We start from the raw sequence: 127,437 nt of genomic DNA, 5'->3' as shown, positions 1-127,437 counted from the left end.
AGAGAGAGAGAGAGAGATAGAGAGAGAGAGAGAGAGAGAGAGAGAGAGAGAGAGAGATGAGAGAGAGAGAGAGAGAGAGAGAGAGAGAGAGAGAGAGAGAGACGAGCACTGCAGCCAGGCGACCGCTGGCTCCTCTGCTGAGCCTGGCAGTCTGTGTCCTTGGTTGGGAGGGATACTTAAAAAAAATATCCCGTTAAAATTACTTATTCGCTGTACAACATGTAATCAGTATTACAATATTAAAGTAACAAACCCTCAAAGCCTTTTCACATATAGAAGTCAGCATTCACACAAAGGCTGCCATACAAGGTGCAACCTAACATTCTTCACTGATTGTATCCACATTACTGAAACGTAATTATCAGTAATTGTAGCCCGAGACATTCGATTGGTAGACGATAGCTCTACCTCACTGCCACAGTCGCCTTTACATTTTGGGTTACCTCAATATACTGTAAAATGCAATGCAAATCAAAATAATAGAGGAATAATCAGTAAAATAGCTTTTACTTAAAGGTGGGTTAGGTAATTTTGGAGAAACCAGCTCGAGTGCGCAAGAATTTGAAAATACACAACCGGAAAAAATCTGCCACTTCCTTACAGAGCCCCTCCTCCAACACACACCTACGCGCACATGACCAATGAGGGCACGAGATACATTTGTGCACAGATGGAAGGCTGACAGGCAGGTAGGCCATGCAGTTACTTTAGCCGGGCCGGCTCAGATGATTGGTCGTGCTTTTTACAGTACCACAACTTCCACAGATGATATTTTGATATGGATTTTTTGTCAAAGCACTTCAGATATTCATTGCTATCGGGATGTTGAGAGCATTCCATGGAATATAACAAAAAGTGTATCTCAAGCCGGTTTCCCACCTTTAAGTTTATTATTTAAGACAACAAATAATTTAACCATAGAACAGCATATTTTGTATCAAAATATATGTCCTCGGCTCAATAATAAAAAAGAAAAGTAAAAACCCGCCTTTCATTGAGGATATTCAGTAGAGATGGGCGAGTCATGATTCATCCGGATCATTAACCCGGATCCTAGTAATGAGCCGGTCGTGACGAGTCTCCCTCTCGATTAACCCGAGTCCTTTGAGTCCTACACCTGATGTGACGTAACAATTAAAACTATAAATTGCGTCACTCTTTACTCTCTTTATAACGTGTACAATCACATTACAACGTTGTTGTATCCAGAGATCCAGCAGACTCGTCGCCATGCACGAATCAACAGCAAATTCAGCCCCTCCTCCGGCTCCCGCGAGAGTCCCGTGAGCCGTGAGTCGTTGGACTCGCGGGAGCCGTGAGTGAGCCGTGAGCCGTGAGCCGTGAGTCCGCTGCGACTCGTCGAGGGAGCCGTGGGACTCGCGGGAGCCGTGCGAGCCGGAGGAGGGGCTGAGTCTGCTGTAGATTCGTGCATGGGGACGAGTCTGCTGGATCTCTGGATCTGCTGCCTGCTATATGTTACGGCTCTGAGTCCTCGTAGGCTACTGGTCTCTCTCGATCATTGACCTGGATTCACGGATCCCGCGATTTTTCCGGCTCTAAATTAAGTTTCAGTGTAGACTTCTAACAAAATGGTCATGTTGTGCAACAGTCTCCTGTAATAATATCTGCATTTCCAATAAGGATCTTACTTGGAAACTCGTTTATTTTGAACATGGCACACAAAAAGAAACAAATGATAGAAAATTGCAAAACAGTTAGAATATATAAAATGTAATTATACTATTATTATTATTATTATTATTATTATTAAATGAAAACACAATTGTGCAAAATTAGCTTAAGTACAGGAACATATTAAAATAACTATATACATATAATGTAAAACACTTATTTTTTAAAATGCACACACACACACATGTTTTATTAAAGCAAAAGACACTGTGTAGCGGAGGTTAATATAACGTTAGTTTAATATGCTGGATAAATGCAACAACTTTTCGGTTTCACCGGTAGGATTTCTACGTCTTGGTCATGCTGACTCATATGACTCAAATGACTCAAATGACTCGTATGATCCGGATCTCTTCAATGATTGACTCAGAAGACTCCGAGTCCATAAAATGATCCGGATTTGCCATCTCTAATATTCAGGCAGTATCATATACTCCAAGAATGAAACACATGAGCACATACTACAGTTTCAACTAAACAGATGAGCTAACAGAAAATGCTTTGTTTTAGTACAACAGTTAAGACAGTGTTCGAATTACCCATTTGCTTTCGGAGGAGCCCTATTTTTCAGTGCACATCCAATATCAAATCATCACATATGTCACACGCACGCTCTGCTGACTGGCGCAGCAAGGCGGATTCGATCAATTACTATAAAAACACTCTGCTACTATTACACACGGTGTCACTACAGACGGTGTCACGACAGACGGTGTCACGACAGACGGTGTCACGACAGACGGTGTCACGACAGACGGTGTCACTACAGACGGTGTCACAACAGACGGTGTCACTACGCCGGCAGCTGTGGCCGTTGTTGAAGCCTCTTCAGGCTCCGCATCGGCGGCCTCTCCCTCGGTGTGGAGCTGTCAAACTCGACCCTAATGCCGCTTACAGCCGGCCAACTAAAGTTGTTCCGTTCACGTTGTAATTTTTAGAGAATCCTTCGCTTCTTTGCTTGTGAATCCAAAAGCTGTGAGGCTTGGCTGTTTTTGTTTCGCCATATTTTTTATTACAAAGCCAGAGTTAAAAAAATATCAATATGAACATTTCAAATACTGTGCCGGCATCACCGCCGTAACCATAGCAACGTAAGTAGCGTAAAGAATGCAGCGCCGCCACGTACAGATGGCAACACCCAGAAATATTCACAGATATGAAACAAATATTCAGAAACTGTATTTTATTTACTGTTATTTCAAGAACTTTTATTTACTGAAACTCAACATTTCTAATCTGTGTGACACAAATATACACAATGTTTTTGGGCTCCCCCCATTTATCTAAAAGTCGGCCTTCAGGGGAGCTCCCCCCTCTTTAGGGGAGCCAACCTCCCCCTGGCTCCCCCCCCATTTCAAACAGTGAGTTAAGATCACACACGCTATTTTATGAACATATAAATTCACCTACTGTAATTACTTCGTAATCTTATTGCATGTAATAATGAGACTGTCCTATTCTGTGTGAAGGTAAGAGGCCTGTTATTTCCCCCATTTCTCTATTTGATTGAATTTCATCATCAAAAAAATCTGGACATTGGTAACGATTGAAGCGACCTGCAGTTATCCACTTCATATATTCCAAATTACTTAAATTCCCAGAGGGTGCAACAAAAGCACTGAACTGAAGTGGAAGCTCGAAACATTTTCAAAACAAATGGATAACTAATGTAGCTTGATAAATGGCCTTATAGAGGAGAAACATAAAAAACCCACAAACAATACAGATGTTTTTTACACTTTATTATACATTTCCCCAGATGCTCTGAGACAAAACAGCCCTAGAAACTGGATATCTTCCCCAAAACTTTGAGAACTTTGTAAATGTACTTTCCACCCGAATGTCGCTTGTGCAAGTCTTGCCGCCTCCTTCAGTGGGGGGGGGGATGTTTTTCTTCTCCTCCTGCTCTTAACTGTGTACCAGCGGTTCTAGGGGCTGTCATATTGCATCAGCACTCTGCTGATTACTTCCACCTTGTCTCCCTCGTCAGGAAATGATTCTGACACGCACTCACACCCTGCTTTCTCCGCATCAATATGCGTGCGATGGAAAAACTGCAGACAGTAAATAAATAATGAAAGAGGAGGAGGGGAGAGGGAGGGGAGAGGGAGGCTCGACGTGTCTCTCTCTCTCTCCGTCTCATTCTATGTCCTCTGTGTGCGAGTGACTCAGTCTGGGAAAGTGTTGTGTGCGTTGTGTAAGAGGATGTAAGTATGTGCAAATATACAGATGGAGATGGAAGAGAGGAATTGGGATTTATTACACAAACATTACAAGTTAAGAAGGGGGTCGATCAAATGCTGTGTTGGAAATTAACTAGCTACATATGTTGACTTTATCTAATTTCATTACAAAAAAATGGAATTGAACACCATAACAATTACTAATCAAAAGTCTTTGATACATATTGGTTACATAGGAATGTATTACTTTTGGTGAACAGCTTGGATGCATTATATTCAATCTATTGCATCCTATCTTACGTCCAGACATGCTCCATTCATTTGGAAGATGTTTTTTATTGGTTTTCTTTGAATTTGCACCTCTTGTCTGCCAATCACATCAATGGGCGTTGCATGTGAACTTCACCAAGGCGTGTGTGGCCATGTTGAGAGTTAAAACTGACCTTCAGTGCTGGAAACGAAACAATATTTCTCTTCTGAAATCTGGAAAAGGGCTCTAATCAAAATATACTCTAGTAGAGCTTCTGTGCTGGACCCCAATGTTGATGCTAAGGCTATCTGTTGTGTTAAGCTCTATTCTGGGACCGTTATATATCGTTATCGAGTACATATCACCTCCATCTTCATCGTGTCCTTATTGGTGATCTCAAGCCATATTTTCGCCTAAGTATGGTAAGGTACCTGTTGCATTGTTAGTAGTACAGTATTGGGTGTTGAGAAGTAGCCGGCCCATTATTCCGGAACACCAATAGTCAAAGAAAATGTCACCTTGGACCAAAATCCCAATTGTCGCATAATCTGTTTCCTTGAAAACTTAAACCCATCATTCAAAAAACACACAATGTACCTGCAATGGATAAAAACACATGGCTATTAATAATGCAGAATGATGGAAATATTGTTTTAATTGTATTATTATTTATTTCTGCCCACTTTAAAACATTTTACGGAAAAGTAATTACAGGAAATTGTTAACTTTTTGACAGAGCAACTAGTTATCTAGCTATCTGTGACCTATTACATTTCAAAGTAACCTTCCCAAAACTAATAAGAGGCTTATTCAATGGTTTTAACCTTGAAATCAAAACGCAAGATGCAATCATATTGTTTCAATTAAAGTGACAGGTTAAGGTATAAGAGCATATTTTACTTGTCCTATTGAATATTTATTCAGTACTGTATCGTATCTAAGCGCCTCCTCGCAGGAAGGTGTTTGGATTTTCCATTTCTCAGAGCCAAGAAGTATGCCAGTAAAGTGAGGGAGCATTCTCAAAATCCCTGAAGGGATTATCACAGACTCTCTGCATTTATGATGAGGACACAGTGACCGTTTGTGTATTTTGTTTGTAGAATTTAGAAAAAGTTTGGCATTCCAGAGCAGTGGCTAATTTCTGTTAATTACATGATGGCACAAATACCTCAAATTATTTGTTTGTCTGAATGTCATTTCAGCTTTCTCCTTTTCTAGATTTTATCCCCAAATTAGACACTATTTGGCTTGCTACTTTAGTGTATCACTAGAGCAGGGGTGGCGAACCTCCGGCCTCCGGGCCATATACTGTATGGACCGCGAGACCATTTGGTACGGCCCTCGAGGTAATTTATAAACACACGAAAAAAGACAAAAAAATTAAAGAAATCTAGACCGCAAAATAATTAAACAAGTGCCTGTTTTTCCTGGCCACGGTCTGGGTCCTTGGACACAACACGAGCCTAACGTGGTATATGTCTCGTTTGACAGGGGTAGTTCTGACGGAGAGCACCAGAACGCCGCTCCGCCACTTCAGATATTGCAGTACCCATAAGGAGCCGTACACATGCCGCAGTTTTTGCGTGGCTGTGTCTTTAGTTGAAGGCCCAGTGGCGATCTGTTCATCTGTCATGCTGATCATACAGTCAATAACTTTGTTGTTATTAGCATCTGGTTAGCTAGCTATGCTAACGAATATAAGAAGCTTTTTCTACAACCAGTGAGGTAAAGGCACATCTTTATATGATCATTATAGTTATAAAACAAATGACAAAAAAGTTGTTATTAATAAAAAAGAATACAGTTTGAAAGGGGAGTGATTTGTAAAATATCCATAAAGAAAAAGGAAAAATGCTTAGAGGTCTGTTTCATATGGGTGTTGAGAGATGTTTCCATAGATCTCTTAATGTTGCTCTCAAAGTGCACCAGATTGATGCTTTTAACTTCAACATTTAAAAAAAAAAAGTCTTCCCAGGGGAGCATGCCCCCGGACCCCCCTAGAGGAGGTTAGGTCCCCCCCCCCACTTAAATCATGTTCACATGGATAGGAAACTAAATACATTATTTTTGCACACATCTTGTGTCCATATCTTTCTGTTTTGGTGGTCATGCCACAACCGTGCACGTGCATGCATACGCGAGTCAGGGTAAGATATCTGGATTAAGAGGTTGCTTTTTCTTTGCACAACATGAAAGAAAGGCCAAATGAATGGGCTGTGATTTTAGTATTTTAGTAATCCTTTTCCCCGCCCTCTGAGGATGTTGAAAAAATTGAAATGGCCCTTGAGAGGAAAAAGGTTCTCCACCCTTGCACTAGAGTAATAATGAATCATCAGCAAACTCTGTGTGTTTACACATGTGTGTTTGTGAGTTCATTCCGGTTCAAGTTAAGTTTACTGCTAAAAAATATTATTAAGTACATAATATTTATCACAGATATCTCTCCGGTAGGATTTCATCATTTCGTACTAATATGGGTCAACAAGAGGTTTTGTTGATATTTACTGGAAGAAGGAAATCCACATTCTTCCATCTCATCATGTTAAAGCATCTCAGACAGCAGCAAAGACACTTTCTGTGCCCTCAAAAATGAAAATTCAATTCTTTTTTGGCTTAGTTGCTCACCTAACAATTGCGGTAATGGAATTTCAGTGTTGCAACGGCAATCACTGATGTTTTTTGGGCCTCCATTTTCACACGTTTGGTGTTCCCCTCCCCATCCACCAAGTAGCATGATGGCAACCAATGAGGGCTATTTTCAGCATTAATAACTCAACTTTTGAGTCACAGATCGACCACTTAAAGTCTGTGGGTTGAGTATATAAGGTGCTACAGTTAAGGAAGGGATAAGCCTCGATTAGCCCATCAGCAGCTACCTTACATCTTATATCTTGTTGGTTTCTTACAAAAATACCAATATTGCATTCTGTAACTATTTCCGTGGCCACGTGAAGTGACTTCCCGGAAGTCTATGTTTTATTACTGTCTTGAATTCTGGAGGTAGGCAGGCTGGGTTTGTTCCTATCTCTTCTAAGCTATACAAAGTAAAATGGCACCAACACATATTGTATTGAACTTGTGGAAAAAGAGCAAAAAAGGCCAATTTCCCCAAACAAATATTTACCTTATCTTTTAAGAATTCTTCGAGTAATATATATCGCTTAAATTTAGTTTGAGGAAAATTGGTTTTGTCGAGAGGTCTAGGTCTCCTTAGTGCAATTTCTTTTTTTTACCAAACCACATAATCTTAAACCTTAAGACCCATAAGAACTGAGGACTCATCGTATATTCAGAAAAATTAACACATCGCACATCTGTTTTGTGAGAAAGGTGTGTAGGAGAGAGGGAAAATTGCAAATAACAATATATATTTTGCAAGTTAGACAGTGTGCAGATGTTTATTCGCAACAAATCGTATATCCCTAACACCCGCTAACGTGCTAATGTAGTCTCTCTCCGTCCTCAGCCTCTGTAACGAACGTTACCCCCGGCGCCTGAGGACTTTAAATCCCAGCTCCAGAGCGCAGAGTGGGAGGTGGGTGGGGGGGAAAGGATTAGAGAGAGCTGTCTGTGATGTTATTTAATCTCACCGGCCAGGGAGCGAGCGCGCCAGCATACCCCTGATGCACGTTATCAAGCTCTGATGACCAGCGAGGGGGGATTGGGGCGCTGCAGACGTTGCATCGCCGCAAACACGGAGCACTTGAAGTCGTCTTCCCGGCCCTAACCAGTCAGCAGCTCAATTTGGGTGATGGCGAGCGTGTTCAGTCGGGGGAGACGTCGGTCCCGGATGATTTCCTCCTTCTCCGCTCATTCTCCTCAGTATTGACACCCCCTCCCCACCTCACCTACCCAGCCAAATGTGTCCCTCCGACTGCCCCCATTTCCCTATAACTACTCCCTCCCTGAAACCCAAAGACCCGACAATCTCTCAGTTGCTCGAGCTATCTCAGGGCGCCTGCCTCGCTTCACACCCCCCACACCCACCTCCCCCTCGTCCCCCCACCACCCTCCTATTCTCCCCCCTCTCCCCAAGAGTATTCCAGCATGACAAACCACATGGGATTTCACTAGTCCTTTAAAGTCGGCTGCCTCTGGGAACCACTCTGCTCGGCGCAACGTTTTAGTATTCAAGGGACTACGTGACTGGGGAGGCAACTGATGCCGTTACATTCTTCCTTTCTCCTCCTGGTTGTTATTTCTGATGCTTGGCGGGAAGGACAATAGAAATAGGTTTTTAACATATCAGGTGATCCTTAATTGATCACTGATTGTTATTTGTTTCCCCTTCAATCATTGGTGGATGTATCTGGTGCCACTTCAAACATATAGCGTCAAGATGTCCTTTTACTGAAGTCATTTTTTTTTATTTTAACACATAAAAGCATCACAACAACAATATACAAATTCTTAGTAGTCTTTAAAACCAAAACACATTTACACATGCAACAATAGGGTTTAAGACAATGAGTAACTTATTGAATAATTTTGTTTTTGGAATGTGTTTACTCTGCAGGAGAAAAGTCCAGTCTACCCCTTTGCTCCAGAACAACATCTGATATGTCCAATATGTATAGAGTACTGTAATTAAGTCTAATTTTGAAGGTTTTTAAACATAACATACAATTCCTTTACTGGCATTACTCTCTACCTTTTAGACAGTTACAACCTTAAGTGAAAGAAAGAAAAAAAGGTTTGATGACCGACAAAGTTTGGTTAAAAAAACAAGTACTTGAGAATATGACCTCCAGACAGCAGCGTGACTCATAAATGTCTGGAGCTGTCGCAATCAATTGATGCTCAATTGGATTGTAAAGAAATGCATCTCACCACACAAGACAATGTGCCCTGTTGTTCTGCAGTGAGTCCGCTCAAATGAGAAAACACGTCTACAAGTTTCTGACAGAAGCACAGCTGCCGTCCTTCGTGTCATCGTTCCAGCCGGCGACGGTCTTTACATTAGCGTGGCATTCAAAATGACCGGTTTCAGAGAAAAAAAGACAAAACTATCAGATGATTCAGTCTGATGAAAGTATTCAACAGAAATGAAAGGTTGAGGAATATTCAACAGAATAGATTATTGCTCCAGAGTTAAGTGTGTTGTATGATCATCAATCCTTGTGGCCTCTTCAGTCTTTGACGGAATCAGTATGATTGTATGATTGTCTGTTTGAGTCCTTTACATAGGATTGGCTGTAAACATACAGCCACAACACTGAAAACACATTCATAGACACCGAAAATATACATTATGATACTGTCAAAAGGTACAATAATTACACAGAAAAAGGAAATTACAGAGTTAAAACAACACCATTATGTTTTCGTTTATCTTTTCGTCAGTCCACTTTTCATCGCTCGTCCTCCTTGAAATGTGTTGGGCGTTTTGGGCTCTTTAGACCCATCAGGCGTTCCTGGCAGACAGTCAAGGGTCCCACCTGCCCTCCTGCAGCTGGATAAGGGCCGCCATGGCCCGTCTCTCTAAAAGAACCACCGAAAAGCTTCTCCGCTGCTGACCGGCGTCCTCTGTGGGAGACAAAACGTGAAGGAGACATTTTAATTTGCAGGTTTCCAGGCTTAACATAAACACAGACGGGAATTACTGATTTGGAAGCTTACAAATCTATATTATTGGAAAGCACATTTTGAAATTGGGACATTAGGTAAAGTTTAAACCCAGAAGGGCACTTAAAGGGGCTATAAAGCACAACCACCAATCCAAGTATTTAATCAAAGACTCAAGCCAAGGTGATTACGTCCACGTCCCACCCACACCCGTAATAAAAGGAATTGGGCCATGATTCTAACAGAAGCAAAAGCCAATGATTCAGGCTTGAAATAACTTCTTTACTAATTTGGGTATGTGTCCACTAACAAACAACCGCAGTTAATGAATGAAAACTACATTACAGTGATGAGAAATAAGGTCTACATAAGGCTATCAACACCTATTTATTACACCAACAACAACACCAGTCACATCACCCTCACGCTTCTTTTGGACACATGTATTCCTTCCAATGTGTAGCAAACCATATTGCAGGTGTTACGGCTGCACAGTAATCATGTCATGTATAACAAAAACTACCATAAACACAGTCGGAAATTACAGATTTGGAAGCTAAAAAATCAATAATATTGGAAACAGAATTTTTAAATAGCAGGACATTAAGTACAAGTAAAAACCCAGAAGGGCACTTAAAGCGGCAATAAAGCACGACCACCAATCCAAGTATTTCATCAAAGACTCCGCCAAGGTGATTACATCCACGTCCCACCCACACCCAAATAATCATTACGCCGGATGAAATATTCAATACAAATTCCCAAGAAGCAACAATGAGGCATTTAATTACTGCAAGCTCTAGCCGCAGTGAGGGGGAACAGTGCATCATTTCAATTTGAGCTCGCGCCAGCCCCCCCCCCCCCCAACACCTCCTCCTCTTCTCCCCTAAAAACCTCTATGCCGGAGTGACAGCCTCTCCTTACCCTTACCCAAACTCATTTGGAAGTCAAAGACATAAAAATACTGGAGTCTCCCACCAATCCCCATGACCAATTAGCACATTTTTTGATTATTTTTTCACACTGTTGACAGGGGGGAAATAGTGCATAATCGCAACTAAAATCACTTTAGTCTGAGTGGAGGGCAATTTGACATTTTAATACCAAGTGTCATTGGAGGCTCTTTAAAGGCATGCTGATGGGAGCTTTAGCGACACACTCCTACACTCAGGCTTATACATATGTGACCACATGTACAGTAAACATTAATAACTGTGTACAGGAAGGGAAATGGTTTAGAAAAGCACATAGAGACTTTCAGTGGAGTTCAATATGATCATGTAATTTTACTAGGACTGTCTACTAGGACTAAAGTTAACGCGTTAATAACGCGTTAACATTGTCCATCACGCACGCACGCACGCACGCACGCACGCACGCACGCACACACACACACACACACACACACACCATTTGTATTGTATTATTGTATGAGAGAGGTTCCAGGTTGAATTGAGGCGAATATTTGTAATGTTCAGAGGTTGTTGTGTTTAATATTCATGAGAATATTTGTCATTGTTCAAATGATAATAAACATTAGCATAAAGCATATTTGTCCACTCATATGTTGAAGAGTATTACAAACTTGAAAAATATTCCTCTAAGGTACATTTAGAACAGATCAAAAATGTGCGATTAATTTGCGATTAATCGCGATTAACTATGGACAATCATGCGATTAATCGCGATTAAATATTTTAATCGACTGACAGCCCTAAATTTTACTACTATGTTGTCTAAATTAATGATCGGAATACGTTTTTACTTTTAGTGGAACATGTATAAGGGATTCTGTCTTAAAGGGGCCCTATTATGCTCATTTTCAGGTAAACATTTGTATTTTGTGCCTCTAATGTGACATGTTTACATGCAACTCTTTTCACCCTCTGTCTGAAACCAGAGCCCAGTCTAGTCTGATTGATTACCTGGCCCTCTCCGTTGTGATTGGTCAAGCGCTTAGAGATGTCCTGCCCTTTAGCCTATCACGTACAATGTGTGGGAACGCGAGCCAATAGAAGAACGAGTGATACTATACATAGTGATGTCAACAAACGGAATATCTGCAGTTTTACAACTTGTCAAGCAAGCATTTTGAGGACCTTTTATATAGGAAACAGGTTCATAGTCCATAATGAGCAGTGTCATATCTTACAACCACAGATAACAATAAAACACAATCAATCGGTTTGATATTTGTAATTTTCTACATACAATATTTGTCGTATTCTTATAATACTTATTACAGCCAAATCACTCAGCCTTAGTTTCGTAAACAATGTACGATGTATATCCAGCACTCTAGCTGTGCCACTTTTATAGTTAACACATCACCAACTTAAAGTGACATATTTCTTTACCTTAGAGGCAACTTTGGAAAGTGTAGACCAGGGGTCGGCAACCTTTTTGATATGAAGTGCCATTTAAAAAAAAAAAAATGGTTATCAGCGTGCCAACGATCGAGAATTATCAAGGGGGGTTGAGGTGCTTGACGCTCGCTCATCGGGGGAGCCTCGCTGCGGGGAAGCAAGGTGTGGACCTGTCAGCGCAACTTACATGATGCCGAATTTAACAAACACATTTAAATAATTGGTTTAAACGGCATAATAATAACGACGATCGTCCGTTCTGTGATTCTCCAGAACACACATGTTATGATATTAGGGTCATGCAGAGTGAGATGAGATCGCTGTCCCTTTAAGAGAGAGAGAGAGAGAGAGAAAGGGTGTGGCTTGTGCATGTGTGTTTGTGGATGGTCGAGTGACAGTGAGGGAACGTGTGTATGTTTCTGGAAGTGAAACGAGGAAGCAGAAAAACAGAGGTCTGTGATGTATTTTGTGAAACAGAAGAACAGGTAAATAAATGCAACGGCCTCCCAAGAAGAGCTCACCTCTCCAGTCATTTAAGCTAAAGTGGGTTATTGAACCTGAAGCTTGTTGCTTCTGCCCTCCTCGACTACGGTCTGGGAGCCGACAGGAAAGTTCAACACACAGGTGGCCAGTCCGCCCCTTTGTAGCATAATTATTTCGATGAGAGATGAGCAGATCGCCACTGGGCTTTCAACTAAATACACAGCCACGCAAAAACTGCGGCATGTGTACAGCTCCTTATGGGTACTGCAATTTGTGAAGTGATTTCCTCTGTGGTGAAACGATCTGCACCACGGAGGAAAGCGGCAGAAAGTCACCTGGAGATAAAGAGCGGGGCTGCGCCGCGTGCATGGCTTCCTTCTGCAGGTAACGGGGAGACGCGCTCTGGCAGCGGTCTCGTTCAGGATCCGAAAATACAATTTAAATATTTTGCACACTTCCTAGTGTGCCACTGGTTACGGTGCCGCGTGCCAGGGGTTGCCGATCCCTGGTGTAGACTGTCAAACAACTACCAAATTCACAGAGAGCACTTTAGCCCTTTTAGATTCCTAATTTTAACAAGAGAGAAAATATTTGCAAGTTAAATGTAATTGTCAAAAGTCTTTAGAAATCATTTAAACCTAAAATATGTGAATTGGGCCAATGATGCTAAAAGAAGCGCCAGCAACGATTCATGATTTAACTGAAAACTAAGCTTTACTCATTAACTGAGTATCAACCGATAAATAATCCCATTACAGTTAATGAATAAAAACGACTTTATATTGACGAGAAAGGGTCTGCAAAAGGCTGTCAACACCTATGTATTAAGCCTCCAACAACAACTACAGTCACATCACCCTCACACTTCTTTTGGACTCATGTCTCCCTATGTGGGTAGCAAACCATTTACCATATCATTTTTTTCCCACACCACATTAATCAATTACTATTATCCTTCCAAGTGAATAATGGAGGCACCCAGAACAGCAGGATACCATCATCACCAATTTAAAGCTACGGATGAAATGAAACACCATTATGTTTTTGATGGGTCAAGACGCTCTCACAGATCTCGTGTTTTTTTCTTTGCTTAATTGCAACGAGCTGACGCCTGCGCTCTTGTTGTGTCATCGTAGCTCCATTAATTGTGTTTTCTTTTGCTTTGGGAGGCAATTAGGCTTTGATAAATACTTGTTTCATGTAATTACTGCTTCTTTTTTTAGATGTGATGGATGAGTGGCATGAAACTAAGCTGACCAATTTGACCCGAGACTTATGAGTGAGTTTTTTACTCATCTGAACCCCAGGAAAACATTAAGGAGATAAGATGGATTGATACATTTGAATTTGTGTGTGGGTCCTAATCCCTCCCATAGGACGTACTGCAGCATTTAAAATCAAGTTCACATCAAAACCAAGCTACCGATTCCTTACCATGCTATTCAACACAACACAATAAATCCCATGTACTTCAACATATGCTCCTTCATTTTCAATTTGTATTAGGGAAGTAATAAGGGTCATAATTCCCTCTCCAATATCTATTTTATATCACTGTGAAAAAAAATATTCTTCAACTGTGATATTTAATCAAGTTTCACAAATCTTTTTACAAGATTGAATTTGAACATACCCTCAACTGGTTGCCAACAGCTACCGTTAACTAGCTCTCCTGCTGATTTCAAAACAGATTTGTTGTTTACAAAGTCGCATTATTAATAAAAAAGAGTGGTGCTTCCTCTTGGACACGTCAATAGTTAGTGTAATGCGTCCAATCAACATGTTCTATCGGCCGCAGAAGGACTAGCACTGACAGTCCCAACAGTAGTGGTGCTGTAGATAAACAGGTATCGTCACATTTTCCGAATTGTGGCATTAACTTGATACCGAAGTATTGTTCTGGTGACATCCCTAACACACATGTAATTGTCCGAATTCTGTGGATAAGGTGTGCACATCCACATTGGATACGGCACATCCACACGGGCACTTTCAGCTCCGCTCTCTTGGTTTGGAACACGATGCTCTCAAAGAGGCAAAGAGGAGAGACAGGGGCGGTGAGCATGTTTATCTTGATCCATATTCTCACATTGATCAGTCCCTGGTGGAAGTGCGGCTCGCCGGAGACAATAATGACCCTGATCTGGGCACTCGGCATGTCTCTGTTTTGTTAAGTTCCTGCGTTATCGATCCAGTGGGGCTCTTGAGTGCTGCTTGGATTCACTCCCAGGCCCCCTCGCCTCGGCACACTGCAGTGGCCAAGCACAAAGAAGGCTCAATTAGCACAGCTCTGCTCCCCCACCTGCATGCGCCTTCAAAATCACTCCATCAACCGCCGGGGAGAGTGAGGGAGAAAAGACAGAAGAATACAGAAAAACAGGGAGAGGGAGAGACAGACGAGGGATAAAAGGGAGGAGGAGGTAAGGGCTGATAGTGTTACACCAGGGAGCGACACCAAGGTTTCACCTCAAATCAAGACGCCATGGCAGCAGCTCAGCCTCACGTCAACGCCGCTGCAGCAGAGCGTACATAACAACCTGGCTACAACGACACACCGAGGGGAAGACAATTTCCCGCTCTGGCAATGAATGCACACAATCGAGTATTGGGCTGACTGAAGGAGGAGGAAGAGATTTCTCCAGACCTCAAATTAACCCCACCACACCACCGCAGCAGGCAGTGTATTTTAAGTGTCTGCCGGTGGGTTTTGGTGATAACGACACAGTAAAACTGACATGTGGCGGAATAATTCTCTGCTGATTCTGGCGAGGCAGTGTGAGGGCTCTGGGCAGCCATGACACCCTGTGATCCTAACTGAACCTGGCAGGTGCAGTTAATGCTGAAGCTACGTCGAGAGATTGAGACGAGGTGGGAGAAAGATGGCGACAACGGGACGTTAAATCAGAGTCAAACCGACCGGACTAAAGCAGTTTCCGTTAAAACTGCTCTGACCTCTGCAAGGCACTATGCATGCACACACAGCATAAACCTCCAACCGCAATCTTAAACATCCAGGTTAAGGCCGATCCTCCCTATCTTTTCCACGGGAATATTAAAAAACACATGAACAGTCCTCAAATCCCCGGCCCTGCCCCTCCTCTCCCCTGCAGCCTTGGCGTCACACGGAGCTGGGGCCGGAGATAAACCACTCAAGACGATGAGGATGATAATGGCAGACGCTGCAGCGCCTCAAAATTCAATCAGCACCGGGACGTCAATGCGGATGAGTGTAAAAGTGAAATATGCTCGCTGGCGTGTGTTAAAAGACGCCACACAGGGCTCGCAGAAACAACAACAGGCGATGAAGAGGAGGATGAGGGGATAAAAAGCAGGAGAGGGAGACAGGAGGAGAAAGAAAAAAAAAACAAGAAGGGAAAATGAAAATAATGTGTCTCCACTCCGCTTCCCCGCAGAATCCCACTGGCATTCTGATCAGCCCTACTTTAACCACAGACTGTGAATAAATTACCCTTTTGAACTCGGGGTGATTGCAAATGTGCCCCGGTTTCTCTTGAGACATGTCTGGCACGAACCCTCGGCTCTACGCTCCGAGCCAGCCTTGTCACAGAGACCCCCGCAACCTCCACCCCCCCCTCTCCCTCCACACCAGCACACACACACACTGAAGGCACACACGTACACACAACATTATAAAACTTTTAATTCACCATAATTGGCGGTGGATTTTTTTTTCCCAACCAACTCTCCCCCTCCCCTTTTTCTGGGAGGAATTCTGTCTAGGAATTCTCTACTCTAATTCGGAGATATAAAAACATGTGTTATAGATGAGTAGGAATACTGGAATGAAATGTGTAATGTGGCACAGAAATCAGGATGGAATAGCCGAGTCAGATTGGGAGGAATCTCAGGGAGAGACGGTGGTTGAACAGCAGCCTGTGGGAGTGTGCTGATGTGTTTCCGTATGCTCATTATAGCACATGGCCCATACATTACTCTGACAATACCCATTATTTATGAACCTACAGACCGGGAACCAGGCCACTTTTCATAACCGCAATCCTTTTGGATGCAGGTCTGACAGGCTGCAAACGAAATATGTATTATAAATACCACTGCCCACGTCTTCTCGACAAACACACTGCGGCTGGCACGGCTATAGCTGTCTGGACACTGACTTTTTATAGAACATATTTACAAATAATCTTCACACGGCATCACAAGTGCAAACTCAGGTCAGCCAATTTGTTTGTATTTACCAGGTAACACCGAGCCAACTCAATTCACACTGACACCTCAGAACTGGATATCAAAGTCAGTGACCATTTCAATGTAAAATGAGAACATACAGGGAAATGCCTTTGATCTTTTCTGGTGGTGAAGCCATAGACTGTATATCTAAAAGTGACAAAACTGTGAAGAGCAGTGAGGAAAGAGCATGTTTCATCAGAGTCAGGAAAGAAGACTTTGGAGCCAGCCAAAGACTCAGGGCCAGGTCTGAGGAAAGTTTCAGTGGTGCAGTCAGCCTTAACTGATGTGTTATATATTGCCTGTCACTTTATTCTGCAGGAATATTGGGGCGTTGCCAAGCTCAAACCTGGAAGGTATAGCAATCCATCACCTGCACCGTTACAGGCGGTGGTAGGTGGGGGTTGAAATCTCATCTTAAAGCTTGTAGCCAATATTCGAGCCTCCCAATGCCGTTTATAAAAGGTTCCTCTCCAAGGCCGCCATCACGGACAGACCACTCATCTAGTCATCCATACTCCCCCCTTCCCCCCCCTGCAGCACGTCACCGTAACACAAACACACTCACTGCACAATGGATCAAACCTTGAGTATTACCGGTGTAATACTACACTGTTAATATTTACATTAATGATGTGATAGCCTATGTTTCCTGTAGTTATTGAATTGCTCTTTTTACTGCACTGTTAGTGTACAGTTTTATTATTATTGTGCTGCTGTGTTGATTGTATTTTTGTAACTCTGGCTCAACAATTTCGTTCGGGATGAATAAAGTCCTATCTTATCTTATCTCTTATACAGAATCAACTATAACATTCTGGTGATAATAAGTAATTAACTGGCTGTAATGGAATTAGTATCTGCTGTGATGAAGTTATCTTTCTGCTTTGTGTTTTTTTTGTTTACGGACAAAACTAGTCTGAATACACCGAGTATTGCGAGTGATTTCAACAATGAAGAATTGTTTTTGTGTATACTGTTCTCAAGTACCGTACTTCAGTTCAAAATGTTGGTACTTGTTCTTCACTTTTTCCACGTTATGCCACATTATAATTCTGCTCTACTCAAATGTTTTACAGCTTTAGTTAGAAGCTACGTTATGGTTTCACTTTATATTTTAACAAGCAAAATATAATGATGACCTGATTAAATATGATTTATTATAATTGATTGATTGGCCTCTCTGAAGAACCAGCACCTTACCGTGGTAGAGAGGTTTGTGTGCCCTGATGAACCTGGGGGCTGTGTTGTCTGGAACCTTGTGTTCCTGGTAGGGTCTCCCATGGCAAATTGGTCTCAGGCAAGGGGCCAGACTAAGATTGGTTCAAAAGACCTCATGAAAGACGACACAGGAAGTGAGGATACCCGGCCCGGAGGAAGCCCGGGGTCCCCTTCTGGAGCCAGGCCCAGAAGGAGGACTCGTCGGCGAGCGTCTGGTGGCCGGGCTTGCCACGGAGCCCGGCCGGGCCCAGCCCGAAAAGGCAACGTGGGCAACACCTCCGCTTCTCCGTCCCGCGGGCCCACCACCTACGGGAAACATCGATGGGGTCGGGTGCGCTGCCAGAAGGGTGGCAGTGAAAGCGGAGGGTCTCGACGGACCAGACCCGGGCGGCAGAAGCTGGCTTTGGGGACGTGGAACGTCACCTCTCTGGGGGGGAAGGAGCCGGAGCTTGTGCGGGAGGTGGAGCGGTACCCGTTGGATCTGGTTGGGCTCACCTCTACGCACAGCGTCGGCTCTGGAACCTTACTTCTGGATAGGGGTTGGACTCTATTCTTCTCCGGAGTTGCTCAAGGTGTGAGGCGCCGGGCGGGTGTGGGGATACTCACAAGTCCCCGGTTAGGTGCTTCGTTGTTGGAGTTTACCCCAGTGGACGAGAGGGTCGCCTCCCTACGCCTGCGGGTTATGGGGGGGAAAACTCTGACTGTTGTGTGTGCTTATGCACCCAACAGCAGTTCAGAGTATTCGGCCTTCTTGGAGACCCTGGAAAGAGTCCTGTATGGGGCTCCTGAAGGGGACTCCTTAGTCTTGCTGGGAGACTTCAACGCACATGTGGGCAATGATGGAGACACTTGGAGGGGCGTGATTGGGAGGAACGGCCCCCCTGATCTGAACCGGAGTGGTGGTTTGTTACTGGACTTCTGTGCTAGTCATGGATTGGCCATAACAAACACCATGTTCGAACATAAGGATGCTCATAAGTGTACGTGGTACCAGAGCACCCTAGGCAGAAGGTCCATGATCGATTTCGTTATCGTATCATCGGACCTGAGGCCGTATGTTTTGGACACTCGGGTAAAGAGAGGGGCGGAGTTGTCAACTGATCACCATCTGGTGGTGAGTTGGGTCGAGTGGCGGGGGGAAGCCTCTGGATAGACCTGGTAAGCCCAAACGTGTAGTTCGGGTGAACTGGGAACGTCTGGAGGAGGCCCAAGTTCAGGAGGCCTTCAACTCACACCTCCGGCGGAGCTTTTCGGGCATTCCTGTGGAGGTTGGGGACATTGAACCAGAGTGGTCGGTGTTCAAAGCCTCTATTGCCGAAGCCGCGGTGGGGAGCTGTGGTCTCAAGGGGTCCTAGGTGCCTCAAGGGGCGGTAACCCTCGAACCTCCTGGTGGACACCGGTGGTCAGGGAAGCCGTCCGACTGAAGAAGGAGGCCTTCAGGGATTTGTTATCCCGGGGGACTCCCGAGGCAGTTGCAAGGTACCGACAGGCCCGAAGGGCAGCAGCCTCATCCGTGGCCGAGGCAAAGCAGCGGGTGTGGGAGAAGTTTGGAGAAGACATGGAGAAGGACTTTCGGGCGGCACCAAAGTTGTTCTGGAAAACTGTCCGACACCTCAGAAGGGGGAAGCAGGGAACCATCCAAGCTGTGTACAGTAAGGATGGGACGTTGTTGACCTCAACTGATGGAGTGTTGGGGCGTTGGAAGGAACACTTTGAGGAACTCCTGAACCCGACAACTCCGCCCTCTATGTTAGAGGCAGAGCTGGAGTATGACGGGGGATCAACACCAATCTCCCGGTGGGAGGTCACTGAGGTCGTTAAACAACTCCACAGTGGCAAAGCTCCGGGGGTGGATGAGATCCGCCCGGAAATGCTGAAGGCTCTGGGTGTTGAGGGACTGTCATGGTTGACACGTCTCATCAACGTTGCGTGGAAGTCGGAAACAGTACCGAAGGAGTGGCAGACCGGGGTGGTGGTCCCCCTTTTCAAAAAGGGGGATCAGAGGGTGTGTGCCAATTACAGAGGCATCACACTACTCAGCCTCCCCGGGAAAGTTTACTCCAAGGTACTTGAAAGGAGGGTCAGGCCGATTGTCGAACCTCAGATTGAGGAGGAACAATGCGGATTCCGTCCTGGTCGTGGAACGACGGATCAGCTTTTTACTCTCGCAAGGATCCTGGAGGGGGCCTGGGAGTACGCTTATCCGGTCTACATGTGTTTTGTAGACTTGGAGAAGGCGTATGACCGGGTTCCCAGGGAGGTACTGTGGGAGGTGCTGCGGGAGTATGGGGTGAGGGGGTCTCTACTCAGGGCCATCCAATCTCTGTACTCCCAAAGCGAGAGCTGTGTCCGGGTCCTCGGCAGTAAGTCGGACCCATTTCCGGTGAGGGTTGGCCTCCGCCAGGGCTGCGCTTTGTCACCAATCCTGTTTGTAATATACATGGATCGGATTTCGAGGCGTAGTCGTGGGGGGGGGGGTCTGCAGTTCGGTGGAGTAAGGATTGCACCACTGCTTTTTGCAGATGATGTGGTTCTGATGGCTTCATCGGTCTGCGACCTTCAGCACTCACTGGATCGGTTCGCAACCGAGTGTGAAGCGGCTGGGATGAGGATCAGCACCTCCAAATCTGAGGCCATGGTTCTCAGCAGGAAACCGATGGACTGTCCACTCCAAGTAGGGAATGAGTCCTTACCCCAAGTGAAGGAGTTCAAGTATCTCGGGGTCTTGTTCTCGAGTGAGGGAACAATGGAGCGTGAGATGGGCCGGAGAATCGGAGCAGCGGGAGCGGTACTGCAGTCGCTTTACCGCACCGTTGTGACGAAAAGGGAGATAAGATAAGATGGACTTTTATTAATCCCTCGTGGGGAAATTATTTCTCTGCATTTGACCCATCCTAGTGTTAGGAGCAGTGTGCTGCCATTTTGAACGGCGCCCGGGGAGCAGTGTGGGGAACGGTGCCTTGCTCAGGGACACCTCAGTAGCACTTGGTCTTTCCGGGACTTGAACTGGTGACCTTCCAGTTCCCAAGCCAAGTCCCTATCGACTTCACCACCACCGCCCATAAGCTGAGTCAGAAGGCAAAGCTCTCTGTCTACCGGGCCATTTTCGTTCCTACCCTCACCTATGGTCATGAAGGATGGGTCATGACCGAAAGAACGAGATCGCGGATACAAGCGGCCGAGATGGGTTTCCTCCGCCGGGTGGCTGGTGTCTCCCTTAGAGATAAGGTGAGAAGTTCGGTCATCAGGGAGGGACTCGGAGTTGAGCCGCTCCTCCTTCGCGTCGAAAGAAGCCAGTTGAGGTGGTTCGGGCACCTAGTTAGGATGCCACCTGGGCGCCTCCCTAGGGAGGTGTTCCAGGCACGTCCAGCTGGGAAGAGACCAAGGGGTAGACCTAGGACCAGGTGGAGGGATTATATCTCTTCGCTGGCCTGGGAGCGCCTTGGGATCCCCCAGTCAGAGCTGGTTGATGTTGCCAGGGAAAAGAAAGTTTGGGGCTCTCTGCTGGAACTGCTACCCCCGCGACCCGACCACGGATAAGCGGGAGAAGATGGATGGATGGATGGATAATTGATTACACCTAACACCATTAATTAAAATAGTCAAAATCCATCTTTTCTACTACAACAGTAAAACACTATCAGACATATTTAACTTTTTATACTTAAAGGGGACCTATCATGCAAAATGTACCTTTTGTACGTCTTTTATACATGAATATGTGTCCCCGGTGTGTCAGGGAACTCACCAAGTGTCAGAAAACACAACCCTCTCTCTTTTCCTCCATACCCAAATCTCTAAAAACGGGGCTTTAACGGATCTGATACAGACTGATCCAGATTTGAAAATAGTCTGACGTCAGTGACGAGGAGCTCCACCAATCAGGGGAATGAGAGGTTGCCGTGGCATGGTAACAGCATGGTAATAGCATGGTAACATGACGCTCGTAACTCGCCCCCCTCCTTTGCAGGGGGGCGTGGTCAGCTGCAGCGAATGCAAAGACAGGGTGGAGGAAAGGAAATAGAGCGAAATGAGGCATGGCTAAAATGCATGATCTGTTTGGTATTTTGAAAAAGAAAACGTATAAATATACCTTATATAGGTATGGCCCTACAATATATTATTCAAATATAGCATGATAGGTCTCCTTTAAAATGTGTTTTTCTTGCTACTTACACATGTCAGAAAAGCGTCATAATACGCTGACAATGTCCAGTTGCATTATATGAACTATTTCCTATGAACAATAAGCAAACTACTTTTTCTTTTGGATATCAGCTTGGCTGCTTTTTCTTGTAATTTTCAGAAGTTAGATATGCCTTGCATTTAGGTGGAACAACACTGACTTATTTCTATGCAACAGAAACAAATATTATTTCTTAACTGATCTTTTTACTGATCCTATAAAATGCTAACGGCTAACAGTGTTTGTAAGCAAGCACTATCCATTAGCACACTCATACTTTCATTGTTCACAGTTCCCTTAGATCAGGGGTGCTCAAACTTTTTTTATTAAAGGTCCACTTGTGGATTTTATACAAGGTCACTGGTCCGGATCACTGGCTTTTTTTATTTTTTTATAATGGGACAGGCTTTGGTCCGGATTGATTGGTCCGGAGTTTGAGAAGCCCTGCCTTAGATTATAACTTGAGGAATATATCATTATGAGCCGTAGAGATATCACTTGTAAAGCGAAAATAAATTATTGGTGTGAATCAAATTCCTGTGACTGTAGTTCTCTTTAAGATATTGATATATTGACAGCCTAAATCAAATACCGCTGAACAATTTTCAGAACACGCTGAAATAAATGTTTTTTAAAATGCATTCCTAAGAACTATCTCAAAATGACTTCAGAACTATGATATAATGGGGCGGCAGCTACTGTAGCTGGAGGAAAAGTAAATCAATGCCTGTGGTGTGTTAGATAAAAGCAACATATAATCTTATTTTATAGCATTCATTTTTCACATGTCCCATAAAACCTTGACCTATCGTAAGTGAGAAAAGATATTACAGTAAGGCGCATGATTGGAAGTATTTATTCTCTCTTCAATTGATGCATCTCTATTTTACTCCCTTAAATTACAAGGTGTGATGAAACAAAATGTTCAGTATTTGGTTCACCATTGCAGACGTTTACTAGCAGCTTCTCAGCTCATATTAAACACAGATCATCATCATGGAGGACTTTACATGTGAGATATTAACACATTTAGTGGATTACCATAAGCTGTTAATGCCACCTTTTCTTTCTTTTAATAGCGCATGTATTCAAATAACCGCCCCTCTTGAATATGGTCATGACACTCACACAGCTAACTAAAGTACAACCTGATGGCATTCCTATACTGACATACTACACAGCGACCATTTTTTTAATCAAGGTCCAGCTTTGCACCAAGCAACTATGCGAGCAAATCAAGCTAAGTGTATTGCGGATGTTTGTGAGTAATGAGGAATTTGGGAGTATTTTGCTGACTAGGCATGTATGAAGTGGTGGGTAGAGGGGGGGGGGGGGTTGTCACAGGGGGGAGATTAGGCTGAGGGGCAGCGAAGGAAAACCAAATCCATCTCCATCTCAGAAACATCCTAACTCAGATTACTTACTTCAGTGGGAGAGGAGGGAGGAAAGAGAGAGAGAGAGGAGCACAAGATGGATGAGAGAGCGGAGGAGGAGAGAGAGAGAGAGAGAGAGAGAGAGCAATTAGCATAGATGCAATTCTGGCACAGTCCTCTGACTTGATATTTGACCTTCTGCGAGAGTCTTGCCAAATATCGCCTGAGAAGCGCAGACGGACCATATGGCAAAGTGCTGCTGAAGGCTGAGTGCAGTGTGACTCCAAGCCTCCGTATGCTAATGGCGGAATGTAATTACAGTGCAGTATTCCTGCAGGACGTATATTTTACTAGCCCCTCCATAGGAGTGGGTCTGCAGCGAGGCGGGCCAAGGCTCAGTGGCTTTGGGAAAATACACTTTTTATCAAACTGAGCGAGCCATTGAGTGGACAGTGGATTGGAACAGTGTAAGTGGGGCATGTCACTTTATGAGGAAGTCAGTATATGTTGATGGAGACAGTCCAATGTGTGAGAGGGATAAATCCACTCTGACTCACACGGCTGAAAGACAATCAGCTGCTCTCTTTTCAGACACGCCCTAATCAGTGATGGCAGATGTTTGCCATCAGCTGCTGACGGCAAAACACCTGATGAGCCTATGACATCACTGATAGGTGTGGCCTAAAATGCAAAAATAGTTGAAAGTGTCAAACATTGACAGTAGTGTAACTCAAGATCTGCCTAATTTGAGATTTAAGCTAATTTAAACTAAAATTCTGGGGAGATTATCCAGCTCTGCCGACCTCACAACTATGCGTGATGTAATTCGATATTGACGGTAGAGATGGAGACAGGTGAACACCAAGCGATGTGCTTCTCTAAGATCGAGCGAACAGGATATGTGAGACAGTGTGATGCAATCGTGACCACGTAGTTTAAAGCAAGTAAATCTCCGGCTTAGGTTTTTAGTTTGAATTTAGTGATTAGCATTGAGTTTGTTCACATCATCTTTGACTGCCAAGATGTAGGGGCATCTGTATAGCCCGATCTTTTTAGTATTTATGAACTGTACACCTTCATTGGAAACGTAATTTATAACACATTAAAATGCAGACTTAAGCAGATAAAAGGACGTATGTGATCAATAAGTTACGTCTGTCAACAATCATATAAAGTCTTCTGTAAAGAAACTATTTACATTTTCATAACTGTTTTAGACTATATTATCGTACAATACAAAACTAGCCTTCAGAGGGTGGTGGTATACAAATACAATAATGTACACTTGTGTCAAACTACATTATTGTGTGTTAAAATTAATTTAAAATGACGTTCATATCAGTCAATATAGGAGAAAATTAAATTATACGTACATCGTTTTTCCACAGCTGTGTCAAAGTAACCCACATCTAAAAGCATTGGTGGAGCAGTACACAAGTGATTAGTACACCCAACCATGCATCCTGACCTCCTCCCTTCTAATCCTCCGCAGACCTGGGATATCACAAGTTATATTTCCTTCAAAATGTTGGCGAAGCACATTTGTAGTATTTAAAGGGATTGAATATTTACAAGCATCTTCATTAAATATTCCTTATATGAATAAATAATGCTTATCCTCAAGAGATATTGTGTCCAGTAAATCCTCGGCATGTGTTGTCAAAATAAGGAGAAATGGTGCAGGAAAAAGGTCTTTTAGTATTTTCAAATTCTGGTATGCTTTAAAAATAACTCTTACACTGTTACACATAGTACAATCTCGCACAATACAGTGTGAGAGATATCTAGGGTAAAAAGGGAGCGACTTTCTTCTGCTGAAACAGCTCAGACGCCATGCCTCCTCTATTTATCATGCATGGAAAATCCCTGCCCACACAGGCGGAGGCTGAGCCGACCCCAGTGGGAAGAGACAGAGGCAGCACCCTCGGGTCAGAGGCGGCCGTCTGCAGCCCGGATCTCCTTCCTGCTACTAAATACAACCATGCCTGCCTCCATTTCACTTTGCTTCACCTAAGTACTCTTGTCCAAGTATCACAATTTTGCACCGGGCTGACACAAAGCTAACTCTCCTCTGGGAGCATGCCCTATACGAGAGACAGCGGAGAGGCTTTCAGGTGCTGCTGAGATTCCGGGAAAACAAAACAAAGAGATGCGGTGGCGGGGTCAATTGAGCGCAGAGACGCGGTGAAATCCGAGCAGTGTGAGCAGGGAGAAGGGCAGGCTTTGCCTCATGGGAGTGTGAGGGGGAAGATGAGCAGGACACGCATTTGAGTTTGTAGATACCTGAGGGATCGGGTATGGAAATCCCCAATTTCTCAACCAAGTCGCGGCCCTTTGAACAGCGCAAGACGTCAACGAGCACGGCGAGAAGCCATGTGGGTGTAACGAAGCGAAGGCTAAGCGAAGCAACATGCTGCCAGTTCTCTGAAATGTTAAATTGAAATGCAAAGCAGGAGCAGGCCTTCTTGTTTTGAGCAGATTTCTCAGCATCTGTGTGGGAGAACTCAAACTCAGAAGGCCTATATGCAGAGCTCTGCATATTTACTGTAAATCAACATAATATTTAGGTTAGGATTAGCAAATACACACAGAAGAAGTTGGATCTCTAATTGCACTTGCGTAATGGAGACTTCAAATCAATCTGTGCATTAAATTCAGCGAGTAACAGAAGTTTAAGTTTTGAATATGTACGGCTAATTGGCACCTGTCAATTCCAGCACCTTTGCTCTGCTTGTATCTTTTGTATACTTAATGTGCTAAATGTGTCGGCAAGAGATGCTGGTATTGAGACAACAGGGCGGTGGTGGCGAAGTCGATAGGGACTTGGCTTGGGAACTGGAAGGTCACCAGTTCAAGTCCCGGCAAGACCAAGTGCTACCGAGGTGTCCCTGAGCAAGGCACCGTTCCCCACATTGCTCCCCGGGCGCCGTTCAAAATGGCAGCACACTGCTCCTAAACACTAGGATGGGTCAAATGCAGAGAAATAATTTCCCCATGAGGGATTAATAAAAGTTCATCTTAACATGAGGAAAGTATTTAAAAATATGTGAGTGACTGCAACAAGTCATCATAGGTTCACTAAATGGATGAATAAAGTGAGGTGGAGCGATTTTAAGAGCTTTTTGTTTAAAAAGGACATGTTAGTCTTATTTCAGGTTCATATTTTGTGACATGTTTCCATGCTTTAATGTTCAAAAAGGTCTTTAGGGGGAGTACGGATGTTAGATGACTCACAGTTGGAGCATTTCTACAGCTTGGGTTGTGAGTTTTTGGTTAAATTATCAATACTTAGAGGGCAGTGGTGGCCGAAACACTAGAAAAAAGGCAGCCTGTGTGAGGAAAGTAATGTTTTGATCCCCAACAGGATGAATCTGGGCGGGGGCAGTTAAAGAATCAGCGCTTGCGTCGCCTCATTAGCTCCATTATGTCCTTGAGATACACCGTTTCCCTGCCTGGTCCAGTGGAGCTGCTCAGAGGCCAGCAGGTCACACCGAGGACTGGGAAGCTTCCAGGTGTGAATGTGTGTAACTTAGGGTGTGTTACGTGGCAAAAGGAAGCTCAGTGAAACCTACCTTGATAGATAATGGGCAAAACAATAACTAACATAAAGTTGATCAACTGTGTAAAATGGTGCATTAAATCTGTTAAAAGACATTTTGGAAATATTTTTGGATGAAATTACCAACTGTGGTTCTTCGTTGTGCTCACGAGAATGACAACACACATCCATACAAATCTGATTTCTGCCTCTGACAGTTTCTCCATAGCAAGCAGAAGACGAGGCCAATAGCGACCTTATTCTTTGTGTTTCTTCTTATCCATGTCTTCGGGAATTATTGCATACTTTAACTTCTTCATGACTCTTTAGAAACCCTTAAGAAACCCTTAATTATCCAGGGGAGTCACATCTTCTGTTACATAACATTAGAGAATGGGTGGAAAATACAACAGCGGATCTTCCCTTTGTATAAGTCTCAGGGAAAATCTCAGGGTTGCAAGATTTGTAAGAGGAGCGGAAAGCAGTAAAAACAAACTACATGTAATTTAGTATTTTTAAAGACATTCCTCTTGTCTTGTTTTTCCTCTCGTGAATTACAGCCTTTGACTGTTTCAGGATTAGTAGACCATCTAATTTAAAGCTGGAATGAATATACATTTATTTGGCTTTTTCTTTTATATCTATATTGAGACTGTTTACATCTGTTTCCAGCTTGGTTTCAATATTTATTTATCTTTGTGGGAGCAGTCATAAGGGTTGGAAACCACTGTTATAATATGCAGAATTGTAAAATAAAAGGCTGTCCAAGAAGGACGTCTTAATTTAGTGTTATTTAATTCTACAAAACCACTGCCAGGTCAGCTCTCTTGGCGTGTGTGAAAAGAGAACCTCCCTCCCTATTATGAAAGAAAAACAAGGATTAAAGTTAGAGTCATGAGGCTAATATTTCACTGGAAGCGACCTAAAACGGAGAATTAGCCTACATAAGTATGGCTTTAGTTAAACTGGAAGGTGAAGCTTAACAAAGACCAAAACAAGAGCAATATGGTGCCAGTGGGCAATGTAATATAGACTTTAAGCTAATCCAAGCAGACTCCCCCCCACTTAGTCATTCCAGCTCCGCAGTGATCAGACGAGGAAACCGGTCACAGTTTGTCAAAACACAGCTTGCACTCTGAGAAGATTGAAATCATTCCTTCCTCTCGACAGACCGATCTTTAGAGGAGTGACAACAAACAGCGAACAGCTCAATGGTTTATCAGTGGTTGTGGAGGACAAAGAGGCTCTCCGCTCAGGAATGAAAATATCCACCTGATGTCATCAAGCGGCGCATCATAAATCCCGTCCTTCGCCTGGGGGACACAGACCGACTTCACGCCTCTGTGACACACTCTAACCCCAGGGTTTCTATCAGGGAAAAAAAAACATGAAATATCTTTCTGGGCATGGTGTCAGATGCTCGCCATGAAATATTCATAAGGTGAGAGCCACAATAGAAAGGTGGCAACGTGCGAGGATTTGACTTGCAGAAAAACTGAAACGCTTAAACCACGTTGACCGACTTCTCCCTCCGCCTGTTGTCACTCACAAATCCACTTTCCCGTCAGTTTTCTTAGATGCACGGCACAAAGCCATCTGTCATTTACTGCCTTTTAACCTATAGATATAAACCAATCAGTGCAGCCGCAGACGCGCAGTTCCTCCGCCCTGTATATTACATTTGGCGACAATGACGTTAACAAAGATTGGAGGTTTTTTTTCTTTGGCAGCTCAATATTGTTTCCATAAGCTTTAGAAGTTACTGTTAAAGGGCAATTCTGCTGTGTTTTGTTTGCTTTAACCCATCAACTATACATACATATTGCATATGTATGAAGCATTTATAGGAGAATATAAGATATACAAGTTTGTCCAAGAAAGAAAAACGTTGCAACGGTACAATCTGTGATCAGAGCATAGAGGGGATATATCTCAAGGGGTAAATACAGGACAAGTACATATAAAATCATGAATGTATTCTGATTATCTTTTTCTTCAATAATGTTTGTAGAGATTATGTTTAGACCAGAGTTCGCGTTAACCGAATATTTTTTAACAATGACGGCAAAATCTGAAAGCCGTCCGTCATTTTGACAGATTAGAACAAACTCAGAACAGCGCCAAAGCTTCCCCGCAGCGGGGCTCCGGTGTTATGCCGTGTTATGCATGCCCGCCCAAAAGGACATTATATTGTTTCCAAACCTAACTTTGTCGAACAGATCAACAAAAGTATTTGCTTAACGCTGTGCGCTCCCGCGAGGTGCTATGGGCATGCATAACACGGCACTAACAGTTCACGAGCGAGCGTCCACCCCCCGTTGACAGTTCACAAGCGTGCTCTCTCCGCCCCCCAGCCCCCCCGGCAGAGTTGTGTACAGGCCTGTCACTACCCGATCTGCAGCCCTGCCCGATCTGCAGTGCGCATGTGCGAGATGTTCCGCAAATAAGTGAGAAATGAACTTAACTTCTGTTAGACAGCTATCATACTGAATAAATATTTACTGTGAATGTATGCAAACATGTATGGCATATAGCTGTCTAATAGCAGTTAAATACATTTCTCACTTATTCTGACAATGTACTTAACCCCAAATAAAAGAACCCAATAAAAAGAGTTATATATATATATATATAATATTAGTGAAGTCATGTTGTAATAACAATAACTCATCTCTCTCGAGTTTTCTTTTTGTGCTTTGCCAAAAGCCACTGTGTCAAGTGTCCTACTTGAGTTGCCGTACGGAGTTCTCCAATATGGCGGACCATCTCGCACATGGGCAGTGCAGATCGGGCAGGGCTGCAGATCGGGTAGTGACAAGGCCGACGGGTGATAATGGTTTTTGACGGAAATGTTGCGATCCTGTCCGTCAAAATAACGGGCAGCGAAAAAGTCTAAAGCGCAACCTCTGGTTTAGACGACTAATACACTAAATCCTGTTTTTAGTCCTCCAATGTGCCCGTCATTTATACGGTCCAATAATTGAAGAATTGGGCCTGCAATGCAAGTAAAGATCACATTCACATCTTTCTCTTAAAGACGTGCTCATTTATTTTTGTGTGTTTCCTGGTTTTAATTCCTGCCATCTCAACATTGTGAATTGTTTGTGGCGACCAATCTTCAAACTGTGGCTAGCTGAGATTTCTACAAGCATCTGAACCACCAAGGACATCCTTTAGTAAGCCTTCCTGTTTAAAGTTATCATCATTGCATTATCATCTATCTCTGATCAAATCGTAGACTGGAAGATCTATTGTAATGGATTACCTTTTGGAAACCAGTTTCAAGCCTCTGCAAACACTAGAAAAAGCAGCGTTAAAGAAGAAATCAAGGGGCCCTTATAATACATGTCTCCAGTCAGTAAACGTCTAGCATCAGGGCCAGAGTAAAGTCATCATCTTATAGTCAACAAGAAGCATCATGTCAACCAGACCCGATGCAGGAAATAAGTGTTGTGAGCAGCGATGGGAGGTTTGAGGTTTGACTCTAGGAGAAATGTTAGAAATCAATAGAAGAACTGTAATTTAGTGATCTGTCCAAGAGTGAGGGAGTAAGAGAGGCTGAAATGCAAACCATCACATACAGAGCAGTCCTCTACACCTTAGAATTATTATCTTAACCCTAAATTATACATGGTGGTGACTCTTTGCCCTCTTAGCAATCAACTCCAGTCTTAATTACATACATACATAATTGCGGGATGGGGGTTAATGCATTAGTTGTTATTTTACAGCCAGAAAAGGAAAGCTGATAACAAAATGTCTGCGCTCATGCTTTCCTGTTTAGTCTCCAGTTCCTCTGGAGAGCACGAGTGACCAACACTAATATATCGTTTTTGTACATAAAATATACAAAAAGCATTGTAATAATAAATATCAGTCTTATATGACCAGAAGCTACAGGAGTGGTTTTACCCAATCACCAAAAGTCACGTGTAAATAGTTAATCAATGTGTAACGGCCCGTCCACACAGCAGTGTTAAAAAAATCGCTTCTGCCCATTGACTTTGAATGGGGTGACGTCACTTTGCCTCGCTTTTCGCCGAAGATTTCCAGGATTTCCAGGATTCAAAAGTTGAGCAATGTTCTACTTTTGAAGCTGAGATGGAAGCGTCCCGTTTATGCAAATCTGACAGTACAAGCGCAAGCCAATCAAACCGCCTGCAAGCTGGGAGAGCCAGACCGCAGTTCATTTTCTAGACATTAGTTATTGCTGTAGCAAATCACCCGGTTCTTTATGACCAGTCGCTAATAACTTACCGGGATACAAACCGGAGGAACCAGCATGGAGGGAGGTGGCAGAGACAGTGGGTGAAACTGGTAGGTTTTCGCCTGTTTGGAGAGTTTATATCCAGTTTACTTCGTTTTAACATTGCTAGTGCTTTGTATGTCGGGGGCGGGAGAGTCATGTGATTGGTTGTTGGTTACATTTCCATCATTTTGCATGAGGGCTATCTAGCCCCACAATCACTATCAGTGTAATTCATGAATAAAAGCAGCATGAAACGACAGAGATATTCCAGATGGTATCTTACAAATAATTATACTAGTCCTGGATATTCCTCGTCTCTTCTCAGGCAAAATCGTTGGATCCATTTCTACTTTAAGTCCACAAATGAAGTGGATGTCCAGTGTCAGCCAAGACATAGAAACAAACTGTATTAAAAATAGTCATTAGGAGAATAATCGATTTCTGTCTTGCGTTGTTTAGTTTACTGTTTTCAAGGCTAATGTAGCAACATAGCTTATGGCTCCGTGAATAAATATACTGGTATTATATCAATATGGTCATATGTCACTATAGAGATTTTCTTAGATCTTGGCATGTGTCCTCTTTCCTCGTTTTCGATGCTGCATTACGGTGCATTGTGTCATTTTCCAGACCAGTCTCATCGAGTAGTTCTATTGTTTCAGCACAATCAGCGGGTTGCATGTGTGAACAATGCCGTCACTTCTCTCCGTTACTAAAAGTGAAGAAAGCAACAGAAGCACACTGAGAAAACTCTCAAAACCAAAAGTGTCCTTTGTCATTCATATACAGAAAATAATAGAAAAAACACTCAAAATAGGAAATTAAAGTGAATAAAAGGACAAAAAACCCACAGATACACGAGAGCTCCTGCAACAGGCGGCCAACTAACATGGCGCCATATCGCATGTTTTTGTTTACCTTGTACCCCTTTGTGTCCTTATGAGCAATACTGATAACACAAATATTGTGTAAATATTTTCTGAAGGCACTAATGGTCAACTGTCAGGGTGTATTAAAAGTTAATAAATCAATTTAGCTGAAATTAAGGCTATTAAAAAGTATTAAACGGCATTTTCCAAGGTATTACATTTTGTAGCTTGTTTTCAATAAGTATATCAATTGTCCAAAGAGGTTGTGTTCTACAGTCTGCCTGAATGTAATCATTGCTTGGTGTGTAGTGTGATTCTGTAGTTTATTGATGGCATCCCGTTGGATTTGACGTCACCTGAACAGGACATCGCGCGCTCACTGCTTGATAGCGCGCGAAGGTCTGTTTACGCCGGTTGTTAAGCAACATCGTTATGGGGAAATGCAACTTGCGTCCAAATGGTTGGAAGATAAGGAGGAAGGACAATCAATACTGTATATAGTTAATGAGGTAAAGTGTGTCGCCAATGTAACCGGTTGAAACTGGAAGTGGCGATGAGGTCTTAAAATGTATGGGAAGGGTCTTAAAAAAGGTCTTAAAAGGCATTACATTTGACTTCAGGATTCCTGCATAGACCCTGACTGTATTATACGTTGCAATACCGATATCAAGGTATTTGGTCACATATATTTTTATTTTCTACATATCACCAAGCCCTGGCTAGGTGTATGATACAACCACAAAAGACACAACAAGGTGCCTGTTAGAGGAATTTATTAATAGCTAATTATAAATGAATAAATATCACGTTAAAGACCTGCTTTTTTCATCTGGCTCTTAATTGTAGATCAATTCAACCATCATACAACTTGCCTTCTTGCACTTCAGCTTAATACGTGCAATATTCCTTGGAAAGGGCTTTGTAAACCTCGCTGTAATCAAGCCAAAACATCAAATATTTTCAGAAACCATTTCATTGAATACAACATCCAAGGCTTGGCGCTCACGATGGGTTTGCAGGAGACTTTCCTCTCACACAGTTTTTTTTTATACAGGCTCGCGGTAATGACGAGATACCTTTTAACTTCTCAGCGTCAGCATCAATAATTGATTCTCATCTGTTTAAAATTTAAAGTGCCACACATTAACGTCCTCCCGCACCTGCTCTTTCACGCTGTCCATCCTCCGCTGGGCTGCTTTCTAGTTTCTCCCCCCATCTCTCTCTGCTCTCCTCGCGATAATAAAGACAATGGCAATGAGCCTTCTTTCACCACTGAACCGGGGATGTTAAATCAAACGGGGGCAGAGGAGGCGACAGACCACATAATATAAGGGCATCGTCCAGACGCCTCCGATTACGCTCTGGCCTTAATTGGCGGCGGTGGAGAAAAGGATGAATTCTTTAACAGTGCCGTGCGGTTGTGCCTTTCTGAGCACAGCGAAGGCCTGAGGAGGACAGCTACTCTGTGCAAATGGAAACTGACAGAAAATCCACACGGCACGACCAATCTAGGGGAAAAAAGGCCATGACAATGAAGAGCCGGTGCTCTTAAGTAGCTAAGGCTAGCTTGCAGGGAAGATGTGTATAATTAAGCGGTCTGCATCGTGGTTCAGAAGGCAAAATCCTATTGTCTTGACGGGAGCTTAAGGTTGCCCTTTAGGTTGAGATGCGTGGCCTCATTTCGCTCATTTTTCACACTCCCGCAGACCTCTGCGACCAAATTAATCTGCAGTTTTAAAGCTTGAATAAATCCAGTAAGTTAGAGATCTGCAGATCTAAAGGCCGTCTGTCCCTCAGGCTTTTACTTCCTCGTTTTGTTCTTCTTCTTTGCCCACGGAGATTGGCTGGCAGCACTCAGTGTTATCTCCAGGGAGGCAAAGGTTGGGGGAGGGGGTGAAGGCCACAGATTTGTCCTTATCTATTCTGAGCACACCTAAAACAAATTAGACCTGGCTGCCGTTGCTTATTTGGCTCCCCTGCTCTCATTAAGGTGCTGAATCCGAGCTATCTTCCTCAACGTCCTGCTTCCTACCATGTTGGGCCTTGTCTTTTATCACAATAGAGTGCCACAGTGACGCGTCCTAAAACCCGGAAGTAAGTTAGCATTTGACCACTTCCGGTTCATTTTCAAATCATAAATCTATCGATTAGATTTATGATTTGAAAATGATAAAAGTAGGGTAGACATGTGGATATTATCCGGCTGAACAAAACGTGATCCATCTCTGTTTCAACCACAGACCTTATTTCGAGCTATTTTCCAAAATCCTATGGATAAATTGCATTGTTTTTTTTGTCGAAGGAACCGGAAGGAGTTTACTTCCGGGTTTTAGGACGCGTCACCGTGGCACTCTATAGCAAAGGTTTCTAGGCAGCCACGCCACCTTTTCCATCTCACCCATTTCACGTAGTCATATCAACCCTGCACAAAGAGTATGGGGGAGAAAGAACATCCCTCTGCTCCAGCATGCTGTTTCTGCACATGACTTGACGCTGGTCTTTGACATTTGCTCAATGAAAGGAGGAATCCGTTCAATTACATTTTTGTGTTGCCCTTTTCCTGCTTTTCCCGTCACCGTGTTATGCCATTAATCAAATGGAAACCTTTTTGGATGTTGTTATTTCAAGGATTTAGCTTCGTCTTTGCAGTTATATGAACGTCAAAAACAGAAGTGCTGTTTAAGTCAACGTGTTCCTGTCAGCATAGTCAACAACATAGGGAGCTGGCACTTGAAATCCTGTGGTTTAATCAAATTAAGTAAACCAGGATTGTTATTTTCTATCTATAGGGATCATCTCCTGATGGAAAGTCTGCATTATTGAGTAATTCACAAGCAAAACCTTGAGACAAACATTAAATAATACATGCCGAGTCTACACCTTGAATCCACATGTTGGAAAGGTTTTTGTCGGGCGTAGAACGAAAGTTTCTAGAAGGATTTCACTACACAGGTCAGACTTTTGTTGTTGTATTGATTAAATTAAGTATCTGACTGCACAACATAATGAATTATAGACACAAACTTCTACAGATATTGTACGGGACTCAACTGAAATACCTTTTATAGATTTATTTCCTATCTTCGACTGGCCGTTTATTATTATTGCTCGATATAACATGTAGTATTCTTTTATGTCTTCACATTAACACTATAAGTCTACTTGTCTCAGTGTCCGTTGAGTTTAAAATCCATACCATAAAGTACAAAATCACATTAAATATGATACTGGTATATTTTAACTGTTGGAACGGTGAGAGTATGAGTTTATTTCTCAAAATGACTCTGAAAGATGAGGTCTGAGTGACAACCGCAAAACACATTTCTAAAGTCCTACGTGTGAAAATTCATATTTTTTACGAAGGCAACCCCTACATTAGTCTAACTCATAAAAGCACATCAAATGTATCTGCTCAAATGGAATTCAATTGAAATAAAAACTGAGATTATTATATTTAATTTCTGTTATAAACTTTGAAAATACCTCAAAGGCCATAATTACCCTCACTGTGGAGCTGCAGTGATAACATGTTTTTATTTTTTCAAAGATGATTTCATTATTTTAAACAGGCTGGTTCCATTGTGCCACTTGTTGGATGCTGAATACAAAGTACCCCAGAACAGCCTCAGGGTCCCAAGATAAATATGTAGGGTCACAAGATAATTAACACGAAATTATGTTTCATTTTTCTGTCCATCCTGTCATTCGTCCACCTTTTTTGTGGAATACTTTCACCGCTTCAGGCATACAAATCCTTTAAATGAAACCATCCAAAATGGAAAAATCTGCTCACAAATCACATGCTCACCGAAGCTATAATCTGTAATGAGGGGTCAGAACGAGACACTGCTTCATTTTAAGGCGCCACAAGCTGAAAAGATTAGGAATCATACAGTCACAAACAAATAATGCTGGAAGAAGTACTTGTATTTTATACTTAAAGGTCCCATGTCATGCTTTTCTGGTTGTTACCCGTCCCCTTGTTGTTATGAAGGTTTTTCTGCATGTAAACGGTCAAAACCCTCAAAGTACACCCCGTAGGGAGTAAAACTCCAACACAGAAAAGACCTGTCTGTGCTGCCCCAGAACGCCTCGTTGGAGATTTCTCTTTTTCATTGTTTACTTCCGGGAACCAAAATGATGTCATGCGGAACCAAAATGGACCAATCCGCGGAGCAGGATCTCCAACAAGCCGTTTAGGACAGAGAGTGAATACACATACTATACAGAGATGCTGTGAGAAACCAATGTGAGTTTGGAAAATTGCACAATATAAATGTATTCTAGTAGACCTCAACGATGGAATTATGATCAGTAGAAATGGCCATGACATGGGACCTTTAAGTAAACAATGCTTAATCGTACATATACCGTATTACAAGTAAAAGTCCAGCATTCAAATTGTTCCCAAAAGTATTTGCAACAAAATGCACTTAATTACCAGAAGTTAAAGTTCTTGTTAAGCGTAATGGCCTATTTCAGAATCCACTATATGAAATTACTCGACTAGGATTATTGATGCGTTATTGTGTCTCTCAATGCTGGTCAAAGTAGAGATAATTACTTTATTTACTACTACTGCATGTTTTTGACCTATAATTATATGGCAATGGTTATTTATTAGTTGATTTACATTTTGTATTGGCTTATAATCTGAATGTGTAACGAATCTAAAGCAGTGATATAAATGTAGCGGTGTAAAAGGTTCAATTCTGACTTTAAAATGGACTAGAAAATAAATATAGAATTTCTCAGATAAAGTACAAGTACCACAAAAATTGACTTAAATACGATACTTTGAGTAGATGTAAAATACATTCCACCACTGCATACAAACACAAATGGATGCCCTCACACCGCGTCAGTCTCAGTGCCACAGTGTGAACCTATCTGTTGAGCAGCACAGCCTGGCAGGACTTTTACAGAATTGCGTCTCTCTGCAGAAATCAGCAAAGTCGAGGTAAACAGTCGAGGTAAACAGAGGTTAGGGCGCAGCATGCCCACACGTGAGGTATTATTGCATTTGAAAGTTAATGAAGGACCTTTGAGCCATAGGAGCTCAAGCTACGCAAAGGTAACTGCTCGGGAAATGTTAGGTTAGATGAGATTCCTCTGCCAGACTAATCCATCCTGAAGCCTGAGAGCAGCTCGGAGACAGAGAGAGAGCAGAATCTGCAGCACAGCAGTGACACAGGGCAATTCTCTAGGGCCTTGCATTAGCGCGCTAAATTAAAGGGGGTATTAGATTAAATTGGCTCTCCGATTTCAGGGGTGTGAGTAAAATTCTGATTTGCATTTTCCACTGCTGCTTAAGATATAATTAGTTCAGGGTGATTCCCATGTGGAAAACACTGACAGCCAAATCTAACTGGCTGCCAGTAGCTTATCGTCTCTTCCAAGGCGCAAGGTACACTGTTGTGTGTGTGTGTTCTCAGTGTGTGTGTGTGTGTGTGTGTGTGTGTGTGTGTGTGTGTGTGTGTGTGGTGTGTGTGTGTGTGTGTGTGTGTGTGTGTGTGTGTGTGTGTGTGTGTGTGTGTGTGTGTGTGTGTGTGTGTGTGTGTGTGTGTGTGTGTGTGTGTGTGTGTGTGTGTGTGTGTGTGTGTGTGTGTGTGTGTGTGTGTGTGTGTGTGTGCTAAAGAGTGTGTAAACGTGTGACTGTTCACGTGTGAATTCGCACACATGGGCTGTACATTTTCCTTTTAAACGTACCTAAGCACCTGGTTCCTCACACTTCCTAAATCCATAAGCACCTCCAACAACAACAGTAAAAAAAAAAAAAATCACTCCCTGTGAATGTACATAATAAGTTTGTCCGACCCAAAGCACAACTTCACACCTCTGAGATGCCTTTAAACTCCAGCCCATTTCCGCAGCAGAAGGTGCGCCCGTAATTACAGATGCTCAGTCGAAAATAACAATTACTGCTGGAGAAGTCCATAATATGAATTACTGAAGTCAGCGAAGGAGCTTTTTAAGAGCATGTGTGGATTTGTTTGAGGGGTTTTCACACCCTCGGTAATTCTAACCGTCTTGGCAAATGGATGTTTTCCAAAAGTGAGTCTACCCATACATTATGAATGTGAGGCCTGCTTCCTGGACACCTGTTCCCAGACACCTGTAAGTACACGATATATGGAGTCAACGTTATAGAAGTCACCGATGGCCACTTCTATGGTCTACACGTCGAACCGGTAACCAATCATTGACCCCCTTATTTAACCTCTTAAACCCCGATTTGATGCAATAGAGTTTTTCCTAGTGTATGAAAATCATCACATATATTCTGTATCAGCTTGTTCGAATACTCAAGTGTAACTACTCTGCAAATGATTTCATAATATATGACACTTTTTATGGCTGCACTAAATGGAAGTAATCTATATGACTTCCTTTGACATGATCAGGTCATTTAATTTATATTGTTTTGAGTTATTTAAGTCCAATGTAAGTCATCTTGTTTCAGGTAGTTTCTATAAAAAGATTAAATTCAGATTCTTACAAACACTGATTTCCGATTGTTTGCGTTGTGTAAATATTTTTACCAAACTGCATCCTGATATGAACTTTTCAAAACTTATACCAAAAAGGAACCTGATTTAGTCCTTGGAGTTGTATTCATTTGCGAAATAGGAGAGTGTTAGATGCTTGGGGAAAGTAGCTACGTTTTTTATCAGGGATATTAGCTGTGGCTCTCAAACTGGGCGTCACTTGACAGAAAACATGCATGTAGCACCAGATTTGTAAATGAGACAGAAATGATGGGAATTCAATTTAAAAAACATGTTTTGCACATTGAGCTCGTAAACACAAATTGCTCACGAACAAGCTGAAACTTTAAGCGTTCACGTACAATTTCAATCTAAAAATATTTACATTATTTCTCTGAAATAGGCACAAGTACTATATACATAGCAACACATAAGAAAAATTACTTGAATAGATAGAATCTACAAAAATGTGTTTTCTTTAAAAATCAATCATGGCGTCAAAAACAAATCTGATGGCCGAAGTTCACAATAAACAAAGGAATCCATACATGGTGTTTTTCCACGAGTAGATTAGGTGATATTTTATAATGAACCTCTTGTTCCTCTCGATGTAATCACTTAATTAATGAGCAAATCATAAGGCCCACAGGTTGCATTTGTTGGTGACTCATCCCCCCTCATGTTTAGTCATTGAGCAGGTTCAAACTTCCAGGGTGAAGAGAGCCATACTCCCAACTTAACATTCATATTCTGTCTTAACCAAATGTCAGCTCCTAAATACATCAATTAAAACGAACCTTCAAAAACAACACGGCCCTCTGATTGTGTCCTAATGAACCCTCTTGCTGCTTGTCAGTTAAGCCAGATTGTAGTGTTTTTCTCTTTCTGAAGTGACAGTGAAAAACACTGCATCTCTCTTGGTGTGCAGTTTGCCCTAGGTTGATCCATAATTGGCCACAATGTCACAAATATAATATAAAAATGATTTAATCTCAACCCGACTGTATAGTCACAATCAATTCATACAGGATCAGTGGGAGAGGATCAGTGCACCCCCCCCCCCCACACAGAACCTGGGTTATGTTTTGAGAAGCGTCATCAGCAGCCCTGCCATCACTCTCACCATCTCTTGGTGGTCGGAGGCTGAGGCTTTGTGGGATATTGATTCTCCCATCCAGAGACGGTTTCCATAATTGGTTAAAATGACCGGGTGCAGAGAGGAATGGCTCTCTGCTGAAAACCATTTCCCAGCCCTGCTTGGAGCTGAGCCAAGCTCGGGGTTGTTCGGATGCGTTCCAGCCCCAGCCTGACTGGCAGCAATTAGGGGTGTCTGAGCCAAGCTCAGCTTGCGCTCCACACAAACACCCCTAATTACTGCCAATTAGGCAAGGCGGGTAGGCAGATTTGAGAAGCCGGGGGGATGTTCAGGCATGGGTGGGCATGGAAACAATTTTCAAGGGCTTAGAACGTGACTGGATGAAAAGGTTAATGCTTTGGAGTGCAAGGGGATAATAACAAAAGAAGGGGAAGCAGAGCCCCGGTTCTCACCTCCAGCGACGAGCCTGGCTTCTTCTTCAGCTCCTCGCATTTCCTAAATTTGCAGATCTGGTGGCCCGTTTTGCGGTTCCGACAACTGCTGCAGACACCACAGTTGATTAGCCGCCTGCAGGGTGCACAGACCCCACACCTTTTCCTTTTCTTCTTCGCTGGGTTTCCACTGGATACCGAGGAATTATTCTGTGGGCAGTCTGCCAGATTGGCAATTTGAAACGCACTGTCTGTAACGGCTGCTGAGGCTGCGGGGGAGTGAAGGGCTGTCATGACGATGACCCCGGGAGGTAATGAGATGCCCCCTAAACCGGGGATAGCGGAAAAAGTTCCAACGCGTTCTTGGAGATTCATTATCTCTGCTTCAGCAGCGCTGCATTTCAGCTTGTTCATGCATTCTCCCCCTAAAGTTCTGCAGTGTTCAGGGGATAAGGTAGAGAGGAAATTATTATTTGCCATTTGCAGCGTCTCTGGAACGCCAGGCTTCCCCGGCCTCTGGGAGTCATTTCTATGCATGCTGGTCCTATTAGGGTTTATTGCCGCTGATTTCCTTCCCCAGAGCATGGCGTTATCGCAGTTCCAAGGGGACATGCCAATTCTGGCACTGGGAAAAATGGGCGTTGTGATGCGGGCAATCTTAGCAGTCTGTGGAAATGCCCCATTGGTTTTATAAAAGTTTGCAAAAGACCTGTACCTTTCCATTTCTGCGTTATAATCCAAAAGCTGGCTTAATCCAACATCCTGGAGATTATCCTTTTGTAAGAGAGAAATATCTGCGTGTTCAATGCAAAGAGCATTGTTTATGTTCGCCATGGCTGAGGGACGGTTGTCAGTGTTCAGGAGAAGAGAGTGGGGTTACACCGGCCTTTGTGGAACTGGAGCTGGTTACCAACAGCGTGATACCATCCCGGTGTATCTTCTCCAGTGCTAAAAGCAAAATACAAAGACACAAAAAACAACAGTTACACACAAACAAGACCAATTGTTTTCATCCTAATCAGTTTTCATTTCTCTGCATCAACTTTTCTCCCAAGATAAGAGCTGAACATTTGAAGAATGTCCTGACACATTGTTTACGCCGTGCGTTTTCTAATGTTACTATCACAAATAGTCAGAACTGATCTTCATCTGGTGACAGTAACGTGATAGCTGTGACAGACCAACATTATTATCATGGGAACAAGAATTAGCATGCTTCAAAAAATATGCCACGTTTTCAATATTTCTTTTAAAGGTGTCTTGTCAAGGTATTGTTACATATTTTGAAGTCCAGTCGTCTACTTCACAGAATGAATAATGCATTTGAATACACACGAGTAAGCTTCATCAAAACATACAAATTGAATATTCAAACGAAAATACCATTATTTTGAAAAGTTAGAGCAGAGCCCCACCAGGATTCAGATGACAGCTACAAACACAAAGATTTTTTTTTTTTTTACCTTAGGCTGGCAATATAAACTCTTAAAAATAATCTGCTTTGGAAGCCAGGAGGAACGTAGTTTAATATTTTCACATTTTCCATCTAATCCAAATAGTAGAGGTGGCTTGGTCCGTGTAAACACGACTCTGTCCAGCCTTTAAGAGCACCTGGTATTCATTCATGGTCAGCTCTATTACATTTACTCAATGACAGCACATATAGCCAGCGGTGAGTTTACATCCAGATTATGGACCAGAACAACAGTGTCAGCAGCCTCAGGATGGTGTGTGTAGGTGTGTGTGTATATGTGTGGGGTTGCTCCATTCACCCCGCCTTCCCATCTCTCTCTCTCTCTCTCTCTCTCTCTCTCTCTCTCTCTCTCTCTCTCTCTCTCTCTCTCTCTCTCTCTCTCTCTCTCTCTCTCTCTCTCTCCACCACCAGTGTGTCTGGATTTGGTTTCCACAGATAAAAGCCCATTAGACACATCTCCCCCTACTTCCATTACCTTTTTCTGGGCTTTCTCTCTTAATTGCCAAAGCTGATCCATTGCTGGAGCACTACAGCATTTCAAATCACTTCCATGGTGCTAACCAGCAGCTGTCTCAAAAAAAGAAATATAAATATACATGGACCTGGAGAGGTCGTATGGGTGGCATTATAGTTCTCCTAAACACTTAAGTCTATCTCTTTTTTAACCTATCCAGGTAAAATGTTGCCTAAACCTTACATTTTAAACCTAAAAAATATCTAAATATTGTCCAACTTCCAGTGGCTTTTACAAATAAAATGTAACTCACACTGCACTTTCTAATATGCACTAAATTACCCAGCATTGTTTCTTGTCAACTATTCCTGTTTTTCTACACAAACGTGCCTCCAAGAGTCCTATCCATCATCCAACACCAGATCTGCAGGTTCAATTTCGACGACATCCGAAAACAACCCGCAACCACCAGTAAACAAAACCCTCCTCGGCTTAATGTTCAGTCCTCCTCAGGGTCATTATTACTTAATCAATTCACCCCTGGAGCGAAATACGCAGCCCAAAGGCAATCAAGTCACGGACATTGATTTTCAGCCTGTAAACAAAGTTTAGAGAGACAGAAATGTTCAATACTGGCTGGAGAGACACACAGGGAGAGGTGGAGAGATAGAGATAGAAAGAGAGAGCAGGAAGGTAGAGAGTGCGGGAAGGAGATTGAAGAAAGAAAAGTAAAAAAAAAAACGCCACGTCCGATTACGAACCATTGTGCTGCACCGCGATGCCATTAATTACACTCTGTGGCAGATATTCAGAGCAAAGGTCATGCATAGATAATCCGAAGAGGGAAGAAGACAAAATAAAACCCTATAAAGAATAATCGGACATTGCATGGATCACTTTGCAGCCACGCAATCCGGATGGGGGGGAAAGGAGGTAAAAACGCATGCAAGTGGACGGCAGAAATATGGACGGACACAGAAAGAGAGAGAGGGAGGAAGAGGGAGAGCATCACCTACCGGGTTCCTGTTGAGAAGAGCTCCCAAGGTGCTACCAGCTCGCGACCGTGTGACGGCACATTACCGCGAGGCGATACGTGGGGGAATAATAACGCAAAGATGCGAGGAGACTGCACGAGCTGCCGGGGGAGAGCGTGTGTATGTGTGCGCGCTCAAAACAAAAGGAGCATTTTTATCGACTTTCTTGTCACGTTAAAAAAAAAAGTGTTATGGAAAGTGCATAAATAAGCCAAAAGGGTGAAATCGCAGAGTGTTTCCTCTCCTCTGTGTTGTGTGGCTGCTGCTCTCTGCGCTCGTGCCTCCTGTCGCTGTGTGTGGCTGATTGGTGCTGAGGTGAGGAAGCAGGGATGTGGACACCTACTGATCATTGGCTGGAAATTACTATAGAAACACTCGGGAGGTGGGAGGGATGGATGGCTCAGGGCGCCCTGCAGGGGGAGAATATCACCGGGAAATATCTCTGCAACCTTATAGTGCCCTCTTTTTTTCTTCCAGCAAATATTTTTTTCTTATATCCCTTTCATGACGAGGCATTTAAAGAGGGAGGAGGCGAGGGGGTTGTCATTTGTAAAATGCGTCTTTTAATAAGGATTGGGGAAACTTGTCAAATTAATTTGAATGGAGCTGAGCTGTGATTAAGATAAAATGCCTCCGCTGGGTTGCCCCCCCTCTCCGTCCAGCGACAGCCATAATTACTAAGACCTCCGGGATTCATCACCATTATAAATCCCGCCTGCTGGCCACCCAGCCTACAGCTCCCACAGGCTGACAACACGGCCACGCATGGCACATTTATTCCGTGTGTGTGTGTGTGTGTGTGTGTGTGTGTGTGTGTGTGTGTGTGTGTGTGTGTGTGTGTGTGTGTGTGTGTGTGTGTGTGTGTGTGTGTGTGTGTGTGTGTGTGTGTGTGTGTGTGTGTGTGTGTGTGTGTGTGTGTGTGTGTGTGTGTGTGTGTGTGTGTGTGTGTGTGTGTGTGTGTGTGTGTGTTCATTCATGTTGAAGCCTATAAACTAAGAACTTAAAAGGAAATTATTACTCCAAGCAGCATCCCTGGATTATTTTTTCCCACATCAGCATTTATCTATGAGCCTCAGGGTGGAGTTGAGCAAAAAAAAAGTTAACATCAGACCATCACCTCTGTAACTCCATACTGAGGCGCATTACTCATTCACATCCTTACCAAATGCTTTTAGTAACCATATGCTACTTTTTAGAGAAAAACACTTACAGTGTAATTTTGTTATATGATTTGCATAAACTTACTAGAAAAGATTGTACAGTAAAACACCATAATGCTGGAGCTTTGCAGCGGCGAAACCGTGCCGCGCCACAATAATTGCGCCGCATAAGCGCATAGGTGCGCCGCATTTTCGGCTCAGTTCAGGCCCCCTCCGCAAGGTGAGGCCCCCTCCGCAAGGTGAGGCCCCCTCCGCAAGGTGAGGCCCCACGCAGTCTGCATGATCGGGAGGGGACGGCCCTGGTGGTCATTTATTAAACTGATTAAGGTCTAGATTGCACTTGCAGCTACAAATGCATGCAGATGGTTAAAAAGATTAACAACTTTAAAGTTGTTCTTATTATTGGATTAAAACATATCTATAGCCCAAACTGATGTCTAAATGTATGTCAAATTAGCTATTTATTGCACTAAATGTAGACAACCCAACAATAATCACATATCAAAGCAAGAAGAAACTGGAAATATTATATTTGCAGCTCGATCAGAAGCTTATACCAGTAAATTGTTGGTACTTTAGCGTAAAAACATACAATTAGCAGATTATTTTTTCTGTCAAGTGAATCAAATCAATAAATCACTTAAAATGACATCATGCCACAGAGGAATAAACAATCCCAGCTCTACTTTGAGCTCTAAGAGTAAACACAGTGACAGCAGCACTGACACATCTCTAAGTGACGCAGCCCTCCAGGTGAGTCCTGGGACACAGGCCTATAGGCTGCTGAGGGCTACACTTTGATGAATGTATAAGAGCTGGCAATGGAGAGGACAAAGAAGAGGTATAGACTTTAACCACGCTAAATGTTTTACCTTTTTTTCTTTTTTACGATCTGTTTATACTTAACTTAGTCTAGAAGTGACATTTCGTTCATAAACAAGTGATATTTGAGTTCAGTTTTGATTATTTTTTTACATATGCCACACACTCAAATGGTGACATTCACTGATACATCATTAACTCTAAGGATGCTGATCTTATAATGTGGGGGTGTTGGTGGCTAAATGGGCAACTACCAATCAGAAGGTCAATGGTTCAATCCCCAGTGCCTGCAGTCAGCATGCCGAAGTGTCCCTGGGCAAAATACTAAACCTCAAAAGTGTATAAGTCAGCTAAATGACATATAATGTGGGCTTATGTCTTGTTTTTAATGATTGTGTTGAGCTGACATGTAAGACCTTGACCCTAAAACGTCCTCATCTTCTTTCAACAGCTGTCAGATCATCGCTCTTTCAATGGCTGTCAATCATCGGGAGTGTGGAGACGTACAAACGACTCGTGCCTGGAAATACTTTTGAGGAATGCAACAGATACTCGTCACTGAAGCCACAAAGCGGCAGCAGCGGTGGAGAGTGGGCGTGATAACAGAAACAGTTCGACAGAAGTAAGTGTCAAAATATAAGGGTTTTAGGTTTGGAGTCGTGAAGACTTCATAAAATACAGTCAGGTCTGTCAACGTCTGTCAACGCCTGAGTGCACATATCTTTCCTCATCTGTGTTCAAATCTCATCCTACCATAGTACACCTTTTGTCATATCTCACTGGAGCTATATTCTATCATTTGCATTTCAATTGTGTCTTCTTTCTGTTTCGATTAGTGGTTTTAAAAACCCCAATATAAAGGGTCCTAGATGACCCCAGCACAAACACTCAGTTGCATCCAATGCTTTTTTAAAAGATACAATAGAATAAATAGACGGTTGCCATGGGACCTACATTTTAATAATTCACCATCAGGCGGGTAAGGGCATTCAGTCATTTTAAAGGAGGCACACACACATTTCCTTATGCACAACATCATATAACATGTGCCTATGCAGGGGATTTCTAGAAAGATATAGTGTGAGGGCAATACTGTGGCGTTGATCTTAAGATATATTAATTCTCGTGAGAACATGAAATATTCGTATACAAGATGGCGTCGCGGACGTAAACAACAACTCAACGTCGGAGCTCCGTAAAAACAAAGCTGTCTATGCCGTGTGACGGTCTATTTCACACGATTTTGTAATTATATTGTTTTTGATGAACAGAAATATTGTTTTCTGGCATCGCTTTAAAAAAAATGCAGTCAGAGCTGGTTGATGTCGCCAGGGAAAAGCAAGTTTGGGGCTTTCTGCTGGAACTGATACCCCCGTGAATCGACCACGGATAAGCGGGAGAAGATGGATGGATGGCTTTAAATTTTACGGGGAAAATCTGCATTTTGGTTTGAGGGCGCAAGCCAAAAGTCAGAGGGTGCAGCGCCCCTGTCACACGGTTTAGACAAAACCCTGCTATGCAATACGTAAACTAACTTTTCTAAAAGGTTTTCTTATTCCAAAACATGAATTACATAACTGGTATTGTTTGAAAAGAAAATAAGTTTAGCATTTGCTAAAGATGGTTTCTTACTTTAGTTTATTTTTCTCAGTCGATAGTCCTTGTATTTAATATATAAGGGAAGAGTAAAGGTTATTCAAGAAATAAAACACTACAGTCACCATACAACACTAACTTTATTCATTTTGCTTCCTGTGATATAAATAATTGTATTCTGCATTGCCCCTTTAACACTACAATAAAAGCACATGTTCTTTTGACACCACAAAATTCACATGTGAAAAAACAAAATAATGATGAATCAGCCCTTTTGTTCTTAGACATGATTGACAGTTACATAAAAGAAAAAAGGAACCATCCTTGAAGCGTTGTTTCCTGCACTTTCAGACCCTTTGCATCTGTGTGTGTGGAAGCTCCTCTGCCTGAAACTCATTTTATCTTCCGGGCGATAATAGCCCCCAGGGGAAATCTGCCTAGGTGGTCCTAACCTCCGTCTGCAGATCCACGGCAGCATGTGGGTCTCTAGCAGTGGGAGGCATGAACCCTCGTGGCGGGCCTTTGTTCCTGCATGCATGCTCCCGCCTCGCTCCCCGTGCGTCTACTCCTCCCCCCGTTTCCCTCGGCTTTCAACTGAACTGGGAGGAGTAATTAATAACCATGACCCGAGATTTAAATGTAGCCCGCATTTAGTCGATGGGAATAGAATCACAGAGGAGCCAAGTCATAAGACATGGGTGTTTGAGGGGTGATGGTGTGAATCCATTGATTCACCCGTCTCAATTTGATGCGAGCACTGCGTTCACATCTGTCACAAGAAACTGTGAAGATACATCCAGTCTAGCTTTCTCTTCTCGTGAAATATGAAAGTCCCGCAATTTTAATTAAACAACTAATTGATCAATTCAAAATATAAAAAATAAACACAAAACTGGATGGGAATAAGCCCTATATCTATGTATGTCTTTAGTTTTAAATGGAGGCTTTTGATGGCCAAACATACTGTTAACATCTCAACAATTGTTCTCATCCATACAAAATAAATAACAGAATGTATACATTATATTAGATTAGATAGAACTTTATTAATCTCGAAGGAAATTCTTTTTGCCAGGTTGCTCCAAAATTACAATACAGATAATACAGATACATCTTAATAAAAGTATGCAATATGCAATAGCTCAATATACAAATACAAACGTATTAGTGCCCCAGTAGAGAATAGGTAGCAGTCATTTGGTGACAAGTCATATCGCACATTCAAGTAAAATACTAAATGTCAAATACTAAAAACTATTTATACTAATTGCTAATTTCTCATCGTACTAAATACAATTTGGTTAAATATTAAAACTGCAGATGTTATGGGATTATGACATTATGACATTAACCTAATATTGCACATGGTGTTATAGTTTAATTTTCCTTCCTGCAGAAGGAGGAGGAGTTATGAAATTTGATGGCCACAGGAAGAAAAGACCTCCTGTGGAGTTCTGTGGTGCTCGTCCTCGGTGCTCGCAGTTTACTGCTAGGTGCTCCGATAGGCCTCCAGAGTGGCATACATGGGGTGAGAGCTATTGTCCAGGATGCTGAGCAGTTTCCTCAGCATCCTCCTCTCTGACACCTCTAGCACAGGCTCAAGCTCTACTCCCAGGACCGAACCAGCTTTTCCTGATCATAGAACATCCGCAGCATTAGGGCTGCACGATATTGAAAAAAACGGACATTGTGATTTTTCCCCCCCCGGCGATATATATTGCGTTTTTTTTAACTATATTTAACCGGATGAAGGATTAGAACATTATTTTTTACTTATAGTGAAAACTACCCTTGGATGATGGGTTAGTAGACTAAAAACTTGAGGAATCCAAAGTACAACATATAATAAGTACCTTGTATCAAGATTGATGCAAAACAAGTGAAATTTGACCTTTTTAGAGAGATTTAGCAAAAAAAAAACACTTCTGGGGTCATTTGGGGAATGAAATCTTTTTATAACCGCTAGAGCCAATGGAATCGAGGGGAAGTTCTACCCACACCAACACATGAACAAATAAGGAGTGAGAGTGACGCGTAGCCAAAACCGGAAGCTGCATACACTCTGGTGGCTACCATTAGCAGCTAACTTTTGTGCTCCGATCTTTACATAAAAATGGAATTATGGATTATAAACAATTGCTTCAAAGCCACAGATACATTATTAACCTATGGATCAACCGATTCAGCCGCGTTTGTTGTCGTTTTAATGCCATTGAACACGTCTTTTGATCAGATTGACAGCTACGGTGAGACGATCTCCCGTAAAAGCTCCGTAAAGGTACGTGTTGTGATGTCTGTGTTTGCTTCCCCTGTTGCGAGATCCGATCGCTTAGTGATGATACTATACTTAAATAATCTGTGGAGTCTCAGCTTTAATCAGATATATTATATGTGCAGTGTCGATAAGTAATAAGGGTATCTTTATTTTGAATGCTGTGCTAAAGTGCGTTAGCATTTGTTCGCTTAGTACCAATTCAGAGGCTTGGTATTACCCTGGTGTTTTGTTTTGGTAAAAATGATTCATATCTTCAGTTAGCTGAGATTCTTCCCGTTAATCTGGTGTTACACATTAATAGTTTCATAAATGTTAAGAAGCCCTGAGACACAGTCTCACAGACACTAAAAAAAAAAAAAAGAATAAAACCGCACGTCCCTGCGGTGTGAATATCGCGCATGCGCATATCGCGGTTATCGCCATGACACGATATATCGTTCAGCCCTACGCAGCATGGTTCTGCAGACATTGAAAGATCCGAGTCTCCTTAGGAAAAACAAACGACTCTGACCTTTCTTGTACACTGCGTCTGTGTTTTTAGTCCAGTCCAACGTATTGTCTATATAGACGCCCAGGTACTCGTAGTGATCCACAATTTCTACCTCTGTTCCATTGATGGTGACTGGGGTCGGGGGGGTCTTCTGTTCCCTAAAATCCACACACCAACTCCTTGGTTTTTGTGACGTTGAGTTGCAGGTGGTTTAGTCCACACCACTCCACAAACCTGTCCACCACACTCCTGTACTCAGCCTCCTGATCCCTCTTGATGCAGCCCACGATGGTAGAGTCGTCTGAAAACGTCTGCAGGTGACAGGACTGTGATGGGGATCTGAAGTCAGAGGTGTATATTGTGAACAGTACATCTGACTGATTCATCTTAAAAAATCCTACATAAAGTGGTAGCGCATCCTCCTCAAAGTGCACATTGGGACATACATTGATTAATGAGCAGGCTATTGTTATTCATTAATCGTCAGTGGAGTCAGAAAACCGTCAAATAAATGTCCATCACAATATTCCTAAGGCCCATAGTGGTGGTTTACATTGATGTTGTGGGACCTATACATTGATTTGTGTTATTTAAAAGTCAAACATGTATTGTTTTGCAGTTTCCGTTCATAGTAAATCTACAGTATATTTGTTTAGTGTTTATTTAAGTAGTCAAAGTATTTTTTTATGCTTTTATTTTATAGGCAGCTTTGGGCGCAGGGTGATTAGGTGTTTAATGGAGACAGGTGGAGGTGGGATTGGCGCACAAAAAGTGGCATATGTTTTTTTACCAGGGAAAGCCACAGGAAAACCAAAGGGCATTGTCATCAACCTGTTCGATCTTGGAGTATAACACACAACGGACGTACTTACCTGGACATTGGATAATTTCCCTGCCTGAGAATAGCTATTTAGTGCAGATAGCAGTTTAATTTATTTATGATTTAGCTGCTACAGATGTCAAATGGCTTACTTTGTTGAAAAACACAAGGTGGAAATGGAGGGATAAGCCTTTATCTTCACCTGTTTAACAAGCATGTTGTATACTTCCTGTTGAAAAGTGTTAAGAGCCTGCAGGCCCCTGCAGGATGTATATATTTTAGTTTGCATGCAAAGAAAACATAAAGTTGCAGTTGTTTGTCGAGGGAATAATAGAGAAAATAAATCTGACCAGGAGAAGGGAGGAGCCTGACAGTGTGTCCTGGAGGTGTTTCAGACGGGCTCACACACACTGTTATGGTAAACAGCATTCCTCTGAGGCCTTCAGAGCAGGAAGAGAGACACTGACAGACTGAGAGTGAAGACAGAGAGGAACTTAGGAAAATAAACCGTGTGAGATTATGGCTTTGGCGGTGATGCTCCACAGTGCAGCAGCAACCTTGGCAGTATTTATTTAGAGACCTGACTCATGTCCTCCTATAGGCTGTAATGTATAGTGCCCTCGGCTCACACACATTAGCCTTTGCTGCGATCTGATGTGTATCACCCGGTTTTACGCTACTTTCCTCGGATACAGCCGAGCGATCCCTCCTCCCTTTCCCATCGCTTGCTAATTGGAGTGTATAGCGCTCCCTTAATTATCCAGTTAGTAGCTCTGCTGTGAGAAAGCTGACTCTTGGCAGAGTCTGGTACTGATGACAGCACCTCGCACAGAAAAACATCAAGTGACATGTGGATAGAAAGCCCTGCGTCTGCATAAGCTGCATGAATGAAAGTGCACAGTCACATTGTGTAGATGCATCTGCGATTCAAACTTCGGAAGAAGGAACGACACTGATTTCTTGTTTTATTATTTCAAGTTCACTTTCTTTTTTCCTCAAGAAATGTAACATTTGCATTCTCTGTTCAGATCCATCCATCACTGTATATGAGTGTGTTACATAAACTGTCTTTTTAGGTGTGTTTTCTTGAATCTGCAGCCTGAGAAATAACCAATTACACATTTATGTGAATGTGATCTGCAGTGGGAGAAGCATTCAGTTCAGTTAAAGTGAAAGTTGCAATACCACAATGTCAATGCTCCATCTCAAGTAAGATTCAATATCTTAAAGAGGACATTATGTGCTCATTTGAACTTAAATTGAAATACAAAAGGTATTTACGACCTTAATGTACTTAAAAGTCCTCAATTTACCGCTTTATGATCGCAGTAAAGGGTGGCTGTTAGCTAGCCAGTGGTGCACAAAAACAAGGACTTACAAGCACCCACATCCCACTACATATCTTTATATAACAAACTTCATGCTTTATTAGTGCTCTGAACGCTAAATTGAGAACCTTTAAAGTATCAAAGGTGAACATGGTTATTATGCAGACAAATTGTCCCTTTGAGTATTATATCATTTCATTGTTAAAACCAACATATCAGTGTGTAATCTACTGACAACAGAATGTGAAGAGCACAACAAACGAAACCATAGGTGTTTTTTAAATCAGTTTTATAAATGTTAATATTGAGTTGTATATGGATGTGACAGGTTTAGTTCTTAAAGGAATGGTATGCTCATGACACTCATTTTTTTTAAATTATCATCCGATAAAACAGACCAGTCTCTGCCAGTCTCTCTCTCTCTTTTTTTTTTTTTAATCCGATGACATTATCAGTGATTTTAAACTGATTATATACCGAAATAACATCAACACTGTGGGCGCCGCCATTTCCCGGACGTGACGTAATCCATGCGTTTGGTTTTCGAAGACACGTTGATCTCCATGTTATTTACTGTAGTTTCTCTCTTCAAATATGCCTCACTGTATCGCGAAATATTGCCACAATTCTGATAGGAACAATCCACAGAATGCTCGGTTCCATCTGTTGCCAAAAGGTAAGCATAAGAAGTACATTCGGAGGCAGTGGCTAGCGAAATGTGGCCGGCCCGAACCGAGAGATTTACAGGCTCATGTATGCAGCGAACATTTCACATTTCCGGACGACTACTCTGAGAGTATGATCAAACATAACATGGGATTTAAAGAACAACCATTACTCAATGGAGATGCAGTACCATCGGTCTTTCTGGTGTCATCACCGACCAGGACACCAGTTCGGCCAGTAGAGAAATCGCCCTCTGCAAGTGTGAAGCGACGGAGGAGCAGAAGTAGTGCTCGGAGTAAGAATAAGGTATGTTATAGCGCATTTCCATTGCAGCGGCTAGCCCCGTTTTAACGTCCAGGCCAGGACAGTTTTTGGTGGCCTTTCCATATAGCGTAGTACCGGCTAGTGTGTATTTCCCCCCAGTTTTTCCGGCCCCATAAAATCGTGATTCTATGGCCAGGGACAACGAAGCTGAGTATGCTAAACTAGAGAGGGAATCGCTAGCAAGGGTGGTACTACATGCATACATATAGTATCTTATATCATCTTCCCATTATACACACATGCATTTCCAAACATTTGGACTACCTATGTTGCAAATGTATTATCTTTTCAATTTATACACGGCATCTATTGCACGTCTGTCCGTCCTGGGAGAGGGATCCCTCCTCTGTTGCTCTCCCTGAGGTTTCTCCCATGTTCCCTTTAAACTGTGGGTTTTCTTCTGAAGTTTTTCCTTGTACGATGTGAGGGTCTTAGGACAGAGGGTGTCGTATTGTCATACTGATATGTATGGCTGAATTCCCCCATCCAATCTCTTCACATTGGTCAAAACTTGTTCCTCTGCTGACGAGTCCGAACTGAAATACTCCACCATGTTTCCGTGTGTTGACAAAGTGAACGCATGGATGACGTCACGACCATCACGTGACTACTGAAAATGGCAAACATGGCGGCGGCCAGACGGAATATACAGGTCTTGATAAAAAAGAGCTATAAAATCATTATTTACCGGGGAATATCGCTGATTTCTTCAGGGTATGGTTTAAACATAACGTTTCACTAAATACTGAAGTTTTGATTAATTATCTAATGAGTGGACCATTCCTTTAATAACAAAAATAGCTAATGTTTTACATACTGGTGTTCATCAACAGTATTCACCGCGGTCAAGCATTAATGTCCATCTGTTGGTGAGATGAACAGACTTATACTTTTATTAGATTTTTGTTATTTCACTAGAACTTTTACTTTGTCAAAACTAGATTTTAACTGTTCAATAAATAATCACTTTAACAGCATGCAGAGATGATCCTGCTGAACAAAATGTGTAACAGTATCCTTTATAGTTTTAGCGTTGTGAGGACCAGATGTATCTTTGGCTCGAGTGCACACGTCTCTCATGACTGCTGCTTCCAGACAGGATTTGCAGGTGACAAAGGTTATCAGCTGGAATTAAATGCCACCGTACGCCCACAATCAATATTTGCTCTCACCTATCCCAGGGCTGTCCTGCTACATGAATGTAAACACTCAGACAATAATGATCCTTGGTGGATGTCAGAAGGTATTAAACTGACCAGAGACCATAAACAGCAGTGTGTGTGTGGTGGAACGGTTAGGTGTCTATAAAACGCCAACCTGCGCTCTGTTGGAAATTAGTGTCAAACAGAGTTGATCATTGTCTTGTTGTGGCAGCTGTAATCCATCTCACACCAACACATTATTGCCGCTAACCAACGCAAAAACATTACTTTTACTTATTTAAGTTTCTCAACGTTTTCTTGCCAGTGACTCTTTTATAAAATCCCCAAATTCTCATGTTTATATCATATGAATTTTAGTAAGTTGGTTCTTTTACTAACTTAAAGGAATGCACTTTTGTACGTCTTTTATACATGAATATGTGTCCCTGGCGTGTCAGAGAACTCACGCAGCGTCAGAAAATACAACCCTCTCTCTTTTCCTCCGTACCCAAATCTCTAAAAACGGGGCTACAACGGAGCTGATCCAGATTTCCATCCGCTCTGACATCATAGCGGACCCACAGAAAGTTGCTGTCAGAAACAATGCCTGACGTGTTTTGGACGTAATCTCATCTTTGTTTACATTAGCAAGCCTCGCTAACACTCAGAGCACATGTGTTTTAAAAAGCAGGAAATAAAAAAAGAACTCACCTTGTGATAAACCCGCAAGAGAAAAAGCATTTAAGCTCCATACTATTTCAGAAATAATCCTTGACGTGGTTTAAACAGGATGGCGTTTTATCACGGAATTTAACTTTATCTCCGGTAGAGTTCTGATCAGGCATGAGCTCCTCTTCTTTCTTTTTTTTCAAGCTAAGGACCCAAAATCCGCGTTTCTCTAACAGGGCTGCAAAAGAGGGGTGTGATCAGTATGAGGCATGGCTACAATGGGTGATCTGTTTGGTATTTTGAAAAAAAAACTTCACAGACATGTTTTGTATAGGTATGGCCCTACAATATATTTTTCAAATATAGCATGATAGGTCCACTTTAACTATATCGATTTTAGAGCAAGGATCATGTATTTCCCACCCAGTCATACACATTAAACAATAACTTGTCATAAGACCTCCAATAGATCTAGAACCTGGAAATGTTTGAACATTTGTCAATATAAAGTGTCTTTTTTTTTTACACACCGAGGCAGTTTCCCACTTGAAGAATAATCTGTTCAACAAACACAAAAAACAAAGATTATCAGACAAGTGATTCTATTCCAAGTGTCCCTGAGATTGGGGACACTTTTGGTTTTGTGTTCATGTGTGCAAACACATGCTCAGCTGTCAGTGAGGGCGAGCAAACAGCTTAAGCAAACACAAACATATTGGAAGCGTCCGTAATGTCTATAAGTCACATTCAGGGTGTGACTCAGTTAAAAACGGCTCACACCACATTGTGCTTGCACCCAGACTGGTTACACTCATGTGTTTACATGTGGCCGGGACACAATCAGAAGTTACAGAATTACTTTTGTACAACAGCTGGTTATCAAGATGTTGCAATTTTGTCACAAATGTATTAAATTATGACCAATTAATTAAAGATTCCATTTACCCCTGGTATCAGCATGTGATCTGTATCTTGGTTGGCTATAATGATATCTGATTGCAAGCCTATGCATTTACACCTGCTGTTAATAAGCGTATTCGTTATCTCCATTCAGCATTATCGGAGCATATCACAACTTGATATGCAAATTGAGTTAGAATGTCGACTTATCAAGACACATGCCCCAGGTCAAGGAAAGGAAAGTGATTGTGCTGCTAGGGGGCTACTTTTCCTTTACTGAGCCAACTCGTAGTCCTTTGCATATGGATGTATTTTGTTGTTGTATTTAATGAATAAATGCTCAGATTAGATGACAGCAAGAGAGTGAGTTGAGGGACCTTTTAAAGAGGACATACTATGCTTGTTTTCCGATTCATAATTGTATTTTGTGCATCTACTGTGACATATTTATATATAAGTAAAGAAATGTGTGTTTGGTAGATTATTTATTGGTTGTAACAATGCTTCTTGGCAATACATCTTATACCGTTGGAAAGCCTGTTTTCTTACCTTTCAACTGGTGCCACATTTGTGAGGAACAAGCATTTGTGGGATGAGCAGCAGAGCTGAGTATGAGGGTTGCGCCCATGAAAGATTTGACAAATCTCTGATTTAATGTTAAAAAAAGATCAGTCAGTCTGCCCTGATTGGTTAGCTGGCCGGCTCTGTTGTGATTGGTCAACTGCTAAAAGATGTCCCTCCCCTTAGCCTATCACGTACAATGTGTTGCAGCAATAGCCAATAGAAACACAGGTGTTACAACTCACCAACGCTGAGTTCTTTTAAGTCGAGGCTAAAAACACTACTTTTTACAGCTGCTTACCCAGAAGCCTTTTACAGATGTAGCACTCCAGATCAGACTCAAAAGGGTGTGTCCCAGTCAAAAGCCCAGCGGATGCCAGGGGCTGGGGGTGTTGCCAAATTGCTAGAGGGCGTTGCCCAATTTCCCCATTTGTTCAATTACAGGATTTAACCATGAGATGGCGCTTCATTCACAAAATACACAATGGGTGTTGTAGAAACATCAATATTTTAGATCAAATAAAGTATATAGTTTGCTTTATGCAGTATATTTCCTGTAATATTGTACAGTAGATTGAAGTAAATCAACTTATACATTAAGATAAGATAAGATGGACCTTTATTAATCCCGTGGGGAAATTCAGTAGTTCAAACAGCAACAGGGTGAGAGTGAAAAACAGGACAGCACAGATTCACACAGATTAATAAAATCAAAAATAAGATGAGCGATAAAAAATAATAATAATAATGAGAAACTATGAAATAAGAAATGAATAAAACTAAAATGTAATTATCATATCATATATTATAATGTATTGTATTATTAAGTAATATCATACATTAACCCCATTATAGCAGATGCCACATTAAATGGATGAACACATGTATGCATCAATAATTACAACAGAGTATTTCTAAATACAAGTTGTAAAAATACTTATATGTATTTAATATTAACCCTTTGGAGTCGACCGTCACGCCGGCGTGATCAGATCACATGACCTGTTCAAGCCGGTGCCGCATAAAAACAACAGTCCGGACAACATTGCCGTGTGTTTCTGTCGAAAGTGCTGGCTTGAAACTACTGTATATCCCAGTCTTTGATTCATGCAAAAAGACCCAGTAAACACGGAGATACGGTGATATAAAGTTAATACATTTCAAAAGTATGAAATATGGAAGCACATATTTGAATATCTTCGCCATATTTGATCATTTTACGAAACGGAAAATACTGGAAACTGTAGATCCTGCTCAACAGGATGTATATGTGTATTTCTGTCGAAAGTACTGGCTCGAAACTATATGCCAGTCTTTGTTTCATGCACAAATACCCAATAAACACGGACATACGATGATATAAAGTTAATACAGATATATTTCAGAAGTATGAATAATGGAAGCACATATTTTAATATTTTCGCCGTATTTTATCATTTTACGAAACGGAAAATACTGGAAACTGTAGATTCTGCTCAACAGGATGTATTTACCAGGAAGGGGTGAGGTAATCAGGTAAACGGAGTGATACGAAACGAGACGAAAAGAGACGAAGAGGGACGGCGGGAACCGAAGAGAGACGGCGGGAAATGGAGAGAGACGAAGATATACGAAGACAGGCTGCGGGAGACGAAGAGAGGCTGCGGGAGACTGCGATTGAAGTAAAGTGACAAACAAACATTGAAAATGTAGATATAGTTAGATATATTTAGAGTTTTGAAGACTCAACTATGATGAAGAGAACTCTGAACGTGAGTCAAGCTTTAAGCTTGTTTTTTGACATGGAGGAGGAGGAATCTGTGATGTTGCCCTCTGTGTCGTAGTTGACAGAAACCGCTTTGAAGCGTGGCACAGATAAAGACAGAAAAAACAGATTTTTGTACATAATGTGTATATATATATATTTGTATTATATTTATAATAACACTTTTGCCTTATCAGAATGAAATCCCATGCTACCTCAATCAAACTTTCACATTATCATAGTCACTTCCCATGTATATATTTCCAGCTTTTAAATGGTTTCGTTGTGTATGTTTGTGTTGTGAAAAATAAAATCATTTTCAAAATCTGTTTTTACATATATGTTGTGATTTTGGGTCCAAAATGTTCATATAGTAGAAGATCACCTACATCCAAACGAAATAAATATAATTAATTATGATGAATACGTTAAGTCTTGTTCATTGTTTTTCACTTTTATTAAATGTTTGATATTTCTTTCTCTGTGTGCGGGGGATCACAGGAGGGGGGAGAGCTGTGGAATGTGACTCCACACATTCCGATGGCCAATAGGCTACATGCACAGTCACTTCCGCATTCTACTCAGAGCTGCTGATGCATTTCCTGTTGATGAAAAATGACGACCTTCTACACCCGCTGCCTACAAGAGCTTCCGAAATTAAAAATGTCGGATGTTCATCGGATTTGCCGGACGACTAAAGCCCCAGCCAGCAAACTCGATAAAGGCTTCAAATGATATGCTGCGTCATATATACACAACTATGAAGGTAACAGGTACTAACCAGCTAGCTTATGCTCCGGGTTATGCTAACGTTAGCTGTCAAAAGCTAGGTAACGCCAGAGCCCTATAGTATAACTACTATTATTATTATACTATTACTATAGTAGACTACTATAGGGCTCTGGGTAACGCTATGTACTGTTTCTGGTGTTAATTCTTTAAAACATTCGCCATTTTGCTAACAAATACTATCGTTTAATAGCCTTATAGCCTAGCCAAGGTTGTCTTGTTGTTAGCCACACTGCATAATGGTATCGGCTTTTGTAAAGCAATGTTGCCATAGATGTTTTGAAGTGAGTATAGATCTAACGCTGTTGCTCTGTTTTTTTTCATTCAGTGTCCAATAAAGACAGGCTGACAGGGCAGGTCAGCGTGAGAGCCTTGTGCTACAGGTCAATGAGGAAGAGCGAGACAGCACACAGTTTGAGTGTAGGCAGGCAACATTGCCACTGTGTTCCCCCCCTGTTTATTGAGTTTCAGTTCAGTTAAACATTAGTTTACCTTAAGGGAATCTCAACAGTGTCCTACTTGTCCTACAGTGTCCTACTGCTTTATCACAGCTGATTGGTCAGATATTATTACATTGATTATGGATGTGTAAGTATGGGGGTTCAAATATATAGTCAAAACTGCTTTAATACAATTTTCAAGGCATCTTAGTTTCCAAAGAAAGTTCATTGTGGTATTGTAGGGTAAGAGGGTAACACTAAGCATTCAGGAATACATGCTTCTTCTAGGATAATGGGTCAGTAAAAATAACCAATAATTCTACTCATAACCTCCTGGCTCATTTACCACAAGTGAGGTTACTAATCACTAGTATTTCTTCTCTCTTTTTTAGATAACGCTTCGTGACTCATCACCAGTGGTGCTCACGCACAACCAGTGCTCCTGTGTTGCAGGAACTGTTTTGTGCAATCACACAGTAGCATTGCTGTTCCAAACAGCACATTACACTGAACTGAACATGTCAGTTGTGCCACCTGTGCATAGCTGTACTGAATCGGAACAGCAATGGCACAAGCCGCGAACAATGGTAATTTCAATGAGGTTCAAATACTTGTAATCTTTCAGAGTTTCTGTTTTAAAGTGACTCAACGAACAGTACTTGTCTTTTCCTTAAGGGTGTGAAGCCAGGGCCATCAACTCCATGGTCTTCACCAAGCCTGTACCAAATAGGATGGTGCAGACTGGAGTAAGGTCAGTTTAGCTGGAAAATTGTGTTTCCTGTGTTTTTTAAATTCATAATTCTGGTGCTGTATTCCTAACCTTTGTCACATTAATGTGCTATATTGTCTTTGCCATTCTTTGTAGGAGTGGATTCTACAGAGGCATGGTGGGGCCATTACCAGATCCCTGCCTGTTCAGAGTTACGGAGGCATGGTGGGGCCATTACCAGATCCCTGCCTGTTCAGAGTTACGGAGGCATACTCAGCGTTCAGCATTGAAGACAGACCGCTTGTGACCACAATGAACATGAGACCTGACAAGCCCCTTGTGGAAAGTGCCTTCGGGATTGTGCAGGAGGGCAGTGTTCTGTCCTATCAGATGCCTGCTTTGACGTCTCGGTACACCACACTTCACACTGACACACCACCAACACCCCACTTGCCCATAGAGGGGTATGTGATCTTGCCATGTGATTTACCGCTGGTGTGCTCAGAAGAGGAGCAACTGCATATTAACAGCTTATCTGTTGATTTAGAAATGTCTCACAAAATTGAGGAGGCTACCCGTGAGCAAAGCTCTAGCTCAGAGTGGCATCTGCTCCGCAAACCCAGGGTTACTGCCTCTAGGTTTAGAGAGATTTGTCACGTCAGAGGTGAGAGCTCTGCTAACTCTCTTGCAGAGCGAATACTCAAAGGTACAAGGCAGACTGCAGAAATGAGGAGAGGTGCAGAGATGGAGCCCACAGTAGCAGCTGAATACAGTAGACTGGCAAACGTGAACTACTCCCCTTGTGGCCTTGTCATTCACCCCTCTACGCCCTGGCTTGGTGCCTCCCCTGATGGAGTTGTATTTGACCCAACAGAATATCCCCAATTTGGCCTTGTTGAATTCAAATGTCCCAATGTCCCAAATTATGTCGACTGCAAATATGTGCAGATGGAATGTGGCTCCCCTAAGCTCAAGAAAAGCCATGCCTATTACTGGCAAGTACAGGGTCAACTTCTTGTGTCTGGGATGCAGTGGTGTGACTTTGTAGTGTGGGCACAGGAGGACTACCTGGTGCAAAGAATATACACAGATCCAGAAGTGCAAAGAGCAATCAGAGAAAAAGTAGACTTATTTTTTTTTACACATACATGCCGAAGTACCTGTCATTACAAAAGTAGTGGGCACTGCAGCCATTGATAACTCTGTGAGCAGTTAGCTGCTAGACCCTGGCTCAGCCGCCATTGTTTTTAGGAGGCAATCCCTCAATCATGTGTTCTGAATGACAACAAAATGTGAATTTAATATTTTGTTTTTGATATATATTGTATATATTGTTTGTTTGTTCACATTTCATATATGTAAATAAATATACAATTGTATTTAAAAAGACAATAAAGTGAAGTGATTTTTTTGTAATGAATAGTAAATCATTGCATTTGTAAGAAATCAACGCATTGTAATTTGCTATTTACCATTTATTCAAACAAAACACTAGCGTGTGTCAGGCAACACGGTGTGCTCACCCAGCTTAATCACAGCTACCTGCACAGGTGTCATCATCTTGTCTTATTTCACCCATTTCCTCACCAGTGCTTTGTTCTGATAGTTTGACAGCATACATGCTACTGCAAACAGTTGGTTTATGTTGTAGGCATGGGACAGGAGGATGACGCCATCAAAAAGTTTGTTCTCTTTTATCCTCCTGATGACACGCTCCACATGAACCCTCAGTCTGGCAATGGCCTGTGTCTCCCTCACCTGATAGGCCGGCATTTGCTTCTGCTTCGACAGAAAAGGTGGGCAGTACACTTTGCATTTGCAGCAATCGCTGATCAGGAAGCCCTTATCTACCATCACTGCCATGTTTTCAGTCAACAACGCAGCTATTCCAGACTGTTTGAAAATCTCCTTGTCGCTGACAGAACCACCATACAGACTGGAAACAAATGTCCCTGCGCCATGTGGGGCTATGCCAACCAGGGCTTTCATGGTGCAGTGAGATTTGTATGTAGAATACATTTCACTTTGGAGGAGGAGTGAGGATGGTGTTTGACACCTCAGCTCTGTGCAATCCAGGATCACCTGTGTGTCTGGGAAATCTTTGAAGGCCTCTGGGAGGTGGGCTTGAACTTCTGCAGGTGTAAGCCAGATGCACTGTGACCCCAATAAAGTTGTAAGAAAACTTGTCCATGTTGCAATGATGCGGCTCACAGTGGACTGGTGTATGTTGAAGCGGTTTGCAAGGTCCCTTTCTTTCAAACCCACCGACAGGAAGCAGAGAAAAAGGAAGAACTCGTCAATTGGCTGAAGCAGCTGTCTCTGGAAGATAAAAACAAAAAAAGGGTACTATATTAATGTCATGAGAGTAGCACACGATGGGAAAAACATTAAGTTGTTTTAGTTCTCTGATGTATTCAAAAATGATTGAGTACTATAGCCTTTTAGCCAACACAAAAGCAATGAAATGTCAGAGAAACATTTTCCCTTCAGTTTGTGTTTAGAGTGTGTGTTAAAAGAAACGTAGCCTACCGTTGATGGACGTGCGTGTGTAACCACTTCTTCATTCCTCTTGGCAGCTGATATCGCTCTTTTGACACGAACCATTTTATAAATGGAAGGCTCAATCAAAAACCAGAAGGCCATCAGGTGGTTATAGCTCGGGAATCTGTACACAAAAGACACATGTCAGTCATTAATGACTCGTTAACTGACACACATGGGCTAATGCTTTCCTCTTGTTTGCTGTAATACATTACAATTCAAATAGACTGATTAAGAAGGCACTTGGTGCAGGTATAGTAATATACAGCAGTAACATGTAACAACTACATTAAAGCAGCAGTAATAATCTAAAACATAAAGGGAACATTTTACACAGAATGACTACTTTTACTCTTCATTCTTAAGTGTGCAACTGGGAGAAACGCAGTGGATATTGACATGTACTTTTACTTTGGTAAGGTTTTGAAGATTTCCACTTGTAGTAAAGTATTATCAGTATGTTGTTAGTATTAGTATGTTTTACTCCACCACATTTAGTTAACCTTCATAGTTTCTAGTTACTTATAAAAACACATGATTTATGATTCTACATGTTCAGTTCAGGAGTATTTTCAAACCATAGTATTTGTACTTATACTTCAGTTAAGTTGAGTAGCCTACTTATTCCAACACTGCATGCATATAGTCAGCAGTCAAACGGCAGGTAAACAGGATTCTTTATAAGCTAACCCATCTCAAAAACTTGGATAGAATTTAGCCAAAACATTACCTGGTATAGAATCGGATGTTGTCGTCGGAGCCAGCAAACCGCTGTAATCAAAACTCTCGCTGGACTCTTAACTCCTGCAGTTGCTTCTGCAGATCCTCCACTGTTTTGGAGTTGTCTTCTGTAGCTTGAGAGGACATGTCCAGTGAAGCTGGTTCAGGGGCTGAGCAGTAATCATGGTCACGGACATCCATGTGCTCTTCCTGCTCCTCCCGAGAGACTGGTTCAGTGGGCCGCTCCCTTCTCTCCCAAACACTACCCCGCGGTGTTTGAGCAGTGAAGTGATTCCACTCAAACAAAGTTGGTACAGCACCTTTCACAAGCCTCCTACGGCCATCAAGGGTTTTTGGCTCTATTAGTTGATCCGTAGCGAAGTGACGACTGCAGACCTTGGAGTGAGAGAAGATTGTGAAGTTATCGCGTCATATTTTAACCAGCCACTGTCTTCGCAGCTCGAGTTCGGTCGGAAAGCCATGGAAACTTAGGACCCCGTTAAATTTAGCTGATGCCGTACAAAGTGGGACACAGCAGTGCTCGGAGTAGTTCTTTACTTGTCTTTGCAAATGCTCCGTTTTGAAAATCTTCCGTCGACTCATATTTAAACCATAGATTTAAACAGTAAAACATTTGTGGACGCTCAGCTACGCAGACCGGAAGCAAACCGGAAGCTCCCAAGCAGTATTACGGCTAAGGCGGAAGTACGTCTCAGACCCTAGTGCACGTAGCCTATTAGTTTTAAACAAAGGGTCCCCAACATACATATGAAACATGGGGGGGTTGGGGCTGGAGAACGGTATGGTCCTACCGTTTTCATACTTTATATATCTTAGCATATTCATACACACTGTTCATACTGCTCACAGGCTGATATCTAGTGTATTCATACCCCTCACTGTTTATTCATCATTCAATTAATTATATATTTTATTCTGTAGATTGTGAACATTACTTTTCACTTTACTGCTTGTTGCTCCTGGTTAGAAGCTAAACTGCATTTCGTTGTCTCAGTATCGGCGGTCACTCCTGATGAACCCACCAGGGCTGTTTCCTCAGAACGAGAGAAAAGTTTTTACCAGGACAGCTTTTTTAAGGGACAGCATCGCCCTGAGATCTATGCTGCTAATATGTTCATGGCCATAACGCCATTTGTAACATATGGGAGAATGGTGAAAATAACCAACTGGACTGGGACCAATGGGAAAATGCCTCTTCCCCTCAATGTGAAGCAACAGATTGAGTCTTATGTTTCCAATCGGTTCCCAAATCTGAACATTGACCAGTGGCATAAGATCAGGAGCCGGGTAAACGAGAGACTGAGGAGCCCCAGAAAAACAGATCCCGAAATCGCTCGTCCTGGTTTCCGCAGCAGATAGGCCTACAGCATGTGTCTGTTACTGTATGTCAGTTATTTTTAAATAAAATGGTGAAAACTGAACTTGAAAATTGTTTCCTCTTTTTATTTTCGGGATGGGGAGACGTGTGTGATTAAAAATTCATTCGCAGAAATGTAAAGTGATCTAACTAGGTTCTATTCATATTCTTGACGGGAAGAGCCGTGTAAATGGGTGGCCATATGCATTTGAAAAGCAATATAAATCACACAGTTATTATGCAATAGGCTATAAAAGCACCACCGATTACCTTTCTCCAATTCAAACTCTTGACGGGAAAAAAGGAAGGTGTAAATGGTTGGGCTATACTGTACTGTATACATACAAAGGCCATTCAATAGACGTTCAATATATAGTATTCGTTTATTAGAGTCGGCTTGACTCGGTTTGCATTCATAAAGAATGCACAAATGTGTTTAATCGTTAATGTCATAGTATTCGTTTATTAGTCCCCGAGGGGAAATGGGTAGCAGCACATCACAGAGGCATTTAAAAAGTGAAGAACATTCAAGTTAAACAATACTAAGTAAACAATTAACACAGTAAATTATGTGGATTAAATCACATTTATTTCGTTAAAAATAAACGAAATGACTCGGTTTGCATTCATAAAGAATGCACAAACGTGTTTAATCGTTCATGTCAGATATGTAGGCCTACATTAGTTCCTGCTCAAGATTAGATTCAACTTTATTGTTATTGCACAGATTACAGGTACTGAGACAATGAAATGCAGTTTAGCTTCTAACCAGGTGCAACAAGCAGTAAAGTGAAAAGTAATGTTCACAATCTACAGAATAAAATATATAATGAATTGAATGATGAATAAACAGTGAGGGGTATGAATACACTAGATATCAGCCTGTGAGCAGTATGAACAGTGTGTTAATCGTTAATGTCAGATATGTACTAAGTAAATAGCCTACATTAATTTCATGATGGATTAAACCACATTTATTTCGTTAAAAATAAACAAAATGATTAAATGCAGGGTGAATTGCCCTAATGTGGAACATTTTTGCATTTCAGACTTCGGGAATATATTGCGACATGAAGCCGATACAATACATCAAAATCCAGTAACATTCTGAAATCCCCAGGATGTGTCCTAATCAAACCAAAAGAGAACATGCAGATATTAAACTCATAAAAGAAATGGTAGACATATTAGTACTCTTAGTGCCAAGTTGTCTCAGACAATCTGTTTTCCTAATGTGGGACAGTTCTGTGCAAAATGTGGGACACTGAAAAGTCTATATTAAAAAGCCTCAGTCACCTTCATTCATGTAATAAAAAAATCTCAGGCCAGTAACACTCAAAGCTACAGTAAATGTGCAAGACCATGCTATGTTACTATTTATAATGTTATTGTTGTTACAACAGAAGATGTTTTTATTTAAATTGAAGTTAAATGCATCAATCTGGTGCACTGAGGGCAAAATTAGTAGATTTGTGGATACGGCTCTCAACACTCATATGAAACAGAACTGTTCTTACAATGTGTGTTGGAAGGTATTAAATTACTATGCATATGTTATTGTGTAAACACACAGCTGATCACCTGAGAGCTGCCGTTTCATTCAGAGCGTTTAAAAAAAAACGACGGTCTGATTTCAACAACTCAATGTGTGATTATTATAGCAGTAATATTAGACACTAATAATACAGTAAACTATGAACACTGTACATATTATTGTTTGCCCGTGGGATTAGGATGATCGGTAGAGAGCCGCTGCGTCGGATGTGATATAAAAACAAAGCGATTATTGTCGTTGTTGTAAACTCACGTGGATTAAATGTAGTGCATTCATTTCAACTCGCGAAATATGATACATTAAATGATCGCGAGGATCACGATCGAACATCGTTTGTTTGACCCTGGATGCATTTCCTGATCTAAAAACATAGCGATGGTTTTGTACTTACGCGGCGTAAATTAAACATTATTTTGTTAAATAAAAACATGGTGATGTTTAGTAAATGATTACATGTCTCTTACTTAAGCACAGAATGTGATCCTATCCGTGACATATATGGATCTTAACAAATATCCGCTATATCAGATCCCTGTAGATCAGCTGTTTATTTCACATGAGTTCCAGTGTGGCAGCTTTTCACGGCTCCCCCTGGTGGATCCATGATCCATTGCTGCTGGTTTCATTATAATTAAATGTATTTATCAAGGGGGCGTTTCAAGTCCTGCGGGGGGGTTTTCCTTTTCAGCAGGGGCCCACCCCGTGCCGATCACGGACCCGCCCGGGTAGGCGTCTGAAACGAAGCGCTACATCTGTAACTTGTTTTAGCACTTACCGTATTTACAATGTCGTTTTTAAACTATTTTATATCTCATTAATGCATTGTTTTTATGAAACTGTTATTCCATTATGTTTATTTATTGTGTTCCTCTCTGTTCTACTCTCATATGTTAATGATCACGGAAAGCACTTTGAATTGCCTCTGCGTCTGAAATGTGCTATATAAATAAACGTACCTTACCTTACCTTACATGGTGATGTCACTATGTTCCGCAAGTAAAAGGAAGAGAGGAGGAGTGTGAGAGAGAAACTCCTTCGCAAGGGAACTTTGGGATTTTAGCCTTTGCCGACCATTAACATGCACACAAACCTAAATATCACACTACAGGCAGCGGAAATTCCCGAAAAGGGCCTCTTTAACTTGTTAGACAGACTCTTCATAGCTACAAAAAACTGCCTAAAGTTTTGCTTATTTTTATTTTATAATAAAACACATACACTCTAAGACATTCAGGGAGTTTTGGTCGAATGTAAGCCGGACTTACAGCTGAGAAGACCTCAGCCAGGAAGGCAGAAAGCCATGACACGCACGCGCGCACACACACACACACACACACACACACACACACACACACACACACACACACACACACACACACACACACACACACACACACACACACACACACACACACACACACACACACACACACACACACACACACACACACACACACACACACACACACACACACACACACGCATACACGCACGCACGCACACGAACACACACATTGATTCTATAAAACCAACTTGTCTCGACGATCGTTTCATCAATATTATGTGAGATGAATACAACCTTTATACTTCTTTCTCATGACTCTCAATCAGAACTAGCCATAGCCTCTATTTATCTGCGTGACTCAACCTCTGAGCAGCAGCCTTGGCTTTGATAAAGTCAACAATGGCAGATGCGGAATCTGTCTCCTGCACAATAGCTAAAAACCAATTTAGGAGGGCAAAATAGTTTTGAACTACTCGGACAGTGAATGGACACAGTGTTATAAGAAGTAGCAAGCAGCATTAAAGTGTTTATGACAGTGTGCAGAAGTCAGCCTTGTGTACTTGTGTAATTTACAAGGTTCTGACAATCTAGGTATTGTCAGGTTGAGCTTTATTGATACAGCAAGTGTTCCTTATGGTTTCCGCCAGATAACATGACACTTCATCTGCTTTATGAGTGTTTCAAGATGCATGATAACTTAAAACGGTTGTCCCCAAAGGTATAAAACCTATGTTTTACAGTACAGTACAGTACAGACTGCCTTTTCTGTATAAGGAGAGCTGAGATAACGTTGGGTATAATTTGGTGCTACTTAAAGGAATGGTATGCTCATGACACTCATTTTTAAATAATTATCATCCGATAAAACAGACCAGTCTCTGCCAGTCTTTCTTTTTTTTTTTTAATCCGATGACATTATCAGTGATTTTAAACTGATTATATACCGAAATAACATCAACACTGTGGGCGCCGCCATTTTCCGGACGTGACGTAAACCATGCGTTTGGTTTTCGAAGACACGTTGATCTCCATGTTATTTACTGTAGTTTCTCTCTTCAAATATGCCTCACTGTATCGCGAAATATTGCCACAATTCTGATAGGAACAATCCACGGAATGCTCGGTTCCATCTGTTGCCAAAAGGTAAGCGTAAGAAGTACATTCGGAGGCAGTGGCTAGCGAAATGTGGCCGGCCCGAACCGAAAGATTCACAGGCTCATGTATGCAGCGAACATTTCAAATTTCCGGACGACTACTCTGAGAGTATGATAAAACATAACATGGGATTTATGGAACAACCATTACTTAATGGAGATGCAGTACCATCGGTCTTTCTGGTGTCATCACCGACCAGGACACCAGTTCGGCCAGTAGAGAAATCGCCCTCTGCAAGTGTGAAGCGACGGAGGAGCAGAAGTAGTGCTCGGAGTAAGAATAAGGTATGTTATAGCGCATTTCCATTGCAGCGGCTAGCCCCGTTTTAACGTCCTTTAAATATATTAAATCAAATTGAATATCAAGTATCAAACTTACCCGTCTTCACTTGTTAATGTCCCAAATGTGGTGTAATTTTTTGACTTTCGAGACATAACTGCGGGACATTTTGATCTGTGAAGTCTGTTGAATACTTTCAGCTTATTGGTTTCTTAGTTTGTGTCCGACTCCTCAACATACATCACAGGCAGCATACATAATGTTTTCTCCTAGATGCTTTATGTGTAGTTTCCCAAAAATAATTCCAGTATGCTCCTTTTTCGTACTGAGTATGGACAATTTAGTGTAATGTACAGTGTTTTCCTTTGTTATTGTGGTTGCTCAATGTGTGGCTCCCAAATGAGTGCAAACTGCTTCAAATGGCAGTAAAAACTATGCAGGCTTGGTCAGGACATTGTCAGCTTGTATTAATGTTTCATTTGGTTTCTCTTAAGATAATGTGTAGCAAATAAAAGCAAGCAATGTGGAAATAATAAATCTTAGGAATAAAGTGGTCTAATTCGAAGTCCATGAGCACATGTTCTTTAAACCTTTTTTGGCCACTTGGGGGCAGCGGGAACGAGTTCTGAACAAGACTTTGACATATCAACACCTTATAAGTAGATATAGTGAATCTGTTAGCAAACATGCTTTTTAATCCCTCCAGCTGCATCATTCCGCCTCAGAAAGCTCGGAGCGGAGCAACTGGGCAAGTCCAATACTCTAAGTATTGAGGGGGGGATATTAGAGGCCCCTCCAAACTTGGACTGATCCTTCATTTTGTTAAAATCTGATAAGCTCAGTCAATATTATTGTGACTGCATTGTAGCTTTTGGTCATATCCTTTAAATAAAAGTCTGTATCTGAGTCTGTATGTTTATTGTGTTGCACTGTTGGAGGAGCCTGTGACCTAAGATTTTCATCGACCTACACTGTAGCTATGTACGAATGACAATAAAAGCCTTGAATCTTGAACTTGAATACATCATGCACCTAAGAAATGCGCCTGGCTTTAAAGCACATTTTCATAGTGGCCTAACAACGTGTGTGTCCGTTACGCGATGACATAGGACCCAAAATGTTATGTTGGGAAAGATACAGCTGTAAATCGTGATTTTAAAATAAAAGTAAATTCACTTCCAAGTGTTATTTTCCCTCTTCCATTCATGTGACTGAGCTAAGACCGACCGTGGAGGAGTTGGCAGAAGTTGGCAGTTTACTGTGACTTATGTTCTTGGTGGTTTTGCTTGGCAGATTCGGTGCAGTGCTTACACAAACTGAGGAGGCAGGTGTCAACAAGGCATCCTAACATGTATTAAAGGTTTTCTGCATCATAACATTATCTTCATACCGCAAAAACATTTATTTGTTTAAATTTGTTACAATATGTATCACCCTAAAAACGGTTTCACTCCCAGTACATTTCTGATGGTAACATGTCAAATGTCTCTTGTCAAGCTCAGAGTTGAAATCCAGTTCAGACCATGCTCCACTTGGTTTTAAAAGTTCAGTGCTAGGCCTGAGGTTGGTTTGACCAATCGTTCAAAATGTCATCAGCTTTTCTGAAGGCATTATAATGTGACAGTGCAGCAGACATTTCCATGACTTGTGTTTGTTGTGAAAGCTCCCACACTGGCCGGATGGACCTGGAATATCCTGCTGAAAATATTCCCCTCCATGTCACACATGTGAAAGGGGCTTTCATGTGTTTCCTTGAGACCCTGATGGATAAAAAACACAGACCAGGCTCACTTTTACAACGGGTGTCAGTCATTCTGTGAGGCAGGAAAGCATAGAGGGATGCATCTATAAAACAAACATGGTAGCAGCAGTGGAAGGGCAGGATGGGAACTGCTGCCAGACACATTACAAGGAGCTCTAATGAGGGAGCCCCCCCCCCCCCCCGCCACCACGGAGGAACGCAAGGCGGGAATTAATTGTGAGGGCGATGATGGCGAGCGAGCTGAGGAGCAGGTCATTACTGCACGCCTCCTCCCGGAGCGCCGCGGGCAGAGCGGGGAACGCCACGCTACTTGCACAATTCCCATGATCCCACAGCAGGAGGAGGGGGTGAGATAGCAGGAGGGGGGACGAAGGGGACAGAGAGAGAGAGAGAGAGAGGAATAGGAAAATATACTAGAAGAGAAGGCAGGCAGATTCCTCTTTGTTGGAAACCAAAATATAAAGTGTATGTATTATTATTTCACTTAATCTGGTTGAATTATTGCCATTTTCTATATTCTTTATACACCATACCACAGTGATAGCTACCAATAAACAGGTGGGGGGGAAAGTAGTAAAACTGTATTTTAGATCCATCATCCTCCATTAGATTTTCCTTTTTAATAAATCATACTGCAAGCCGGATCATTACTGGATTTAATTTGCAGTATGACATCGCAAGGTGGACAGTGTAAAAAACACTACCTGAAAATTGCTCCATAATCAGACTTGCAAAGAGCAACGGCAAAACATAATATGACACCTTGAAGGAGAGCTGAACAAAAAACCTTATTTCATATCAAGGTAATGATCAGATGTCAGGGTGCTTCACTCTTCTAATCTGCACACTGCATAATTACTGACTCTTTGTCATTTCTCTTTGTGTGGTTTCTCGTCCTTATGAAACGTGACATCTGACTGAATGCATTGGACACATTGCCCCCTTGTGGACATGTCATGTACATCACAGCCACAGACCAAAATGACGTCTTTTCATCATCTTTTATCCCGCAGAAGTTAATTTTCACAGATGTTAATGGAGTGAGATTCATATTGAATGAGTTATAGTCTCCTCTGTGGTTAGGAGCAACCATAATAGCATATATCTGCATACAAATGCGTTTATAGTAATCATTTAAAAAAAAAAAACATTTGTCCTATATAATCATGTATCCAGGTACAAGCAGTTATTTATTATTGATTTAAATAATTAAATTCCTATTGATCTCAAAAGAGGAGGTGTTCATAAAGTAAATATGAGCTAAAAGGGGTTTTAAACTTGAATACATCCAACCTACGCAACTGGTGTCATTAGCTGCTACGAAATTAAATAGTTTCCTTAGACATGGACATTTCATTAAGATTCAATAATTAAATGCAAAAATTAAAAAGCTGCCTTTCCCCCCTGCATCCCCCCCTCCGCCACCCTAAACCGGGGAGCTTTTTGCGTTATCTTAAGTTATAACGAGAGAGCAGAGCCACACCTCTTTGATGATGTATTTAACGACCCGATTCAGCGTGTTTCCTTTTTCCCTCACTTTCATGACTTGAAACCCTAATGAGACCAGTGCTGTTGCCTTGGGGATGGCCAAGCCCATTGCATTAGCACATGAAATCATTTAGGCCATGTCTCCCAGAATAAAAATATCATTATGGTGTGCCTCTCTGTAAAAGTGAGCTGAAAGCCCGCTGCTCCCAAGTGTTTTTTTGACGAGATATATTCAAAACGAGACTGGACTTAACTAAACTGCTCCCCAGCTTGCTTTCCTGTTGCTTACAAGACTATTAGATAAACAACTACAGCGTAGAGACTTATGTGAAACAAATACATCCAAAAGTAAAATAGTTAGCCTAATAGTTGCGTTTAAGTACAATACCTTTAGCTACATAACAGGCAGGTTTATTGGTCTCCCTGTAGAGAGAAGGCATTTTTTGTTACGCGATATTGAAGATGAAGTCAATTTTCGTGTTGTATTACTTATTATATCATAACTTAAGTGGATATGTCTTTAAAATGTTCTGGTTGGATGATTATCAAAACTTTTTCTTATGTTAAGAAAACTTTTGTGTGAAATGTTATATTGAATTAAGACACAGTTATTTTTAGATGTTATATTTAAGAACACACTATTTACCAGTGCAAGACCATATTGCTGTCTTATGTCTCCATCTGGGATGAGTACTACATGTATGACACAAGCTACAACAATACTAAAGTCGGACATAAGCATTGGCTAACCCAGTGGTTCTCAAACTTTTTCTGTCATTCCCCACTTTGAACAGGTGGGCCTTTTCAAGCCCCACCTGTTCCTCATCGCTCCAATAAAATGGTAGGCCAAGCTTAAAATTGTCAAATCGTTCTATAACAGGGGTCTCCAACTTTTTTTAGGATGAGAGCTACTTTCAAAAAATAAAACAAGTCGTGAGCTACTTTTACTGTGGGACCCGTTTGCAGTGTTTACTAAAATAAAATGTATTCAATTTAATTCTTTTAACCTGCTTTATTTTGGGTTGGACCTCACATCCTCTAGGGGGGTCCGGGGGCATGCACCCCCGGGAAGATTTGTTTTTAAATGTTGAAGTTCAATGCATCAATCTGGTGCACTTTGAGCACAAAATGAATGTATGGATACAGCTCTCAACACTCTCAAAGGGAGCTGTATACTTTTCAATAATCCAAACATCTTTAGAATATGATCACAACCAAACAAATCATTTAAACTTGTTTATTCTTATCTTATTTTACCTAGTTAGCATTCTTTCTTTCTTATTTATGCATATTTGACTAATCACTCCCTTTTTTTTTTACTGTCCGAAAGTACACATTGGAATGATTTCTTACTTTATTTTTTACAACTAGGCTATATTACATAGATAAAGCCTAAGGTGTGCTCTCGCTAGCTCTCTCGCTCTCTCTCTGTCTCGCTCGCTCACAGAGGCTGTGTGCTCCTCTGTGGCAATGGCGGCTTGCGTTAAAAAATAACGCGTGCGTGCGTTAAAAAATAACGCGTGCGTGCGAGATTTTTACATATGTCTGTAAATGAATTTGGTTTTAGTTGTGTGTGTGTGAGCAGGCTCAGATTGGCCATCGGGAGATTCGCTGCCGTTGGTGGGCCGCTGGCTCTCGCATAGGTGGGCCGTGGACTTTCACTGCGCCGGTACCGCATCCGCCTCCGCAAACACCCGCCGTTGCGAGGCTCCGGCGGCTCCGGCAGGACTGGCGCAGCGGCGCTCCGGCTGTAACAGTCCACTACCGCCCGCGAGGACCCAGGTTCGATTCCGGCCTGAGGTCCAAAACATTTATTTAAAAAAGAAAAATAATAATAATAATCTCCCATTCATCGCGCCCCACTCCCACACTTTGAGAAACTCTGGGCTAACCTCTGATTTAGGCTCTGATAATTATTAGACTGGCTTTTGAAGAAAGGTAGATAACAACTCAACAATGTGAATCTCCTCTTTTAACCTCGACTTCCCTCAAAACTTGTAACTGATCTTCCTATTGGTTCCCATGGAGAGCAGGGGTCGCCAAACTTTTTTTTATTTTGAGGAACATTTCTGATTTTAACTTTTATTATGCCACTGTCAGCTGCTGTTATGAATCCAAATGAAATGCAGTCAGGTTCATTTTTCCTCACCAAACCATCTGGAGCTTTTACTGATGAAGGGTTGCCTCCTCAACACTTTTTCAATTCTAAAACCGATCTAATTATTTTCACTTGAATCAAAATAGCTTTTTATGTGGTAGAAAAGATCAATAAAAGGTGAATTTGATTACTTTTCTAGAATAATTGTCACTGACCTCATGGGAACATATAGCTAACAGTGGCAAAACTAGTTTGTTTCCACCTGATGATGAGTCATGATTGCCATGGTAATGTTCCTACACAACTGGTCATTTAAATGATGCTTTATCTAGGATTAAGAAGTAGCCTAACACAGAGACAGCAGGTCCATCTTTTTTTATTCATTTTGACCATATATTTTCACAAAAAAGAAAGAAACAGAAAAACCAACATGTCAAGCAGGAAAAACCCGACCTGAACCCGAACTTCATTTGAAAATATTAGTCTGACTTTGAACATTGCCAGAAAACCGCATATTAGTACGCAAATAGACAACAACACTGCTCCAGACTCCTGGTACTAGACTCCTGGTACTAGACTCCTGGTACTAGGATGGGTCACTGTGTGTGCTGTGTGCTCTGCATGTGTGACCATTAAACAGGGTGTCATCCCTCCGATTCTATCTATCTATCAAATGCTATTTTGATTAAACTGAAAATAGTTGTATTTTTTGTCTTCATACAAATGTTCTGAGTAGGGCAATCCCATTTTAACTGGTCATTTTTACACCATATTTGTTGACATTTTGTTCTTTTTCAACTGAAGTTTCTTATTTTGAGGCTTTACCAATCTTACCAGTCACATGACACATCCCTGTCCAACCAGAATACAATTGCTTGTGTTCGCAGCTCCAATCCCCCGTTTGCTTGACCTCACAGTGACGGCGGTCACCCTCACCCAGACGACACTTTTATCACAAACACATCAGAGAGCTACAAAGCATTAACGGCTCGACTGACATTCAGTGCTCGATAATCTACGAGGCATCTTGAACCTCTGCTGCTGCAGGACGGTGGCTGAAGGTCAGAGGTCGGAGCACATCACACAGATTCTTACCACCTCCCTGCTTGTTGCATCCTGCAGATTTATCCTGACACACCTGAAGGATTTATACAGCCCACACGGTATCTGCTTAAGAAACGGAGAAGATAATAGTTTTACACCACCTTGGTATACAAATTTGTATTCAAATGATGTATGAGGAGGAGGACTGAAAGAGGTTGGTGAATGAAGTCGAGAAATTAGGGAATGAACCGAGGGCATGAAAATACTTATGGATGAAGGGCAGAGGGATTGGTTATGAGGAAGGAGTGAGACTTGCTTTGGGCAAATTCTAAGGTTTTGTAGCTTCATTCGCAGTATATACTGTATGTCTATGAAACCAACACTTTTATTATCTTGTCTCCTACCCCTAGTTTGTTCTTTTAAAAATATCCCTTTAAATGTCTTCTGTATGTTGATAAAAGGAGGTTTACTGGTTAGCTGGCCGGCTCTGTTGTCATTCTAACAGTACACTACAGGAAGCATGATAGGGCTCCTTTAAGAGATCTGCTGCAAATACTTTGAATTGTATATAGGTCTGATAATCATGTCAGTATTTGTTTTTTCCGCTGGACTCTAGATTTTTTCACTCATAATTCACTTTAAAATCGTGTTGGGATAATCTTTTATTAGCCAGCACGGAAAAAAGGTTATTTGCAGAATGAAAACTGTTGGGCATGTGATAGGAACAAATGAACCTATACTTTAATACCTTAAAAACTCTTTACAACCCTTTGACCAATCACTCATTAAGTTTATCCTTCATTCTGGGCTGAAGGTTTTACATCCTCTCTCACCCCTATTTCGCTAAACCCCATACCTGCAAGTAACATTACCGATTCACCGTCAATACCTGCAGCAGCACAAAACATGATAATTTATGTAAGTGCTTGTTTGTGAGTGGAGGAGGAGGCGACGGGGGCAAATCAGGGAGCGCTCGTGTTTGTGCGTAAATCATGTCCAACCATATGCTGCCTTCCTCCGCAGCGCTCTCGCAACTGAAATTGATCGTCAACCATCTCCTGCTCAAAACGGTGTGGGCAGAGGGAGAGCAAGGTCACAGCCAAGGACTCGCCACAATCAGTGATGAGCCGCGGAGGGGGGGGCTTATGTGTCACGGCACAGCTGCTGCGCTACATCCTCTGAGTCACAAGCACATCTCCGCCGCTGCAAAACATCACCTTAATTACCTTAATGCCAGACTGTCTCTCCCCGTCTGGATGAATTCTGCTCTTGAAGCTTTTAATCCGAGCCACCATCCGCACACACTGTTTTGGGAGTCAAATCATAGCATTGCCTTTCTTATCTAGTTTTTATTTCCTGTCAGGTTTAAGTGTTTTATGGTTCAGAGGTTTGTCTGGTGATAGACAACATGGCTGGGGGCAGTTTTTTGCAATGTGTGCTTGTCATGCTGAACCAAGCCCGGAGCAGGTGAAGAGATGATTTCATGTCTGCTATCTGAGGATCGTCTCAGCTGCCAATGCAGAGATAAGGATGCAGCTGCAGCTGCTGCTGCTGCTGCAGCCTGTTGAGCTGCTGCTGCAACTGGGCTGGCATCATTACAGGCTGACAGCAACGATCTTGAGCAAGCCCATTGTTTGCCATCACGTCTATAGAAGCCATAGTTTCTGAGCTGGGTGCAAAAGTTCAATGTTCACTTATTTAAAAACAGCAGTATTCCTGTGTGGGAATAATATTAAGAGATTACATTTTACTGGTAGATGTTGCAAACATACATTATAAATAATAAATTGCATAGACACAAATTCGTAAGAATGAACATGTGAGTAGAGTAGGCCACTACTAGGCATCAGAAATGTTTCATCAGAGATCAGAATCAGAAATCCTTTATTTGTCCCACAACGGGGAAATGTTAGGAGCATTGGGACGCCATTATGTACAGCGCCCGGGAGCAGAGTAGGGAACGGTGCCTTGCTCAGGGACCCCTCGGTAGCACTTGGTCTTTCCGAGTCTTAAACCTATGAACTTCCGGTTCCCAAGCCAAGTCCCTCTGGACTTAGCCACCACCGCTCATATACTTGATGTAAAAAAAAAACATTATTTGTGTTGTATGTTAAATCTTAATCTGCAAAGTGTAATGCTGTCTGATCAATGTAGGAGGTAGAGAGAGAAAAACAAGTGAAGTACAGGCAAAACTGTTTTTACAGTGAATACAAATTACGTTTCCTTGTAAGGGTAAAGTGAGAAGAATTACTTTGATGTAGATTTGCTCAACTTTTTCTTTTTTTGTGCTCCCTTTTTCTTTTTTCAATCTTTTGTATTGGGTTTTATGCAGACATGTCATTTTCAGCCCAGCAGTTACACTGCAATACAATGTGTCTGTATTAGAGAAAACAGAGGACTTTGTTTTTCTTAAAGTATAAGGCTGGTCATACCGTAAGGTACATATTCTTATATAATTAACCTTTTTGAGTTAGATTCTTTACTTGTGGTGTACTTACCTCTGAATAGTTTATTTGTGATACTCCTGTTGAGTAGGAGATAGATGTCAATATACCATCTTATTATTCATTTGAGAAACAGAGTCTGGCAAAGGGATAAAAGGACAGTGTGCAGATCTGGCTGCTGCAGCAGAGCGTTTGCTGCTGGGACATTTGTCAGACAGGTGGGGGCCAAACCAGAGGCCAACTGTAGGAGGACGGTGAATCAGGATGTTGTTTAGACAGAACGGGGACATTGAAGGCTTCTGTGGTGTAATGTGACATTACAGTCACAAGTGTCAAGTGCCAGCTGTCTGCACGTGCAGTGGCTGCATCTCATTTGTATAAGACATGAATCATAAAACCTCGTTGTGCCTCTACAAAACAACCCAAAGGTTTTCCCTCCAATTCAGTTATATTGTGATGTACTAGTTTTCAATACGTAGAAAAGATCAATAAAATGGGAATTGTATTACTTTTCTACAATATCTTTTGTTGCAGAGGGTTTATAGAAAACACAAATATTAAAAATGGTAAGTAAAAATAATTCAAAAACTTCTATGATGAGTATCCAGGAAACTGCAAAGCTGGCTCATGCAGCAGCACCACACACATCTCTTTAAAAAAAGAGGATCTGATGCATTGTGGGTCACCATGCTTCACCAGCAGGGGTCATCATCTGCTCTGTGCCAAACAGCAGAGAATGTAACCGACACTGGGGCTTTAAGAGCAGTTTGTAGATAATCCTGAACAGCGTGGAAATTCTGGTTATTTCTATGAAAGTGTGACTCATCATTTTTCCTTTGCTTTCTGTCTTTCACCAGGGCCTTTTATCACGTTCATCATATGTGGAACATTTTAATTCCACGTGTCATTTCAAGGGAAATCTTTGTTCTACCACAGAGTTTTTACCCTCCTTTTTCTCTGACTGTCTTCTCTTTTGATTTGTGTTTTGTAGGCAATGGGGCCAAAGACAGAAACCAGTGCTGAGTTGAGGCCTGACGATGACTCCCCCTCTGGGATGGAAAGCTGGAGAAGTGGGTGAGAGGCTTAAAGCACACAGCTGGTGTAAAAAAAAAGGGCTTCCCTACTCTAAATAGAGGGCCAAGCCTCCAGAGTCTTGAGCTGGGGGCGGTGTGTGAGTGGAGGATGGAGGCACCTGCAGCCTGAATGCGGGAACCAGCTCTTAAAGCTCTCTGAAGCAGTAGGTCGCCACGGGAACAGCGGCAGGCCGTGATGGGCCTTGTCCAACCCTGCTGTGCTCGGGGAGGAGCTACTCTGTTAATTGTTAGTTGGCACACGCACCGCAAACTGAGGAGGTCATTTGAAACGGGACAACAATTCTGTAATTTCAATTCGGCAGGGCATGAGAACAAGTTAAAACACCTCAAAGCAAATCTATTGTGACACCTTTTGGAGCTGAATAATGTCAAATAACTGCTTTCTAGTCACTCTCCCTCTCTTTCTGTAAACCCCCATCCCCTCCACCCTGCACCAGACCCCCTGCTGTGACTTAAACAATTAGGCTATGTGAGACCCACCCTAACGACTCTCCCTTGTCTTAAGATAACTATAGGAGGAGGGGCAGCAGTGGGTGACATCTTGTTAGGGGGGATTCCTGTGGTCAGCTGCTTGTGTATTGGCCCAGGCAGAGGATACCTATTACCCCACATAAAGAGCTTGTGTGTGTTTAGATTGCCCCAGGTGAGATGTGTGCTCATTGCCACTGGTGCTTGTGAGAAGTGACGATTTTCTCAGCTTCACAACGAGCCCCAGTAGCTCCGTCGCGCCTCAGATGTCACCCTTTTCTCTCCCACTTTCAATGTAAAGAAAGCTGTAAATCAAGGCTTTCGTCACAAAGCAGCCCTCAATTATTTGAGTGTCCTCCTTATTTAGGACCAAATGAGTCACACCAAATATAAAAAAGCTTTCAAGGCAGGAAAGTGAGGTGAGTAATTGGAGTAAATACAAATAAATTAAGTTTTGTACAAACAAGAAGCTCGGTTGTTTTGACAAAAGTGCGGATCACATTGAAAAGACTAAACAATAGAATAAGTAGTTAAGTCTTTATTTAGCTTCAGATCAAATATCAACCATGTTTCCTAACATAAAGAAATAAATCGTTTTATGAAAGGGTTTTGGAAATAAACGTGAAATTAAATGCCTTTATTTTAAATTGCGTATGTTACTGTAGCCTGAGGCTAACTAAAACAATCATGTGGGTGAAATGCCTACATAAAAAAAAGTAGTAGGCCTGTGTCAATATTATAGTATTGTTCTTAATCAATTAAAACATTTTACAGTTAAAGTGAAGTGATATCTTCTGTAAGGATCTCCGGTTTGTAAAAGGAAAGTTAGTTATGATTTTCCGCAGTAGTTTAGCTCTGTATTCTCTTCTCATCATTTTGTTACTCAAATAGGTTGTGAAATGCGGGAATTTAAAATAAAATCGAATTCTCTTTATGAGTAGAATTTTGTCAGTTTGTCAGTTTTGCCATTTTTGTAAAAGGTTGAACTAAATGACTAATTTCTCTCTGTGGTTTCACCAAGCAGAGTGATGTGAACTCATGCTTTACCACCGTTTTTTATAATAAAAACAAAATGGCCTGTTTAGGGAGGATAGCTATAAAACACCACGCAGCTTATAGTGACACACAGATCTTCAGAACAGAGGCCCAGATCTTTAACCTGAGCAGCCACTAGGATCCTGTCTTTGTTTTGTTTGGCATAAATCAACAAGGCCCAAGAAAAACAGTCTTTAATGCTCGTCGTCATCTTTAGGTGTGAAATCAGTCAAGTGATAAGTGTGCCTAAATTCTGATGTCCCTGGGTCAGCATGAGGCCACAGCTCTGTGTTTACAGATGAGGTGACGGCACACGCTCAAGTCCTTTGAAATGTGACAAGGTGAGAGGAGTGACAGAGATCATCTCTGATTTACGAGGTACAGTAGCTTTCGGGGGAAGCCCAGAGCTCTCCTGCCTGACTGCTGGCAATACACACAGTAAAGTCAGTGTGGCCTTTTTTAAGTTGCATGCAAGAAAATCACTGATGAAATGCACTGGCTGCATTTTGGAGTAAGCTACTGTCACTGTTAATCAGCCCTTTCAAATTGAACAAATAAATACACAAAAACAGCTGGCTTGCTGCTTGAGAACATTACATTTAAACTGTACTTTGAGCATTAATGCAGCTAACTGAACACATAGACATCTTATAACAGTTAGAACACATGTAATGTTTATTTAGATCAATTACTATTTTACGTTAAAATGTCAGTTTGAAAACAGTTTTGATGCTACAATGACTTAGTGAAATAGTCAATGGTTTCTATTCCAGTCCAACTTTGCACCAAGACCTCTTGTAAGTTTTTTGAGTGGACTGTGCTCTGGAGAAATGCAATATGTCGATTTTCGGAAAATTGGATCATTATTTATTGAGGAACATTTCAGATGTTCCCTTTTATTTCCTCTTGCTGCTGTGCTTCGACATTCGGTGATTTATGGAGTTTCCTAAACGACAGAAAGCTTTACTTGTTGCTTAGGTAATGCTAACTGCTAACTGCTGTCAGCTAGCTGTTAGCTCAGTTAGCATTAGTGTTTACTCTGCCACAACAAGTCTTGGACTGCTTGGGAGGAGAAGATTTCCCACCTGCGGCTCGGGTAATGTTTGCTGGAAACGGCAACCAGATTCTCTACATATTTAAGTACAATTAGCTAGCTTGCTATTCTTGTTTTGTTGCACTTGCCTGGTTGTCAGATAGCTAGTTGTTCATCATAATGTAACTATAACAAACTTGTATAACGTTAAAGCATATATTTGTTATTACAATACACAGTATATTATTCCTTACATATTTTATTTTACATTCTGTTTTTAGCTTATCTTCTATTTTACATGTTTATAGTTTACTTATTACACATGTACTTGCACATTGGACACATGCAACATTCTCTTGCAATATATTGTATATTCTGTTGCTTTTTGCACTCTTGTTGTTGTTTTATGTCTTAATTATGTTTATGTTGCATTGCTGAAGGAGCCTGGGACTTACATTTTTAATTAACATAACTTCACTTTAGCTACTATGAAACCTTTGAATCTCAGAATCTTTAAAGCTGTCCATATTTCCACAAGAAGTGTATTAACGAATTGCATTGTGAAACTGTTGATGCTAAATACCAAAAATACCAAATCCTACATTATGTTGCTTAAAATATTATCTGACTCACTTTCTTGTTTCAAAGCAGCGGCCTGAGGCAGCATGGCCAGAGACAAGGCGAGGAAGCTGATCAGTCCAAACAACCGCAGAAAGCCCTGCAGCAGATCACGGGACCCTTCCCTGGTTTACTGGTAGGTACTGCTTTGCTCAGGGTTGCTTTGATTGCGGATGAAGCAAGGGGGAAATAGGGGCTTTTCATTCAGTCACTTCTACAATCTTCACAACTCATCTGGAGATTAGACATTGGTGGTCAAAAGCTCTCTAACCATTAACTGTAGTTCAAATTAACTTAGTGTGTGCACACAAGGATAACCAACAACAGCCAAGATGAAACACGCCACTGTCAACAGTCCCCCGGATACTCCAAATGTATTCAGACATATCACACAATAGTTGAGCCATTTCTGATATCAACTTGTTTGCTTTAACTTCAAACTGATTTTATATTTCAGTTGGATGTTTAATAAAGGCTTTATTAAGTAGCGGTATATGCACACTCAATATATCAGGAACTTCTTTCTGATATTTATTTGCAGCTACTTTTCACACAAACATCTCCAAGCGGAAAATCCTTCTGTTGTTCTAAGTCGACCTATGTCCCCTCCTTTGTGATCAGCCTCAAGAGCAGATCAATGAGGACCTTTCCCTGCAGCCAGAACGACCCATTCTGACTTAATAGCAACTGTTTAATGTGGTTTAAAGGCATTTCAAACGTCACTTATGTAACAGCTGAGTTATGTAAAGAAAGAAGGCAGATCTGATGTAAAGGGCTCTATTTTGTCTTAACAGGATCTGAGTTGCAGCTAGAGTGACTCCTCCTTCCTCCCGCTGCCTCTTCCCCTCCCCCATTCTGTGTAAAAACAAATCTCCTTTTCTGCTCTGAGCCTGAAACTATTGAGTCAACAAATGTCACTGCAGCTAGGCAGGGGCTGATAGAAAAGAGGTGGGGTCTCCTTTTAAGCCTGGACTGGAGCTAAAGGCAGATTATTTTCAGACGACCCACCTGTTAGTAAAGCAAAAGAGGAATTAAATAGCAAAGTGAATGGGGTAGGCGGTCCACTATTGAGCATGTTTGTTAAAGCTTTGGCCATATGTTAATAAATCACAACTTTTGTGTTTTCTTAAAAACATGCTTTTTATTGTTGTGTCTTTAGAAATCTGTTTAAGATTATATTTATGACCTTTTAAATAAAATATATTCTTGCACACTTTGCAAAATAAACAAGTATGTAACACCAGTATGTTAAACCACAGCAGATGTTTGAGTACTGTCCCTATTACAACATATTTGTACAAGTATTATTCCAACAACCTCCTGGGCTGTATTTGTCTTTTAAATCGCTCTTTTAAAGCCCCTTTCTCACACTGCTGTCTCTATCTGTTTCAAGCCCACGTGGCCAGTGTCAACAGGAGGTGGGTCTTGGCAGACGCGATGAGCAAAGTATGCTGCCTGTATGGAGGCTGGAGAGTTGTCTTACGCTCTAAAATGAGCCGGCTGGGGTGTGTCAAAATAGGACACAGCCGTTGGAAATAAGTGTTCAACTGGTTGGACTCCAATCAGGCCACCTCCGAGTGTTGCACTAATGCTCTCAAGAACTAGGCCTATTACACAACAGGGGAACTTCTGCACGCAATGACAGAGATTTGAAAGAAAATGAAAGAAGGAAGTCAAGATAGTCGAGGGTAAAAAGGGAGGGAAAAACCATGAGTCACTTGGCTTCCTGTCTGAGGGAAGGAAGGGGGTGGTGGCTTCTTCTGCTCTGCCTCGGTCAGACAGTGCAATGTTCAACATAAAGTGTACTGTGGGTAAAGTCCTGTCCTGCTCACTGAATCCAGTCCAGTGCTTCAGGGCAGCCATCATTATAGTGTTCACTATTGTGTGCGGCTGAGGGGAGAAGAAAAAAAAGAGGAGGGAGCAGGGGAGGGAAGGAAAACCTGTCTCTTTGTGTGGGAGGACTCAGCAGGAAAGTGATTTTGTGATTATTTGAGTTTGCCAGTAAAGTAAGGCTCTTCCCCTTGACCTGCAGCAACATCTTGTCTGTTCTGCTGCTTTACACCAGAGTGCATGAGTGTGTGCTTCTCATGCCGGCAACACAGCGACACCAGGGCTCCTGATGATGAGAGCCGACGTCAGACTGGTTTCCATGAATATTGATGTGGAGGATAGTCTGTTTCATAGAAGAACAGAAGGAGGCAAGATGGCTGCCCTATAGGATTTGTTAAAGAGGAGATCCAGACGGTTTGTTGGAATTTCTACAAAGTGGAGGGACGTAAAAAGGAGGTGAGAATTTGCTTAGTGCGTTTATACTCTGCCTACACTTTTTTTTACTTTGTATTTATGTGTATTTTTGGTGATTTTTTGCATCAGGCGACCTATGGCAAATGTCCCCCACCGTAAAAGCAAGAGCCAACATAATAAGGAGGGGATATTAGATAAAGCTACTCCAACATGGCTGACCATTTTCTTTCTTTTTTTTGCCAGCTGAATCTGAAAATACACCCTCTGTGTTTCCCTGTGTGCTCTGTGCTCACTGCACATTCTTGCTGCTTTTCAATGCATCATAGAAAATGGTGTACTTAGACTGCTTGTTCAGGACTTTTCTTTAAGCATAAATGAAATGCCTCAATAGTGCTCTCTTTCTTTCCTCTATATTTGACCTTTGCTTTTTTATAATAATTGTTTTCAAAGGTGTGCTTGAAAGACGTGTACTAGTTATGCATTTGTTTTAAGAGGAGATTCCCATTTTTTCATTTATGTGGAATTATTAGCTATTACAAAATTATGGTATTTTTTTTCATATAGGTTAATTTGCATGCAGTGTTCCCCCCTGTGGCTTCTTACTCCAATATCCATGGCTGTGTATGTGTGTGTTTGTGCTGTTCAGCGGGGAGACTATGCAGAAGAGTAAAAGTCCAACCTGGACGTGCGTGCAGTGTGCACAGCAGTAGAACTGGAATAGCTTTAGGCTCTGTGTATCTCTGTTAATCAGCTTTCATTGCTTTCACCACCGAACACAAGCAGACACAAAGACACATCCCAAGGAGGAGTAAAAAGAGAAGGGAATTGTGGTGGCAGAGTGTAGTGAAGGCAGACAAGGTCAGAAAGCTCTGGAGGAAATGAAACTCTATCCTACTGCACCATTAACTGGGGGGAACAAGAATGGTCATCCTGGAGCAGCTTTTTTCTTTTAACTCGAGGCTATACTTGAGACTGTTGCCAGAAAGCAGCAGCACACATCCTATGTCTGAGTGTCGACTGCTTTGAGAAACTAAAACAAAGGGATGGTTGACAGGATTGTATATTACTAATGCAGTTAAAGGTCACACAACAATCAGATTGCTGTGAAACAGAGCTATTGACCAATAGATTATTGACAACACAAAGAGGTGTGTGTGTGTGTGTGTGTGTGTGTGTGTGTGTGTGTGTTCTTCACTGTGTGGCTTATCTGTAAGCATTTTAAAATGAGGTGGTGTAGAAATACTTGCTTGAAGTTAACTACAATATAGGAGTGATAACAGTAGAGTTTGTGCCTGCTTCATTTTGGTTTTTTACACATGTTATAGACATATACTTGTCATGTGTGTGATAACAACATGTCAATTGAGATGTTTAATAGGCCATTAGTTGTTATCTCTAATTAGCACATAGGTAATTGGTTGTTAGTTGTTTTTCTTCTGCATTCACTAAGTACTCTCAGATTAACATCAGAATGGCCCATTAGATTATAACAGATCCCCCAGGTTTGTGTATTGGGCTTGTGGGACTCGACTGACTACAGTCGTAATGTAACAGCATGGCCTCAGGTGAAGAGCAAAGTAGAGGCATGCCTGCAAGGTGGAGAATAATGATGGGCCTGACATTGGGCATTGTAAATAAACAAAGTCAACTGTCTGCAGGAAGGCAGTAATTCAGTTTGTATTAACTGCAAGTCAAAGCTTCAAGTTGAGAGAGAAACATGTAATGAAATACGTGGGAAGAAGGGAATACAGAGAATATGAAGTGGCAGTTAAGTCGAACCCAAGTCAGTTGCTTGTCAAATGACTTGAAGACAATTGCCAAGCTTTTATTTGAACAGCTGATGACGACAAAGGGGAACATTATTCTATCCCAGCCAACTGCCCCTTTCCCCTTCTGAATTAAGCATTTGTTTAAAAATGTGTGTGTTTACATACTGCATTTCTCTGGGTTAGAACACAACCGACAACCAACACACTACAGTGCACTCACTTACTCTCTACTGACGAATATCCAATTTGTTATTCCCAGTGAGCTGTCAGGAAACGTTCGAAGCAACAATGTCGGTGCGCCCGTCTGACGCAATGGCGTTGTTGTGTTTTGATATGGCAAGCATGGTCATTGACTGCGTGGTGTCAACACCAGCGCTCCAGCAGGTGTGTTCTCAATAGTAGCACGAGATCAGGTGCTTTACGCTTTTGTGTGTGTGCTTTTACACTTATGTGTGTGTTGTGGTCCCTTTGGGCAATCCAAGAAGATAAGACACTGTGAATAACGTGTCGTATGAAAGGCCAGATTGGGTACATTTTTGTTAGATATTTGTTTTGTTTTTATTTAGCTAACCAGAGAGAAAAACTAACAAATTAACAGCTCAAATTAACCAACAACTACCATTTATGGATATTTGTAGTCTAATGAAATTGTTAGATGTATTAATAACTATACTTTAAGCACATCAGACAACACATTTCACATTATATACTGCATAGTTAGAATGCATCACCCAGTTCATTGCAGTCTACTAACATACACATTATACTGGTTGTTGCCTGGGTGTAATTAAATATGCTAATCCTGACCTGCATAATAATGCCACATTCTGAAATTAAAAATTAAAAGCACACAATCTGAGTGGAGCTGTTTCGTGGGCCTCTGCATGGCTGCTGTTACATCAGCAGCTGAAAAGGCACCAGAGCATTACTGAGCCAATAGGGGGTTGGGTGGGGGAAGGGCCAGATAGATCAATCACATGCACATAGCTTCTCTCATCTATCCACACCTACAGATAAAGCCAGGCCATTGGATTGCTTCGTCGTCGTGGCTGTAAGGCTCCTTTATGTCACTCCCGGGGCAAAGACAATATCACCTTTGGTAAGAATGTCCAGTTGCCATAGCGTTGCACTACAATGCTGTCCACTTACAATACCCAAGCCCTCACCTCTGACCCTGCTCTGTACAGCCCACGCATCGTATTTCAAGCCAGGGGCTGCAGCGCGACTGACACAGAGAAGCCGGCCCAGTGGCAGGTTAGACATTTTATATATTGCTAGTACCTGCTGACTGGCTGTGCAGGTCGTCCCTTGGACTGCTTTCCTGAGACAAAATGGCGAGATACTGAGTGTTGTATTGATTTTTACAATATTGATTTCCTTCTTGTCTGCCATTGGGGGTTGTTTTTCTATAGAGAGCAATAGAAAAGCAGTGTACCACAATCAAGTGTGTCTGCAATGGACATGCCATGATGTATTTGTTCATTTACACATACATTTTTAAACTAAATTAGTCACCAACAGCTTTGATAATGTTCTTGTTGATAAAAGAAAAGTAGGACTTTCAGAATAATGTTAAATAAGCTCAGAAATACCTATTGAGTTTTAATACAAAAAATAGCATGGTAGATGTGTTGGTTTTTCCGTTTAATGTATGTTTCCCAATGTTTTACCCACTGATCAGCTTCTAAGTCAAAAGGTCTTTTGATTGTGAATGCCTTCTCTAAGTCTGTACAAACTGTAAACATTCCGGGTTCCAGATTTCTCTGTGCTTATTTCCTCCAGAAATAAACCCAAAGAATGAACTGAATCAAAATCACAAACAAAGGAAAAAAATCAGTGATCAATAATTGCCTCACCAGATTCACTGCGCCAAGAATCCTGTCTTTCCCTTGAAGGCCTTAGCCTGCTGAAGAGACTGTGATGTGGCCTGCATGTGGTTTACCGGTCAACACTATAATGATGTAATACAAATGTTTTTATAAGTCTGAGATACGACATTGTTATCAGTAATTGCCTCACGAGACACTTTGGGAATCCCGAACATGACTCGTGGCCTTCTTTTTCCACGAGGCGCTGCGTGGTGAGTCGGGCTGAAGCGTGATTACGGAGTGAGTGTGATAAGGCTCTGTGTGAGTGGCACGGGGCCGGAGGGAGTGCTGCTCGCCCTGCAATGTATCGATGTCAGGGTTTACCTCGGGGGTGAGACAGCGAGGGCAGTGACTCAAAAGCTTCCTCCACGTGAGCACACGCACATGGCCGCTCTGTTTACAAACACGCGCCCAGAGAGGGAAGTGAGATGTTACGTAACCGCCTCAAAGCGAATAGCGTCCCTTCCCGCCTCTCGCCGGGCAGCCGCTCCTACGCGTGGACAACCTGCTTGAAAGCTGTGGCGCCAGTTCCGCTATGAGAAGTGAAGAGTAAGAAAAGAGGAAATAAAGAGCTCCAGTCACAACAGTGTCTGTGCTCGAGAAGTAGGCGAGACTGAGAGCATGGGGACGCTGCTCTTACAGCGAATAGCACAGCGACAGGCCTTTATAGTGAAGGTCAGAAGATTAAACTGGCTGTTTAACTTTTCGGTCGAGCTAGATGATTTTATAAACTCCATTTACACTTCAAGCGTTGGGTCATGAAAGCAACATTGTATGAAAAAAACCAACATGGGCAAGGAAACTAATAATATACATTTGAGTTCACCGTTGAGCTTGCACAGTTTTTTATGGACTATTTGAGAAAAGTGATTAAAGAAGATGAACATAATACAAATGTTTGGATGCATCAATGAATTTGAGTTAAATCTAGAGCTCTTTAAAGGTTGTGGAGAAAGATTGCAAAAGGCGTTCCAATGCATGGATAAAAGCAAACCTGAACACAGGCTGTCAATATGCCTTACAGATCTTGAACAGTGATCCAACCTCGTGCTAGGACCCTGATAAGACTCGCATGTCAAGATGTATAGAAGTCTGTTCCAGTTAAATTCATTCTGTGACAATAAGGAGGCTTTGTCACAGGTCTAATGCCGAAGGATTAGATACAAGGACCCGAAAGAGGAGACTCATTTATGGCTTTGATTAGAACAATGTATGAAAAGGCATTTCCATAACTAATGCCCCTGTCTCCTGATCAGGCTGCTCAAAGGGATCCACGATGACCTAAACAACTGCTTCTGATGGCTGTTAACCCTTTTCTAAAATGGCTGTCAGATATAAACGGTTTGCTGCTCGGACCTGTCATTGAAAAGGTTAGGCTCCGTGGCCCCCTGTTGTCTACGCAAGAAGCGCAAAGACAGACAGCTGGTCCTGAATGTCATTTCGGAGCGTACCCCTACCAAAGGCTCTGAATGACATCACTAACTGCCTCGAGTGGCTCGCGCACAATATTAGGTTTCCTGAGTGGAATGTATGCGCGCAGCAGCTGGTGTCTTTCCGAGCCGTTGTGTTCGATGACAATAAGGCTGGTTTGCGTCTACATATGTATTTATATTAGGAACGTTTCAAAGACTGAGTATAGCTATGGGTCTGAAAGGATCGAAACTTATACCAAAATAAGACATGTTACGTGCAAATGCAGTTTCATGTGCGGTTTTTTGTTGATGTATTCTAATGTTTAGTTGTGTATGCATGAACCGACTGCATTGTTGTCAATGCTCATTCCAGTCCACAGGCTGTTCGAATACTTAAAACCCAACAAAGAATACCCAAAACACAACATCTCAACAATTAGTATGCATATTAAAGCTCCAAATGTTAAACTCAATTATAAAACACAGACAAATTTGCACCAATAAAAGAAACTATACAATAAATCAGTATAAAACGAGAAGCATCAGATCCTTAATGACTTCATGACAGATCCCTCTTTAGATATAGTTTCTTATTTTGTTTAAAAGGAACCAACTTTGTGTCCAGTTTTAGCTCTGATGATTTCTAAGGTTCATACATATCTGGTGAACAATTGAACACAGACGATGTTAAAGGACTCTATATGAAATATTGTTTGAAATCTCTGAACTTCCTTATGAATCACAGACAATATCCCTCTCTTCGGGGGATTTGTGGTTTTTATTCAATGAGAGTCAGGTGCCGCCGACCCATTGGAGGGAAAAGGGGAGCTTAGCAACACTGGTTCAGGTCATGCTGCTTAGAGACCAATGAAGGGAAGAATATCAACACATTTGCTTAGCAGATGACAAAAGACAGACGGAGATAATATGTCCTCCAAGATATGCGTTACTAATCATGACTAGAAGAATGAAGGAAGTAGAGAAACTTACCTTGCTTTTGGTTCCCAGTAAACTACCATCTGAAGCTCAGTCTTCTGAAATCTGGCCTGGGATTAAGACCATTTAAAATTCCTTCAGTGCCATGTTTTAATGTTTTCCCTTTGCTCTGTTTACCATCCACCTCCGCTTCCTGTTTGATCGGAGACTGGTTTGGATTTGGATCATACAAACGGAGAGGAAATATCTGCTCAACAAATGTGCCAAGGCTCGCAGCCGAGAGGACGAATTGTAGAAACATGAGATTCGGTTTAATCATCGCTTGGCTTGAATTTTTCCATTCCATGCCAAATCGTAGTGGATGGGAGAATGAGTGACGAGGAAAAGGTCTATAAAGTATTCCTTTCCATTTCTATTTGTTTTTCACTCTAAAAATAAACTGTAGATCAAAAGAAGACTGTTAGATTTTAATAGTGTAAACTCCAGAAAGAAAAGTGGGCCAGGTTTGATTTTTGTCTACGTTTCAATACTCGCAATTTTAAAAAGGCGTTGATCCGCACGTGCAAAGTATGCGGCACTGTTGATTTACTGGCCCGGATCAATGCATACAGCACATGTGCGCCGCGCGGCAAAGCGGCCTGATGTGCAGCGAGCCGGGATAATGTTTTGACCAGATGGGCTTTGGGGAGCTCATAAGATGGTCGCCATGGCTACCAAGCACTCCGAGAGAAATTAACTTTACTCGGCGCACAGTTCATCAAGTTAGTCAGATATATTGACTGTTGCATAGACAAAGGGTCAGAAGGGAAGAGAGACAGGCTGGTGGGGGGGCAGGTTAGCTGTACGCTCAGAAGCCCATTTCTTAATTAGAGTCTCCATGTGATGCAGCCACAGAAGGGTTTAGACTGTGTGTGTGTGTGTGTGTGTGTGTGTGTGTGTGTGTGTGTGTGTGTGTGTGTGGGTGTGTGTGTGTGTGTGTGTGTGTGTGTGTGTGTGTGTGTGTGTGTGTGTGTGTGTGTGTGTGTGTGTGTGTGTGTGTGTGTGTGTGTGTGTGTGTGAGCTTTGCACTGTGGGATTCATAGTTAGGCAAGCTTTCCTCTGGTCGTGGTGACTAAACAGAGAGAATACCAACAGGTTTGTCAAGTCTGTGTAACTGCTGTGCACCATCAGACATGTACTTCTCTTGCACGACATGCGTGTGAATGGTGCTGAACTGAGCTGCTTTTTGGAGGACGCTTTAAAGATCTGATCTATGACTTTGTGGCCGGTAATCAGAGGTTGTTTGGCACGACTTTAATTATCATGTTCCGGTGTTAGAATAACAAAAAAAAGGAAGAAATATATAATTAACAAACAAGCATAATCCGAAAAAGATAGTTATAGGTAGAAGGAGTTTAAAGTAGCTGGATGTTATTTTCATGCGAGTGGGAGGTTTCCCAGAATACCTACTAAACCAGTTGTATCAGAAACGCACGGAGACGTGTTCATCTCTAACACGTTGAGTTTTACATTCCTATATCATGCTCAAAAATGTCACCTTTACCATTTACTTCAGGCGTACACCTCCTTGGTGTTCTCCAACTCATCAGACATTGCTCAGACATTATACACCACATGCATTCGAGCCAACACACGTCCGACGTCCTCAAACTCCTGCATAACATCCCACATGTATGCATTTGTATCTTTACGTTGAACCGAGTTAAAGGGACATCTCTTCAATGAAGATCCTGTTGGAGTTTTCTGTGTACATAAAGGCTTTGGAGCCACAGTGTGGACTGTGTCAAGTTCAAACTGTCAACAGTGCGGCCTCGCCCCTGAAAAGTAGACTCCACAAAAACGCTTTGTCCTCGGGTCCTTAATAGGTTGCCGCAAATCATCGACTCCTATATTTCCCAGACCTTGTGTCTAAATATATTTTCTGTGTCTTGTCCACTCTTGAGCGCACTGACCCCTGTGCAACACGATCAAACAATCCTGGATTACTGTTGACATCCATCTTAATTATGGCTAAGAGCACCTAGATAGGGCTTCTTAGTATTATGGGGCCAGTTACTCTTTACCTTGAAGTTGATATTTTTTACCTGAAGGAAGCTCTACCAGTACATGCAATAAGAGTTCTACTTATTATTATTATCCAGACTACATTGTTCCAGTTTTATCTTTCAGCTTCACCCTCCAGCTGCATCAACTGAGGCTGTTTTCAGGTAACTATTTAAAAAGTTAGTTGTAAAGATATCCATGTACAGCCTTTACAGGAATATGTGCACAGCCTACACCCTGCAGTCAGCTATTCATATATACATGTTTGTATTGTCATGGCTGACAAAACAAGAACAGATTCCTGAAGCTGAATTATGTCGATTTCAGCGGAAAAATAAGTCTTTAAATTGATTCATATTCCCTTTAAGATCCTGTGTAGGTCCACATAATGTTATATACATTGCACTCTAGTATTAAAGCGTTAGATTCCCCCTGTTTTACACTTTATAACCATAATTGATTATACAAATTATAACTTCATAGCTGCATAGTTAATCCAAATTCCCACAGCTAATACTAATGAGACATTTGTGAATTGAAGCACTGGTAATAAAATTAATGAAAAAGACATGTATTCAATTAAAGTATGCTAAGTACTGCAAAATGAACTCAATCAAAAAGTGCTGCAGTTAGTTAAAACATGTCACAACCCAGTAAGAGAAGGCAATGAGACTGCAGTGGATTCTCCACAAGCCGGCCACATCTGTCTTGCATTACACAAAGAACAATGTAGATGGTACAGATCCCTTCTTCTTACGGAGGGGGAGGAGGCTCTCAGAAATTACAAACATAAGTGTGTGTTCCTGCTTTAATCTTGTCTCCAGATTTAAAGCAGGAAATCACAAGATAGTGAAAAGCATGTACTTGTATCTGCATGTATACAACACTAAAATACCCCAATAAGTGTAATGCTACATAATTAAATTAAACAGCTACATTGCATGCTGTTGTATTGTAAGGAGATTTCCCATTATATTGAATTGAAAAAGTGCATTATTTATGTATTGGCATTCAAATTCCCAGCATGCTCATTGTACCTGCAGAGCTGCATGTTTTTGTGTTCAACCATGAAAGGAGAGGGACGCATAGAAGAGGGAAGAAAAACAGATCTGTGGCTGCAGGCTGTCATGTGATGCAGCCATCTTTAGTGATAAGGCCACTGAGAGCATCAACAGGAAACTGCACTTCTCTACCTGACAGAGAAAATAGACCCGGGTGGTTCTGGGTGAATTTAGATTCCCTCCTTGTGCATAGGCCTTTGTTGTTATTGATGAAAGCAACCTGAGACACATCACTAACCTTGAGCTTCTGCATTCCTGGTGAACACCTTCACATGTGCCTGCATTCTTTCACTGAGCAAAACTAGAGATCGCCACATCTCAATCCAAAACAGAAGCGGTATAGGACCATAACATAATGTGTCTTTATGACATAAAGAAGTTTGTGCAAAACAATCCAAACATTAGCATTTCAGGTTATCTTTCAGCGTTAACGGAATATGTAAACCTTCTAGGAAATATGCTTATTTGATAGTTATTAAGAGTTAAAAGGAAGATTGATACTCTTCTTCTGTATATTAACTAACCGGCCGGGGGTTAGCTTAGCTTACAATAGCTTAGCCTAAAGTCCTGAAACACATGGAAACAGCTAGTCGAGCTCAGTCCAAAAGGTACCTAACCACCTACGAGAACCTATTTATCTTAAAAAGACATGAATTAACAAAATATATATATATATAGCAGTAGTTGAATTAAAACAAAAGTGTCAACATGATACAGGGGGTTATGTACCAAACTTTTTCTAGAGGGCAGTGACTTAAAGTAGCTTAATATTTATGGCTTAGGCATGAGGGAGGTATACATTTTAAAGTGTAAAAAGTGAAGTTTTCCAAAATATCAAACTGATCCTTTAAGAGAAATGAAAAGTAGTATTTCTATGATTTCACAAATGAGGTTTAGCAAGATTGCAAAGAGCATTGACCCGTGTGTGTGTGTGTGTGTGTGTGTGTGTGTGTGTGTGTGTGTGTGTGTGTGTGTGTGTGTGTGTGTGTGTGTGTGTGTGTGTGTGTGTGTGTGTGTGTGTGTGTGTGTGTGTGTGTGTGTGTGTGTGTGTGTGTGTGTGTGTGTGTGTGTGTGTGTGTGTGTGTGTGTGTGTGTGTGTGTGTGTGTGTGTGTGTGTGTGTGTGTGTGTGTGTGTGTGTGTGGTCTGCTTTTATCTAGGTTTTTGTTCAGGAATTTACTTTCATGTTTAATTTGTTTGGATATTCCCTCTCTCTGCGCTATATCCCACATGTTCCTAAGGTTACTCATGTGACAGCGCAGCCACAAGATCTAAGCTCCCCTGAGGAATATGCAACAAGGATCTGGCCAGCATGTATATTTGGAGGATTATAGAAACGACTGCAGACACAGGGGTCTTTGGTTTCGGAGCCAGGGTGGAGAGTGTCATATGTTCAGACTGATAGAAAGAAAGAGAGAGAAGGCACGAGCAACCATGTGAGGTGCATTGTACACACTGCATGTGTGTGAGGTGCCTGACTGAGAGACTGTGAGATGCAGAACACAAATTAACATCTGTCCTGTAGCCCCAGCAGTCAGTTACAACACATGCTACCAGCGCTTCACTTCACATTGTGCTTTATGACTTGGGGTGTTCTGACCTTGCAGACTTTCCAGTCCCCACCCCCTTAACTTTCCCCCAAATCTCTCTACGGTGGAGTCAACTCCCTCCATTCATATGCAAGCCATATGCCACACTGCCATCATTCAAAATGTCTCTACGGATGTCTAAAGGAATAACCAAACACTGGCTTAAATCAGCCAAATGCGTGGGCATAAAATGTCCTCTTTTCCTTGTTAACAGAGCCTTTTCCGGCTGTGCCATCAGAAGCTGAACCCATAACACTTAGTCGAGCATGTATGGTTAAGTGCTAAGACTCCAATAAACATCAATTTTTTCCAGTTTAGTAAACAGCTTGTTTTTTCATGCAAAAAGGACTTTTTTAAGATGTGTACAAGAGTTAATGTAAAAATAACAAGGTTCTAATACAGACGTAGTTTTATAGACAATATTTAAAAATCCTCCTTACACCTACTCCAATACATCTACTGTATATGCTATATCAACCTTCCATATTATTTACACAATGTTATAATAAAATGTATTTAATATTTATGTTTTCTAGTTTGAAAACAAGATTGACTGAAATGTTTAATAAAATCTGTTGACCAAGCAAAGAATCAAAAGTTAAACATTTTCATTGATCGTAAACTACTACATAACATTTTATTTAGCTGATGCTTTTGTCCACTTACAATAAGTGCATCTAACAATTAAGAAACTAATTAAAAAGCAAGAAATACTATATTAAAATGCTACAAAAAAACTTTAAAGGTGGGGTAGGTAATTTTGTAGACACCAGCTCGAGTGCGCTAGAATTTGAAAATACACAGCCGGAACAATCTGCCACTTCCTCACAGAGCCCCTCCTCCAACACACATGACCAATGAGGGCACGAGATAAGTTTGTGCACAGATGGAAGGCTGACAGGCAGGTAGGCCATCCAATTACTTTAGCCGGGCCGGCTAAAATGATTGGTCGTGCTTTTTACAGCGCCACGGCTTCCACAGATGACATTTTTTTAATGTATCTTTTGTCAAAGCACTTCAGATATTCATTGCTATCGGGATGTTAAGAGCATTCCATGGAATATAACAAAAAGTGTACCTCGAGCCGGTTTCTCGAAGTTACCTACCCACCTTTAACAAACAAAAAACGACTTTTACTGCTAAAAAAACGACCAAAAAAGAAATACTTAAAAACTACTACTAGAAACTACAGTTTTCTTTGACTAAGATATAACTGAAATGCCCCACTAAAATGTTGTTTGAAAACCAAAACAGTATGCGGTTGACTTGCTGAAAAACCTGAAACACATTCGACACAAGACTGATAATAAATATTTAAAAAAGAGCCCCCGTTTCTGAGCATGCATGTGTGTTGTTTACACAGCCAACTGGAATGCAGAGTTGTGAAAATGTTCCAGAGGTCATGAGGTTTGCAGAGCAGCGGGTCCCGCTCTATATTTAAGGGGGGGATTTAAAACACTGCAGAATGCAAGTCACCTGACCTCTTTACTGTGGTAGAGGTTTCTCAGGATGAGGTTTCACTCTGAACCGTCGAACATCACATCATGGTATTTCAATGTTTTGAAATTGAATATCAATCCCATGATTTGTATTACATTACATGTCACTTGTTAGACGCTTTTATTCCAAAGCGACTTACATACTCAATACTGTGGGCAATCCCCTTTGGGGCAAAGTGTCTTTCCCAGGGACACAACGACATGCTGACCGCAGTGGGGTTTGAACCTGTGACCTCCTGGTCCAAACACCAATGCACAACCCCCTACACCACACGCCTAGTTTTACCTTCTTTACACTCCATATCATGATTTGGATTTATATTTGGATGGGTAAAAAGTTATAGGTCAGTTCGTCTCCTCTAATATTTCAAGTATTAGACCTTACTGGATTTCATTATGGCTCCAATGAGGCTCGTACATTTCAACAGCTCAGCAGAACTAAGGTCCCTGCTCCACATATAACTTATAAACACTGTAATTAACTTTGAGTTATATATAATTATTGGGTTTTTTACACCCTGTTTTAAGTTTTGGAATATTAAATGACAATAATACTAAGAAACTTTGAAAACAAACCAATATAAATACTACTTTAGGAAGTAAGACATTTTTTAGAAATTCTTCCCAGTTTATTTTCATCGTATTTTTGACACTTCTATAAGCAAGTGAATTTAAGTTTGAGACATGAGATCAAAATCAGCACTGGATTTCAGTTTGTTTGATAAGTACACTATCACATCTATCAGTAATGTTTTCAAATGTAGGCAATGTTTATCAGGGGGTCCGCGGGGTCTTAGAAGTTAATAAATACATTTTGTGAAAATGAAGGCTATTAAAAAGTATTAAACGGCATTTTCCAAGGTATTACATTTTGTAGCTTGTTTTCAATAAGTATATAAATGGTCCAAAGAGGTTGTGTTCTACAGTCTGCCTGAATGTAGTCATGGCGTAGGTGTGTAGTGTGAGTCTGTGTAGTTTATTTATGGCATCCCGTTGGATTTGACATAATCTGAACAGGACATCGCGCGCTCACTGCTTGATAGTGCGCGAAGGTCCGTTTACGCCGGTTGCTAAGCAACATCGTTATGGGGAAATGCAAGTTTGCGTCCAAATGGTTGGAAGATAAGGAGGAAGGACAATCAATACTGTATATAGTTAATGAGGTAAAGTGTGTCGCCAAGGTAGTCGGTTAGAACTGGAAGTGGCGATGAGGTCTTAAAATGTATGGAAAGGGTCTTTAAAAAGGTCTTAACTTCAGGATTCCTGCATAGACCCTGTGTTGCCAAACCCTGTTAGTTCACTGTTATATCATGGGTTGTGGTGTGTAATGGTGTTGTTATTGTAGCATGGAGTTATAGTAGTGGAAATACAGTTATAATATGTAGCCAAGTTCTAGAGAAATATATACTAATACAAGTAATACACAGACTCTGTTAGGACTCAGTTGTTGGCGCATGTGGTTTGAACCTTTAATAAGTGCTCTGAGAAACGTACCGTCTCTGGCCAGCTGCAGGTTCTTATCTTACACACAGGAAAATGTGAATGGACCCAAAACAGCAAAGAAAAGGAAATATACACTTGAGATTATGGCTTATTCTTGGAGCTATTCATCAAAACAGCGGTGTGGCTTGGCAAGTGTGTGTTTGATTTACAGTGCTGCCCCGCACCGCCCCTTCTCCCTCGCTCTACACCAGCACGACTCTTGAGCCGAGCCGCCTGGGTCTCAACCATAGACTGTATATATAAAGGTCTCAACCTGAAAGTGCAGAGACCTGAGTCTCCCAGCAGCTGTCGTTAGCGCTGAATGTCACATACGGCTGCCAAGTCACGCCAAACAGACCCCATCTACTATGGCAGCTCTCATATTTCACTGCTTCTCCTTTGGGAATAACAACAACACGGTGCCATCAGGCGCCTTACAGTTTGTTAAGCTAGTATTGTGAAGAAAAAGCATCAAGAGACCAAAACAAAATATCCATAATACCAATTTTTGCCAAGTCATTGACAAAAATATCGTCGATGGACTATCAGAAACAAGTTGCATTCGGTTAAGCAAAGTTATACCAAAAACAAAACACTTGGACAAATAAGGCTGTACTTTCCTGTGCATTAACTGCCACCCTTAAATGACTCTTGTGCAAACTGTGTCCATTGTTTTACAACACTGATCACACTGTGTTCAGGGGTCCACCCTTGCCCCCAGGCTCTAAAGCACTAAAGCAAGTGACCATCTATACATTCCAGAAAATACATACCGACAGAGGCAATGCCTGTCTCGATTTCCACAACAGCGCTCAGTGGCCAAAGTCATGACTGTACAGGCTAGACGACGGACTGAACAGGAGGGAAGTGTGGAGGAACCTGGAGGAGTAATTACAGGGCAGAGGACTGGAGGTAAGGCTGCGGGAGAGCGAGAGAAGCCAAACAACAGCGTATACAGAGACAAAGAAACTGGCTTCTGGAGGAAAAGAAAGCTTTGTTGGGAGTCGAGTTCAAGCCAAACAAGTTGAGTCATATCATAAACTAAAAACAGAGTTCTAGAAAGAAACCCAAAATAGATCAGAGCGTTACAACTTCCAGCAGGCACTGAAGCCACCACAAGGCCTCTGGTTTAGTTTAGCACTCTACGTCCGGAGCAAAAATAGATCTCCCCGTGAATCACGTCCAATGCATACTTAAGAGGAAGCAGCGAATACTAGGAATGTCTTAAAGCAAGCCCAGTCAGAGTTGGACTTGTAAACATCGGTGTGTTTGTGTTTGTGCAATGACAGGCGTGCACACACTCAGCTGGGATCTCTGGCTTTGTTCTAGGCTTGCAAAGATTTTATTTTTTGTGTCAGTGTGGGTGTATCCAACTGTGACAAGCTGCTTGGCTCCGCTCAGTCCTTTGGAAAGCCCGGACTGTCCCGTAGGAACGGATCTGCGCCGAAAGCAGCTTAGCGCCACCGGTCACCTCTTGACTTAGTTACTGATTTGCAGACTGCTCTGAGGGGCCAGACAAAACAAAGGGGTAGTCACATGGGGTCGGGAAGTGGAATTCACCCGCTTGCCTCATTGTTACGTTTGCAGGGATCAGAGGTGGGAGCATCAGGTCACTCTTTTCTGCCTCAAACCAAACTGATTAAAATTGAAGTTCCCGTAGTGAATGTGGTCTACTGCAAAGAAAAACAGCTCTTAATTGGATTGTGTATTTAGTTTATAACGGTTTGTACATAACTTAGTGCAGCTGATTTTTAGTAAGAATGTAGGTTAACATTTTAAATCAAGGTGAGAATAATTATTCAGTGTATTGTTGGCATGGAGACAGTGTCTCTTTTTGCATTTGCAACATTGTTATGACCAAAATTAATTATTCCGCACGAAAAGTGTTATATGACCGATCGTTATCACCTCACGTCGTTACATCCTCTTCATAGCATGCTACAAGCTTCGCAGAAAGATAATGCTTACTTGAAATCAGCAGATTTGCCTCAGATACACGTTGTGTCGAATGAAGACGCCTCCGGGATGCCAAGACATTCATCAGCCGTAGACGCTTCACAACTCCCACATGGTTTTCTCGCACTCATTTGTCAAAATAACACATTTCAATCTGAATAACTTTGACATACTCATAAAGAGGCTCTGTGTCACTTCTGATTACAACGCCGAGGATGGCGCCTCGCTGTGGCTCTTCATTTACGGCGGTGTCTGACAGCCGCACGGGGAGGTTCGTTCCGCAACCTGTTGCCCGAGATGCGTCATATTTACAGTCCAGTGCTGTGAGGATAGAACTAACGAGTTGCCCACAGTGGTATCATTTCAGTAGCTGTTTTACATTTGAATTATACTGGCCCAGTTCTTGGTCTGTAGTCTGACCACAACACCAACGGATAAATCATCTCCTCGAGCCATTAAAGAAGGTAGCATTTGGGGGCATTGTAACTTCATTTGTAGATTTAAGTTTTAGCAAAGATCATCTTTTAGCAATTCAATGGACAAACTGAAACAATTTGGTTAATCAACGTTATATTAAAGACACTTTCATGTGCATGCTGCCATCCTTAAAGGACTCTTCAAGCCATTAAATAACATTTGGGGACATTGTGAAGTCACTTAAACAAATCTATTTTCTATCATCACTTCTATCAAGTATTATTCATGTTAAAAGGAAGTGGATATTGTTATTATATTTTTCCAAATCATTAGTTTAGAGTTGTCTAGACTTCTCTGGCTTCTGAAACCCTTTCAAACCATATTGGATAACACACAATGATATTCATATGAAGCTCACAACAACAGTTTTTTCTTAAAAAGGTGAACGAGCACACACCGAATGAAAGTATTTTCCGCAGCATTGACCCGAGAGCTGTCTTTGTGTTCACCGTGCTGCTCCTCTCTTCCACCTGCTAACAGGCAGCTGCTGCTCTGTTGCGACGACGCTGGGAGCTTCCAGACACCCTTGTAACAGCTTGGCTCGTTAGTGGGAGATTTAGCACGCTAACTTTGGGGGTCTGGAGGGCTGCTAACGTCCTGGAGGGATGATTGACACAGAGGAGGAGATCATGATGTGGACCAGCTCGTCTGCTTGGCCTGACAGCTTCCTGTTTAGGGTGACGTGATGTCTTCGGTCCGCTGGGCCACGATGTGACTTGTTTTCTTCTCGCTCATGGTCCGTGTGACCAGTTTGGACATAATGGTTAAAGAAATAGATCCGGATTATAATCATTTCCCCTGACAGTGCATAGTATCTTGCAGTCTTAGTTTACTTTATGAAATGGGCAACTTTTTAAAAAGTCCACAGACTCCCAAGAGGCAGATTCTTCCCATATGTGTAGCGTAATATATTAAATATATATTTTCTGGACTCATATTACACATCTGTGCAGTGTACATGTTTCCATCCAGTGCAATCCACCCCTGAATCTTACATTCGTTTATGGTCCTTCTCGAACGAGGCCATGTACATGATTTAATGGATGATTTTTCTTCAAAGGGTCATGCATGTTGTAGTTAATTGGATATTTAAATAAATATACAATTTTTTTTTCAAAAAGTTGTATAATGCTTTGGATAAAACGATTTGTTTGAAGACGACATCTCTTCTGCCAGAATCATAAGCAGCTGTAATCTCTTCCAGATGTGGTAATCGGGCGCAATGATGGTGAATGATCATGCCAAATGAAACACGCCATAGTACCTCAAATATTTCGCTATTTTTTTCTTTCCATTTTCCCCCCAAACATTAGTCAGTGCCTATAGTGAGCCTATAGTCGGTTTGCATTAACAGGAGGCCTTTTGTGGGAACCTCAAGCTGGATCCAATTATGTGTTCAAAGGTTGTAAAGCATATTTCTCTGAACTTTACCATAGCAGCCGGCGGTAGTGACTCCAGGCCTCTCTCAGAGCTCCAAGACATTATTTACTTGTTTTTAAGTACATCAAGAGCCAAGCTGACCTAATTGTATAATAACTTAAAGCAGGAAGTCTTTTTAACTTACAAGAACCTACATTGCCTTGATGAACCGTGCTGTGCCAGACCATTTACTAAAACTATTTGAAGGTGCCCGGACAGTTTGACAAACAGTCATATAGTTGGAAAAAAAATCTTAGGTATGACAGGATGCTTCGTTTCATGCCTGTTGTATTTAAATATGTACTTTCAAACCTTTACGACCTGTCCACATCACGTATAATTATTCATCATGATCACACGTTTGATAACTGACAAACGATACAAATAATCATTTCATTAGTATCTTGTTATCATATGCTGCAGGTTTATCATTTCCTGGATGAACTATAAGAAACAAAGTGAAATGTAAAGGACGATACATGTCGTCTTTAAAGTATTGTAATATTGGGTTTCATGTTTTACAATAATCAAAAAAGATCACATACTATTTCAGACCCAGTCAAGCGCTCCAAATGTCTGTGAGTATGCATGGTAAAGGTTGTTGTGGCTGTGGGATGCTTGTGTGCAGGCAGACGAAACCTCAGGACACCAATTCAAGTCAGAAAATGGTATATTCTCTTGTCTTCAACATATGAGGTGGGATGAGCATGGCTTTTTTGAAAAGATGGCCATCTGTATTGCATTAGATACCGCAGGCTAAACAGAAATGGAAAAACTGTATGAGGATTTATTTCTTTCTTGGAAGTCGATAGTCAAAATCAGGTAAACAATGTAGTTAAATAAAAAGACATGCAATATAAGAATGTCATTATGCTTTCTTTGATGCAACAAGTTTTGTTGTGTATAAGGACACTCCCTTTTAATCCTGCCAACCATGAATTTACATTATAACTAAGATCCGTTTCTCTAGAGCAGTGGTTCTCAAATGGGGGTACGCGGACCCCTAGGGGTACATTGGAGTACTGCAGGGGGTACGCGGACCCCTAGGGGTACGTTGGAGTACTGCAGGGGGTACGTGAGATTTATTTTATGTTAATGGTAAAAAAATAGATAAATATACCAATTTTAGGAAAAGTAACAAAGTTTGAGCAGTGTGGGTTTTATATTAATAGTTACACATATTTCAAAACTCGAAGTGTAATAGCTGCAGTTTGCCTCGCTGTCAGAATGGCAAAGGTCCTCAGTGAAGCACACGCCCATGTTTCACTACATTGTAAGTACAACTTATTAAAAAGATCAGTTCAATACAACTAATGTCGTCTTAGTGTTATTGCATGATGTTAAAATTAGTTGTCCATGAATTTAGTGATGGATTGTAAACATTTGAAATGTAGCATTTAAGTGTTTCTCAGTTACAAGGTTGTTGTTTTAATAAATCAGACACTGATGGTGCGGCGCTGTACTGTACCTCTTTAAATAGGCTTTTTCCTTAACAAATAGTTGTTGCGCTGATCAGGGGGTACTTGGCTGCATTTTTTTTTCAACGGGGGTACATTATTTAAAAAAAGTTTGAGAACCACTGCTCTAGAGCTTAAAGAGCCTGTGACACGGTTTTCCCCCCATCATCCAAACCCATCAATTTGAGTACATATTGTCCCCTTGAAAACCGTTACTGAACTGATTTTGGATATTTGTACTTTGATAACCATTAATCTGCCTTCAATGTTGACAATTTTCTGGATCTTCTCGCGGATTCTTCAAGTCCCGCCAAATGATGGGTGACGTCATTGCGGGCACAGCGCTCCAGCTGCACCGTCCAGGATCCCAGCATCTGCATGTAAACCTTTATATATATATACAGTCAGATGTAAACGCACGACGGCGCACACAGCAGCAAGCTCAGACAGCGATGACAGGTTAATGTTGAACGTGTCTGAGAGCTCATATGAGGCTGAAGGATCGGTTTATGTTGTATCTGTTAGAAGTTTAGGAATGAGGTGCGTCAATATGGGCGATCGTATGGTCATGTAGCCAGTGGTGGAATGGGACTAAAAATCATCCCGGGACTCTCGACCGGCCCACTTCGGTACCGCTAGTAAATTGTCAAAGGGGGGAGCGGGGGATGTAAAATACAAATATAATGTATAATGTCTGTGTCTTTGACATTAGCGCTGCTAGCCACCTGTGCCCTGTACTATGAAGCCAGTTCAACAGACCCTGGATATGTTTGAGTAACAAACAAACTAACAACAAACTAACAAACGAGATCTCGCTAAGCGGTCCTACGACGCTGGTTATCAACTCGGTAAATCAAGCCAGGGTTTCTCTCTCCAGCTGAGAGCGCGTTCACGTCTAAGACACGAGTGGATCTGACTTTAATTACATTTGTCTCGAGTGTTTCGTCAACATAATGTGTTAAATAATACTTCTGCATCCAGTCTGTGACACTGTGAGTGTTGCACGGCCAGATGAGGCTGGAGAAGCTGACTCAGATAAGGAAATATATGATATATTATGATATTATCTGATCGATGATCTGATTGATGATGTAATATGAATGATAAGTGCGACACGTCGGCGTCTTCTCTGCATACGGCAGTTTAACCTGTTAAACCCCGAGCCTGTTTTTCAGGTTTCAGTCTCGAAAATGACATTCCCAGAACAAATGACTGTAACTTCACTTCTAAAAGGTTTATATGAATAATTTTTGTTATCAAAGCAAGGTTACATCTGTGAGTTGGATGTAGAAGTGTCAGAATCAATATAGATGTTTCTGTGTCAGAGTAAATTCAGATGGAACATAGCAAAACAATGTAAATTCCTGTCTCCGCCTAAAGAAAACCCATTACTTATAGTGAAGACCAACCTTGAATGATGGGTTAGTAGCCTAAAAGCTTTAGGAATCCAAATTATAACATATAATAAGTACCCTGTATCAAGATTGAGGCGTGACATTTGACCTTTTTAGAGAGGTTTATGAAAATAAAGTCCAGGCGGAATAAGCTTTGGGCCCATTTGGGCCCATCAGTGCCATTTGACCTTTTTCAGATACCAGACTATAAAAATCATTGTATTACATTGAATAATCACTATAGGTATTCATTCCATTAAAAAAAAAAAAAATGTAAATAAAAAAAAAGATTTTTAAAAAAATATTAAAAATATTTGTCTGAGTGTGTATAAAAAAAATCAGGGTCCCCGTCGGCGGGGACCTTCGGGCTTAACAGGTTAAACTGTATTTCCTTTATCCTGTAATATGACTTGAGAGATGTAAACTCCGCACACTGAGTTAATCTCTTTTCTATAGACGCCGGAGGCGGGCAGCGTCAGGTAAAATAAGTTATTTAGCCTTCTCAAACCTGAGCCTCACGCGCCGCCTATGGGGGATGTGCTAGTTACTTATCCGACCGGCCCACTTCGGTACCGGCCCATCGGGATTCGTCCCGATGGCCAGTCCGCCACTGCACCCAGCCCATGTAAACTGTCAACGGGGGGAGCCTCGCTGCGGGGAAACGGTGGACCTAGTGTCCCGATCGGAGTGGGAATAATAATAATAATCCGTGCATTTTATCCATTAATTTCCCCAACATTGTGGTAAAAAACCACACGTTTAATCCACGTTGGTGTACTACAACTACAAAAAGCATCGGTTTGTTTTCTCATCAGTAAATGCAGACCGGCTCAAACAAACGATTTTTAATCATCATCCTCACTCATCATTTAATGCATCATATGTTCGCCGAATTGACATGAAAGCACTAATAAATGTAGTTTCATCCACTTGAGTTTATAACCACAAAAATAATCGATTTGTTTTTATATCACATCCGACGGGAGGAAATTCAGCAGCTCTCACTCCCGATTTTTAATCCTAATGTAATCATCATCTTCACCACGATCATTTATGTTTATGTCGCCGAATTGACATGAAAGCACTGACACATATGAATATACTGTAGTCAGCTTCATTAAAACGTTATTAAAGTGCCTAATCTCAGTAATTCACCATTTCTACGCATAACAACACACTTTGTCCGTGTTTGGCTCTCGAAGCGTTCCCGCATTGACGTCACTTCCGGCTTCCCCCAAAACTTCAAAATGAGTGAAGGAATTTCCCCGCGATGTTCGAAATTATTGATATTTAATGAAACGGTATCGCTTTTTCTTTTTTAAACTGACGGTTCGAGATTACTAGTAGCCCAATATTTCATTGCACAACAGTTGTTGGGATGGTGTCACAGGCTCTTTAATAATTGTACTGTGAAACTGAGTGTGGGCACCTCGTGGTGCTTGTTAGCCGCTCATTCCTTCAGCATCTGCAAGAGAGTTGCCCATAATTATGATGGATCACACTGCGTCTCTTTGTGCCTACGTGTTTTGCAGATGCTGCGGATGTGACATGCATTAATAATTGAGGGAGGCAGACAGAAATCAATGTTCTGCTGGAATCACTGGAATCTATATGCTTTAGGCAGAGAGAAAGCGTGCAGGGAAAGCAAAACTAAAACCATACGCTCCGCTTGCTGCTGAACAGAATAATATAGATCTTATTTTCAATACATCACTTCTATTACTTTACTTAATGACTTTGTTACCAGATCTTAAGATCCCAAGTTATGCAATTTGAAGCTACTCTCACAATTTGTCCTATTTATCTTGGATCTATAAGACCTGTTTTTTACGTTCATACTTTTTCAGTGCAGTAAAAATGTTTGCAAAAAAGAAAATGTAATGCTCAGATGGAACCAGATAGCAACGAATAAATTCCAATTTATGTGTTGCTAACAAGTTGAAACAAAACATTGTGTAAAGAAGTTTAGCCAGAAGGTTTAGTTATTCTCATCATAGCTTCATGGCAGAAAGCTTACATGGCTAGGACCCATGATAACAAAAGGCCTCAAACTAGACAACCCAGTGTCATTTGCATATTGGACATGACAATGTGTTCAGGCTGAGGAAAAGCACCGCTGAACAGCTGACGAGCAGCCAGCTCCTCCTCCCATCCACCATCTGGGACATTAACCTTGCATCCTACTGCCTTCAATCAACTGGACTCATGTTTAGTTTATAATATATTCTGACATTGATATTACAAATAAACCAAAAAGTATCACTCGTGCTTCTGAGTGACTTCGTAGAACACTCGTGTGGCTGAGGTCAGAATCTAGAAAATGGATTTAAACAGATGCTATCATCGGATGAATAATAATAATAGATTTATTTTGTTAACGCTTTTACAGGTGCTCAGTCGCTTTAAAGAGATAGTGAAAAGAAAAGAACAACAAATAAATAGTTAAATTAAAATCAAGCAATACAAAAACTATCCCACATTAAAAGCCAGATTGAAGAGGTGAGTTTTTGTAAGTTGGTGAGGTTGTTTATTATGTTGACCACCATTTTTCAAGTTTCTTTCCATCTGTATTGAAAACTATCAAAGCTATTGTTTTACTACAATATAAATCCAGATTGAGGTCAATAGACCTACAATTCTTCCGGTGTCTGTCCAAGAAAGATTGCACTGTTAGGCAAACTGAACCAACTGGTTTGTTTCCAAACATTGTTGTCCTAACACCTTCCTCATAGATCCTTCCCCCTTTTTTCGAAACATTTAAAACAGTTGTACAAAACAGGAAGACACAGCATTCAGTTTGAGATAAGGGTCTTCAAAAGGAAACACTATTGCGATGCACTCCTGATACTGGGCACTGAAAAACATGTGACCTCAAAACCTGGTGTCCCTTACGGAAACCTTTTGATACATTGAGGGATTAGGTTGGGAGGAATCCATTTCTAGTGGATTGTGTTACTTTAGTGACATTCCCCTCACCCAGGTCCTTTTCAGACTTTTACTTAGGGTTCACGATTGTTGAGTTTAGATGTTTGTCAGAAGATCATATATGACCCTGCACAGATCTAGGGGGAAATAAATAAATAGTTAAAAATATTGATAAAAAAAAAAAAAAAAATAGTATATAAAGTGCATTAAAAGTGTGAGAATGCAATAACTGTAACCATTCTCACACATACACACACTTTTAATGCACTTTATATACTATTTTTTTTTTATCAATATTTTTAACTATTTATTCCCCCGTATGATTGTATGTCCTATTGCTGTGTTTTTTAGTGTTATGTATTTGTTTGTATTTTTTGCACACCGGGACAGAGTTGCACTCTGAATCTCGTTATACTCTGTGTATAATGACAATAAAAGGCTTTAACTTAACTTTAAATACAATTCTGCGAGAACTGCTGTGTCCCATTATATTTGTTTGGTACATATAATTGTATTGGAAAACAGATGAATAATAATAATGTAACTAAAACAATCTCTTCCTCTTTGTGCCCTGCAGGACGGACAGAGGGCAGCCCTGTGGATGGACTCTGAGCAGGCCAGATGGAAACAGAACAGGCCAGACATGAGACGGAAGAAAGTTTGATATTATCGCAATTTGGAACATCTCGCAACAACCCTCACAAACTCCAGAATGGAGGCCAGTCTTCAGAGAGCGATTCTCTGGAGAACGCTGGAGATACGAACTGGAACCATTACAAGTCCAGTGCAGGTGCCAACTCCATGAAGAGGCACAGGGAGAACTGCAACAGTCCTGCTTCTGTACAAGGGCTGTTCGATCAAGGATCCTACACCATGAACAGAGAACTGATGAATGGCGAGTTGAAGCATGCACTCAATGAGCAGTCCTTAATGACCCACCAACCCAAGAAACTTAAAGTAGATTCTGACATGAGAGGAAACGATGATATTACCTCCAGTTTGGTGGATAGCTTTCCTGAGTTGACAAAGGCAACAGAGTTTGAACGCAATTCCCCACAGACCGAGATTAAGTTGGACAACAGGAACTTTATTTTTCCCAATGGAGATATTTTTGATCTGCCACGAAATAAACAAGGCTCGATTCCAAACGGTGCTGAATCCCCTCCCTCAAACATAGAAGGCACTCCTGGTGATCTGTTAGAAAAAACCTTGTCTCAGTATTATCCTGAGCAAGTGTCAATCGCACCACAAACATCTGGGCAACAACTCGATGCTGTCAATGGTTCGCTGACAAATAAGTTACCCAGTGAAAGTTCTCAACCCCCCTTAACCTCAGGAATGCCCAATTTAGCTCCGATGCCTGACTCACAGCAACAGCGGCCTGTGGCATCAAGTAATGTTGAAGGTGGCAACAATTATAACTCTGTCAACTTTGTAGTGAATGGATACTCCAACAATTTTGAAGCAAACCACAGGCAGCAGCAGCAGCAGCAGCAGCAGCAGCAACAACAGCAGCAGCAGCAGCAGCAGCAGCAACAACAGCAGCAGCAGCAGCAGCAGCAGCAACAACAGCAGCAGCAGCAGCAGCAGCAGCATCAGCAGCAGCAACACCAGCATCAGCAGCGGACACCATCTTACTCTGGTCAAGAGGGGTCTCTAGGTCAGCTGCCTGGCATGATGCCAACTGCAAATACTGCGAATAGCTCACAACAACGTCAAAATGGCCCACGGTGCTATCCAGATGACACAAATCGTCAAGGAATATATGCAAAGGCCAACCAAGAGTTTAACCAGAACTCTTTTCTAGAGCGCAATGCTCCTCCACAGGCAGCAGAGACGGGTGGATATGGACAATTTCCTAACTCTGGGATACAGAAGATGGGGCAAAGTGAAGAACCCAGGTCTATTCAGCATCAGCGCCATGACAGGGGCCAGCAGTATGAGATTCAAGCCCAGACCTTTAAGCGAAATGCTGGGAACTCACATGGTGCTGACGGTACAGGACCCATGGGGCCAAGTCGTCAGCAGCCACATCATGCTGGGTTAGAAAACGGTATGGAGGACACGTCTGAGCTAAGTCCCGACCAGAGAGCCTGGGCGGCGCTGAGCTCTTCACATTCCCAGGAGCAAGCGGCAAGTGCCCTGTCATCCCGGGCACACGAGCAGGGCATGTGGAGGGGCTTTCCTGCTAAGCCTCAGTCGGAGCAGCAGATAGCTAACCCCCAGGTTCACTGCCAGATGATGGAGCAAAATCCAGTGCGAAGATTCCAGACACAGTCAGGTTTCACGGATGGCAGCAACAGCTTCCAGCAGCAACAGCAGGAACGTCTCCAGGCGCAAACACACAGTGCTCCAGCCCAGCACAACACTGCCCCTGAGTGGCAGCATTCAAACTCGAAAACACCTCAAATGCAACAGCCCTTACCCCAAAAACTGCCTGAGCAGCGTACTTTCTGCCAAGATCAGCAGGCGGACAGCCACTACCTGACCCAGATGCAGTCAGAGCACTTATGTGAAGACCCTGACCTGCAGGATATACTGTCACCTGGGTTTTCACCAACAAAGCAACAGCAACAACAACAACAACAACAACAACAACAACAGCACTGTCATCTACAACGTCCCCTGTCTCACCCGCCACAATTTGAGGGACAGCCACTCAAGTCTCCCGATTACAGACCCCGCAGTCAGCCTCAGCCAAGTCAGCAGCAGCTTCAACACAACCAGCCCCCGAGAAACAATTCTTCTCAATCCAACAACCAACACATTCAGCACAGCGACCGTGCAACATTCAGTTACAATAACACCACAGAGATGCAACAACATCAAAGACAGTTTCCACCAAACCCAGACAGCAGTAACCTCAAGCAATTTCAACCACAACAGCCTAACAACCACTGCCACCAGCCCAGCCATGCAGACTTCTCCCAGACCTCCACGCCGCCACAACCTCACTTACCACAAGGCGCGTTAAACCAACAGGTATCGGCACAGATATATGTTAAAGCTGAACAGGAGCTGCAGACATCATGCACTCACTTCCAAAGGGCACCTCGACTGCCTCTGGCACCTGTGGGTCCCCATGCAGACTTTCAGAGGCATGCAGCCCTGCGTATGCACCTGTTACAAAGGCAGGAGCGCCAGGGCCCTCCTCATCCCCTTCAGAGCACTATTGATCCCAAACATGGCCTGCGAGCTATTAAAATGGAAAACGAACCCAGATTTGAAATGCAGTGTTCCCAACAGCAGGAGCAGCATGTGCAGATGCGAGAGGCAGGCCTAGGTGGAGTGCAGATTAAGCAGGAGAATGAAACAGTCCAGTGTGATCAAGGCAGGCGGCCGGGAAGCATCTTGGCCTCCATGGAACAAAGCCTGAGGCAATACCAGCTTTCCCCCGTGTTTGAGAAGAAATCCCTCATCATCAATCCGTTAAATAAAGTCAAGGTGGAATATTCTGGGCCCGTCACCATCCTGTCGACCAACACTGACCTCGGTGCGTATGAATCATCCCCAGCTGCCCCTCCTGCTGTAGGCCTAAAAAGACACCATGATTTCACCCCGAAGAAGGAACCTCTCTTACAAAGCTTCATGGACTCTCCTATGAAGCTATTGGATACTCCTATAAAGAATCTGCTGGACACTCCCTTGAAAACACAATATGACATTGCATCCTGCCACTGTGTTGGTGAGTCTCATTATGTTGTTTCTGAAATATGATGAATTGGTTGGTTTCTAGATATTAATGTATGTTTTTTTTATATTTAGAACAAATCAGTGAGAAGGATGAAGGCCCGTATTACACTCACTTGGGCTCAGCTCCGAGTGTCGCCGGTATACGTGAGAGCATGGAGACAAGGTAAAGCCCAAATTTGATTATGTTTTTAAAAATACTGTGTTACATTACCACCATTTGTACTTTGTTACTTATCTTTATTGCCTCTTTTTTTTATTTTTTATTTTTTAAAAAAGGTCTGGTCTAACTGGGCCTGCAATCAGGATTGAGAAAGTAATCTACACAGGCAAGGAAGGAAAAAGTACACAAGGGTGCCCCATAGCCAAATGGGTAAGAACCAGTATTGTATATTTAATTTGAGGGAAAGGCTTTTCAGCTTCCCTTCTATTTGCCTTTACATACCTACAATTTTGTTTTACCTTTCATGTTTCAGGTGATTCGTCGATCAAGTGAAGATGAAAAGCTACTGGTGTTAGTGCGGGAGCGCAGTGGTCACAAATGTGAGACAGCCTGCATCGTTGTAGTAATCTTGGTCTGGGACGGCATCCAGCCCAGCCTGGCTGACCGCCTCTACCTCGAGCTACGAGAAACTCTAACAAAGCATGGAGCCCACACCCAGAGACGATGTGCAATCAATGAGGAGTAAGTGACAGCAAAAGTTTGGCCAAGTGGGCAATAGAAGTTGTTTAAAACAAAACATTTGTGGCGTCAATGTTTGGTTGTTATTTTCCCTTTTCAATAACTAAAAAGTCACAATTTGTTCTGAGCACTGAGTTGACCTGGGCAAATTGGAACATTAATATTTTTCGTTGTCCCTCTTCAGGAGAACCTGTGCCTGCCAGGGGTTAAATCCTGACGCTTGTGGAGCATCGTTCTCCTTCGGCTGCTCCTGGAGCATGTACTACAACGGCTGCAAGTTTGCCCGGAGCAAAATACCAAGAAAATTCAAGTTACTGGGAGATGATGTGAAAGAGGTATAATTCCCCATGTTTATCAAATAATAATTATTATATAATAATTCATATAAATTCAGATGAGTAATTTTGGCCGATTTTTGTCTTTCAGGAAGAGAGACTGGAGCACAACTTTCAAAATCTAGCAACCTTACTGGGTCCTTTGTATAAAAACTTGGCACCTGATGCTTATGGAAACCAGGTGTGTAATCGTTTCCACACTTACATCGAAATATATCATCATCAAAGAATATAACAAAAATGTCCTGTTTCTTAAAGGTATCATTGTTTTTCAGATCAAATCTAAAGCAAGCTTTGATTTTATTTAACATGTGTACATGTGAGTGATACTTGCATACAACAATGCACATGGTATTTACTCAAAGTATAAACATAATGAAGTAGCTTGGTACAGATTTCCTGTCTATATTGTATTGTGACTTCTAAACTCTAAATATCAAATGCACGTCATGATTCCTGGACACAGGTGGAACATGAACACAGGGCACCAGATTGTCGTCTGGGGTTCAAGGACGGCCGTCCCTTCTCCGGTGTCACTGCTTGTCTGGACTTCTGTGCACACGCTCACAGAGACCTCCACAACATGCAAGGAGGCAGCACTGTGGTAAGCCAAACCTGGTGGATGGACTGTATATTTACATAAGTATCTTGTTTTGTTGAGAAGAAACTGCAAAATGCAAATCGGGCTTTACTTTTAAAAGTCCCATTGAGTTCAAAACAACGTACTGAACACAAATGGTTTTTCCAGGTGTGCACGTTAACAGGTGAGGATAACCGGGAGATTGGAAAGATACCAGAGGATGAGCAGCTCCATGTCCTGCCTCTTTATAAGGCTTCCAGCACTGATGAATTTGGCAGTGAGGAGGCTCAACAGGAGAAAATCAAGTCAGGCGCCATCCAAGTCCTCAGTGCCTTCCGCCGTCAGGTGCGCATGCTTTCAGAGCCAGCCAAGTCTTGTCGGCAAAAAAAGCTGGATGCTAAGAAGGCCGCTGCCCAGAGGAATGCCATGCTGGACAATGAAAAGGCAGAAAAGGCCCTCCTGGCCAAGGCCAAAGCTAGCACTTATGAGAGACCTCCTCAGATCACTCCTATGGCAGGTAGGGTAGCATTTATTCTGACATTTTATTATACGTATTTTAAATATAGTATCTCTTTGTAGTGAAAAACTTGAGAGCAATTTATTGACAAAAGGTGACTTTGGATTGCTCAGTTTTTTACCTTTTTGTGGTTTTGTTTTCTAGGACCTATCCAAGGTGCTGTGGGAGCAATCCCACAGGCAGGTCAGCCACCACACCCCATGGGGGCCCATCATCAGCAACTACAGCAACTACAGCAACAACAGCAACTACAGCAACTACAGCAACTACAGCACCAAAACATTCTTCCCCCTTATCCTGGCTCAAATGTAGCCGGCTACCCCAGGTTCCCCAACCATCCTGGGTCTTTTCCAAGCACTTCCAGGCCAGGTAGCATGTATCCCCCTCAGCCACCAACACCAACCAGCCCTTACCCCTCTCCTCTTCACGTACCGAACCCTTGCATAAATGGATCAAATCGTCCCTACCCAGGTTATCAATGTAACGGAGGAATGCCCCTGGACAGTTACCATCCGTACTATGCCTCAAACCCCAAGCACCTGGACATGTATCGACAACAGCGGCCAGCGCTTTACTCAGAGCAGCAGTACGGTGTACAGCCACGTTATGAGGTCAATTATCCGCCAAGGTATGGTGATCCAGGTTTACAGGTCAATGGTTACAATGCTTGCGGCATGAGGCCAGTTCACCCTATGAGACCTTACTCCCCTTATGGTCCTAATGGAGCCCCAGACTCCCAGTTTATGGACCCCCTCTCAAGAGCACCCTCAGCTCATGGGGGTCTAGACTATGCTGCTGTGAACAAAGGCAATCAGTTTGGAGGATACCCAAATCCATACCTGTCTCGGAGTCCTCAAATCGTAGCCCCAGGCCAAGATCCATTCCATATGCAAATCAAGACCGAGATGGGCTTGCCTCGCCCACAGATGCTTTCTGCTCAGATGACTGGTGGGGGTTTACACCCTGAAGCACAGCCAGGGTCAGGTATGCCTAATGGGGGCCTCATGGGCTCTGGTATTAAGCAAGAGCCTGGAATACCACAGACTCCCACAACCCCGCAAAAGCCTGAGGTGTGGTCGGACAATGAGCACAACTTCTTGGACCCAGACATCGGCGGAGTGGCATTGGCACCAAGCCACGGCTCAGTCCTCATCGAGTGTGCAAAACGAGAGCTCCATGCTACAACTCCAGTTAAAAACCCCAACCGCACCCACCCTACACGCATCTCCTTGGTCTTCTACCAGCACAAAAATATGAACGAGGCCAAGCATGGTTTGTCACTATGGGAAGCCAAGATGGCCGAGAAGGCTCGAGAGAAGGAGGAAGACGCAGAAAAGAACGGTGGCGAGGGGACACCTAGCAAGAGCAAGAAGCCGGTGAAGCGTGAGCTTCCAGAGTTTTTGGAAGCCCCCGGGGGGGAAACTTACCAGCGCTTCATCCAGTCGATAATGGAGGGGTCCATGACGTCCACAACAAACAGCTGTGTCAATACAACTCCATACGCCTTCACCAAGGTCACAGGCCCATACAGTCAGTTTGTGTAAGATGGACATTTAAGGTGCTTTATTTATGACGGACAAAGAACACAAGCACCACTGGCCTCGTCTAAACACTCCTTCCTATCCGTAAAGTCGGCAGCAGTGTTGAAAAAGGAACCTGTGATCAACTGAGATATGAATCATCTTTCCCATCAGGTCTTTCACTTCTTTAACAATCAAGCTCCGATTGTTGACCCTCCTAAGGATGTATTTATTTTTATTTGGCAACTTTCGCAAGATACACACTGTCAACATCTCTGGTGCTCTCAGTCTAATCTATAAGGACCTATTTTTAATGGAAACAAAGTTTCCTTTTTTGTGGCTTTATTTTTCTTACAAAATTCTACTCTTGGCATAAAACACTGACTTTTTGTAAATGACAACATTCACGGTGCTAACGTGTGTGATTGTTACCATTTATTTAAACTCAAATTCCATCGTACTATGACAATACCGCACTCTACGAGTGACACTCAATAACTTATCTCAAAAGGACACTGAAAATATCTTCCCAAGGTCAGTCAATCAGCATTACAATGGTTTTTGGCAGGTCAGTGTTTCTCGGAGCACTTTTTAATGATGAGAATTTTATGTTTTAATAATAGTTTTAAATCATGAAATCTGGTTAACTTAATCGTTACATTTAGAATAATTAAATTCATAATTTATAACACTGGATTGTATGGTCAATCCGGGAAAATGTTTCAAGGTCATGCAAAAAGATTTTTTTAACTATCATTGTGTTGGTGCTTCTTTCAATTTACTATGTCATTTATACTGTAAATTGAGCCGTTCTAATGGTTCTTTTTTAACATTTTGAGGGGGAAAAAGTCCACATTTGTCATATTCTGTTTTCTCCAGGTTTACTTTGTCGTCAACAACTGTTTTCAATGTTCCTTACCTTGGGCTCGTTGAACAAACCTGGACTGTGAATATTGCGTGTAGTTGTATGTCTGTGGTGCTTAGGAAATGTGCTTTTTATACACTGAGGAACATGAAACAGGGTCAGCTCAGTGTCGGTTCAGAGGCAGCTGGCTTGCTGTGGGGTCTTTAATTGTTGTAATCTAACTGTAAGATAAACAGGTGAGATTTGTACAGTAAATTAATTTCTTTTTGGAATTACTGTTATAGATTTGTGTTGTAAAGAATGATAACAGTCTATTTCATTGTATCACTTTGGGTTTCAACTGATTTTTATATAACAAAGGTGCTATCCAACCTACTAGAAACATACAATGTGAGACTTTTTGAGAAGGCTTTTAAATAATGTACAGTGAAAACCTTTCATATACCTCAAAACTAGTTTGGCAATAGGATTAAAACATTTTTCTTTTATCCTTTGTATATTACTTTCAAAATGTGCAACTTCAGGCCACCAACAGCAGTTCATGTTTTACTTTCTCATCTGTGTGCTAGAAAGTATTGCTTGAACTTGAACCTTTGAAGTTACTGTAAAATCAGGGACATTTTCAAATTACTTCGTGTTCATCGTCTGAATTCATCCGGTCATTTTCTAATTCAGGTACTGGCCATTGCATCCTGAATCTGAATCTTGCTCCACAAGATACTTTCCAGCAATTTTTTTTTACTTCTATTAAGTGGGATAGTGTCAATCTTTTAAAAGTAATTTGAACATGCACTGAGTTGACTAAAGGGAAAGTATGCTATTGACAAAGTAACAAAGCAATGTATTTGCTATGGGGCAGGACCAGGGCAGTGATTAACATAGCTGCACATCTTTGTGCCTGTGTAAAGGTACATTTATTTATAACCACTAAGCAATTGTATAATGATTTTCCTTCCCTGTTTGATTTAATTAATGCGATATGACTGTCATGTGATAGTAATGACTTACCCCACTCTTCAAGATATACATTTTCTGAAAGCACTTCATTTCTTTTTCAGGAAAAAAAATATGTAATAAAGAATTACAAAATGTTTTATTTAAATAGATTGTAAATGTGTTAAAAAATAAATAAATTATGTCACAATGTACATACCAAGAACCTGTATTGCAGGAATACAACTCATTCTTTGATGTTGATGTAGGTTCTTCTTGGTCTGTCTAACCGACCCACAGAGCATCAGCAATCCTCGTCATATCTTTAATTATTATTTCGGCTCTTTCAGGTTAACAGAGTGATTACGGTTAGATTATCCAGGAAGTCTGTAAATGTACGCTCACTGTCACAGCAATGTTTACAGTTATACTATCCTGTCAGCTCAGATATTAGAAGTTCTAGTTTTTTTTTAACTGTTTCAATTTTGTATAAACGAATATACATTAAAAATGTTGAATTTCCTTGTACAGGACCCAGCTACAGTAGCAGGTTGATGTTGAGAAAGCCAAGGTGTCTAAAATGTAGCGGGTTTAAAAGCTAAGCCATACTTGAAGATGCTTGGGAGTGTTTCTGAGTGAGTCAACATTACTTGAATGACTTTCGGGGCGTAACCAGTGCGCTAACACGTGCTCAGCTCAAAGGTCAAGCTAGAAGTTGATACACACTTGGTCTTTTTGCAGTTAGACACTAAGGGTATAAAAAAAATGTGCAACTTTTTCCCTGTCTTTTTATTTTTTGAGCGTTCCCTTTGTTCTCCTGAAGTTTGGTATGCTACGAAAATGGAATTAAGGATGGTTATTAATACTGTAAGTATTGTAATGTAATGAATGCAGTTTATTTGAAAGCTGTTAATTATATCATTCCTGATATTGCTGAGATGTGGGTGTTTTTTTAATAAAATTTATATTTATTTAAAACAATTTTATTTGTTAATACTAGTAATTAAATTATTGTGCATTATTGTCCACATGCTGACGTTTTGTAGTAATGGATGAAACTAGACAGACGATTATTAATGGATTTATTTGATTTACCAAAACGGAAAGGAATCGGTGTTACAAACAAACTGTGTATTACAGTCCTAAAGCCCAATAAAAACCTTATCCTGACTTTAGTCCTATATAAGGCTGGACCTGGACATTTGACACAAAAAAACTACAGAAAATATACAATATCATTTAAAATTCAATGGAAAAGGAGATACATTTTTGGGGGGGGATTAACCTCTGAATTAAAAATATTATTATAAATCAATCTGGTGTGCGACATGACACTCAAAAACATCTCATACAGATCTTCACCGTCCCATTTTCAAGTCCTTTGTAGTTCCATTAAATTGTTTTACTCCAAACGATTTGGTGATAAACTCAGATGGCAGCTGAAAATGTGTCCTTACCAAAAATCAATCAAGCTGCATTCAAAAGTGTTCAGCTGCTTCAAGTTGGTGTCCATGTTGCCTTCAGATCCTCAGACAAAATGCCACTTGCCCACTGTGCGAGCGAGAGAAGATTTAGAATAAGAATAAAAGCATTGAATCATAAAAACACACATTCAATGCAGGTTAGACTTTGTGTACTTACATTCTGGACACGCAACATGTGCGCTGTCGAATGCAGGGGCCTGAGGGGTCAAACATTACACAGGAGAATGACTAAATATAACTTTTACAGTTTTATCTAAAAGTATTATATTTGCTATAATATTTGTTGAAACGCCAGCATATGGAAGAACTCACCGACTCCACCACCTCCTTGGCCTCTTCTGCACTGCACTTCGAGGGGCTCTCACGGCAGGAGATATTTTTGCTATACAAAAAGAAAAGTTGTGTTCATTCACCAAACATAGCTAATTACATACATCACATAACTTTACACTGCAGGAGTTTCACCTCCTACCTACCATGCGATGCCTGCGCTGTTTGACTTATTCTGCACTAGTGCCCTCCAGTGCTCATGGGTGGACATTATGATCTCAACTGCAAAGTCCTATAGGAGAATACATACAAAAAAACACATTTGATTTCAGAGGGAGCAATACATTCAATTCAAAGTTCCCCTGTGTGAGGCCGACAAGTGAGCGGCCCGACCAAGCAAGGAGGCAGAACGTCCAAAAATAATCCGGTGTGGGCATTTATTACACTCGAGCACAGGACACAGCCTCAATCCTGCTGTTCCCGTGAGCACAGTCACCAGCCACAAGGATCTCTCACACACTACCAGCCCCCTAACAGACAGGGAAACGGAGCCTAATTAGACACTGGTGGGGGGGGCACCAGGTGCACACAATCAGCAGTAACGTGGGGAAGGGGAACACTTTTCAAAACAAAACCGGCAAACCGAGACAGACACACTAACACACAGACAGATGCACACACTACACACATTTCGCCACCATCGAAGCTGCACAATCCGTAACGGAGGCCGAGATCTATTGCCCCAAAGACCACCTCCGTTGCACCCTATGATACTGTTTTTCATCAATTTATTACAGGTCTCAGATATATACAGAACCTGTCTCTGATTGGCTGAAACCCCAAACAGATCATTGCAGTATTACCCATAATCCCCTCTGTTTCAGCCCTGTTTCCAAAGTGCTGATTCTCTGTCTGTTACTTCAGATGAAAACAAGGAGCCCCTCCCCACGCCCCTCTGAGAGAGATTTGGTTACAAAGAACTCAATGGCGCTCTAGGAGGAGATTCAGGTGATAAGGAGGGGGGGGGGGGGTTACCTTGGTTGGTGATTGGCTAATGGTTACACAAGACACAACATCATTATGACATAAAGTGGCCAAAATCTGATCAGCTCATTTTCAGACAGGTTTTTATAGAAATGGATCAGGACAAAAAGAGAGAGAATCTTTCTTCCCGAGACTTTCAGAATCTCTTTCCACAGAGAGGACACATGTTGATGTAGAAGAGACATGGAGAAGAGGGGACACATGTTGATGTAGAAGAGACATGAGGAAGAGGGGACACATGTTGATGTAGAAGAGACATGAGGAAGAGGGGACACATGTTGATGTAGAAGACACATGAACAAGTGGATTTAGCACAATAGGTGACCTTTAAAGCACAAAAGACTCTAGCCCCGGGTAAACATGCCTTATTTACATACCGTGTTACAAATGGTTCTGTACCTTGTCTTTAAATTGTCCGTTGAATCCAAATTGGTTCTCAGGCTTTCCATCAGGAACCTTGTATTTCCTGAACCAGTCGACAGTGGCCTCTAAATGACCAGGCCGGCTCTTGCGGACATCCTCTATGCCTGAAGAAAACACATTAAACAGAATCACAACAGAGTACTAAATGCACAATAATTTGTCTTAAATGTCAATTAGATACGACTCTGACTCCATTTACACTTTAGGGATATATCATGTTGCAAATGTACATCCTTCGGTAGAATGGTATTTGTTTAGAAACGTTTTCGAGATTAGAAATTAGAAAAGTACATTTGAAATACTTAGAAAGTAATTATTGTGCCTTTATTCTTGCTTAATTACTTTTTCAACAAACACATGAGCACAAGATTTAACATCATTTGTGGAGAAACTCAGTTTAACATGTTTATTAGATTCATTTCTTTAGGTGTGGACAGGCCTTAATCAATGTATCATGGCCTGTTAAAACCACATTAGGAGAAGGTTGCAGCTGTATAGTAAACATTGCATGCTTAAAAGTAGAACAGAAACAGGTTATTCAAATGCTGTAAGAAACATTCAGCATGTTTATAATGCCTTTAGGATATACACAATAGTTTAGTAGAGAAATGTTGATTGTAAACAAAGCTGTGTTGACAATGAAAACTCCACAGGGAAGGTTTTAGGTAAGAGTTTAAACTATAGTCTGAAGTTTCTGTCTGACTTGCCAACTCAGACAGACAAAATATTATCATCATTATATGTGATCAGTGGCGGACTGGCCATCGGGACGTTTGGGACGAATTCCGATGGGCCGGTACCCTCACAAACGCCGATGGGATCATTGTCACTTCATTTACACTTTGTGAGCGGCATGGGCGGACTGGCCATCTGTAGAATGCCGACAGTTTGTTGACAGTTCACAAGCACCCCCCCCCCTGGGTGAGATTCCAGGGCTGATTTTTAGTCCCTGTATGTGATAAAGTGTGGATCTGACAAGCTCTGGAGATAGGTTGGGCATATTCATTTACTTTCATTGACACTTAATATAAAACCATTTGTACTTAAAAAGTTTTGCGTATAGACAAATCCCTATTTTCCCTGAGGCAAGGATTCCTGAACTAAATTATTCCAAGCTAGACAATGGATCATTGTAAGGCGGTTTTTAGATGCTGGCTGTTGATGTGATCTGAGGAAAACACCCACTGTTCAGCTTTTTGGCGTCAGGGTCCTTAACGTTGATAGCGATGACCTTCCAGTCCATTTCTCCCTCATCGATCATGGCCAGGATACCGAGCACTTTCACCTGGATCACCTGACCTGGAGAGCACACCTGAAACACATCACAACAGATAACAAATAAGTAGTCAAATCAATCCAAGTTATCTTCGAAAGATAGTTCTGAGGATTTAGCAGCCAGGTGTATATATATATATATATATATATTGCACAGAGTTGGTATTTAACAACAAGAGGTGTTAATGATAGAATTTGTATATTAATAAACACTTAAAGCAGTCTTACCTGGGTGCCGATCTCACAAACGTCGATGGGATCATTATCACCACAACACTTTGTCTCTGCGTCCTTGTGGTTCGGGTCTTCCCACGTCTTTCCATAGGAATCGTTCAAAAACATGTAAGAAATGAAAATGTTCTACCAAACTTTTTGAACCATCTATCTGACTAATTAATTAAATACATAAACACACAGCTTACAAAACATTTCTGGACACAAAAACTGAATTCATCACTAGGTCTAAGTCTTATGGATGTTTTTACATAAAAAGCCTGAATAACTTCGTGCATTTTCCTCACCTGTGGAATCGCCCCATAATTCCAGATGTAACCTTTGTGGGGAAATATGTTGGCAACATACCGGAGCTTTCCTTTCTTCACATCTTGTTTGATCGGGTTCAGGGGTTCCTTAGTTGCAATCTGGAAAAAGAAGCAAATAATAAGACTCGTGTAATTTTGTAAACGTAATTAAATGTTTTCATTAACACTCAGAACAGTGTCAAGCTACTGCTAACTGTGGAAAAATCTAGTATTGGACCCTCAGTTTAGAAACACATTAAATAATAACAGTAATAGTTTCATGAGTTTCAATGAATAGGAGTTGGCGTTCCAGTTATAACTTGAAAATGTCAATATCAGCCTTTACCTAAGCAGTAGTAGTAAATGTGAAACAATAATAAACAATCATAAAAGTGAGGTAGTGTACTGCCTTCTCACCTCCATTTTAGCATTTGACCATCGAGGTACCTCCACCACCATGTTAAAGAGCACCTGGAGAAAGAAAGAATGCTTTATGCAGTGTTTGCTGGGGTCGAAAGTTTCCAGGTGGTCAACTTATGATAAATAATGTAATCAGACGTTACCTCACTGTCATTCTTCTTGGGCTTTTTAGCTGGCACATCATTGTCCTGTTGAAACAAAAACAAATTTGTAAATTGCTGGTATGAATATTATGTTTATCCAGGTTGTGAACTTTTTGCAGTATTTATCACTCAGGTGTTATCAAAGTGTTACCTGTTCTGTCTCCGCTATGAGTGAGATGTCATGGAAAGGTGAAATGTATTTTCCATCAGATGTTTCTGAGAAAAGAAAAACCCAAAAAGTTTTAAATAATACAGCAACCTCAATACAAACAGTATGAACATACAGTTATTTGTAAACAGCTAAAGTTTTGCTTTTGTTAATCGTGGCCTCCTTTTTTCAAATCAAGTCTTTTCTCCATTTTTTTTTATTCTTCATTCACCTTGGAGGCTGCGAGATAAACACGTTTATCTTTAACAATTCAAAGTGACAACGGGTGAGTAACTGATGCATTTTGTGGCTGAAGTATTCTATGAAATGCAAATTTAGCCAAATACAGCATTTGCTTTTTTGCTTGAGACAAAATATATTATTGTATTCGTGACCTTTATGTGCATAGTTGTTCTTGTCATAGCAATGTTCGATTCACGAAGAAAGGCTGACTGTTTTAATTATTTCCTAATTTAATCCGTTTTCAGTCATTCATAATTATACTAGACACTAAAAGTTGCCACCTTCTTATATTGTTTAAATTAAAACACCTACAGTCACGACCAAATATAGTAACATTATCCATATTGGACAAGGAACAACGTGACACTACTAGGTTAAAAATGTGTTGCATTATATCCTAATTTTACTAGTAAATGTCAATATTCAATATTTATGTGCAGCTATTAACCACGTGACAGCCCAAACAGGATGTAAAAACCACGTGAGGATGTGTCCCGGATCTAAATAGACACATCGTTCTCGCCTTTCTGCTTATGCACCATTTCAGCAAACGAGGAACTATCGTTGAGCATTTTAAGGGGGGTTTCACTCCAAAGCTAAGTGCTAATAGTGCTACAATAACAACCTTGCACATCCAACTCAAAGGTCAAACCTGTCACACAGCGTGTGCTAAAACACTACGAAATGAATGGGACACGCATTGGTTCGTCCCCATGGCGGTGATGATCATAACTTACTAAAATAAATCCGGTAGTCAGGAGAATGGGGGCGTCCTCTCTCCTCCGTTTGATAGTGCATCGTTTTCCTGAAATAATACAGATGCGGAACTACTGCTGCTTGTGTGACGAGTTTGTTTCTAGAAGCACGAAATGAGCCGAAAGCTGTGTCCAGGCAGCCGAGCGGAGGGCGTAGCAGCAGCGGTCTCATTATACACTCTTTCCCGGTTCCTCCTTCCCGTTTTCACCTCAGACACTTCCACAAATGTCAAGTCCGCCATGATGAAACCGGGCGTTTCCGGTTAGAGGTTTTCAAAGTAAAAGCACTGCAGGCTGAGACTATACTCACTCCACATTTTATATGAATACAAAATGAAATCAAGACCCAATGGAAGAAACATAAAGGAAAAGATATGTTGGAATTTAATACCAACATATAAGCGGTTGACTGAAAGACAAAATGCTTCACTGCAGGGTTTACCATTAATCCTTAAATGTATTAATTTACTTATTACTTACTTATTATAATAACTTGATGCATTTCATGAAATAAAGTAGTTCTCAATGGGAAGCGTTATCATATGTATGTATAATGGGTTACATGTATAAATTCAATAAACATGCTTACAAAAAATTGCTCTTTCGAAAGTGGAGAGGGTCAATCTTCTATTTTTTAATGTGGGATATGTGGCCTGATAAAATGGACATTTCCAGACTGGCACAAAGACATTTTTGGCATACATTTAATCTCTGTTTATCCACATATATGTTATGTAAACTACGGACTGATTTTGGAACACAAAGCTGCTTGTAATGCATAGTTGCACTTTTACTTTGAAGTCAAATCAATGCAACCGGTAATTTGTCCATATAAACTTCACGGCTCTGCCAGTGCATGCTTGTGGTGGTCCATGTGTAGTAGGCTATATTTATTTTGCTGCCACCTAGCAATGGGACACATTAACACACACATCTTTGTCCAATGACTGGAAACATAGCTGGTTGCCCCTTTTATTAAGAAAAAATGGTATTTAATGTGATTACTCAAGCATGGCTGTCATGGAGAGAGAGGAAAATGAATCTCTGAAGACTTTCTTTTCTATTCATTTATTATTTTTGATATTTTTAATTGTAGCTATTTCCATATTAGAGTTTACTAAAGAGAAACAAGTTGTAGTAACTACTAGTTGAATGGGAGCTAACACAACACGTTTGTACAATACAATATAGCTTTATTTATAGAGCACTTTAAACCTCCAAAGTGCTGTACATGTTTGTAAATAAACAAAACAAAACATACAAAAAATCACACAACACAGCTCACACACACACACACACACCATAAAACAAGTAAAAACAATAGACAATTTAAAAGCAACACTCTAAAAGATGTTAATATGCTAAGGAGAAGAGGTGGGTTTTAAGAAGTCTGATATGCATGGGCAGATCATTCCACCGTGTGGGAGCCGCTACAGAGAAGCAACGGTCCCCTCTCCGCTTTGACTTGGTTCTGGGCACATTCCGGAGCTGTTGTTGGTCGATCCGCCGCTGACCTGAGAGGGCGGTTGGGCATGTAAGGGTGTAGCACAGGGGTGTCAAACTCAAGGCCCGGGGGCCAAATCCGGCCCGCGACTTCATTTTATGTGGCCCCGCAAGAGCTTGCAAAGATTAGAATACGTGTATTATACGGTTACATGCCACTTTACAGAAGCAGGTTGCCCATAAACTACATTTCCCACAATGCATCTCGTTTTGTGACATGCGCACTGAAGACACTTGCAATTATTTGCCCTGGACTTCTGCTTTCAGACGTAGTTAATTAGGAAGTTATTACCTTATCCAATAATAATCCAATTCAGAGGCAACAATGTAATATAATACATTATTTTATATATATTATACATTTATATATGTATATTTATATAGTTACAACCGGCCCTTTGAGTACAACGATAATTCTAATGTGGCCCGCGATGAAATTGAGTTTGACACCCCTGGTGTAGCAGCTCAGAAATATATGGTGGGGTCATGCCATTTAGTGATTTAAAAGTAAATAAAAGGATTTTGAAATGAGTCCTAAGATGTATTTACAGCCAATGGAGCGAAGCCAAACTGGGGAAAATGTGGTCATATTTCCGTGTGCCAGTTAAAAGCCTTGCTGCGGCATTTTGCACCATCTGCAGACGAGCGAGGGAGGACCCACTGACCCCCATGTGGAGAGAGTTACAGTAATCCAGCCGAGTGGTGACAAAGGCGTGGATTACTGTCTCAAACTGCTGTCTGGAGAGAAAAGGTTTTATTTCGTGGACCTTTTATTACTAACATTATGCCCACTGGCTTTTTACAATGGGTTTTTCCATGTTCAATAACTGAGTGTATTGATCATTATTGCCTCCTTTCTTGGCAACTTTGGCAACCATTTTCAGGACAACCATATTGTCGCTCTTGCTTTAATGTCCCTGTGCTTTTGTTTTTATGACATGAAGGTGATGGATTCAATGGTAATAATCTCCAGAAAACAGCGTGAGATCAAAGTCCATATGTATCCATTGTGTCATAGACAAACACCCACCCCAGCGACCTTGATGTGTCCCTCTCCTTTGCTGTTGAATAGCTCTATCTCTGTTCAAACACATTTCCTAAAGATTGGCAACCATAAAAAAAGTTGCTTTATTTTCTTGCAGTGGATGCTGGCCTTTGATACTGTTGCCAAGCGGCTTTGATTCTGCCGAGCACATAATCCCATTAGTGTGATTCAGCTCCAGGAACGTTTGTATTACAAAGATCGTGCTGAAGTTCCCCAACAAAAAAACTTAAAACAAATATTTCATGTTGTAAAAGTTGGAGCCTAGTGGCCAAGGTCAAAGCATCATACGTTGATAAGAGGATGAACTTGGCTGTGTGGGAATGTCAAGTGAGATTATGAAAGCTTCACAGATGAGTAAAGTGTCTCCTTGTTTTGGAAAATCTGTACAAGAGCCAAAGGAGAAGAGTTCCCATAAGCAAAGCACTCAGCCATGACTCTTCCAGTGATGGTGCCCAAGTGGCCGGCAGTAAAAGTCTGTGGCTGTCGAAGAAGGTTTCCGGCATAAGAGTTTTTTTATTTGACACTTTTCACTCACCTCGCTCTCTCCGTCAGCTCCTTCCTCTGGCTGCTGCTGACAAAAAAGCATCTCTTTGTTATTTAGTCAATCACATTGAGAATGAAGTCCTGTTAGCATAATATGACTAATGTTCTTTCAGCATAAGAACATTGGTTTGTTAGTCATTATATGTTTCATTTGTGTCCACTTGATTGTCTCCTCCATGATTTCCTGTTTGTGTTTTTATCATGTTCTGTTGCCTATTAGAGTTTTCTTTTTTTTAACAAATTGTACGGAGTCCTTGGGTGTCAGGAAAGGCACCTACAAATAAAATGTAATATTATTATTATTATTAGTTAGCTGAACAAAAGTATACAGCATGTGGTCATATTCCAACAGTAGTTTACATGTGTATGCACATTTGTCTTGCACTAATATTTTGCACATTCTATGTACAATGTTGCACTAATGTACATTCTCAAATATTGAAGTGACTGATATTTTGTATATATATTTTGTAGGTCTTAATGTGAGCACATGTACAAATGTGTCTTTGATTCTGTGATTATATATATATATATATATATATATATATATATATACATTACTGCATACATATTTTGATATATATTTGTTTTATATTTGGGATTGTGGGAAATGGTATTTCGATCTCTCTGTCTGTACACACAAACTGGAAGATTGACAATAAAGTTGACTTTGACTTCTGTTTGACTAGTATTTTCAATTCAAAGGGGATTTATTTCCATGACATTTTAAAGAACAAAGTGACCAAAGCATCAACCAACTATGTATGTTAAATGTTAGGAAGTACCTAATAAAAATACCCTAATAAAGTCATTTGAACATTATGTTTGACATAATATGGATTATATAGAATATTTACACACATGAAGTATGAAGCAAGTACTGTATGTATGTCAACCATTCTCTTCCTAAACATATACTTGTTTTGAATACTTTTGGACATTTTAACGACCTATGAATAGAGACAATTATCGTCAGGGTAATCCCTTAAAAACAAAGAGTAATTAATTGGATTCCTTGTTAGAAATATAACTTTATTCTGGGCGAAGAATAAGCTTAATGACTATATTTGGACTGCCTGAAATTGTTCTTAACTGTGAGAAAGTTCTCTCTAGACTTCAGGTCTTGAAAAGCCACACCCCGAGTTATACGATATCACATGAGCGGGTCCAGGGCTAACAATTAAGATCCACACTGGAGGATAACATTGTTTACTCACTTTCTTTGTTTGCATAAAGTATGTGATTGTTTTGTAAGGTTTACCAACTTCCTGTGGTTACATAATACTGCTAACATTGACGTCTGCTTTGTTTGAAGAAAATGTACCTGTGCTTGTTTAACAGAGATTACAATACAAATGTATGAAAAGTTTTTCTTGAAA

General features: G+C 41.6%; 4 protein-coding genes and 1 long non-coding RNA gene across 7 annotated transcripts; 3 read left to right on the top strand and 2 right to left on the bottom strand.

Moving 5' to 3' along the window:
• Window positions 1–8,605: 8,605 nt before the first annotated feature.
• Window positions 8,606–43,430, bottom strand: cxxc4 (CXXC finger 4). Its single transcript, XM_034094226.1, has 3 exons — window positions 43,141–43,430; window positions 40,218–41,144; window positions 8,606–9,651 (listed from the first exon to the last, which is right to left on the bottom strand). Exons 2-3 carry the CDS (start codon window positions 41,028–41,030, stop codon window positions 9,607–9,609), a joined length of 858 nt encoding a protein of 285 aa, XP_033950117.1. The 5' UTR covers window positions 41,031–41,144; window positions 43,141–43,430; the 3' UTR covers window positions 8,606–9,606.
• Window positions 43,431–58,239: 14,809 nt separating this feature from the next.
• LOC117449548 (uncharacterized) lies at window positions 58,240–60,884 on the top strand. 3 transcript variants are annotated; one of them, XM_071204736.1, is made up of 4 exons: window positions 58,240–58,421; window positions 59,277–59,471; window positions 59,560–59,630; window positions 59,750–60,884. In XM_071204736.1, exons 2-4 carry the CDS (start codon window positions 59,450–59,452, stop codon window positions 60,788–60,790), a joined length of 1,134 nt encoding a protein of 377 aa, XP_071060837.1. In that variant the 5' UTR covers window positions 58,240–58,421; window positions 59,277–59,449; the 3' UTR covers window positions 60,791–60,884. The 3 variants fall into 3 exon arrangements, with proteins under 3 accessions (XP_071060837.1, XP_071060838.1, XP_033943208.2); XM_071204737.1 differs by lacking the exon at window positions 58,240–58,421 and adding an exon at window positions 58,768–58,864; XM_034087317.2 differs by lacking the exon at window positions 58,240–58,421 and having other exon boundaries at window positions 58,921–59,471; window positions 59,560–59,635.
• Window positions 60,885–80,955: 20,071 nt separating this feature from the next.
• Window positions 80,956–82,465, top strand: LOC139434069 (uncharacterized). The gene is made up of 3 exons (XR_011643480.1): window positions 80,956–81,035; window positions 81,624–81,726; window positions 82,385–82,465. It is a non-coding gene; the product is annotated as an uncharacterized lncRNA (long non-coding RNA).
• Window positions 82,466–83,525: 1,060 nt separating this feature from the next.
• tet2 (tet methylcytosine dioxygenase 2) lies at window positions 83,526–117,018 on the top strand. The gene is made up of 10 exons (XM_034087252.1): window positions 83,526–83,876; window positions 107,697–110,804; window positions 110,885–110,975; window positions 111,089–111,182; window positions 111,286–111,494; window positions 111,676–111,826; window positions 111,918–112,007; window positions 112,293–112,430; window positions 112,575–112,923; window positions 113,068–117,018. Exons 2-10 carry the CDS (start codon window positions 107,741–107,743, stop codon window positions 114,465–114,467), a joined length of 5,586 nt encoding a protein of 1,861 aa, XP_033943143.1. The 5' UTR covers window positions 83,526–83,876; window positions 107,697–107,740; the 3' UTR covers window positions 114,468–117,018.
• Window positions 117,019–117,309: 291 nt separating this feature from the next.
• ppa2 (inorganic pyrophosphatase 2) lies at window positions 117,310–123,210 on the bottom strand. The gene is made up of 12 exons (XM_034087289.2): window positions 122,950–123,210; window positions 121,973–122,037; window positions 121,822–121,866; window positions 121,676–121,729; window positions 121,259–121,378; window positions 120,966–121,052; window positions 120,648–120,774; window positions 119,439–119,566; window positions 118,202–118,287; window positions 118,038–118,107; window positions 117,883–117,922; window positions 117,310–117,792 (listed from the first exon to the last, which is right to left on the bottom strand). The coding sequence occupies exons 1-12, from the start codon at window positions 123,137–123,139 to the stop codon at window positions 117,770–117,772; spliced, it is 1,035 nt and encodes a 344-aa protein (XP_033943180.1). The 5' UTR covers window positions 123,140–123,210; the 3' UTR covers window positions 117,310–117,769.
• Window positions 123,211–127,437: the final 4,227 nt, after the last annotated feature.

Source organism: Pseudochaenichthys georgianus, chromosome 1, assembly GCF_902827115.2.
Source record: "Pseudochaenichthys georgianus chromosome 1, fPseGeo1.2, whole genome shotgun sequence".
Lineage (NCBI taxonomy): Eukaryota > Metazoa > Chordata > Actinopteri > Perciformes > Channichthyidae > Pseudochaenichthys > Pseudochaenichthys georgianus.
Note: the sequence above shows the minus strand (reverse complement) of the source record. Positions and strands in the feature narration are given on the sequence as shown.

Excerpts from the sequence above, each read along its gene's own strand:
- cxxc4 (XM_034094226.1), bottom strand. The coding sequence starts at position 41,030 with ATGGCGAACATAAACAATGCTCTTTGCATTGAACACGCAGATATTTCT. Across the intron at positions 9,652-40,217 it reads AGCCAGGCTCGTCGCTGGAG|AGGACGCCGGTCAGCAGCGG; the intron begins GTGAGAACCGGG and ends TGTCTCCCACAG.
- LOC117449548 (XM_071204736.1), top strand. The coding sequence starts at position 59,450 with ATGGCACAAGCCGCGAACAATG. Across the intron at positions 59,472-59,559 it reads GGCACAAGCCGCGAACAATG|GGTGTGAAGCCAGGGCCATC; the intron begins GTAATTTCAATG and ends CTTTTCCTTAAG. Across the intron at positions 59,631-59,749 it reads ATAGGATGGTGCAGACTGGA|GAGTGGATTCTACAGAGGCA; the intron begins GTAAGGTCAGTT and ends CATTCTTTGTAG.
- tet2 (XM_034087252.1), top strand. The coding sequence starts at position 107,741 with ATGGAAACAGAACAGGCCAGACATGAGACGGAAGAAAGTTTGATATTA. Across the intron at positions 110,805-110,884 it reads TGCATCCTGCCACTGTGTTG|AACAAATCAGTGAGAAGGAT; the intron begins GTGAGTCTCATT and ends TTTTATATTTAG. Across the intron at positions 111,495-111,675 it reads CGATGTGCAATCAATGAGGA|GAGAACCTGTGCCTGCCAGG; the intron begins GTAAGTGACAGC and ends GTCCCTCTTCAG.
- ppa2 (XM_034087289.2), bottom strand. The coding sequence starts at position 123,139 with ATGAGACCGCTGCTGCTACGCCCTCCGCTCGGCTGCCTGGACACAGCT. Across the intron at positions 122,038-122,949 it reads TGACTACCGGATTTATTTTA|AAACATCTGATGGAAAATAC; the intron begins GTAAGTTATGAT and ends TTCTTTTCTCAG. Across the intron at positions 121,379-121,675 it reads GGTCAAATGCTAAAATGGAG|ATTGCAACTAAGGAACCCCT; the intron begins GTGAGAAGGCAG and ends TTCTTTTTCCAG.